Genomic DNA, 144,179 nt, shown 5'->3' with positions numbered 1-144,179 from the left:
GAGCAGCTCAAGCATGGACAGGTTCTGGAAGAGGGCTGGGTGCAGGGCCGTCAGGTTGTTGCTGCCCAGATAGAGCTTGACCAGCCCCTCAAGGCCCCTGAAGACGCCAGCCGGCAGATGGGTGAGGGTGTTGTGCGACAGCGTGAGGGACCCGAGGCTGGACAGGTTGGCAAAGGCTCCCTCGGGGATGGTCTCCAGCTGGTTGTGGGACAGGGACAGGCTGACCAGGCCCGGGGAATGGGCGAAGAGGCTGGCGGGCAGCGTCCGCAGTGCGTTGCCCTGCAGGCTCAGGAAGGTCAGATTGCCCAGGGAGGAGAAGATGGACCGGGGCAGGTGGCTGATGGTGTTGCGCTGCAGCCATAGCTTCTCCAGGCGGGACAGCCCCGCGAACGCTTGCGAGGGCAGCTCGGAGATGGAGTTGCCGTCCAGGAAGAGTTCCTGCAGGCCGCCCAGGTGGCTGAACAGCCCTTGGGGCAGGCCGGTCAGTGCGTTGTTGCTCAGCCTCAGGGTCTGCAGGCTGCAGAGGGGGGCAAACAGTTCCTCGGGCAGCTGGGCCAGGAGGTTCTGAGCGAGGTTGAGGGTCTTCAGACGTCTCAGAGGCTGGAAGAGCCTCCCGGGCAGCGTCTGGAGCTGATTGCCCTGCAGTTGGAGGGACTCCAGGACATCCATGTGCTGGAAGAGGCCCTCAGGCAGAGCCTCCAGCATGTTGAAGTTGAGGGTGAACTTGCCCAGCGAGGTCAGGTTGGAGAAGATGTCAGTGCTGAGGTTGGAGAAGGCACCGCCAGTGATCTCCAGGTCCTGGAGCCCCGGCAGCCCCCCGAAGGCATCTGGCCCGAAGTGGCACACCTGGGTGTTGAGGAAGACCACCTTGGTCAGGTTGGGGCTGCCACTGAAGGTCCTGGCTCCCACCACGGTGAACGAGGTCTCCACGAAGATGATGTCTGTGGCGTGTGGCGGGATGTCCAGCGGGATGGTGGCCAGCTCCTCATCGGAGCAAAAGACCTCCCGGATGAAGCAGTCACACCCCTTGGGGCAGGGCTGGGTAGGCACGGCCAGGAGCAAGAGGCAGGCCCAGCGCAGCCAGGCTCTGGGCAGCATCTCCTAGATCTGAGTGGGAAGCGAAAACAGAAGTGGCACCTTCGTCAAGGGCAGGCAGCCCGGTGACCAGCACACTGGTCAGAGAGCCAGGAGATGGGAAGCTAGTTTATGTTTCTAATAGTTGTTTTCATACCACCTCACAGCAGCCTTGCCAGGTCAATAGGACCAGAGTTCTAACCTTCTGACAGCAAGGGTGTCTCGTGGCCAGTCCATAATCCCACCCTGCAGGTTAGTGGCAGGACAAAGACCCTGGTCTCATGGACTTGACGTGTTCTTTCCAGATTGGAGAAAGAGGTGGGACCAAGACCAAAAGGCATGGAACAGGGGTATAAAAGGAGACCATGGGTACTGTGGAAATTTTAAGATAATATGTAAAATATGGGCAGATTATTCCTGAGTTGGAAATTCTTTTAACCGTAACTCTTCCTGAGTTTTCAAATCTCAGCACATTGCAGAGCCTAATTATGAGGAGATCTTACCCTCAGCTCTTTGCACCGCTGAGGCTGAGGGCAGACACAGGGACAAGACGGGCTCTTGTCTTGAAATGAGTCCGCCTTCTCTTCAGTGCTGCTACCAAAATGCTCCCCTCCTGCCCGCCACCCCTATCACCAGCCTGGAGCCCATGGAACTTTCCAACACTGTGTGGACAGGTGGGTCCCAGATGAGGGGATTCCACAGACCTGTAGGTTTTTGTTTTAAATAAGGGAAGGGGACCAAGTTTTTAGTTCACTAAATATTAAATTTTTTTAATGCCAGCATCTACCACAGGTCACGAATTGGTGACACAGCTTACAAGCACATTTTACTTACCACTCAGTCTTTTTTATGTCTAAACCACTAGCCAGCATGTAGAAACTGAGAAATAGCACATTAAATGTTTCCAGATTTCAGGATGATTTAGGGGCATTGGGTTCACATTCCCACATAACGAGATCAACGGGGCCTTAATTGTCCCATTAGGGGGTCTGTACCCCCCACATCTCTACTGCTCCCACCCACGTCATCATTTACATGGCTTCTAGTGGTTCAAGTTCCATGAGTTGGAATACCAGCTCCATCACGTTCTCGCTATGTGACCTTGGGCTGTGCTTCAATTTTCTTATCTGTAAAATGATGATAATATTAGTGCTAACCTTGTTGGGGTAATTGCAGGATTAAATGAGTAAATATAGGTAAAGTTGTTAGAACAGTGTCTGACATAGTGTGAGCAATTAATAAGCTATGCTAACCATTGTTAAAGGTTGCAAACCACCATCATTACAGAAAAGATTATTTGAACATTAAAGAAGTAGGAAGAACAAAATGCCCTTTAGCTAGAATATATTTACCTTTAAAGAAAGAAAGAAGACAGACAGAAAGAAGGAAAGGCAGAAAGAAAGGGAAAATCCTCATGCAATATAATCGTAATTTTTCTCAATTTACCTGTCCTCAGCAAGAACTCAGCTGGCTCCCTGTTGGGGAATCTTGGCCCCAAGCACCCTTTGCTGCCTGCCTCTCTGCTGCCCTCTGCTGGCTGCTTCCTCCATCGCAAGATTCAGCTTCAGCCAAAAGGCTCCACATGCAAGCACAGTGCTTACAAAAAGCCCCCTGTACCCTCTTCCCATTCAGACACTCAATAACTCTCAGTTTTTCCAGGAATTTTTCTGCCTAATCAATAGAGAAGGAACAATTTCTCCCTGAAAAAGCGCTGCCGCTCCCTTGAGGCTCCTCTGATGGCCACATAGGTAAGCCACAGGAGGTGGATTAAACACCATGGTTGGGAAGGTCTCTAACAGTGATGGTGCTTGCTGCCACTCAGGACACACTAAGGAAAAGGACAAGCCTCCTGGTCCTGCCATCCCATAGACCAGCACTACAGAGTTCAGCTTTAGCGTGGGACTTTATTCTCTTGAGATTGCATGCACAGAATACAGATAAGAAGAAGAGGACCTGGCTGAAGAAGGATGATGTAGCCATGGTCCCACCCATACCTGCTACCTGGGCTGTCCCTAGGCTCCTACACGAAACCCCTGGGCATCCTGACAGAAGCCTTCTCTGACTCCTGATATGTTTCTCTATCTTAGCACCTGGCATCGTCCTCCAGATGACGGGTTCTCACAGCTGTCCTTTCTGCGAGAAGGTGGGTGTGGTCCTCTCTACGCTCGTGTTGATTCATGATAGGATCTGTTGAACTGAACCGCCCATGGCTGAGATGAGCAGCTTGAGAGGCAGAGCTGCCCTTCCCTGGAATGATTCCAGCCCGGAGTGAATGACCGTAGCCAGGCGTGAGCACGGCCTTGAGCCCTCCCTCCTCCTTCCCTCACCTAGAGTAAGAGAGGAGCAAATCCTATTTGTAAAGTGCCATAATATTATCAACATGCCAGTCCCCTTCCTGCTAACCCCTTTGGTCCTTGGTTCTCAAAGGCAGTTTCCAGAAGAAATCCCACTAGAAAGGACATGAGGACCCTAGGGACCATCTGGCCAGCCTCATTGAGAGGGTGAGGCCAGGCCCCCAGGTGTCTGCAGTGGGGCCTGGGTTAGAATCCAGATCTCCTGGTTTCCTTGATCACTCCTGCTGGGAGAGCTGGGACCAAAGCAAGAGGTGCAGGTGAAAGGAAAAGCCTCATGGGGACACTGAGCCTCACCCGCCCCTGCTGTACCTCTAACTTCTAACCCAATGTCACTTGGAAATAATATGCTTTAGAAGCAGTCTACAGATTCAATGCAATCCCTATCATATTACCAATGGCAGTTTTTGCAGAACTAGAACAAAAATCTTAAAATTTGCATGGACACACAAAAGACCCCGAATAGCCAAAGCAATCTTAGGGAAAAAAATGGAGCTGGAGGAATCAGACTCCCTGACTGCAGACTATACTACAAAGCTACAGTAATCAAAACAATATGGTACTGGCACAAAAACAGAAATATAGATCAATGGAATAGGATAGAAAGCCCAGAGATAAACCCACACACCTACGGTCAACTAATCTATGACACAGGAGGCAAGGATATACAATGGAAAAAAGACAATCTCTTCAATAAGTGGTGCTGGGAAAACTGGGCAGCTACATGGCACACGCAAAAATAAACTCAAAATGGATTAAAGACCTAAATGTAAGACCAGACACTATAAAACTCTTGGTGGAAAACATAGGAAGAACACTCTTTGACATAAATCACAGCAAGATCTTCTTTGACCCACCTCCTAGAGTAATGGACAGAAAAACAAAAATAAACAAATGGGACCTAATGAAACTTAAAAGCTTTTGCACAGCAAAGGAAACTATAAACAAGACAAAAAGACAACCCTCAGAATGGAAGAAAATATTTGCAAATGAATCAACGGACAAAGGATTAATCTCCAAAATATATAAACAGCTCATGCAGCTCAATAGTAAAAAAACAACCTAATCAAAAAATGGGCAGAAGACCGAAATAAACATTTATCCAAAGAAGACACACAGATGGCCAAGCAGCACATGAAAAGCTGCTCAACATCACTAATTATTAGAGAAATGCAAATCAAAACTGCAATGAGGTATCACCTCACACCAGTTAGAATGGGCATCATCAGAAAATCTACAAACAACAAATGCTGGAGAGGGTGTGGAGAAAAGGGAACCTTCTTGCACTGTTGGTGGGAATATAAATTGATACAGCCACAATGGACAACAGCATGGAGGTTCCTTAAAAAACTAAAAGTAGGGTTTCCCTGGTGGCGTAGTGGTTGAGAGTCCGCCTGCCGATGCAGGGGACACGGGTTCGTGCCCTGGTCCGGGAAGATCCCACGTGCCGCAGAGCAGCTGAGCCTGTGAGCCATGGCCGCTGAACCTGCGCGTCCGGAGCCTGTGCTCCGCAACGGGAGAGGCCACAACAGTGAGAGGCCCACGTACCGCAAAAAACCAAAACAAACTAAAAGTAGAACTACCATATGACCCAGCATATACACAGAGAAAACCATAATTCAAAAAGACACATGCACCCCAATGTTCACTGCAGCACTGTTTACAATAGCCAGGCCATGGAAGCAACCTAAGTGCCCATCAACAGACGAATGGATAAAGAAGATGTGGTACATATATACAATGGAATACTACTCAGCCATAAAAAGGAATGAAATTGGGTCATTTGTAGAGACGTGGATGGACCTAGAGACTGTCATACAGAGTGAAGTAAGTCAGAAAGAGGAAAACAAATATCGTATATTAACGCATATATGTGGAATCTAGAAAAATGGTACAGATGAACTGGTTTGCAAGGCAGAAATTGAGACACAGATGTAAAGAACAAATATATGGACACCAAGGTGGGAAAGCGGGGGCAGGGGGTGGTGATGGGATGAATTGGGAGATTGGGACTTACATATATACACTAATATGTATAAAATAGATAACTAATAAAAATATTGTAGTTATACAGAAAAAAAAAAGAAATACTTTAGAATTTTCCAACAAAGGGATGTAACTGGAGAATTCAGGACTTGAGTCAAAACTATGGCATCAATGGCACAGAAAATCAAGTGTAGAGAAATCAGCTTAGGCTCAGGCAGTGGTTGGTGGGAGAGGTGGGAGGAGCTTCTCTGGTGTGGGGGGCTGAGCTGGGGGGCGAGACCCACCTGCCAGCTCCCAAAGCTCTCACACCTACATCTTGGTCCTCAGAGCACATCGAGAAATTTCCAGGACAGGGAAACTGGGGGACCCAGAGCTACAGTAACGGGTCTAAGGGCACACGACTAAGAAGTGTGGGGCTATGATCCGTCCTGATGGCCTGAGCTGTCAGCAAGGTGCTTGCAGCAACACCACAAGGCTTCTGGAACAGGAAGACCCATACTCACATTTTCAGGACCCAAGGTGAACATACACAAGGGACCTTGTCTACCGCCTGTCCCCTTCTCTTCCCACCGGCCTCTCTCCGGTACTGTGAGTAGAGATCCCACGCACAGCTGTGTCCCTGCACCTCACAAGCCTAAGGGAACGCACTTCTGTGACGGGGTCAGCCTAGAGAAATGGACCTCGGGAGGCATGCCACACAAGCCCTGGGTCCTGGGTACCTGAATCAGGATTTGAGATGGGGACACAGCCTCCAGATGGGCATGTCCCTTTGATCATGCAAACTTCTCACCCCTTGGGCGTGTCATGGTGGGAGGGGAGCCAGAACAGGGCCTCTAAAGTTCAGTGCAAGACCCTCTTGCCCCAGTCCACTGGGGCAAAGGAAGTGATAGATGGTACTCACAGTGAGGGTATGGAACATTGATCATTTCCAAATGTTCCGGTCCCAGCCCAAGACTCACTCTCACATCACTCTAGAATGGCTAAGAGTTTGTGCTGTGGTGTCAGAGAGTCTGGGTTCAAATCTTGTCTCCATCCCTTACTAGCTGTGTGGCTTTGGCTGAATTACTTAACCTCTCCATGCTTCAATTTCCTCACCTTCAAAACAGCAAGGTTCAATACTACCTTCCTCAAGGGGTGGTTCCGAAGGGTGAATGAGAAAATGCATTGAAGGCTCCAAACCCAGAGCTGTGTACACAGAGAGCACTCAGCTACGTCAGCCCAGGCCAGCCCCAGCTCTGTTGTAAAGCAGTCACAGGAGTCAGCTAAGGAAGGACTGGTGAGCTCATTCAAGCACCTCATTTACGGGCCAGCCGGATGTCTCGGTACAGCACTTTCTGGCTCTTCTGGCCAAGGGAAACGGGTCATTGTTTTGTCCTTGGTTTAGTGGAGCTCAGATTCTGATGTGGCCAGGATGCCCTGGACTTGGGCCTCTTCCCCGAGCCACCCTCAAGAGCAGGTCTCCACAGGCTCTGGAGACCGGGAGCATCCCCGCCTAGGTACTGTGGAGGATGGCAGCAGAGGGGACAGTGGGGCGGCAGCCAGAAGATTCCAACTCGTCATCTAAGAAACCACCTCTGCATTTGCACAGAGACCAGCAAATGCCCACAAAAATGTTCCATGCCTTCAGCAAGCCGAGGAAGCCTGGCTTTTTGTGGAGGAGGGTGGGAGGGGTGACTGGCTGCGAATGGACTCTTTCCTCTTCTCAGATTACTTTTGGATTGGCACATTGGTGTGTGTACCACAAGCCCATCTGTCATCCACCACAGAGCCAACCCTCACTCCTTCCAGAGGGTGACGGGAGCGCAGAGCCCGGCCCGACATCCCCAGGGGACTTGTCCCTGGACCTGGGGTATCCACAACAGGATCTGTCTCACCAACATGGCTGGATTTTGCCCCTCGGGCTCTAGTACATCTGCGAGCAGGAAGAGGGGCTTCTAAGGCTTATCTGGAGCCCCTGACTGCCTCATCCAAGTCTCCGGGACCCCAGTCTCCTTTCCTCTCAATCAGGGAAGTAAGCCAAGTGGCTGAGGCAGTGGGACCTGGGCTGGCTCCCTTCCCAGCCAGCCTGCCCTCCCCACCCTCCCTGCTGCCCAGGGTGTCCCAAGCAGTGAAGTAATCCCTCAGAGTCCCAGTTTCCGCGTTTGTAGATTGAGAACAATCATGATAATCATGATAATAATAATAACACCCGCATTACCGCGCATTAGGGTCATCGTGACAATTAAATGAAATAACTGGCCATGGGTTTATGGTACTCTGATATAATAAATTTATATTTGGTCTTCCTGTTTCCTGGCACAGAGCTCCAAAAACCCTTGGAATATCCTGAGTGATAAGAGGAACGTCTTTTGTTATTCGTAATAAGCTCCTTTCAACCCACACCTGAGTTTATGTCACTGAAGTGACTTTGATGGTCCCCTAGAGAGCTTTAGACGGTACACAAAATATTTGCAGTGGTTATCTCTGAAGAACAGAATTAATTGCGGGTGATTTTAATTTTTCCTTTGGCTTAATAGTGTATTTTCAACTTTTAAAAATAATAAATAGGTGTCACTGTTGTAATAAGGTTGAAAGTTATTATAAAAATAATGTAGGGAATTCCCAGGCAGTCCAGTGGGCACAGGTTCGATCCCTGGTCAGGGAACTAAGATCCCGCATGCTGCACAGCGCAGCCAAAAAAATTAAACAATTAAAAAAAATTTTTAGATCATGTAAAACGCACAGCACAGTTCCAAGTACCTAATAGGGGCTTCCTTGATTCCTTTCCTTCCTTGCAATTACATTGCAGAGGCTCAAGGAAACTTCATCCACTGTCATAGCTTCCTGAAGGGAACTAACATTCTGAAATAGGAGGTTGTGAAGCGGGCACTGTCCTTTCTCCAAATGCTCCCCATGGTCCCCACCTCTAGCCCTCTCTTAGGCAGCCCCCTCCACTAGAATGCCCTTGCTGACCTTTCCCTGTTGCTACCTGTCCCCATTCTCCCTACCCTCCAGGCCAGCACAAGTCCCACGTCCCCTGGGAAGCCTTTCTGGACTGCGCCTCTTTTGGACCCTGCAGGGACTTGTCTTCTGTTGAACATGTGGGTCCTTCTGCTCTGCCTTCTAGTCGGTTGCACCACCTGACTAGGAGCCCCTGGGAGGTGGCGGTCCCGTGACCGCAGCATCTCTTACCTGGCCATGCACCCCAGCACCTGGCCCAGGGCTGAGCCAGAGAGGTGCTCAGGCCCTGGGTGCCGAATTGAACAGGATGTATCTGTGGCTCTCGTGAGCCTGTATCCAGGGTCTTATTCTTCATCCTGCTTCATGGATTAGGGCTCTGTCATTGCTGTACCCTGGGTTTAAATTCTGACACGGCTATCTACTAGCTGTGTGGGATTGGGCAGGTCACTCCCTCTCTAAGCCTCAGTTTCCCAATACCTGGTTATTACCCCATCCCTTAGTGTTAAAATTAGCACTCAATTGGATGATAAATATGCTAAATGAGATGGTAAATAATAAAGGACTTAATGCAGTGCCTGGCAAATAATAAATGTTTGCTAAAACGTAGCCACATACATGTTTTATTCCTACTTTATCATCGAAACCAGGACACTTCTGAGAATAAAAGGAGAGCTCTTGATAATTATGCCAGGATGACAGGCATAAACAAGGGTGGGACGGGGAAACCCTACACATATGGTCACACTGCTTTATCCCCACCATCCACTAGGAGCTGTCTGTGCCCAGGGACTGGGTCACCTTCACCTCAGAATCCCACACCGTGACCTGCCTCCAGCCCCAGCCCAGCACCACCCTGGCTGAGTACCTCAGGGGTTTCTCCTGCCCGGGCAAGGGGACACAGAAGGTGCAGCCTACATGGAGTTGGGGACATGCTCTGAAACCTGGGACAAGTGGCCAGCCCATCTCCTGCCCCCAAGCTGGGATCCCAGGCCAGATTCCTCCCACGATCCCAAAGACCCCAGAGCCCTGTAGTGACCCCAGGAAACCTACCGCGAGGGGCTCACGGTTGTGGACCAGCTGCCCTGGCTGTTCCTCAGGAGCAGAAGGGCTTCTGGTGTGGTCAGTGGTCAGCCTGAGCCCAGCAGTCCTGCTGCTGGTCAAAGTTCCAGGCAGTGGTTCCTCCCCTCACATGGCCTGAGCGTTCCCGGAATGTCACCAGGGTCACAGGACAGCAGAAGAGAATCTAGGCAAGGCCTCAGCAGATTACAAAATGACCCTGAACTGTTCCCATGGACGGATCCAGGTTGGGGCCAAAATCCAGCTAAGGTTATGGTCTTGGCAACTTTAGGACCCTAAGGGCAGCCACTAGGCCCTAGAAAGTTTCTAGTAAGTTGCTCTGGGCTGAGGGCTCCACACTCACATCCCCTCCAGTGCAAGGTCAGACTGACCGCAGCTGGGCAGCCGGCCACACGCACACATGGGCTCTCAGTGCCAGGAGAAATTCTAAGAGGGCTGTGGGTTTGCTGTCCTTTTGTGTTTGTTTCTTTATTTAGTGCTTATTTAAGTTTGTAAACCTTTTCTGAGTTAAAAGGGGGAAATGGTATAGGAAGGTGAATTGTGGCCCAACATGGAGAGAGAAGCTTTAACCGCTGGGATTATCCAAGGATGAAAGCAGTTGCTTGAGGAGAGCGTGAACAGCCCTGAAGGTGCTCATCCAGGGGCTTCAGAACAAAGTGAAGAGTGTGTGTGTGTGTGTGTGTGCGCGCGCATGCAGGCACTTTAATGAATGCTGAGTGAACGTCACTGCCTTTCTGAGACATAGAAGAAACTCCAGCCTGGGAGTCTGGAAGCCTGGTTGTCTTGCGAGCTTAGCCACTAGTTCCCTAGGTGACTAGGGGAAATAAGATTGGGACATTTCCTGTCCCAATATTACCTTCTTCATCTATAAAATGGGTTGAACCTATTCTTAAGGCCCCTTCTGGCCACAGTGACCTATAGACATCATTGTGGTCCCCGCTCACTTTCCAAAGACCTTTCCTAGCCTGGAATTGGTCTCTGTGGGGGGGGCTGTCCAGGTCAGCCTTGCATTCGTGTGACAAGCGTAGAATCAACAGTGAGATCCCCTAGCCAAGGCGCCCACAGTATCACACGTGTCTTGTGTATACCGTTTATTGCTGATTCTGTGCACCAAATCTGTTACAAGCGGCATCCAGGAAAGACAGACCCCCAAACTTGCCCACCAGGGCTCACACTCTATAAAACCTCGCGGGCCTAGAAAGTTCTAAATGCATCACCAAGCACCTGGGACTATTTGCAATGATTCTTTAAGCGAGGCAAAATTGATCTACTTTTGAAGGTAGCACGAAGGTAACAGGTTTGTGAGAACAATCTCTCCTTAGGTCAAGGAGAGAGCTCACACTGGGAGGAGTTTGGCCTGGAGGAGTGTCTGCCTCATGCCTCTCTGAACCACAGCGAAGACCTGATCCCCAAGACCACCACCGGCTCCCCAACAGCCCCGATTCAGTTCCGACTGTGGGATCTGTAGGCTGAATTCTTTGAGTGATTCATAGCTAAAGGCCGGGCTACCTCCAGTGTCTCTTTAGCAACTCTAGTTATCTAGTTATCTCTAGCTGTCTGCTCGCCACAAGCTTCCTGAGTTTGGAAACGATTCCCATCACTGCATTACACAGACATCTGTGACAATTGTATTGGTTCCCAGGAAGAGTTCTGAGAAGGGTGTTTTGCCTTTAAATTCTAACGAGGAGGAACGATATACACTTGGCCCAACAGTTCCCTTGAGAGAAGCCAGTTTTCCTTTAACGGGTGGATGAGTTTAATTTTTTCCTGTATTCACAAAGCGTTGGATCCACACAGTACCAGGTGAGGTTCCAATGGCTAAGACTATGGTATGGGGAGCAACAGGACAGTGACTCCCGTTTTCTTTGGTTGTGCAAAGCTTAAAGAGAGAAGGTAAAGCCACAGCCTACTGAATAATGTTGCAGAAGACAAGTGGTTTTAGACCCTCTCACATGTACTACTCATGCACAGGGGTGCTGTGAGGGTTAAAAAGAAAATGGCTATTAGGTGCTTTGAAGGGTATCCACGCACAGTAAGCATTTTTGAAAAACAGTGGTTCTAATGGGCTTTTATTATCTTTCCTCCAACATTGACCCTCCACTCCAAATGGAGCACTGGCAAGGGGAACTAGAAGCCAATGAGCAAAGGGGGAAGTGAACTCAACTTTTGGGGGACCAAGCAGCTCACTCCAGCCCCAAGAAGTGAGCAAATGCATCATCCTGTTGGAAAGGAAACTCCACCCACATTTTCTGGCAGCTCCCTGACCAGACAACGTGGTTCAGAAAGACCAAAACGCCTGCCAAGGAAGAGGAGGCCCAGTGGCTCCTTCCAGTCCATGCTGATGGCAGAAAGGAACAGGCAAGCTCAGAAGGTCAGGCAAAGGGTCCACCACCCCCACCCAGGGTGCTCCTGTGGGGAGTCATCTGAGGACAGCTGCCCTCAGGCCACGTGTGATATCCTGGGCCAGAGAGGAAGATATTCCAAGGTCATGGCCAATGCCATCAATACCCAGGGGTTCTGGGTTCAGCTTGGCAGGGCACACTGGATGAAGAGGACTCCTTCCTCGCCTCTCTGCCATCTCTGGCCCACTTGTACCCTTGCACAAGGAGACGTTGGAGCCTAGTTACAAGGAGCATCTTGAGGAATGCAGTGCCAAACCATGCTTCCTGTCTGGAGGAGAGCAAGCCAAGCTTCCCCTTTGGGCCCCAGGATCAATATGGCAGGCCACCATCAGTGGAATGATGCCCATGCCCCAAGTTCTGGACTCACGTCCTTTTGGACCCTGGCAAGCCTTGATACATGTCCGCCAGGTGCTATAAATAATTTGAAAACATTTTGGAGACCCAGATTCACCTTGGGGATACTATGTCTTTTGCCTTAACGGGGCCCCATCTCTCCCACATTCCCTGTGACAGAGAGTGAAAAGCTACAAAACGCACAAGTTCTTACACACTCGTTTTGTTGGGACCTTTCAGCATCACGCTGTTAAGGCCCAAGGGAATTTCTTATTTGTCTCGTGGGGCAGAGGGAACTAGTAAAGGCCAGTCAGGATTGATAGCAGATTTCCAAGTCCCTGTAGTGTTTGATGCGGCTCTTTCCTGGGCAGACACAGACACGTGAAATTCTCCATTTCACTGTGTCTACTTCTAAACTGGTATACCAGGTGTCCAGAGAAAGACATGCACTGTCCTGAGTGTACTTTCTTTACCAGTGTGAATATATATGTAGCAGGAAGGATGGCGAGGGCAGATATTCATGTGACTGCAACTCTGGACCAAACAACTCAACTCTTGTAACCAGACCACAGGCAGGGAGAGGCTCCACAGAGGGCCCTGATCCGGTGTGACCTATCTGTGTACCCATGTTGCCTGCTGTGTATAAGAATGCTGAAATTCAGTGTCTAGCTGACTGTAATGTCGATGGAGAATTTTACCACAACCAGAGGGATTGCTGGGTTCCATTACACTTGGCTGTCCAATGAAAGGATCTCATCTCTGAGCTATTTCACTTTCCCAAACGGAGAGTGGAAATTAAAAACAGATATAGGCATATCATGCCCATAAAAGGCCCAAGCAGAGGAGCCTCCAATGAACAACAGACAGCTTGTTGGCAGGGTAGGGTGTGTGGTTGCATGGGACTCTCTAGTTGAGATGTCTCTGACCTGGCCAAGCCTGGTGCTTCAAGGTCTGGGATTTAATACAATTTCCCGTCCAGGCCAGAGTGTACCTACATCTTCTCCTCCAACCCTGGCAGCTGGGCCTTTGCAAGGGCTGGCTGCAGGGGGAGGGCAGTGAGGGGCTCATCCTGACCCATAGGGAGCCAGTTCCCAGGTAAGTTCATGCCACCTCCACAGGCCCCAGTCTTCTCCAGTAAAAGCTCAGGATGGAGGATCCTGGCGATGTCTCGTTTCTTAAGTTGGGTGCTGATCACACAGGTGTGTAAATTTTGTGAAAATCCATCAAACTATACACTATCATGCTTTTCTGTATGTATGTTACACTACCATAAAAAGTTAAAAGAGAAAAATCCTGGGGGTGAACACAAGGACCCCCAGGCACCAAATTGCTTTCTCCATCCAGTACCGATAAGCTGATTTTCAAGTTTTTCTGGGGGGCGGTGAGAAATTCTACATGATTTTATTCCTTAAAGGACTGAAATTTTCAAAGCAAATTCGCAGTTCAGAAATATCATTCTCTAAGCGGCTAAACTTGTTGCACCGGTGCCTTTCTTCCTTTTCTAGATAAAAATCACAAGAGATGCTGAGGGTAGTCCGGCCTTCAGGACCTGAACAGCCTCATTTTTCCCTTCTCTCTTTCATAGCATCCTGAAAGCCAGGGCACTTGGCAGTTCTTAAGAGATCAGCTAAATGGTTTGAAGCCTTCTTCGAGGAGATAAGTCACCTTGCCTTCAGGAGTAGGAAGTGAAGGGAGACCTTTCATTGAGGGGACAGGGTAGAGCCATGTCACAAACAAGAGTAGCGAAGAAGGGGAATCAACTTACATAATACTTGGGAGCGGGGCTGTCCCGGTGGAGAACCATTGCCACAAAGTGGCAGGTGTGTAATAATTGCGTCTATAGAGGTTGGCAGGGGTACAGACGCAGGGAAGGTGGTTTTTGGAGGAGAGCTGGTGACGCTCTAGAGGAGGGGCTTTCTCGAGAGAAGCCCAGGGATGTGAATTGGGAACACCGCAGGGTTTTTGCCACAGTGGGTTAGGTCTCCCTGTTGGTAAGAAGGCTCTGCAAGAACCTCTTCTATAGGAGAACCAGGCAGGTCAGGAAAAGGTGGGGACACCTTTCTCTCGGGGATCAGAGAGAGGGGGAGCAGGGGATGGCTCTGTGGACCCAGGGGTGGAGGCGGAACAACGAAATCCCGGATCCTCTGGGGGTCCCACGGTTCCCCAGCCCTGTCTCCAGCCTCTGCCTCTCTTAACACTCATTGGATGCCTTCATCTGCATCAGGACTGCATGGCTCCTCTTCTTGCAGAAGCAACAGCAGATGCAGGCAGCCAGGGAGCAGGCCAGGGCGATGATGCCAATCACAACGGCAGCAACGGTCAGCCCGCTCTGGGCCTGGGTCATGCCCCCCGTGTCACGGCTATCGGTGGTCTCGGTGGTGGTCAGACTGGTGAAGTCAGTGGTGGAGGAGACGCAGGTGGTGTCGGAGTAGCTGGGTGTCTCTGGGTGGGTGGACACCTCGGGGACCACTGAACCCTGGACACTGGAGACAACAACATTGACATGGATGGTGATGAGGGACTGGCCTCGGACATTGGCTGGGCTGAAACACACCGGGGGGGTGTCTGTCCCCAGCCTGGCCTTGTTGAGTAGGAGCCAGCTGTGGAGCGGAAGGATGTCTGAGTCACACCTCCAGGGGTTGTCATAGAGCCGCAGCTCACACAGCTTCCCCAGGTGATCGAAGATGCCCAAGGGCAGGTTCTCCAGCTGGTTGTTCTGCAGCTGGATGGTCATGAGTTCATTGGCGTTGGCGAAGATGTTGCCCGGGAGCTGTCTGAGGCGGTTGTTCTGCAGGGAGATGTTCTGCAGATTGGCCAACGTGCGGAAGACACTCCCGTCCAGCTCCTGCAGCACATTGGTGTGGAGGGACAGCTCCCGCATCTCCACCAGCCCATTGAAGGCATCCGGAGAGATGTAGCTGATCTGGTTGTGGCTGAGGACCAGGACCTGCAACTGGCGGAGGCTGCTGAAGACATTGTCCGGGAGGGAGGCGATGTGGTTGTCATAGAGCCAAAGCTCACGCAGGTTGTGCATGGGTCCAAAGATGCCCGGAGCGAGCTCCTTCAGGGAATTCCCGAAGAGCGTGAGCCGGTTGAGCTGGGGCAGCTGCATGAAGATGCCGGAGGGCAGCTGGGAGATGTGGTTGTTGGACAGATAGAGCTTCTGGAGGTTACGGTTGTTGTGGAAGAGGCCAGGAGACAGCATACTAATCTGGTTCTGCTGCAGGGCCAGCTCCTGGAGGTTGCCAAGCCCGTCAAAACAGCCCATGGGGATGTCTGAAATCCTGTTCTCATACAGCCGGAGGACCTGGAGGTTGCTCAGGTGCTGGAAGACCCTGGGTGAGAGGTGGGTGAGGCTATTCTTGCCCAGATTCAGCTTGACGAGGCCCACCAGGTGGTCGAAGGCCCCGTCGGGGATAAACTCCAGGTGGTTGCCGTGCAGCTGCAGCTCCTTGAGGTTGCTGAAGTGGGTGAAGTGAGTCGGCTGGATCTGCACCAGCTGGTTGCTGGACAAGAGGAGCGACTCTAGGTTGTCCAGGCCCTGGAAGAGGCTGACGGGCAGAACCTGAAGCTTGTTGTTGGCGAGGCTGAGGTAGCGCAACGAGCCCAGGTTACGGAAGGCACTGGGCGCGATGTGGGACAGCTCATTCTTCTCAATCCGCAGGGCGATCAGGGCCGAGATGTTGAGGAACGGGGATTCGTTGAGTTCGGTGATGTGCGTGTTGAGGATCTGCAGGCTCATGGCGTTCCAGGGCAGCGGGGCGGGTACCACCACGATGCGCGCCCCCGTGCACTCCACCTGGGAGGCCCTGGAGCAGGTGCACTCTCTAGGGCAGCCATGGTTGGCCCAGCCCACAGCCCAGGCTTGGCAGCCCACCAGCAAAAGGAGATAATGTTTCAGTGGCATGGCCTCTGCAAGGAGAGAAAGGGCACGAGTCAGGACTGCCTCACTGACGCTTCAGCTGTTTTTAAGCCATCGTCAACCTTGGGTGCCAAACGCTGGCTTGCCTTTGAACCCCATCACCACATACCCACCTCATGCTACCTGTGATCTGGTCTGCAGCCTCTTCGTTTTCCCCCAGGCCTTCCTATTTCCACGCCTTTGCCCAAGCCATTCGCCCCACTTGGAGGGCTCTTCATCCTCACCCAAATCTTCCCCACACGTCTAAGTCTAGCTCACAGGCAGTCACCTCTAGGAAGCTTTCCAGGATTTCATGAGTCAGCTTTAGTTACCCTCCCGTGCAGGTGATTTTCCCAACTTCCATTATGGCCTAAGCCATAGCAGCCACACGTGGCATTCACTGTGTCCCCGTCTGTCTCCTCCACTAGTCAATAGGCTTTGCAAGGGCAGGGATGTTCGTGTCCCGTCCCTGTGAGCTCCTTAAGTCAGGAGCCGTATCTTATCCACCTCTGCGTCTCTCAGAGCACCTGGACTTGCTAGTTGAACGTGGCTTCCTCAGGAGGAACAGATAGGACACGAGATTAAATAAACAGGGCCTGAACCTGGGGGAAGATGCTGAGGCCACAGATATGAACACCTGCGGGGAGAAGCAGCAGCAGCCAACAGAGCAGGACCACACTGCGATCTGGTGGAAAAGACTGCGGGGAAGCTCAGCCTTCCGTCTCCCTGGGCCCCGCCGCACACCGGCCAGCACTGCCCCATCACCGCCACCACCAACCTGCCCCTGTGTTAACCCTTTCACAGGGGCTTCATCTAGGTTTAATCCAAACCACCTTCCCAATAAAAGGAAACTATCCACACCACTTCGTGTCTCTCCGGAAGGGGCTGCTGTGGGTCGGCCGACGTCTGGGGTCTGCCTTCTGGGTACCAGTCCCAGTTTCCAGAAGAAACATTGGGTGGGCTTGAGTAAGTCCCAGAAAACTTAGGATGTACTTTGAGCTGAAAGCTGGTAGGCCCAGACGCTCCCGCAGACATGGTGCTGATCTGGGAATGGAGTCAAAGTCATGGAACGTTTGGTGTTTGAGATCAGGTCTATACAAATAGAAAGTGGAGATGGGGGGCATGGGAACTGGGCCCTCCATGAATGTTTAAGGACCACAAATTAGCTGTTTGACTCGAATGAAGCTTGAGGCCTCCAGGCTCAGCTTCGTCATCTGTTAAGTGACAGTGATAACCTCTGCCCCCTCCTGAGGCCGCCGTGAGGAGCAAATTGAAGAAAGGCTGTGAGAGTGTGCTCTGTGCAAACGTGTGAGCAAGTGCCAAGCTCCCCTACAATGGCCCTTGTAGACTCTTGGAGGCAGGAAGGCCTCAAGGTGCTTTTAATCTTGGCATTCTTAGTCAAGGGACTGTGGATTTCTGTGTATGTGTAGGACATCTGTAACTTCCATCTGAGATTCAAAGGGGTCTCTAACTCCCAAAGGGTTGAGACCTGCTGATCACGCATGCCCATCATTTGGGGGGAATGCAGGAAGCAGGGAAACTGAGGCTCAGAGCTTAAAGCCAGCATCTCCAGATTCCTGGATGAGAACCGTGAGTGTTACTGCAGTGCCTGTCCTTTTAATGAGCAAAAGTCCTGAGTCAGAAGAAGGAATTTCAAATGATGGCCTATAAGGCATAAACTGGCTGGGTGGAGAAGGTACTTCTCTGGCCTTTCTTTGTTCCCCTGAACTCATGGAGTCCTGAGTCTGGCCCATAACTCAGAATAATCCAGGCTTCCCAACCTGGCCTCAACTCAATGCATCCCTCCCCTGCTCCCAACAAGCTTACTCTGAGGACAGAACCCAAGTTCATCCCCCACCTACCCAGGCCTTGATTGTTGCCCTAGTTACAGCCCATCCAAGCCCTGACCTGCTGTACTTTCCATCAAGACTCAAATAAGTATGTAGAACTGTGGAGAAATGAAAGAAAAATAACAACTTGACAACGGAGTCTAGATTCAAAGGAAGGGGGCCAGATTAAGCTATGGACACATCTAAAAGAATGAACTTGTATAGATAAATGTTGGATCCAGAACTTGAGAGCAGAAAATGAACAGCTTAGAAAGGAGGCACTGAAAAAGTGACTTAACATCCACCCTTAGATGTGAGGGCGTTTTATTGATGGTAGCAGAGAAAGAAGACTGCTCACAAAAGCTAATGTGATCTTAGGCTGCATTAATAGAAGTATTAAGTATGGAACAAAGGAGGTGATCGTCTTGCTTTACACCACCCTCATCAGTCCACACCTATAATGCTGTTCTCAGTTTCACCCTGAACTTCAAGAAGGCCAAAGACAAACTGGTCTATTGAAGGCCTTCTAGAGAAGGGTAAGAGGATGGCGAGGGGATGCAGAAACCAGAACATCTGAGCATCCATTGAAGGAACTGTGGATGAATAGCAGAAAGAAGAGAAGATGTGATGAGCCTGCAAGCACTTTCTTAGTGTGCGTGAAGGGCTGCCCTGGGATAAAGCAAACAGCCTTAGTGTGGCTCTCGAGGTCGAAACTAGTACACAGAAGCTATGGGGTCACACGCATTTTAGTTCTTCACCGAAGACAGCTTGTCTGAACCGGAATGGACAACCTCATAAGGCAGTAAGCTCCCCATCCCTGAAAGTGTTCAAGCAGAAAGTAAGCAGAAACATGGTAAGGAAGCTGGAGAGAAGATTCTACACCTGGTAGAGTATTGGACTAGATGACAGCTGTCCATCAGCAAGACTTTAGGATTCTAAGGCTGAGTCCCAGGGCAAGGATATGAGAGCCATCAACCAGGACAATTGTGCCTGTGCTCCCAGGGGGTCCACGCAGACAGTTGTGGGTGTTTGCCCATCCCCTCGATATATGTGGAGAGAGATCTACCCACTGGACTGACTTACAAAATGTGAAGCATCACTCCTGGTGATGAGCCATCTAACACTTAATGTCTATGTACACTCCTATGCCCAGAATGCTTCAAAATGGTGTTGTAGCCCAAGTATTAGGGACTAAATTAAAGTGCCCATAACCTGGAAAGCCCAGGGCAGTCTCTGTCTAGTTTCCCCATCTATAAATGAGGGTGTGGGCCAAGGAACCCTCTGAAGACCCATCTCAGACCTCTCCGAGTTTGCACTCCCCAGCTGGGGAGGGGGCATCAAGCCAGCCCCAGGAAGGGCCCACGGCCAGGGGTGGTGCCTCACGTCTTGGGAAGAGGAGGAAAAAGATAACTCCCTGATGGGAACAGCTCCCTTATGGAAACAGAGCCACTGCTGTTTAAAACGAACCACACTCAGCTTAACGAATATTGCAAGAATTTGCAGATTTTCCCTTTTATAAATCCTCGTGTCTGCAGAGCCCACTCCAGCACCACATGCGCTGCTTTCCTACTTTCCAGCACTTGTTACCGCCACGGCTGGCACTGACTACGGCAAAGGATCTCCAGGGAGCCTACCCCAAACCCAGCTGCAGAGCCCTCGGGGGAGGGAGGGGCCGCAGGAGCAGGCTGGATAACCAGCCGGGCCCTTGGATATCCAGCAAGTGTGGCCGGCGTCCACGGCAGCCTGAGGCCCTCAGGAGCCCAGCACACAGTGGACTAATAGTCCACGCTGCCCTGTGCCGCTTGGCAGCCATGACAGTTAAAGACCCACAGAGCTGCCCTAATTACACCCTCCTCCTCCAGGCAGCCAAACGCGTCCTTAGTCACTGCAGCGACTTGGTCCAGCCCCTGTCTTGGGAGGGGGAGCAGCCTGGCATCTGTCGCTGGCCCAGGGAATTCACTGAGCCCACAGACACACAGAAGGACAGACAGACAGCTCACCTGGGCACTCTGACGTGGTCCCTCCCCAGGAGTGGAAGCGCTTGGACCAGGCGCTCTGGCTCTGGTCTCTTTAGCAAAAACAGCCTCTATGACTCATGGGCAAACACGTAATTAGCCTCGAAGCCCTGAGCTTTGTTGGTTGGTGGGTTGGGACTTTTGGGTTTAATACCATCATCACATCCCTGAAACACGAGGTTCCCTCGGAGGAGACGCCTTCTTATTTCAATGCCATGGAGCAAAGCTTTTGGAAAGAACCTCGGAGACGGATGTGCTACTCTGTCTTAACTCTAAGTTGGAGTGTGAGTTTAGGTAAATTCTCCAGACCTCAGTTTCCCCTATTGTAAAGACTCCCAGGGGCCCTTGGCAGCTCTGATATCTTACCAGAGACAGAAAGGAGATTTGGCCTGAAGCCCCGCCATTCCCACCACCCCCTATAGGTCACGTGGAACCACCAGCAGTGCCACCTTCACATGGAGGCTTGAGGACATTGCATCCATCTTTTCAGGCCCACCTTGCTTCCAAAGTTTTCCAGGCAGGGCAATCCCACTTGTTAACTGGCGCATCTTCACACGGCCAAGAGCCATTTCATGGATCAGGGAGGTGAGAGGGGGGCCTTAGGGAGGACCCCTCCCAGCACACCCGGGGAAACTGAAGCCCAGACAGGAAATCTCCCTCCGTGGCCTGTGCCCTCCCCGCACAGAGATCTCCCAAAACATGGCTTCATCAGCGTTGAGACGTTGCCCCGTCCTCCGAGGGAGGTGCCAGGCATGGGGCTGTGTTGTCTCCCCTGTACACAGCCGGCGTCAGCCTCAATCAAGCCGCTCCTCTCTGCACGGTCCAGCGGGTCTGAAGCCACTGTCTGAATGAGAGGCTCACTGTATCCTGACCTCCACGTCTCGCTTGAAGGGGGTAACCACTGTGTTCCCCAGATCAGTACATAAATGTCGCCTGGAAGTGCCTGGGAAACTCGCTTAATAGAACCGAACTCACAGCACTGCGGTGATGAGGATTGCACGAATTAATGCATGTGAAGCACTTAGGCTTGTTCTTGGCCCAAAATGAGTACCTGATAAATGTTACTTACAATTATTGTTCATCTTGTCGAGTAAAATCAGAATCTCTGGAGGCTCCACCCACAGAGCTCCTGATCCCTAGGTCTGGGAGGTAGGGGGAACGGCCCAGGACCCTGCACATTTAACAGACTCCCCAAGTGACTCTGATGCAGGGGTCCACAGCCCACACTCGGAAGCACCACTTGAGGCCTAGACCAGCTGGGACCCCATGCTCCTGACCTATGTCATTTACTGCCAAGACAGAGAGATTGAACCCTGGATTGGGGAGGCTGAAGGTCGGGCCATAGACAGGGTCCAGCCCCCTCTATCGATACTTCCTTCAGTGGCCCTTTCTCCATCCCTGTCAGAAATCTGGGGTCTGTGCTAAGTTGAACCCAGCAGTAGAGGCTGCTCCCAGGAGCAGCACTTAGAGCCCAGGGCATCAGAGATGCCAAGGCCTTTAGAGCCCATCTGGTCAAACCATCTGGTCATTTTGTAGATGGGAAAACTAAGGGGCCCAGAGGAAGGAGGAGACTTGCCTGGGCTCACACAGTCAGTGGAAGATTCCAGACACCCAGATCAGGGCTCTAACTAACCATAGAGCTTGGTGGTCCCCCTGAACCTTATCATGAGGCTTTAGGACCTCATCAGCCACGTGTCCAGCTGTGCCTGGATTCGGGGAAGAGGTGGCTTCTCTCCCTCCATTCTAAAATGATATCAGGCTCATCTACAATCCACCCTCCAGCTGCCCAGCATGATTAGTCAAGGTCAAGTGCCTCTCCCAACTCCCAGGCTGCATGGTTTGAGAGATGTTCTTCCTCAAGGCTGCTCTGATGCTCGTGTTTGCTCAGTTTCACCTGAGTGGCTTGGAGGAGTGGATGGAAGAACAGAAGAGGTTGTTCAACCAGAAGCAGGTGATCCCATCATCTCAACACACAGCCCGCTTCAGGGCTCCACCCCAAACACATCCTGGAGCCCCAAGGGAAGAGCAGCCACACCCTCATCCTCCACCTGCCTCAGTCACTGACCCCATCTCTCATGGCCCATCAAGGTCAAAGTTCAGTCCATTTGTTTAGAAAAGGAAATGAGTACGAGGAAACAAGTCCTTTCCAGCCCTGGGGTTAGGGGAGGTAGGGCTTCTGGCAGAGGCCGGAGCAGGGCTGGAATTAGCTTGGCAGAAGTGGCAGGACATACTGACAAACTTGCCAGCCGAGCGGGGAGACGCTTCCACTTGGGGCTTTTATTTTAAAAGCCATGGGCTACAGCCCCCTTCTCAGGGTAACACCTGGGGGGCCCAACTTAGGTAAAATGGACCAGCCCCTCATCAAAGCATCTTAACAGAAGTTTCTAAATCCTGTGTCCCCATAGCCCAGGGAGGCAGTGAAACCAGAAGCTGCCGTCAGTCTTTCGCGGTCAGGATTTAGGGAGGCAAACTGCCACGTGTAGTCACAGCTGTGGGAGTGTTTGCTGGCAGGACCGAGCTGGAACAGCTTCTCTCCCAGCTCTCCTTATTTCTCCACATCTGGATCTACTTCCAGTGGCAGCCCCCACCCCCACCCCCCATTTACTGAGCAAGCCCAGGTAGTGTCCCCAGCCCTGGGAGAGCCTTTCCGTGCCCTTACTTTCTGCAGGGTCTGTTCAGAACCTTTCCCCACACCCCGACCTCTCTCACATTCTTGTCTCATCCCTGCAGAGCCCGCCCAGCTGACTCAAGACCACAGGCAAATAGGACTGTCTGGCCCTGAATGTACCCCAGATGTTCAATCGATTCAGAGTATAAGAAGTGACAGCCACTAGAGAATTTCTAAATTACAGAGCCAGTGGCACCAACACCGGTTGATATGGTGATATAATCCTAAAGGAGAAGCCAGAGCGTGACAGACAGGCATCTAGCACCTTCAGTCTGAGTGATGTGTCATCCAAGAGAGAGTCGCAACCTGCCCTGAGGTCACACAGTTGGCCCTGGAGGTAGACTGGCTCTCTCACACTTGGCACAGTGGGAAGCTCTAGAAAAGTCCTGGTTTTCCACAGGTGGTTCCCTGGCCCCGCTCCTGCCTCTACATTTGAGCAGAGAATCTGGTAAAGGTTCAACAGTCACAATTTTAAATGCAAACCAGCCTCATCACAAATCCATCTCCAGCCCTGACTCTCCCTTCCCAAAGCCGTTAGTGGCCAAGGCAAGAGGGGAAAGCTGCCAGAATGATGGAGCCACCTAAGCCGCACACAAACTTAAGAGTCTGGAACAACCCTGAGTCCACAGCCGAATTCCAAATTGGAAATCCAAACCAGGCGCCAGCACATCTGGTGAAGCCACTTCTGTAGCAACTAGAAGTCAGCCTATGAAAAGAGGACAGCTCTGTCACTTGGGATACCCCCATTGGTCCTCAACAGACCCAAATACAGGACAGGCCGCTGGTGGCCACCATAGTAAGTGCTGGGGAAGAGGACTTGGGTTCAAGTAACCTGGATCTTAAAAAGAGAAACTCTTCTCCCAGTGGAGCTTGTATCCCGTAAGAGGTAAGCTCGATGGGTAACTGGTGTGATAATTTGAAAGTCAACTTTCAAAGTCAACTTTTTGCCGGTCTAAAACATCTTCTCAGCGTCCCAGGTCGACATCCAGGACGGGTCAGGACAAAAAGAGTAAGAGGCTGGTCAGGGATCCGCAGAGAGGGGCTGTGGCCCCAGGCACCTGGGTTCGGCCACGTGGCCCTCCAGTGCAGGCTCCACCGGCCGCGTTCTGAGAGCATCCCCAGGCACCGCGCCAGCGCTGCCCCTTCTGGACGCTCTTCCCCGGGGAGCGGGGTCAGCAAAAAAAGGAGGGGGAGGCTAGCCGGGTCCTTCCAGGCCGGTGGGAGGGAGGGAGGAGGCAGGAGGCCAGCCCTCCTACTTACCAGCAGCTCAGCGCCCGCCCGGCGGCCGTCAACCAGAGGGAGCCAGAGAGGAGGACGTGGGACGGCTCACTGCTGCTGCGTGAGTGCGGCTCGCCGGTCCCTCCCCGTATTTAAAGGATGCCCGGCGTGAGTCACCGCCAGGGGCAGTGTCGGCGCGGTGGCGGGGAGGGGCACGCGCGCCACTGCAGCACCCCGACGTGCGAGGACAGAGAGGTGCGGTGTCACCCAAGGAGGCAAGCCTGTGCGCTCAGCGGAAGGGGTTTCCTTCTGCCAGTGTTTTGGATTTTGTTTTTCTTTTTTAAGAACACATTTTCCTCTTGTCTCTTTTCCTCCAGTGTTTCTTTTGGACTCTCTCTGCTGCATTGGCCGCCGCGGTTCTAGAAAAGACATCCGTTCTTTTCCTTTTAAACTTTCTATTCGGAAGTAATTTCAAATTTACAGAACATTTGCAGGAACAATACAAGGAACCCTCTTATTTGCTTAACCCGATTCACCTGTTGTTAAGGTTTTGGAAAAATTCCGAGGAAAGTTAAAGTTACCCCCAGTGTCCCTCCTAAAAACAATGTTTCTTTTCTTTATTTATTTTTTAATTTTTTGGCCGTGCCACGGGACATGTGGGATCTTAGTTCCACCACCAGGGATCAAACCTGTGCCCCCTCCAGAGGAAGCCTGGAGTTTTAACCACTGGACGCCAGGGAAGTCCGTAAAAACATGCTTCCCCAGTGGCCCAGTGGTTGGGAGTCCGCCTGCCGATGCAGGGGACACGGGTACGTGCACCGGTCCGGGAGGATCCCACATGCCCCGGAGCGGCTGAGCCCGTGAGCCATGGCTGCTGAGCCTGTGCGTCCGGAGCCTGTGGTCTGCAACAGGAGAGGCCACAACAGTGAGAGGCCCCCGTACCACACACACACACAAAAAAAACCCCCAAAAAACCACAATGTTTTGATTGCCTTCTGACATCATCCTCTGTCCCCTCACTGCCCTCCCCCACCAGAAGTGGTGACACATGGCAGTGAAGGGATATATCTGAATGAGGAGCTCCCTATGCCCTGCACCTCTGCATTGGAGCTGTCATCCTGCTGCCCCAGTGGGAAATAAGAAACCATTTCTACTCATGGTATTACCAAGAGGGCCTGGGAAGGAGAGAAAGAAGTCATAGTTGGAGAGGCAGGGAGGCTGTTAAACCCCAACTTCTCCAAGGTGGAGCCTCAACAAGGTATGAGCCACACTGGATTAAGCCACCTGCCCTCCCCTGGCTCAGTTTACCCTCTCAGCCAAGTGGGGAGAGTAATATTTACACACAGTGCCTCATGCCATGCTGAAAGCCTTAATTAACGTTTGCACTGTGCTTTGAGAACTGTGATGAAAGGAAAACATAAAAGTACGTAGTGTTATTACTGAAATAGTCATTTGGGGAGCTTGCCATAGTCAAGCCCTTCAGCCTGAATCATGCCACATTCCTCCTCACCGTGGCCCCATGATTCAGAGGCAGAAACAATAAGTGCCCTGTCCATTAAGTGATGCTGGCCCAAAAGGGGCAGGTACTTGGAGGGGTCTCCACACAGCACCCAGCCCATCTCTTCAGCCACCAGCCTTCCTTCCAAATAATAGTCCACGTGGAAAACTTCCTCCCTCTTACTCCCCTGGAGGCTCCATATCCCCACATTCGGGTCTTCAACTGCCTTTCCATAGAACCTGCAAGAATAAGAATATTCCCTCTTTACGTTCTTTCCTTCCTTCCCAATCCTGACATTCAGCCGCCCTGTGCTAGGCCTTATGCTGGGAGCTCCAGACAACACAGGGATGAATCAGATACGTTTCCTGCCCATAAAGAGCTGACACTCAGCGGGCAGGAAGAAAGAAAGGCTGTTCAGGAAGCACCTACTGTGAGCCAGAAAGCCTAGAGCACCTTATTACTTTCCTTCATCTACACCGGCTTTCTCAGCCTCATCACTGTTGACATTTTGGCCCAGAGGATTCTTTGTCGTAGGGAGCTGTCCTATATATCATAGGATACTTAGACCATCCCTGGCCTCTACCCACTAGATGCCAGTAGCATCCCTCCCAAGTTGTGACAACCAAAAATGTCTCTACACAGGGCCAAACGTCCCCTGGGGAGTCAGCACACATGCACACACACACACACACACACACACACAAAAAACTGAGAACCACTGATTACCAAATAATCCCGCGAGTGGGAGTAATTGCCCCCACTTTACAGATAGAATAACTGAGGCCCTGGGCAGTTAACTAATTTCCCCAAGATCACACACTAAGTGGCAGAACTAGGATTCAAATCTTAGACTGTGGATTGTATGCTATTTCCACCACACTGTGTGCTCAGACACACATAATACTGTAGATAGAAGTGCGGTTGTGTTGGGATTGGTGGAGAGGAAGGATTAGGCGGGGACGAGGGGAGTGAAGTCATTGACAGAAGCTTCCTTGAGGTAAGGTTGATACCTGTGGGTGCATTTGAAGGGATAGGGCTTGAGTTTCATGTAAAAGGTGGCCTGAGCCCCTCTCTTTCACGGAGAAGCATACTCTCGGCTACAGAGAAAGCAAAATGACCCCACTCAGTCCCCAGAAGTGAAATCTATTATTGGTGAAAGTAAAAGGCTGATTCACTACCCGTAGGTCCTGTAAACCTCAGGGTTCACCTTCCAGCCCCTCTGGGAGTACCAGAAGGACCAGGTTGCCTCGGGGTTCAGAGAACTCAGCATTCCCACCCACACATGTTTCTCTAGTTTGGTGAATAAGCACAGAATCCAGGGAACTGCAAACCATACCATCCAGCCTCCCCACTGGGGAGGAAGCCCCTCCACCTCACCCTCAAGAGGTGAAGTTATGACCCACTTGGTCTACTTCCAGGATGGGGCTGTCAGTACTGCACAATGAGGTCCTCTGGTAGATTGGCAGAATAAAAAAGATGGAGACACCCAGGCTTGGCAAGGATGCTGGTGGTCTCACGCACTGTTAATGGGAATATAAATTGGTGGAGCAGTAGATATCAAAATTCAAAACATGTAAACCAGCGTCAGTGCCACATTCACTGACAGGATCATGTGGGCATGAAGCTATATATTCAAGCATTGTTGGCAATAACAGATCTTTGTAAACAATGCAGATGTCCGTCCATAATACAATGATTCCCTGCATCATGAAAACCCATACCAAGTAGCTAATTTAAAAGAGGGGGTTCACCTTTATTTGCTGAGAAAGAAAAATGTATATGATGTTTTAAGCAGGCTAATATATATAATATGATTTCACTTATTGGTTTTAGGAAAGCACTCTTTCTATTTGTTGATCACGATCATACAAAAAGCCAGGTGGTACAAAACTTCAGTTTTCCCATCGCATGGCCCTTTGAGTGCCCACGGAGTCAGCCTGAGATGGGCACCCAGGGCCCTTGTCTCTGCTTGTCCCCCAACTTCTCACCTTCCCCAGGTGGCCCTGTTCTGCCTTCAGCTGCTGCTCCCCTCCCAGTGGCCCAGCTGTCTTGGAGGCAGAGAAGGCCACACCCCTGAGCTCCAGATGCATGGCTGTGGTTCCCAGCTCATTCCCATAGCCCCAGCTGTTCTCTGAAGGAGGAATTTTAGGTGGTTCCTCAGAGCAGCGGATCTCAAAGACACACAGGCATCCCTTGTGCTCACGTAGACAGCCTCTTACAACAGGACTGGGATGTGGCCGCCACCTAAGTCTCTGTCCACTTACTCCGTTTTATAAAAAACCTTTCCCAACACAGATAAGGAGGAACAAGAGAGAAGAGTGCAGGTGAGAGAAAATTTCAAACAGCTATACATCTGTGTGTGTGTGTGTGTGTGCGTTTACATGTACACACAAGTATATCTTTGTCTATATCTATTATATAAATGCACAGAAAAAGATCTAGAAGGATACACAAAAAACTGCTCCAGTAGTGGGGGTAGGGAGTAGTGATGAATGAGGATTTTTTAGAACTATCTGTTGCTTTATGTTTCCTTTAAAAAAAAAAAAAAAAAGACAAAAATGAACTTATTTCCAAAACAGAAAGACTCACAAACACAGAAAACAAACTTATGGTTACCAAACGGGAAAGGGGGGTTGGGGGAGGAATAAATTAAGAGGCTGGGATTAACATATACACACTGCTATGTATAAACTAGATAACCAACAGGGACCTACCGTACAGCACAGGGAACTATTCTTAATAATTTGTAATAACCTGTAAGGGAAAAGAATCTGAAAAAGAATAGATATATAACTGAATCACTGTGCTGTACACCTGAAACTTACACAATATTGTAAATCCAACTATAATTTTAAAATGTTTTAAATAAATAAATAAACATACATTCCTGAATTTCATCTAATTGATCATTAGGACAACTATTTTAAGACAAAAAACAAAATTCTATTTTTTTAATGTTTCTTTTTATTACACTGAATCCTGGCTCCCTGGACCCTCTACAGATGGTTCTCTTCCCCACTTCAGGCCCCATCGTCCCTGCCCTCGCCCACAGGCCAGTCCCTCAGACATTTGGGATCCATGAACAGGCCCACCTCATTCCAAGCCCCTTCCTCTCCTGCACCTTTTTTTTTTTTTCAATTTTTTTTTTTTTTTTTTTGTGGTACGCGGTCCTCTCACTGTTGTGGCCTCTCCCCCTGCGGAGCACAGGCTCCGGACGCGCAGGCTCAGTGGCCACGGCTCACGGGCCCAGCCGCTGCGCGGCATGTGGGATCTTCCCGGACCGGGGCACGAACCCGTGTCCCCTGCATCGGCAGGTGGACTCTCAACCACTGCGCCACCACCTCTCCTGCACCTTTGGACACATCATATAGTTCCTTCCCTCCACCATCCTGGTTGCTCAGCTTGGAGCCCCAGCTCAGCAAACCAAGCGTTCTTTAAAGGTCAGGCCCAGCCAAGGGCCCGTATACAGAAGTGAATTTGTCTGAAGGGGACTCAAACACATGAACAGTCATATTCAAGTGTAAGGCATGTATGAGATGGGGCCACACAAGGGAGCCGCTCAGCCTGCCTGAGCCATGGGAGGAAGGCTTCCCCAAGGAGGTGACCCTTGGTCTAAGCCTGGTAGGATGAGCAGGCATTTGGGCACACTGGGAAGAACAAAGAGCATTTGCAAAAGCTAAAAGGCACCAAGGACCATGGCACATCGAGCATGTGTCAAATAGTTGCAGATAACCAGAGGGCAGGGTGTGTGTGAGGGCTCTGCAGGAACACCATCCGGGGGAATGCAGGATGTACTGTATGAAGGGTCCCACCAACTGCGCTCATTCTGTAGGCAATGGATGGCCATGGAAGGGCTCAGCCAAGGAGAGATGTGGTCAAGTTGGTGTAGGGCAGTGGTTTTCAACCAAGGGTGATTTTGCCACCCTCTCAGGGGACATTTGGTAATGACTGAAGACATTTTTGGTTGTCACAACTTGGAGAATGCAAGTAGCGTTAAGTGAGGACAGGCCAGAGATGTTGCTACATAGCTTCCAGTGCCCAGGACAGCCCTCCACAACAAAGAGGAATCTGGGCTGAGGTGTCAGGAGTGCTGAGGTTGAGGAACACTGGTGTAGAGGATGGATGGTTCTGGCAGCAGTACGGAAGATGGATTGCTTGGGAGGAGGAGGTGTGGGTACGGAGACCTAATAAAAAAAGTATAGCAATAGCTCAGATGGGAGATGATGAAAGCCTGAGCTAAGACCAGACAGTGAGGACTGAAAGAGGAGACTGCATCAAAAGTTATGTAAGGAGTAAAACTGGTAAAACATGGTGATGGATTGATTACATTGGTAAGTGGGGTAACACAATGGGGCTGTCACTATATGGGTTAGGTCACAACAAAGTGAGCCCCCAAAAGCAAGAGCTTAAATAAGATGAAGGTTTATTTTCCATCTAGAGCTGGAAGGGTGGTGTATCAGGGACTGAGATCCCATCTATCTAACTGCTCTGCCATCTCAATCCATGGTTGCCATCTCATGGCTGAAATAGCTGCTCCATCTCCTGCCTTCACATTCATATTCCAGCCAAAGGAAAGGAGGAAGGGCTCAGTCCTTCCTTTTCACGGCGTGACCTAGGAGCTACACATTTCACTTCTGTTCACTTTCTATGGGTCAGAACTTAGTCGTATGGGCTGCCCCTTCCTGCAAGGGAAACGTAGTCTTGAGCTGAACGCCATGTACAAAAGTAAAACACTTATAACTATGAAAGTAGGTGTGCACAGTCACTGGGGGGCTCTTAGCAGTCCACGCCACAGGTGATGAAAGAGAAAAAACTCATGAAGGAAAGCAACCAGGTTTTCAGCATGGTGCGTACCATAAAGAAGGGGAGAAGACACAGGGGAGGGCGTTGGGAGCACGGTGGCAGACTCACCTGGACAGGCTGCATTTGAGCCCCATGGGACCATAATGTAGACTGTCCAGCGGAGTCTGAAATCAGGGTCTGAGCTCAGGAAAGGGTCTGGATGCTGATGGAGGTCTAAGGAGCCATAGATGAGGACATTGTCCAGAAATGGTGTTAATCTGGAGTCCAAGAACCTCACTGATTAAAGCAGGCTCTACACCTAAAGGATGAGAGGGAGAGGCAGCGGGCGACTCCGTGAGATAGCATGTCAGTGCATGTGCTGTGCATGGGCGATTTTCTAGAGAGAAAAAAAAAAATCTCATGACTTTCGTCAGATTCTCAAGGGGTCTGGGTGCAGAGTGAGCTAAAAAGAGGGTTCAGAAAGGCAGCCTGGGGCTTCCCACTATTACTGAGGCAGACAAAGGCAGAGTAGCCAACTGCAGGGACCAAAAAGAGCAGTGAGGGAGGTGGTGGGAGCAGTATGATGCAGCGTTTGAGGGGTGGGGCAGCGTTTACGACAATGTGGCGGCTGACGGAGGAGCACGTGGGCGTGGCAGTGCTGTGGGGAGCCCGTGGGCGTGGCGGTGGTGCGGAGTCTGTGGGCGTGGAGGTGTTAGGGAGCCCATAGGCGTGGTGGTGCTGTGGGGGCAGTAGAATGAGCTGGCGAAGGAGGCAGGGTCCCGGAGAGAGGGATGGGAGAGAAGGCTCATTCTGGAGGGGACACCGGGCTTTTGGGGTGACAAGATTCAACATGTCAGAGGTTGAGTGGAAATGTCCAGCAGAGAGGGAGGAATTGTGAAGAGATAGAGTGAATGATATTTTCTTGAAACAGGTTCCTGACACCAAATTCAGGTGTGGTCCCAGCACCAGGAGCAGAAGTGCCTGCTGTCACAGAAAGGGCTTAGGTTTCTGGGGCCCTTGCCACCTTTACCTGTCTCTCTGGCTGGGTCCTTGGTGAGTTCGTCACCTCTCCAAGCCTCCCTGTCCCCGTGTGTGAACTCAGTAACAACCTGCCTGACGTGACTGATTAAAGGATGAGAAGAAAAATCATGTGTGAAGGGCCCAGCTCAGTCCTGATCGCTGTAGATGCTCAGTAGGTGGGCGGGCCCTTCTCTCTTCCCCACCCTCCTCTTCTTATAGGATGGCTGCTTTTTACTTCTCAGGAAAAGGGCAGTCTTTGAAAAAATGACTTTCTAATCTTCCTACTTGTCCCAAAGTGGCATGATTTGGGCCATGTAAAGTATTGCACACCAGCCTCATGAGGGAAGAACGAAACACTTAAAATATGCAGAATAATATTAATGGAACAAACAAGCAGAAAGTCACCTTCTTTTTTCTTTTCCATCATAGTTTTTTACAAGATATTGAATATAGTTCCCTGTGCTATACAGTAGGCCCTTACTGTTTATCTATTTTATATATAGTAGTGTGTATCTGTGAATCCCAAACTCCTAACTTATCCCTCCCCACCCTTTCCCTTTTGGTAACTGTAACTTTGTTTTCTATGTCTGTGAGTCTGTTTCTGTTTCTATGTCTGTGAGTCTGTTTCTGTGAGTGTGCTTCTGTGTGAGCTTATTCTGTACAAATAAGCTCATTTGTATCATTTTTTAAGATTCCACATATAAATGATATCATATGACATTTGTCTTTGTCTGACTTACTTCACTTAGTATGATAATCTCTAGGTCCATCCATGTTGCTGCAAATGGCGTTATTTCATTCTTTTTAATGGCTGAGTAGTATTCCATTGCGTATATATACACCACATCTTCTTTATCTGTTCCTCTGTTGATGGACATTAAGTTTACTCCCATGTCTTGGCTATTGTAAATAGTGCTGCTATGAACATAGGGGTGTATGTATCTTTTCAAATTAGAGTTTTGTCTCGATATATGCCCGTGGGATTGCTGGATCATATGGTAGCTCTATTTTTAGTTTTTTAAGGAACTTCCATACTGTTCTCCATAGTGGCTGCACCAATTTACGTTCCCACCAGCAGTGTAGGAGGGTTCTGAAAGTCACCTTCTTAAAATCCCCAGTGACAGCTCCCAGATCCATCTCCACCTATACCAGGTTATTAATGGTGTTTCTCCAAAGGCAGGTGTCATGAGATGGTTTTTCATCCTAGAATTCTGTTCCTGATGATGATGGTGACGTGTTTTGAGTCATGAGTGTCCCAAGGAGGCTGTTTGGTCGGAGGTTGTCAAGCCTGGGAGCAGAGAGGATTTCACATGTGAAAAAGCAATCTTCAAACAAACAACCCAATTAAAACAAAGGCAAAGGACTTGAGTGTACATTTCTCCAGGAAGATATACAAATGGCCAATAAGCACATGAATAGATGCTCAACATCACTAGTCATCAGAGAATTGCAAACCAAAACCACAATAAGATATTACTTCACACCCATTAGGATGGCTTCTATGCCCAAAATAGAACCTAGTAATTGTTGAAGAGGATGTGGAGAAATTGGAACACTGTTGTGTTGCTGGTGAGAATGTAAAATGGTGCAGCGGTTATGGAGAACAGTATGTTGGTTCCTCAAAAATTAAACATAGCCAGGGAACTCTATTCAATGTTCTGTAATAACCTATATGGGAAAATAATCTGAAAAAGAATAGATATATGTATAACTGAGTCACTTTGCTGTACACCTGAAGCTAACACAACATTGTAAATCAACTAGACTCCAATATAAAATAAAAATTTAAAACATTTAACATAGCATTACCATATGACCGAACAATGCCACTTCCAGGTGTATGTACGTATATGTACATATAGATAGATAGATAGGTAGATATAGATAGATAAGTGTACACCCATGTTAATAGCAGCATTATTCATAATAGCCGAAAGGGAGAAGCAACCCAAGTGTCCAAAAGGACAGATACTGTATGATACAACTTATACGAAGTGCCTAAAGTATTCATATTCACAGAGACAGAAAGTAGAATGGTGGCTGTCAGGGGCTGAGGGAGGGAGAAATGGGGAGCTAATGCTTGATGGGTATAGAGTTTCAGTTTGGGACAATTAAGAAGTTCTAGGGATGGATGGTGATGATGGTTACATATGAATATGCTTAACGCCACTGAAGCGTGCCCTTAACAATGGTATGCTAGACAGAGTTAAAGATGATTAGTTAACTGGTGAAATGTTTTTTCTCTGAACTTAAAAATTAAGCCTTTCTGAAAACATTATCCAAAATAAAGAACACAGAAACCCAGTCTAAGTGAGCTGGTTCCTGGATCACCCAGACGCGGACAGGTCACAGGACCCACCCCTCTGCTCTGGCCTGAACTCAGCTCCCCTCGCCCAGCAGACATGTCTGAGCCTTGGAGGAAGACTGGCCTGCCTCTAGGTGACGGGAATAAGAACCATCTTTCCCTCCCCTATAATTTTGTCTTTTATACTTTTTCCACATTTTCTGAAATGATTTGACGATTTTTATAATGAAGAAAACATTTCTGAAATTCCTCATATTTTAAAGACCCCATCCTCCATGCCAACCCCTGTGAGCGAGGGCTCAGTGTTTCTCAGGAGGGATCTCCACTGCCTAGGACCAGCCCCCAAGTGAAATGCTGTTTTCCTAAGTGAGTCATGCAGGTAGGACCATAGGGATGGGCTAGGCTCACAGTCCAGATGGACAAATGTCCCAGCAAACCTTTGTGGCCATCAGCTGGGCTCCAGGTAGGTGCTCTGCTAGGGACAAACTGTCTGCAGAGACCAACTGGAATGACCTTCAGCCCCCATCCTAAGAGCTCAGTCTCAGGGGCCTGAGACACATGAACAACCAGCATAAAGCATCCCAAACTAAAAACAGGTCCTGACCTCATGCAAGCGTTGTGTCCAGAAGGGACAGAGGAGGGGAACGTTCTCCAGCCGAGATAGATCAAGGAAGTATGGCAGGGTGGACGCAGGGCTTTCGAGGATGAAAGGGATTTTGAAAGAGTTTGAAGGGGGTGGGTGGACATTCCAGGCAAGGGCCCTGGGGTGAGCAAAGGCCCAAAGGCAAGAAAGGGTACTTGCTTGAGGGTGTGAGCTTTTATAGGTAACTGGATTGTGAAGCCCTTGTATGCCAGGCTGAGAGACTTTTTTGGACTTTTTTCCATAGCTGACTGCAAACCAGGAAGGGTAGTGGTTGTTATAGTTTCATTTACTTTATCAAGAGACCAGCCCATGTAGATCAAGAGGCCTCAGAGTCTGCTTTCTTGTCCCAGCAGCCTCAAATCACGCAGGTAGGACAGTTAGAGCCTAACCAGTAGCTATCTCTGAATCTACAGACTGACTCCGGCAAGCTTGCCAAATGTCTTTTTAAACACTGTTTTTCAAAGAACCCAATCATCTAGTTACCTCAAAGGGATTCAGGGAGTTTGAAAATAGACAGTTAACAGATGGGGGTGGGAAGGGGACAGGGCTGATCACAGGAAGAAGGGAGAAGTTCTCTTTGGCCTAAAGCGATTTATTCGAGTTACATTTAATTGTACATTTTAATATGAGACTTCCAAATTTTATGCCACAATAAAACAGAGCATTCTTTGAAATGATTAAACTAGCAACTTCGTGGTCCTCACGGCTAGAGCAGCTTCCAGCGCGTCACCACACCTAATTAAAGGTCAGAGATGAGTGCTGTAAGAGCTGCTGTGTTTTCCTTAATTATTACATGAATGAACAAGTCTGTTTTGAATGCCCTAGATGACTGAAGCTTGCACAAAAACACAGGGGCACCTGCGCTCGATCCAAGGAGCCTCATTCTTCCCCTGCTCCCCACTCTGAGAAACCTGCCTTGATCAGCACACTCTCTACAGATTCCTCTCAGTATACAACCCAAAAAGGAGCAAGAAAACGCAGTTAGCTAGACAAACAGGTTCAAGAAAGGCATGGACGACAGCTGGGAGCTCAGAACATGGACCTTAGCAAGTCACTTCCCCTTCTGGGTATCAGTTTTCCCATCCATAAAGTGGGGACATTACACGAGCTAACTATTTATGACAGTCTGTTATTCTATGAAAAAAATCATAACTTTTCCCCCTATCTCATCTGATAAAGGAGAAGAAAGGAAGGAGGGAGGGAGGAGGGAAGTGATGGAGGGAGGTGGGCAAATTTTGTTCACAGTTTATGTTTGCATTCGCCTTGACTAATTTCAGACTGTCTTGACTCTGCACTGCCCACCGCACACATCAGTGCCCAGACCCGACAGCTTCCAGCTTTATTTATTATTATTGTTATTATTATCATTTATTACGTATAAATGGTAAACATTTTTCTGGCGTTCTCTCACCGCACAGGTGCATAGAGTGACCCAGGCTCCTCCCCAGGCTGGGCTGGGGGGCAGCGGCTCTTGCAGGATGGGAATCGGCTGGGCTGGGTCTGGATAAGTTGTGACCAACTCCTTCAGAGGTTTCGTTGCACTTGGAGCCTTCAGCGACTCAGTTCCATCGTAAGGCCTGAAAAGAGCATTTCAGATTGGAGCCCCTTCAGACGGCTTGCCTGAGCTGAGGCCTCTGTAATTCTGCCGCCTCATTTGCTTTGAAAAACTCCAACCTGTGCTTTTAGGCCATTTATTCAATCCAGTACCTTGAAAGGTTGCAGCACCTGCAGTTCAGAAAGTGAGACATTCTCATAGCAAGGTTCATCTCAGGTCTTTGGCCCCTATTCCCTTTTTTAAGGACTTGTCCAAATAAGAAACGTCTAGCAAAGTTTTCTAAATAAAATCGGTATCAGAAGGAATTGGGGTTTCTTCTGTTGTTCAAACAGTTGCTTATACATGTGTTATTATCCAGAACCATTTTTGGTACCTAAAAGTGGTCAGGGTTCTCACACCACTACCCACCCAAACCATGTGTTTGGGGGAGGGGTTGGAGGAGAGTGGGGCCCGGAAAGGAGCCCAGACTTCATCTAGTTTAAATCTATGCTCTTCTAGAAAAGGAAACTGAATTCTAGAGAAGTCTCAGTCAAAGGTTGGGATTAGAATCCAACATTCTCTGCGTTACACCACACCTTTTTATTTTTTTGCGGTACGCGGGCCTCTCACTGTTGTGGCCTCTCCCGCTGCGGAGCACAGGCTCCGGACGCGCAGGCTCAGCGGCCATGGCTCACGGGCCCAGCCGCTGCGCGGCATGTGGGACCTTCCTGGACCAAGGCACGAACCCGCGTCTCCTGCATCGGCAGGCGGACTCTCAACCACTGCGCCACCAGGGAAGCCACATACACCACACCTTTGACTATTAGTTTCTGTTCTTCAGAGGAGCAACGTATTATTCCTGAAGACTGCCTTCTGGTCAGCCTTTGCATAAGAAATGAGACAGCTGAAAGAGCTGCGGCTCCTCATAACTGAAGCTGGTGGTTATTGCTCTGAGGGGAAAACAAGACTAAATGACCGTGGTGCCTGGGTTCCACTGTCAGAGCCGTCACCTGAGTCCTTGGAATGACAGGCTGTCTTCTCTGGCATAGGCCATTTCCCTGCTGGCAAATTAAGGGAAATGACTAAGCTTCGCTGCTGACAGCAGAGGATTTTGAAGACAGGAATGCAGTGATAGTGCTTATTACAACTGGGAACCTGGAAGGTAGGCAGGAAGTGGTTAACAGGATGGATGGCGACCCAGGTGACAAGTGATGCGGAGGAGAGAGCTGGCGTCAGGGCAGAACAAGGATGACCCCGGGCTCTCCCCTGCTAAAATCACCACCCCATTCCTGCTGGGAGGCATTTCCTCATGTCTAGGATGGAGTCATGGCCCTCAGGACTGGTGGCTCTGGGTGGATCAGCTTCCCAGTCATCTCAGAGAACTGTGTTTTCATCCATCAACCCATTCGTCTTTCTGTGTATTTACTCTCATCCCTCCTGGTTCCAGAAAGGATTTGAGGTAGCTCAAATAAAATGTAACAAAATAACCTAAGTTAAAAGCAAGAAGGGGGACTTCCCTGGCGGTCCAGTGGTTAGGACTCTGCACTTCCACTGCAGGAGGCACGGCTTCGATCCCTGGTCGGGGAGCTAAGATTCCCACATGCCGTTCGGGGCAGCCAAAAAGAAAAATAAAGTTTTAATTAAAAAAAAAAAAAGCAAGAAGGAAAGAAGGAGGAAAAACAAAAGTGAAGGACTCAAAGGTATTCAGGAATGCGACTAAAAGTGAATACTTCAAAATTCATTTTGTGATCATTCATCCAGCGGCACACATGCGATTTATGTACTTTTCTGTATGGATTTATGGATGGGAATTTCAAAAATACATTTACAGCTCTCTACACCTCTGGCTTGTCTGAGAGACATCTTTTAGGGCACCTGGGGGAGTGTATGAGCCACTTCCCACGTCTTCTCTTTCCAGCAACTCGCCCTAAATATTGCTCCTCTCACCTGAGCTTCGAAACAACATCAAGTGGCCGTGAGGCTGACCCTGCTTTCTTGGCCAAGTGTTGAAGTGCACGGCTTCCCTCCAGAAAATCCAGACCTGCCCATCTTCGACTTGACTTTTTATAAAATCAAGCGTTTTTAAAAGGGAGAGTCTTTAAATGCCCAACAAAGGGACCACCTGGTTAATCTGAGCAGAAGCGGGAATTCCTCAGGAAGAAAGGAAGATGCAGGAACTGGCTTTCCACTGGGCGTTTATGTGATGTCCCATAACTCAATCTATAAACCAAGTCCAAAGGGCTGGGCTCTGTTTAAGAGGCTGGCACTGCAGGCCTGTCAGGAGAATGATGTGCCCGGGAAGCTGTACCATCCACCATGCGGGCGGGCCCCTGGGAATCAGCCTCACTTCTCCCCCTGACTCCTGCTCGGTGAGGGAGGCCTGTGGAGGATGCAGCCAAGCAGGGATCCCCATGGCCCCACTGGCTCCCTCCTCCAACCACTGGGCTACCCAGACCACTCTGGTCTCCCTACTGCCTCAGCCTTGGTGACAACTCAGGAGCTGTGTGGTCCAGGAGTCCCAAGGAGGCGGAGAAGAGGCTTGAGTTCACAGAGCCTCACCGATAGTGGCGTGTGGATGTCTGGCATTGAAAGCAACCTTCTCGCTTTACAGTTGAAGTAACTGATTTTAGAGAGAAGGAGAACTTGCCGAGGGCCGTGCAGTGAGGGGCACAGCCAAGATGGGGTCCACGCGTACTCTCACTCTCTCCGTCTTTCTCTCTCTCTCTCTCTGTCTTGTTCTTGTTCTGGGTCGCACTCTTTTTCCAGGAAGCACCTGACTCAACACATCTAAGCCTACGTACAGTAGCATCTGCTGACCTAACACGCTTCCCCAGATGCTACCAGGGAGAACCCAAGTCCTGGGGAGGCCCTACCTCACTGTCCCGTGGGTGCCCAGTGGACCTCCCAGATGTAGTCATTCCTCACATGGAGCTCTTCAAATCACAAAGCACTTTCTCACCCATGTCTCACCATGATTGTTCCAAGAACGTCTACTCCCAGCCATCGGCGGCGGGCGTAAGAGCAGGGCCACGATAACCCAGGGGATAGCTGGCCATCGCACTAGGATGAGTGAGATTCTAGGCGTGGTGCCAGAGGATGAGCCTTCTCTTTGTGGGCAGGGACTGGGCAGCAGGTAGCTGCTACAGAACACACGGGCTGTGTTCCTAGTTAGCGGGGAGCCTTGGACTCCGCCACAGCACGGACTGAACCTGGGGCTCAGAGGGGGCCTCACCAGGGTGCCCTCCAACCACAAGTCACGAGCACCACCAGCCAAAATGCGTTTCTACAAAGTGTGGTGCCGGCAGTAGGAACAAACATGGGCACGGGGACACCTGAACAGGCACTTAGACTGATTCTCCACTCGTTCTGGGAAAAGGCCCTTTCTGTAGCTGCTTAAGTGTTAGGAGGGAGATGAGCAGGGTCAGTCATTCAAGGGCAGCCTGGGGTGGGCAGGGAGGAGGGGACAGGGATGTGTCTTTGAAAGGACAGAGGTAAATGTACAAGGAAGGGAAGTGATTTTTTTCAGGTCCTAGACTCTGGGTTTCTGTAGCATCAGAGTGGGAGTGACCTCCTGGTCCAGACCCCCATTTTACAGATGCGGACACTACAGCCCAAGGAGGGAAAAGAGCTCACTTACAGTCACATAGCTGGTCAGTAGCAGAGTGAGGACCTGATCCCTAGGCAGGGGGCTGGGTATCTAGAAGAGGCACAGGAAGAGGGGAGAAAAGCAGACACACACTTTGGCCGGGGACCAGCCCTCTAAGGACTGTGTGGGAACCTAGGATTGAGCTTTTCCAAAGCAATCTGGGAATATAAACCCCTGGGAGGCCCTGCTGGCCAGTGAGAGGTCTCCTCCCCGGAAAGAGCAAACTGCAAAAAGCCTGCTGTTGGGATGGCTGGTTTTATGTTTGAGGATGTAGATTGACCCCAGGGCATTAAGGACCCATGCTGACACAGAGCCTGCAAATTGCTCTTCCTCTCTGTGCAGATCAGCTCAACGAGGCCACGGCCAGTGTCTCCAGCGGCCAGAGTCTGGGCAGCAGGGTACACCCGTATCCATCCAGTTCAACCCAGGGCAGGGTCGAGTAATCACAGGCCGTGTGAGGGAGAAGAGACCTTAAAGGGCATGTAGCAGCCTCACATCTGTCTCCATCAAACACTGGAATTCCTTCCATCTCGGGGCTGCGCAGCCACAGCTTGAGGAGCTCACAGAGACAGCTCATGGTCCCACGTGATGGCCACGCCAACCCTGGGACCAAGCGTCTCCTCCACCACCCACCCTGTGTTTCCTGCCAAGTGGTCCTCGTTCTGTCTCTTGAGACCCCATGGAACAAATCCCTTCCTCTTCCCCATACCAACCCTTGAACTGGCTAAACACAGTGATCAGCCCCCCAAATCCTCTCCTTTCCGGGCTGAACACCCCGGCTCTCTCAACCAGTTTCCCTGTGACTGGGTTCCAGCCCTTCATCAGCTCTCTCTCCCACCCTTCATCCTAGTCATTTTCTTCTACACTCTCTCTACTAGGTTAATTATTAATCCTGGCTCCCCAGGATTGAACATAACATTCAAGGTGAAGGCCAGCATCTCAAAGCACCCTCCTAGAGACCTAATCCACGTGCCCTTTCTCCTTCCTGTTACCTCGGGTTTAGACCCTCTGTTCCAAGCTTCAGAGAGACACACACGAAGGCCACACTTGCTCAGAGAACAGTTATGGGAACCTGTGCTCATGATTAAATGTGTGGCAAATCCTGACTTTCCAAAACCTGAAAAAGGAAGAACATTTAACTCTCTAAAGGCAGTGGGGTCAAAGGTGAACTCCCTTATAGCACAGCATGGGCCGCAGCTGACCTCTGTCAGGTCTGATTCTACGGGCCAGTGTAGCTGTGACATATTCATTCAGGAGAGCTAACTCTGAGCACCTACTAGACCCAGTAGCACCATGACAGAGAGGCTACTTAATGTATAGCTTTGACCCCAAGGAGCCCAGTTAAGCAGATCCATACACATAGAATTATAGTAAAATGTGCTAGATGCTGTAATTGAGGCATGGAAGTGGGGAAAGTTAGTTTCCTGTTGCTCTTATACCAAATGACCACCAACCCGAAATGGGTCTCACTGGACTAAAATCAAGGTGTCAGCAGGGCTGGGTTCCTTCAGGAGGAACTAGGAGAGGATCCACTTCCTTGCCTTTTCCAACTTCTAAAGGCTGCCCGCATTCCTTGGCTCATTGTCCCCTTTCTCCATCTTCAAAGCCAATAGCATCATTGTCACATCTTCAAATCTCTCTCCAGCCTCCTGCCTCCTTTCACTTATAAGAACCCTTGTGATTACATTGGGCTCACCTGGATAATCTTCCCATCTCAAGGTCCTAAACCTAATCACTTCTGCAAAGTCTCTTATGCCGTGGAAGGTAACCTATTCACACATTCATAGGCGACTAAAACATGGACATCTTTGGTGGCCGCTATTTGGGCCATTATGTTCCACAGAGAACAACTAACTCTGCCTGTGGGAGTGGATCCTTTAAGGCTTTGTAGTTTTGCAGGAGCACCCTGGCATAAAAGGGAAAAGAGATTTACAAGAATGTGCTTGCACAAGGCATGGGGACAGGATAGCCTGGCTAGTTTTTGTGCCCTTCCCCAACTTTTTTTAGATTGCTTTTCTTTATTTTCTTTTCCAGAAAGAGCCTGATTGCCTCTAGGGTTGTGTGATACATTACCTGTCAAGGCAGCTTGTTTCTTCCTATTGACAGATCTGAACAGAGAACCCTGATGTTTTCATCATCACTGGAAACGTTAACAGATCTTACGGTGCCCAGGAGTTACTTTAATTGAACCAGAAGGGATGCTGGGCAGTGGGAGGGTCATGGCACACAGGGGTCTGATGCAGCCAGGAGGTTCTCTGAGGTTCATCTTCAGATAGACTCTGTTCCACCTAAATGCTCCTGGGCAGGTCATTGGGCCAATACCTTATTAGAATGATAGCATTCCCAAAGCTGGGTGGGCTGCAGAGTTTCACTGATGCCACCTCCTCTACTCCTGTCCTACAAATCAACTGAAAAGAGTTTAAACTGAGGCTGACTTTGACCTTGAGCTTGAAGGGGGCAAAACCTCAGAAACAGCGACATTTTCTGTTTCTCTTTTGATGTCACTGTGGCTATGAATTGCTAGGGGATTGGAGCCAGGGAAGAGGCCCCACTCTCTGCCTTCTGTCAAGCTGGGGTTCTGGCGGGCCTCAATCTGGCAGCTCCTGCTGCGGCGGTTAAGGGGAGAGCATGGGAGCTCTGGGCTGCGGGGCCTGTGGAGGGAGGACAGGACCATGGGAAAGGCTTGTGCAGAAAACACATCCTGCATCCCTTTATCTCTTTGCATCGTCTGTTGATGTTTTGCATTCGTGGGTCTTCTTTGTGCCAAGTGGGACTGTTCTGGGTTTGGCTCCGGGATGCGGAGGTGGTAGATCGAGAACCACCCTGCCCCCACGGTGTGCCAAAAACAGGGGACCCTTCGGGACAGAGCTCCAGCTTACAGTGCACTTTTACATCCATTCGACTCCTACACCACCCCAGGAGGATGCGGAAACCCAGTCAGTGGCATTGCTCAGACCCATATCTCAGACCAACTCTATCTTTCCCACCACACAGCGGTGCCTCCCGTGGGCTCTGGACAGCTCCTGCTGGGTCAGGGCCATGCTTGCAGCCACTGTCAGAATGACCCGCACTTGGATTTCTACCTCCTTCCTCTCGTTCCCTTCCCCTCTCAACTACCTCTCTCCCAGCCTTTTTTCTTCCCTCTTTCTCTCTCTTTATTCTCTCTTCTTTTCTCCTTCTTAGCAACCAAAGCCCCTACAAATAACTCTCAGCTCTCGGGAGCCCCTAATAAGGCTTAAGGGACTAGAATGCTGAGGTCAGGATGTCTACAACCACGAATGAGTGTCCTCCTGGTGCTCGCCTCCCCCGATCAGTAGGTCCTGATTCGAGCAGGTGACCCATCCACACCAGGAGAAGCAGTGGGGGAGGGGGCTTGGAATAGTCTAGGCCAGAAGCCAGGAGACAGCTCTGGCTTGAGCTCACAGACAGCTCTGCCGATCATAACCTTAGGTACATTACTGCTCCACTCTGGACCTCAGTTTTCTCATTGATAAAATGGGATAATAATACCTACCTCCCAGGGCAGTTGTAAAGGTTAGGAAACTTGATTTCATGGTGCCAGGCATGTATTACATATTTAATAAAGCTTGGTCGAATGTGGCAGCTGCTGGAACACAGAACCATCCCAAGCAGTGGACTTGAAAATATCAATATCTGTGTTGGGGTAATAAAAGCTCGGAAGCACCTGGAAGCATCAACAGAGAGGTGGAAGGGAAACACTGTGTCACTGGGAAGAAGCTGTTCATTGTTTTTCCCCATGGGCATCTCAGGCTCCCCAGTACCCTGGATCCAGTCACTGAATTCAATTAATGCTTGTCTCTTCATGATGCGATGAAATCATCTTGTAACATTCCGGATGCCTAATGAGGGTGGGCACAGCTACTGCACAGCGAGTCCTGGAGTCTCCCTGCCTTCGGCACGCCCTGGTAGTAATGGTGATTTTTAAAAGCTGGGAAGCCCAAAGTGACTTCTCCCAAAACAGACTTGGTCAGTCCCCATGTCAGCAGAGATTCAGAGCCCAACCTGCAGTTGTTCCAGAAAGAGAAGCCAATTACAACATGCTGGGGTGGGCGGGCAGAGAGGCTGGAAACTTGGAGAATAGAAATGGAAAGACTTGCAGTTAAACATGCAAATTGCTTGTCCCCAATTATCTCCTCTCCCTCCAAGGACCCCACTTAGATGGTAACAAAGGAACTGAAATGATAAGCCCACTGCATCACAGGGAAGGGAAGAGGATTATCACTGGACTAGAGATTTCAACACATTTATGGAACAGAACAGTTGAAGGTAGCTGAGCAGAGAGATCTCATTTTCTTAACAGAGCCCCAGAGAGGTTTGAAAATTGATTACACCAGGTACAATGCAGGACAGGTGTGTGTGAGACGGGGAGTAAAAACCAGGGCGTTATTTGAAAGCTACTATATAGAACATTTGCCTTTGCTCCCACACCTAGGAAAACAAACAAGTTATTTTTTTAAATTACAATGTTCTAGAGAAAACAACCCTCCACGAACATTCTGGCTTGTAGATGTTCCCAGTATAATACTCAGCCTGCTACCCCAGAACCCAAACATGAAACTTGCCATGTGTACAGAGCTCTCTGATAGTGACTTTTATTGCCTCCCTTTTAAAATATGAACCAAGAACCATGGATTTAAGGGAGGCAAACAACAATCAACAACAAACCCCAGAGAAAATAGGTAAAGCTCAGAAAGGAAAAGGTAACTTTAAAAACTACAACATTTTAAACCCTAGCATCCTAAGAGAAATCCAAAAGAGACTGCATCCATTAAACAAGAGTAAGAATCTACAAAAAGGAACAATTAAAGAACAGGCACCACAGAAATTAAAAATACAACTGCAGAAATTAAAAATTTAATTAAAGTGTTGGCAGACAGAGTTGAGAAGTCTCCAGAAAGTAGAAGAGAGAGATTTCAAAGACAAGACACAAGAGAAGATTAAAATAAATAAATAAAGGATTAAAAGAGAGGCAAAAAATTATCAAGGAAGTAGTATATGATAATTTCACAAAACTTAAGGACATAAGTCTCCAGAGGACCCTGGCTGTTTCCAGCTGTGTGAATGAAATAAAGAGGAATACATAGCACATCATATTGACAGCAGAACACAAAAGATATAGAGAAGATCTTAAAGGCTCTCAAAAAGAAAAAAATGAGTCAGCTGTAAATAATGACAATGAATTCTTACCAGTAATCTTGGTGCAAAAGACAATTTGAATTTAGAATTCTATTCCCAGCTAAACTAGCAACCAAGTATGAGGGGAGAATAAAGAAAATTTCAGGTAAGGACTCAGAAAAAAGGATACCCTCTGTATCCCTTCTCCTAGGAAGTTGTAAGATGGGAGAGCACACTAGAAAGAGGAAGACATGGAATTTAGGAGATAGTGGATGCAACCAATGAAAGCCATGGAGAGGAGTTCCCAGAGGCAGCTGGGTAGAAGTCCAGAGCGGTTTCCACAAATTCTAGAAAGATGAAGGAAGTGTTAGAAAGGAAATGTAGTTACAGTGTACTACTTGACACTATAGTAAACAATATTTCCCAAGAAACAATAACATCAACTCCTTTTTATTCATTTTCAACAACCACCAAAATGTTAATTATAGTAAGAGAACATAAAAGTCATCAACCTCGACACAGGTCTTAAGGGAAATTTACACCCCGATAAAGAAGAAAGAGTGAAAATTAATGGGCTAAGTATCTGACCTAAGAAGTCATGTAGAGAAAAACAACTAAATAGACTCAAAGGAAATGGAGGAAGGAAATAATAAAGCCGACAATAAATGAAATAGAAAACAACGATACAGTACAGAGGAGCAGCAAAACCCCAAGTTTGTTCTCACTAAAAGTAGGAAAATAGAAAAAACACTCGTGAAGTTTATATAGAAAAAAAAGATGGATATAAACAGTATTAAGGATGAATAAAAGGGGGATGACAACAACAGATACAACAGAGAAATTAAATATTATGGAAAATGTTAGGCTAACAAATTTGAAAATGTGGGGACAAAATGAACAATTTCCTTAAAAATATATAATGTGGGCTTCCCTGGTGGCGCAGTGGTTGAGAGTCCGCCTGCCGATGCAGGGGACACGGGTTCGTGCCCCGGTCTGGGAGGATCCCACATGCCGCGGAGCGGCTGGGCCTGTGACCCATGGCCGCTGAGCCTGCGCGTCCGGAGCCTGTGCTCCGCAGCGGGAGAGGCCACAACAGTGAGAGGGCCGCGTACCGCAAAACACAAACAAACAAAAAAAATATATAATGTAACAAAAGTGAGGAAATAGAAAATTGAACAGATTTATGACCATTGAAATTAAATCAGTAGTTAAGAGTAAACCACACAAACTTACACACCCATGGTAGCCAGGCTCCAGCATGGCCCCAGTGATCCCTGCCTCCGGATGTTCTCACTCCAGCTGGTGCGCTCGCACGTTGACGAGGCTGACCTGCGTATACCAGTAGGATACTGAGGAGCTGATGAAATGCGGCTAGCAAGGCTAAGCTATAGAAGACACTGGCTTCTGTCTTGATATCTCTCTCTTGAACACTCGATCTGGGGGATGCCAGTTGCCTATCAGAATTCCAGCAGGGTTTCTCAGTGGAGCTTGACATGCTGACCTTAAAATATGCATAGAACTGCCAAGGGCCCAGAAGAGATGAAACTTTTCTGAAGGAAAACAAGGTGGAGTGGTGACTCTACCGAGAATTATCAAAGCTACAATAATGAAGACAGTGAGTATAAGACTAGATACATAGGCCAATGGTTTAGGCTACAGGACCCAGAAACCAACCCATGCATATAAGGAAACTTGATAAATGACAGCTTTGCAAACCAGCGGGGAGAGAATGGACTGTGTGATTAATGGTCTGGGACAATAGGATGTATGTTTGCAAAAAATACAGTCGGCTCCCTACATCTCACCGTATACTAAAATAAATTCCATGTGGACTAAAGATCTAAATGTGAAAAACTTTACAACTTTTAGAAGAAAATAAAGGAGAGTAATTTCATGGCTTGAGAGTAGGAAGATTTTCTTTTTTTATATATAAATTGATCCATTTTATTTATTTATTTTTGGCTGCGTTGGGTCTTCATTGCCGCGCACAGGCTTTCTCTAGCTGCAGCGAGCGGGGGCTACTCTTCCTTGAGGTGTGAAGGCTTCTCAATTCTCATTGCGGTGGCTTCTCTTGTTGTGGAGCATGGGCTCTAGTCTTGCGGGTTTCAGTAGTTGTGGCTCGCAGGCTCTAGAGTGCAGGCTCAGTAGCTCTGGCACCCGGGCTTAGTTGCTCCTTGGCACGTGGGATCTTTCCAGACAAGGGCTCGAACCTGGGTCCCCTGCACTAGCAGCAGGATTCTTAACCACTGCGCCACCAGGGAAGCCCCAGGAAGATCTTCTTAAGACAAGGGTTTTTTTTCAAAAGCCCAAACTATAAAGTTTTATTGCTAAACTTGACTAAATTAAAATTAAAGTTTCTGCTCCCCAAAAGATAGTATGAATAAAGTGAAATAAGAACAGAAAAAAGATACCTGCAAAGCGTATAATTTACAGAAGATTAGTGTCCAGGATATGTAAAGGGTTCCTAGAAATCAATACCAAAAAGACAACATGCCCCATTATAAGTTGGTTGGCAGATATGCACAGATAATTCTAAGAATAAATCTGAACATTCAATAGACATTTAAAAATAAGTTCAACTTCACTAGTTATCAGGGAAATATAAGATAAAACAACAATGAAATACAATTTCCTACATATCAGATTGACAAAAATTTAAAATTCTGACATTATCAAGAGGTGGTAAGGATGTAGAGTAATGGGCCATAAAAAGAAAAGAAAAAACACTGGAAGTAAATGTCCATCAACAAGAGAACAGATAAACTGTGGTATATTCATTCAATAGAATATTATGTAGCTACTAAAATGAATGAACTAGAGCCAAATGCTTCACGTGGATAAATCTCAAAAATGTGTTAGCCCAGAAAAAACAGTTGAAGAATACTATATGCAGTGGATGAGTTTTATGCTGTAGGTAGTTTCAAAATTTGGAGCAATGTAAATAAATAAGCCAAGGAGGCACATAAACACACACACAACCCTTAGAGTGAAGGGTGAGCAGAACCAGTTGGAGTGGGAGGGTGCCTAGTGCCAGATAGCCTGAGAGGGGGGCACACAGAAGGGAATGCTTTAATCTGCTAGGACAGTCAGGGAAGACTTCACCAGGAGGAGACATGTGAACTTGGCCTTGAAAGAGAAGTGCACCTACAATGCCAGGAACCCAGCTCTTTCTGCTCCACATCCAGTGGTTGTTGGAGGACCTATTTCTCTGGACCCTGAGCACAGAGCCTGACCACACAGGGCTGAGACCACCCACAAGTGAAGACCAACTTGAATGTTATCTCCAGTTTGAGGATGTTTGCTCTCATCTTTATATACACGGGGCGGGGGTGGGGGAACAGCTCAAAGCTCTTCTTTGGAAATGATGACAGCAGTAATAATTGCTTGCCCTTTAATAATAAGAGCTACCATTTACTGAGCATTTACTGTATGCAGGGCTATTGCCTTTAGTTCTCACAACAACGCTAAGGGGCACGTACTATTTATACCTTTCCAGGGATGAGGAAACAAAGGCTTTGAGAATTCAGGTGCCTTGCCCACAGTCCTATGGAGTTAGTAGGTGGAGGTGGGATCTGAACCCTTCCGACTCTCCAGCCTGCGTTTTAACCACTGCTTCTCACAAGCAGACACCCAATGAAAGCAACAAGAGTTTTACTGCCTTCAACTGGAATAAATGAGAACGTGATCCGAGCATAATAAACTAAAACCCAAGCTTATCATTACATTCATGAACACCTGTCACTGTCAGGTGCTCCGTAAAGGCTTGTGAAATGAGGTAGCTTTTAGTTTCAGGAAATGAAAACCAACCCAGTGTCAAAATGACAGTCTTCACCCCTGTAGGAAGCAATTAGTAACTCACAGGCCCCGTGAACAAGCAGAGCAGCCCTTCACGGGCACGCATCCGTGGACAGTGGGCGCTCCCAGCCCCACACTTAGACGACCCGAACACCCCCGCTCCTCCCCTAACCCCCGTCCCACCTGCTCTCGTGCCCGCCCCTCCCCCGCTCCTCGGCGCTCAGCCCGGACCCTGCTATAAGGGCTCTGCGCTGGGCACCGAGCTCCCAGAGGGAAGGCTGGGTTTTCTCTCTCAGCCTATCACACAGCGGACCTGCTCTGAAAATATGCTTTTGTGTGGATGGAGTTCAGCGCTCTCCCCCAAACCCCACAGGTCAGACATACATAAAGTGAGAAGAAGCAGGACAGAAAAAGAACTGGAAAAATTATTTTTTTTGTTTTGAAAAGTTCTTTTGTTTTTAAGATAAATTTGTTTATTTATTTATTTTTGGCTGTGTTTGGTCTTCGTTGCTGCGTGCGGGTTTTCTCTAGTTGTGGCGAGCGGGGGCTACTCGTCCTTGCCGTGCGCGGGCTTCTCATTGTGGTGGCTTCTCTTGTTGTGGAGCACAGGCTCTAGGCGCGCGGACTACAGTAGTTGTGGCTCACGGGCTCTAGAGCGCAGGCTCAGTAGTTGTGGCTCACGGGCTTAGGTGCTCCGCGGCATGTGGGATCTTCCCAGACCAGGGCTTGAACCCGTGTAACCTGCATTGGCAGGCGGATTCTTAACCACCGCGCCACCAGGGAAGTCCAAGAACTGGAAGAATTCTGCTTTTCAAATAAAAGTAGATAAAGCGAGCACTCCATCTTCTCCGCTAGGAAAAGCCATTATCACTGGATTCCCCTGTATTCATGTTATTCATTCATTTCACAAACATTTACCAGACACCTGCCAGGTGCGGGAGGCGGGCCCTGGACTGAAGCTGGCTGCCTCCTTTGCACCTTCCCTCCGAAAACAGTGGAGAGAACCCTCCCTCCTGCCGGCACGGCGGGCACTGGGAGGGGCCTTCACAGCCCGCCCCCGCTGATGCACACTACGGAGAAGGAGACAAAGGCACAGCAGGCAGCCACAATTTCTGACTGTAAATGGTACGGGGCGGGGCGGGAATGGGAGGTGAGACTGAAAGGGGAAGAGAGAGGGAGAGAGGAAGGGAGGAAGAGAGGAAGGGAGGAAGAGAGGGAGAGAGGGAGAGAGGGAGGGAGGGAGAGAGGGAGGGAGAGAGGGAGATGGGAGAAGAGGAAGAGGAAGCAGGGAGAGGAAGACAGCGGCAACCCGTCGGGACTCTCTCCAGAGCCACGTCTGACAATACCCTGGTCACCTTTTAATTAATTGCAAGGTTTTACCATTGCCTCAAACCAGAGCTCTCTCTCTGATTAATTTCCGAAAGAGCCTGCCGAGTCGAATCATCGCAAACACTATGATCCCGGTTATTATGGCCTGAGCAGCTAAAAGCAGAAAATAGAGACCCCAGAACAGGTTCTGGTCCTGACTTTTGCCTTCGGCCACCGGCCGGGCCCACGCCCAGGACTCGGAGCGCCTGGGTCCCAAGGAAGCGCGGGCAGGGGCGGCGGGCAGGGTGGGCTGCTGGGGGCCTTCGGAAGAGCCGAGGGCGAGGCGGCGGGAAGGCGGGCTCCCGGGGCGCGGGCAGCCGGGGTCGCCGAGGGGCAGGGCCCAGAGCGGCAGGCCGGCGTGCGGCCCGGGGCCGTGACACAGCGGGGCCTCGGCTCGACCCACGAGGCCCGCGTGCCGCCGCAGCCACGCCAGGAACGGCCCCAGGCCACAGTCGCAGCGCCAGGGATTGTGCCCCAGCAGGACCTTCGCCAGCCGGGGCAGAGCCTCAAATACGTCTCCGGGCAGTGTCTCCAGCTGGTTGTGGTCAAGCTGGACCTCCTCCAGGCTGCTGAGGTTGCGGAAGAGCTCGCGGGGCAGGGTCCGCAGCCGGTTGCGGCGCAGCGACAAGTGGCGCAGCCCGCCGAGGCCGCGGAGCAAGCCGGCGGGGAGGGAAACCAGGCCGGTGGAGCGCAGGGCGAGCACCCGCAGCTCGCCGAGGCCCCGAAAGGCGTCCTCCGGGAGCGCGCTCAGCCGCGGGCTCAGCGTCACCCCCAGGACCCGCAGGCCGCTCAGGTTGCGGAAGGCGGCGGCAGGCAGGGTGCGCAGCTGGGTGGCGTTCAGCCACAGCTCCCGCAGGCCGCCCATCACCCCGAAGAGCACCTCGGGGAGTTCCTCCAGCGGGTTCTCGAACAGGGTCAGGAAGGTCAAATTGTGCGAGTGAAGGAAGAGGGCAGAGGGCAGAAACTCGAGGCGGTTTCTGGAAAGAGTCAAAGAGCTCAGGCTTCGCAGACGGTCGAAGGCGCCGGGTGCGACGGAACGGATGTGATTTCTGTCGAGCTGCAGCTCCATCAGGGCGCGCAGGCTATCCAACAGCCCCGAATCCAGAGACACGAGCTGGTTCGAGTGGAGCAGAAGCTTCTCAAGCTTAACCTGGACCCCAAACAATCCCTCGGGCAGGTGGGTCAAATTATTTCCCGATAAATCCAACAATTTCAGGTTCCCCAGGTGTGTGAAGAGGCTAGCAGGGAGGAAAGCGAGTTGGTTTTGGTTCAAAAAGAGCTCCTGCAGGTTAACCAGTTTCTGAAACATGTTTTGGTCAAGGCTCTTTAGTTCATTGCCGTCCAGAAACAACTGTTCCAAGAGCACCAGCTTATCCAACAGCGCGCCTGGAAGATGAGTGATCTTGTTGTGCGATAACCTCAGGGTTTTAAGTTTTATCAGGTCGTTGAAAGTGCCGGGAGCAATGGCCGAAACTTGGCTGTCGGACAGCATTAGGCGCTGCAGGACGGTCATGCCACTGAAGCTGCTGTTCAGCAAGGCGCCGGGGCCCATTCGGAAAAGCAGGATGTGCGTAAGGTTGGTGGGCAAGCCGAGCGCCGCGATGCGCGCCACGCTACCCTGCGAGCACTGCGCGGCGTCGCGGAAAATGCACCTGCAGGTGGGTGGGCAGGGGAAGGGCTGGGCGCGCAAGAGCCCGAGCGCGGCGCACAGCAGAGCGCTCCTCAGCATGTCTGGAAAGGCGACCGCGGCAGATCTGTGGGCAACACACAAAGGACAAACGCTCGAATTTCAGTCTTGTAAACCTGCATGATCCTTTCGCCAGGATTATCACTGACTTTGAATGTTACCCAGGTACAAGTTAAGTCTCCCTCTTAGGAGTGCTGATTTTCCTGGGTGGTGAAAAGACGTTCATTCTACACTACGAGGCCTCGTTCGTTTTACTGATTTTCCACTCTTAGTTCAAATCGTTGAAATGAAAGCAGTTTCAAGCTATGGAAAAGTCAACACCTTTAAATCTTTACATAGAACTAATTAAAATAATCTTTCTCACAGTCAAGCTCACAGACATCACAGAGCAGTGTGCATTGTGAACATAGCCCTGCTCCTGACTTCATGACTTAGCCTGGGGTGGCTATGACCTACAGCCCTGAAGGGAACAGCAAAGTCTGTTAAAACAGCGGCAACCATCACCTGATTCCTTTGATCACAATCATGCTGTATCTTCAGTGCCAACTTACTCTAAAACAGGACCACCCCATCATGGTGAACCACACTGAGAAAAGTAGGTAATAGTAGGTAATGGTACCTATCACTTTACGCCACGCATTGTTCTCAGCACTTTATTTAAATTAATTCACTTAATCCTTACAATAACCCTATGAGTTAGGTACTAATATTATCCCCAATTAAAGGATGATACAACTAAGGCACAGAAAGGTTAAGTAACTTAACCAGGGTCACAGAGCTAGAATTTGAGAGTAGTATCTCTGATTGAGCCATAAATAAGGAGCTATCACTTCTAAGATGCTTAAATAAAAATTAGTACTCGTGGCACTGAATTATCTGTGAAATACAGTAATACTAACCTGCCAAAACAATGTAATTTTAAACGAATTGCTTCTTGTACTGAATTTTATTTCTTATCCGTACAGACTAACCGAGCCCTCCAGTTGCCCATACTAATTTTTAAAATATTTGGCCTTACCTGAAACGGTGCTGCACCCCAAAGCAACTGAAAGGCTTAGAGCTTTGCATGTGACCTGGCACATTCCAGAGGAAGAGGGAAGTATCCTTGCATCCTGAGGATAAAGGCTTTCCCAGAATAAAAGTCATGTTAAGGACCCTATCTCCGAGGGCATATTCTGGTTTTTAATGACGAATATCTTCAAACTTTGAGAAAGAGACCATATATCACCCGAGTCCTATGGCCAAAGCCGAATGATAAGAGCAGGAGGGAGAGCAGTTTCTCCCCAGAGGCACAATATGACTCTGTGATGTGTGTCCAGTAGTGACACAGCTGGGCCACTGCAGCAACCACACCCCTGGCTGGGCTACACATCCTTTGGGTGTTCCTTTTTCTGCCGTTTCGCTCCAGTTCTACTCCAGTTCCCCTCTCCCCCTTTTAGGAATAAGGCTAAAACCATTCTCAAATATGTTCCATAATGGCCTTGCTGGGTTGAAGGAAGGGTGTCCACATGTTCAATTGAACATAGGGATGTCAAACTGCTTTGCGAAGTAGTTGTGCCAATATATGCTGCCACCTACTGTGTATGACAGTTCCTGTACATCTCCACCCATGCCTTGGAATTGAATTTTTAAATTTAATTTTTGCCATTCGTATGAAATAATTGTCTCGGTATGGTATTTTCATTTCCCTATTGAATTATGAACTTGAGCATCTTTTCATATTTTTAAGGGACAGTTGTGCCTCATCTTCTGAGAAATTTGGGTTCTTTTGACCATTTTTCTATACGCAAAGTATGTATGATTGTGTCTTTAAAAAACTGAATTGTAGGCATTATTTATGTATTCAGGATACTAATCCTTTGTCAACTGTAGGTGTTACAGATATCTTCATCTAGTTGTGCTTTGCCTTTCCACCTGCTTTCTGTCTTTTGATGGACAGAAGTCTTGATATAGGCAGTTATTAATCTTTAAGATTTGTTTTTTATGTCTATTAAAATAATTCCTCCTCTCCTCTCAAGCCAAAAAAATATTCTCCTATAACACCTTCTTATTACGTTTTAGAATTTTGTCCTTCGCATTTAGGTCTTTAATCTGTCTAGAAGTGATTTTTGTGTATGATGTAAGTACAATTTTATTTTTTTCCATTAGGACAACCAGCTGTCCTATATATGTATATCCCTTCTTAGAGCTACAACGTCAGCACTGTCATAAATCAACATCTGATGAATGTAGTGTGGGTCTGTTTCTGGGCTATTTGATAACCCCTATACCAACACCACACTGAAATGTAAAGCCTGAAAACGTCCAGTGTTTTATGAAGTGTGAAGAAGTAGATATTCTTACACTACATTGGTGGGAATATAAATGGTAGCAAACTTTGGGGAGGAAAATTTAGTAGTATCAACCAAATTTTAAACATACATATTCTTTGTCCAGCAGTTCCACTGCTAAAAATATGTCCTATGGGAATGCTCATTAAGACATGTACACAAAAATTTATTTGCAGGATTTTAATAGAAAAAAAAGAAAATCTAAATGACCATCAATAGGGAAGTAGTCGTTTAAATTATAGTATATCCATGCAATAGGATGCCTTGCAGACTTTGAAAAGAATGGATTTGAGCTGCAAGTACTGACATACCTTTTAAAAATTATTTTTGGCCGCGTTGGGTCTTTGTTGGTGCGCGTGGGCTTTAGTTGCGGCGAGCGGGGGCTACTCTTCGTTGCGGTGCGCGGGCTTCTCATTGCAGTGGCTTCTCTTGTTGTGGAGCACGGGCTCTAAGCACGCGGGTTTCAGTAGTTATGACACATGGGCCCAGTAGTTGTGGCTCGTGGGCTCTAGAGCGCAGGCTCAGTAGTTGTGGTGCACGGGCCTATTTGCTCCGCGGCATGTGGGATCTTCCCGGACCAGGGCTCGAAACCGCGTCCCCTGCATTGGCAGGCGGATTCTTAACCACTGTACCACCAGGGAAGTCCCTGACATAACTTTCTAAAATACACTGAATGACATAAAACAAGGGCAGCATAGCATATAACATGGGGTTCTATGTGTGTAGGATTTTTAAAAACATATGAGCATATATATTTTTTCTAGAACAATACACCCAAGAAACTTTAGTATTCCCCCTTCAGGGGAGAAACCAGGAAAAAGGTGACTTCCTTATATACCTTTCTGTGAGCTTTGAAATTTTATCAAATGTGCTTAATGTCACTATTAAAATTTTTTTCATGCAAATATAAAGTGATTTGGAAGGGAAAATGGCATTATTTAAGAAAAAAGGTAGGAATATAGGTATTTTAAAATACTGGGAAAAGTCAATGCTTGAATTGCAAAAGAATAAACATTAACCTCTGGAATCTGAGTGCAGTGGTACAACAGAAGTGGTTCTTAAATTATTTTATCGTTGGGAAAAAAGTCCCCCAAATCGACATTGTCAGGTGTTATAGAAAAGGAGCTGAAATCTATTCAGCCTTTAGTGTAGCCAAATGCAGTCGAAGCCCATTAAATGCTGAAGGGACTGAAATGATCTTCTAAGCATATGCAGTCCTAAAACACAGGGAAAGCCACTGAGCCGTCTTTCCGCTTAAATCAAGGGAAGCAGCTCCAGAGCCTGGAACAGCTCCCCTGGTGACCAGTGAGTCAGTCACACGGGCAGACCAAGTGAAAGGCCCCTTGCCCATCAAATGCCACAAGCCAGCATGACAGAGGCCCGGGAAAAGGTACTGTGGGATAATCAGAGTACGACTTCGAGTCAAATTCGGGTGAAGCTTCTTTAGCCCATTTCCCCAGGAAGATCTCCCGTGAGAATTACCTCCAAGTTTTATTTTGAAGAGAGGACATTATGATGGGCCAAGAAGGGAACACTGGGCACAGAAGTTGCAGACAATGGAGGAGCAGAGTTGATGCAATGAGCAAATTGATGAGGTACTGAGAAGTACTTTGAGCACTGAAGTAATGACGGCACCCGTGTTTCAAGTCCTTTGGATTTTGGAATCCATGAAACAAGTCAGGAATCTGCTGTCCTAAGTGGCAGCTTCTGTATCAGTCACAGAACCCTGGCTTACAGGGTTTGGCCATTCAAAACCAGGTATCTACCGAATGAGATATGCTTTTCTTCCTCCGCGGGAGAGACTCCAAGGCCAGGGCACAGCAGCGATCTCTCTGTACTTGTAGAGTAACCACAACCCCAACTTGGTACGGGGACAATCTCATTCAAACTCCTAGAACTCCCTCTGTCCTTCCCTGCAGTATATACCCAGAGTAAAGCACCTGGCAGTAATGGAGGGGGAAAAGGAAGGAGAGACATGCAGAACTGTACTGCGACCTGCAGGCTGTGGTGCAAGGGACACGATCATTTGCTACACAACCCACACAGAATGGAAGGAACTTGGGCTCAAAGTAGGTCTCACACCAGCCAACCATCCACATGGCCCACAGCAGAGGACACATGGCTCCTGCAGAACCTGTGACACAAGGAAAGCCCTCCTACACAAGCACAAGGCCCAGCACATCCTGCCCTCTCTGGGATTCCTATGGCCGGTAGTTAGCTCCAAGGTCTCCTGTACCACGGAGCGCTCTTTTTGCATCCATGGATGCCGCTTCCCCTCAAACTTACCATGGCTTACATGGCATTAGCTTTCCGTCTGATCTTCCCAACTACTAATAAATTCTAAGTCCCTAGTCTTCTATTTCACCATTTCCCTCAGACCTCCTGATGCTTAACATTTGGCTCTACACTGTATCTGACTGATGGGTTTCCATGGGCCGGTCACAGACATGACGTGGTGTGTGGCAAGTTGCATTATTTTCTTCAAAAACTCAAAGTTAAAAAAAAAAGAGAGAAATGGGGGAAGTATTAAGCAGGAAAATAAATCCAGAGTATTTGGGCAGTATTCATGCAACTAAAGAGCAAACAAACGTATATAAAGACACAGAAAAAAAGAAATGTTATATATATTATTCAAATCTTTATTTTGAACAGCTTCAATCAAAAATTTTTCGTAAGGTTATTTACAGTGCTGAATGTACAATTCTGAATGTATGCCTTTTTGACATCAGGGTACCATTCTTGAGCAGCAATACTATTTAAAAAATATAAAGATGCAGTATCATTTCTGATATAAAGTTACTTAAAAAAATCCAAAGTCTTAGGGAATTCACAAATCGTAACAGGAAGTAATTATTTTATTAATTTAATGTGCACATAATTACCAAATCTTAATACATTAAAAATATGTGTAAATGCCTACAGACTGTACAAAAATTAACATTTTGTTAAAAGTTCCCAACCACCTCCCACCATAAATATACAAAAAGCGTATTTTCAGATATGTCAAAACTGCATGCACGAAATCTTAGAATGTTTTCTAAAGCTGGAATTTTGCTCTTCTCTGGACATTGGATCCATAGCCGTTTGCGGGAACAGAGTACATAAACACTGATATAATTTTCCATGCCTTTGAAACTGTGCAGTAGTTTCATAAACATGGGAAACAAAATGAATAGTAAAAACTGCAACAGTTTTATTTAAATGCAAGTACAATTTGGAAAGCTTTCGAATGTAGGGATTATAAAACTAATATAAAAAGGTTTTACTTTGTTGTTGGCTTAGCCACTTTTATTCAAGCATTATTTGCAGCATTGCTTTACAGCAGTTGGTGCTAGAAGATACAAAACATATAGTTACCACTATTTATATCTGAGGGAGGAAAAAAACCTTTAAACAACCCTGAGGGAGACACACATTAAAAATCTTGTTATTTATTTAAAAAGTTAAAAAGTTACATATTATTTAACAATTACTTTCCTGGACATTTCTGTCCTTTAGGTATGTGCATAAATAAAATTTAAATCAGCAATATTTATTCATCTTAATACGTCAAAATAATATATGTACAGATTTTAAAATTTAGATCTGTATACACTCAAATAATTTAATGTGAAATTCAGAATCAAAATTACTACGTAATGGTGACCTACAGAGAGAGGACTCGTCTATCTATGGCACTAAGTAAGACCCACACCTGGACTCACAGGCGTTCTTCAAATCACATTCTGGAAGCCATCCATTTCAACCTGAACAACCCACCTTGTCTATGTTCAAATCTAACCTCCTACAAATGCTTTGTCCACCTACCTAAAAACCTCATTCCTTTGAAAACAATATGGACAGATGTGATATAAAACCCTTATAAAATCTAAATGTTAGAAAAGGGGGGAGGTTGTCAAAAATATAGCTCTTTATGATCATGCTCTTAAAGATGTTAAATCCAATCTGATAGTTGGATTTTTAAGCTGCTACTTCGCAATTACTTTAATTATATGCTTCAGTATTTAAATCAAAGAATAAAATGTACAATTGTGGGAGATCACTGAAGACTATCACTCGTATGTATTGGAAGTGAACTGAATGTGGAAATTATAAAATGATAAAGAGAGTAAGTAACTATAAAAACAGTGCTAATCACAGCTCAAGAGGTCTAAGATGCATAGCTTCATAGAATCATTCATGGGACAATTGTTCTTATCATCTAATGTGTATTAATATAGTATCATACTTTTTTGATGGAAAACTGATTACATTTTTGTAAGAATCATCAGTGGCCACAGCAGTTAACAGGGATCCTGAGTGTAACATACATTTTTCTACAGTTAACCAAAAATCATCAGGTCTCTGCAGCATAAAAAATGAGAACCATTTGGTTTTATGGTTCTGGGTAACATTTGATCAAATTGGTAAATATGTATCAGGAAAATAATGATCAGCTAGAAGTAGAAAGCACAAGCATGCTATCGGTCAAGGAAGAGCACAGGATAAGATCACACAATCTTAGTAGTTTAGTGTCCACTTTACAGCAGTATCAGTTTTCTTGTTTATCAGAACTTTGGTCTTTGCCAAACTGCTGGATCTTACCTATAAAGGCATTTTTAAATTACCTTAATTTTGTTTAGAATTTAAACATTAACCAGGCAAAACAGAAAGGTGAAAAATATCTTCCACATTTCTTTTGGCTCAATGAATGACTTTTCTTTTTAACTTTATTTTTTTTTTCTCCCAGAAATTTCCACAACCAAATATGCTCATTCGTAAACACCCAATCCAAAATAGGTAAACTCTGACCTCTGGCGCCACCTAATGGCATAAAACAAACTCGCCAGGTTCATACAGCTTTGAAAAAATAGCAGTCATTCAAAACCACTCATTTTTTTAAGCCTCATTATTAACAGGAGAGACATACATCAAACCTTTAAAATTTTAGGAGGTAAAATTCTAACTCATAAAACTAAAAAACAAAAAACTATTATCCTATGTCTTTAGGTAATTAAAGACGTAGAGGAAAATAAAAAGACATTTAAAATAATATAAAGCCTGAGAGGAAAAAAATAGGTATGAAGAGATATTAGAAAGATAGATCTACATCTACTGCCAAAAGAAATCAGCTTTTTTCCTACTGAAAAGGCTTCAACAACATTTAACTAAAGCAAATTATACTACTGACACCAGACGTAGCACAAGATCTATTTAATAGCTTTGAGGGACATCTGAGCAGTGAAGGCAGTGAAGCACCTTGCTGATTAGAAAAAATAAAACCCAGGCAGTTTGTACAGAAAATATAAAACCATAAATGGAAATTACCTGAGTTGCAACACCATAAAACTCACTCCTAACTCTATGCTATTAAAGGGAACTGGTGGTATGCACACTAAGTTTTCTTTGGGAGAAATACTGAAATCAAATAAAAACAGGCTTTGTACCTATTTTCATTGGAGGCTAATTAACACCCATTTTATTTATCAACCACAAATTTAGGGCCTGTATATAAATTATGACTTTTCCTAATAAGGGGGCTGTGAAAATAAATTTAAAGGCATAAACTAAAGTCTTAGAAGCTAATATCTAAACACCTTCCAGATACCAACTTTTTTCTGTACCCTATAAAGAGTATCACTGAGGATAACAATCAAGCAAGTTCTGGAAATATATATAATATTTAGAGTTACTGAATGAAGGTATAGGACTTTGAAGTTTGATTATTAATTTAACTGACAGGCTAATCTCTTTTTGTTTGTTTTGTTTTAAAAAAACCCTCAAATCAGCTACTATATTGGAAGGGACATAAATTGAAAGGGTGCCATTCTGACGCACAGGATCAGATTAAGTCCTACATTTACATTCTCCTCAATACTGCTACTAGAATACCACTGAGACCGATTCACTGCTATGTTATGGTGATGATCTGACATGATCCATTCTCCTTTACTAAAGCTTTCGCTTCTGTTGTTGTTTGAGGTTTTGGTGGCCATTCCGGGTCAACCAAGAGCTCCTGGGCCAGATACATGTACTTGGCCTTTGGCATCTTCTTCCTACAGTTCAGGGCCCAGGACAAGCAGCATTTTCCCCACCAATCCACTGACTCCTAAGAAAATAAGGAAAAAGAGGAACACCCAGTAGATTAAGAGCTGTTGTTTTTAACCAGTTTGTTAAAGCACAGTTCATCAGCACAGAAAAATAAGAGAAAATTACTTCTGGGCACAACAAATACATGAAGGAAAGAAAAAAAAAAATCCACGCTTAAAAAAAGTCAGCTTTCCATTATTTAGGAACATTATTTTTTTAAGATTATATTTCTAAAGTATCCATGTAATTTATACTTCATTTTATTTAGTTCTATGTTCCTACTTCCTCCTGTATGCAGATACATTTTAAAAATAACTTGTATATCTGGAGTCTGATTCCATAACATAAAACATCTGATGTATTAAGAATAACTTCGAACTATTCAGAGAAAAAATTTTTAATATTTAATATGAAAACCCTCATTCTATCCTAAACTATCTTTTGGTACTACTGCTTCTAGCAACTTAACCACCTGATCATTTTTGAAAGAAAACAGTGTAAAGATACCACTGCTACTGTTAATATCACCTTTCAAAGCATTATGTAAATACTGTTAGGTCAAAATCAGAACTTAGATCATGTTTAATGTCAATCACTTCTTTTAAAACCACATTCTCATCAACATAAAAACAATTTTATTTTATAATGATGGTTTCCCCTTGGTGCTCCACAACTGGAAAGAGGTACATAGAAAACTATAAAGCAAGTACTAATTCTTCGTATTATTTCATTATAAAAAGCTCTGCTGTCACAGAATTCCTTCGGATCAATCCCAATGTTTTCACTGGATGTGATCTTAGATAAATAGTTCTTGAAGGACAAGAAAGCAGAGTCCCTGGTTATTGTACAAAAATGTAAATTCAATACAGGCCCTCAGAATTCGTCTTAATTGGAACCGGAAATAAATGAAATAAAACTAAATGACTATACTGAGACCTGTAGTTATATTCACCTCTGAAGAACAGTCAATTCTTAACTATTTTGGATGTTTCTTCTACAAAGCAAAATTTAAATCCCAGGTTGTTTTGTTTTGCCATCAACATATAACCTAGGCTACAGCCAGGTCTAAGCTCAACTGAAGTAAAGATGACCCTTGAGCAACACCGGGTTTGAACTGCGCAGGTTCACTTACATGTGGATTTTTTTAGCAAATACTACATGATCCACAGTTGGTTGAATCTGCAGATATGGAGGAACCCTGTATACAGAAAGCCTATAAACTATATAAATCATAGCAGATTCTTGGCTGTGGGGAGGGTCAGCAACCCTAATCCTGGCATTATTCAAGGGTCAGCTGTAATCTCACAAAATTCCGGAAGCATTCTAATGTTAACTCTCAAAATATCTTCATGATCAAGAAAGGCAAATTTGCTATAACACAGATCCTGAAACACAGGTTTCTAAATTGGCCAATGGAGAATAGCAAAAATACTTTAAAATGAAAACTCTTTAAAACTTTTTCATACTTTGACTTGGTAGGTCTCATCGTACTGAAACAACAACCAGGAACCTACTACTCTCTCCTTCTTCAAAACTGGGGGTGGGCATGTGGCAGAGAGCATGATACGCAATAACGACATGCTTTTGAAGGCCTTCTAGTTTACTCTGTCGACAAAACAGTGTAAGCTGCACCATTACCAAGAATTTAAAGGCAAAAACTGTGGTTTGTCACAAGTAAGCTATATTAAATTAGAAGTGGGGTGGGTTAGTGGGGATACAGATTTGAGGATTATTCATCTAGTAGCCTCTTTATTGTCATAGCTAAAAGGAGAGTTATTACCATCACCTCAAAGGAAGTCCACAAGAAAACATTTAGCATTAGAATATAGAAGAGGTTAGCTATAGGACTCTTCAGGTGATCCAAATAACAAATAATTCCTTTTCGGTATAGGTGTATACATGACAAACCTTAATATTTAATCTGAGGCGACAGTTCACTACTTGGACCTATCTCTTCCCCGAGGTGTTTAAATTCTTCCGTCTAATTGCAGGGGGAAAAAAATTCATTGTTCCTAAATCAATGTGAAAGCTGTCACTTTTTATTTTACAGCAAGTAGCATTGTTAAAGGATCACAGAAAAGGGCGAGTGGTGAATGCTGACTTAAAAAAAAAAAAGGCAGAAACATATAAGCCTTGTCTGTCCAGATGAGCCAGCTGGGCTGAAAGCAATGCAAAACAGGCTGAGTTAAGGAAAGTCACAGCCAAGTGTATTCAAATGTAAGACATACACACACACACACACACACACACACACACACACACAAAATAATAAAATCCATCATTTCCCCACCTGTGGAAAATGAGGCAAGCAATAAAATTAAAATGAAACCCACTGCAAACAGAATCACAATTGAATCACAATTCTTTTCACATTAATGTGCATGCTTTTTTTAAAAAAAATCCTCAGGTCCCTATTAAAAGCAACATACACTTGTTATAATTTTAAAAATAAATTCAGTCACAAGGAACACTAGGGATTCCCCCTCCACTACAATTAGACTCATATTTTGTTCTTGTACCCTCACCTCCCCCAAACAGCATACACAAAAAATACACTATAAGCAAGCATAGGCTTGTTCATTTACAAACACAAGCATACCACAGACATCCTTAAACAACATAATTCACTGGTACAGAAAATAAACAGTGCTACAGGCATGCTAGAATAGAACTAAATCAAGGGAGAAAAGACAGTGGCAACAGGACAAAGGCAAGCACTGCACAAGGAGAGGGAAGAGATGAAGCATCACGGGGCTTAGAATGAGCATCAAGACCTCGCCAAACATCTAGGGTAAGTCTCTGAAGCAGAACACAGGAGCCCCAGCAACTGGATCTTGTGATTTGCTCCTGAAAGGAGTGGTTAAATAACCAAGTGTATCCCTCAGAGGAGGCAAAGTGGCTACCACAGCCCAGCAGAAAAACCACAAAGAACTTTTAAAAAGATCTACAGCTAAAATTCTCCTGCTTCTTAGACCAGTCCAAGCTGTTCACTCCAGAACCCCAATGCCAGCTGACTCCTAGCAGTGTCTTTTAGGAAATGTTTTCATAGGCAGTATGTAAGATATAAAGCCATGCTTATGGGGAAAACGTAATGGTGCTGTGGTTTTCATAAAACTCTTCTTCCATACCAATCCTGAATATAAGACAAACACAATCAGAATGAGCATTCTATCTAAATAAACTCGAATAATATCCTAAGTGGCAATAAAGACTACAGCTAACATCTGGATTTTTCCCCCAAAAGGGAAACATAATCAGGACACATTCTCAGGCATTATCAAGATACATGATGGTATGACTCCAGTTCCACATCTAACCACTAAGCAGCCTCAGTTTACCAGACACAGGGTAGGCACAAACGCTTCTTCGAAAGAGAATATGAAGCACAGATCTCAAACACGGGTAAAGCTGTACAGAAAAACACAGGTGATGGGCCCCTCCACTGAAGACTTCTCATTCAGTAGATCAAAGGTGGAGCTCAAGGCATTTGTGATGAATATCCTTACTTGAAAATCACTGCATCTCAAGAATCTTTTTTTTTTCTTTTCTATTTTTGTCAGAGAATAAGTATTAACATCTGGAGCTGCTAAAGATCACTACAGAAAAAAAATAATTAGTTACATAAAAGTTTTAACTTTGATTATTTACAAATGGTTTATTTAACCTGTTTTCAATTTGATTCAATGGACATTTACTGAGGCCACTGTGCATTAATAAGAAAAAGAACCACTGTAGGAAATAAGTGACTATTATATAAAAATCTTTCTGTATCTAAATTAGATTAGCTGTATGTATGTTCAGTGGGCAAAATAAACATAATATCTAAAATGTCTACTATTAAATAAAATGACACCTAAAGGTTTATTTCGTTTTTAAAGAACAGATGGAGGCTTTCTGTTATAGGAATATTATGTCCTGGGCCCAGATAAAACTGAACCTGAATTCCAGTTCTAACACTGTTTCCTCATCTGTGAAGACAGGGATATCTTCAGTCTCTCTACCCTAACCTCTTAGGTGGTTGTAACAACTAGAGAGAATTTATACAAAATGCCTCACAGTATCTACCATAAAAAGTAGGTTTTGAAAACAGTAGCTGTTCTTTGTCTCCATTTTGTCACTTGATTGTTCTATTAGTTTGCATCTCTGTGGCCTCACAATGTGAGACAGTGTGGCACAGTGGAAAAAACACTCCTCTTGAAATCAGAAACCTTGGCTTCAACTCCCAGCTCTGCCACTCATAAGCTGCATAACCATGGCAAGTTGACTGAATGCTGTTTCTTTATGTATAAAACGAAGTTAGAAACACCTTAAGATTGGAAGGATTCTGGAGGTGTTACATAGCTGCCTTGCAGATCACCAGATATTTTGGACGTGGTTACTTGAGATTTCTAGGTGAGGTTCTCGACTTCACAACTCAACTGCATTAAGACCTGGAGCCTAGTCCAGGGTCTTTAGCTGTGAAACTTCGAAACTTACTCAATGGTCTCTGGGTTTATGTGGTAAGGAAGGAATGAAGAAACATGGCTGTTCTTCCCCCGACATTAACAGAGAAGGTTGAGAGCTGCGATCTTAGAAGACCTCATGGGACTCTTGGTAGGAAAGAGCACAGAATGGGCTCCTAGGTGTAGCAGGTCACTCTCATCTTTACTTGCTTTTTCACCTTATGGCAGGCTTTTTCAGCCTCGGCACTGCTGACATGTTGGCCCAGACAGTCTCTGTTGTGGGCGCTGCTGTAGGATGTTTACTCAGCAGCGTCTTCAGGCTCCACCCACCACATGCTAGTAGCAACCTCACCCCCACCACCCCCCAATTGTAACAAACAAAAATGTCTCCAGATACTGCCACGTGTCCCCGGGAGGATGGGGGGATTACCCCTAATTGAGAGCTACAGCCTTACAGTAATCTGACTGACCGATGGGCTCTCCAAGGGTCACAAATATGAACAGTGAGAGCAAACTACAAACGGAAGCGTTGGAAGATGAAAGCACAGCATTCTGTGCTAAGAGGTTATAAGAACTCTCTTTTCTGAAGCCAATGATTTAAAAAATGCTTTCTTAAAACATGACCCTAGAAACTGAAGGCCAAACTTCTTGTCTACTCAGTGGTGCTCAGAACTGGTAAACACATGGGGCCGGTGGGAGCCTCCCTGCTCAGACCACTCTCTCCCCAGAACACTTCAGAGGTACAACCTCACATAAGAGGCACAAACTCTTAAAAATAATGAGGACACAATTTTAGAAAAAAGATGTAGCAAATGACAGAATTTTCTGCCATTTAATTTTGGTTGAAAAGTGAGGAAGGCTTTCCAATTCAAATGTTTTAAAGGAGCTTTATGATACCCACTTTTGACTTAGGGTACAGCTCCTCTTCAGAACCTGCGTTTCCTGTTTAGATCAATAGTTGGAGATCTCTTTGGAAAAGCTAAAAACAATGGAAATGTTTTCCTTGGCCAAGGCCTTGCCAGTACAAATATTTTATATGAAGACTGATGATAGGGCCCAAAGTTAACCCTTTGAAGCAATGTAGTGAGGTAACCAAGACACAGAGGAGATGTAGCTCAGGGACTTGAGCCTCTCTCTAATACAGCTCTGGTCATACTTACTAGGGACAACTGTGCCTTACACTGCTTTGAGAAAAAGAAACTAAAGCAGATTCCAGACTTATCACATTATTACAAAACTATCCTTACTCATCATCAAGCATTAGAAAAGGAAATGGTGCTCTATAGAACTTCTTATAAAGTGATCCTGTGATACTACTACACCAGGCATCAAGCCTGATGAATTACCAAAGCAAAGGTACATAGCTACCAAAGCAAAGGTACATAGCTACTCAGGTAAAAGAAGGCTAAAAATAAGTGAGTGACCCACGCCAGGGAATCCTCTTTAATTCGGAAAGCTGCTTTCTGGCTTGGGATGAGTGAAAGGTTTAGAACTCATGTGTATAAAGCATATCGCCCACCTACAAACAGCAATGGGCACAATGAGGGAGTGGAACTTTATGCTGTCAAGTTCTCTATACTCAAAAAGCTGCTCAGAGCTGTGATTCAATGGTACTGGTTTAAAAAACAAGACTAACCTATATTTTCTATCAAGAATTTCAACATCCTAACACCAAAAAATGGGTTTTATTCATCTGCTTCTCTTTTCTTTTCACCACAAAGAAAGTCAAAAGTCCTTAAACCATGGTTTGTATAAAAATGAACACTATCTCTCTGAAAATGTTTCTAAATGATGAGACACATATGCTGGGGAAAACCAAAAAGTCACCCAAAATTAAGGCACAGTAACTGACAAGAAATCAGAAATAATTCCTCAGAATTTTGACCTCTGGACTCTGATCCATGAAGAAACAATTCCCATTCCATAACTTTATTTACATGAATCTCATTTAGCCGCTAATGGGACTCATAAAAACCAAAAACATAAAATTTAAGCCAGACAGAAATGAAAAAATTTACCACTGAGAACAAGACCTTCACACACAGAGAAGATATGGATTGGAATGGAAAAGAGCCTTATGAAATTTCTGAAGTCCTAAAAAGACTGTAACAAATATTTGCCATGAATCTTCTAGGACTCCTTACAAAAAAATGAAACGCCAGGCGTAGAGGAGAAGGTTGAGCAACACACAACAGGACACCACCCTACACAATGCAGAGCACACAACTGACGTGAAGAACTGAGAGTAAGGGCTGATTTCCAACCTGTGGTGGCTGTGTGGTGGTGAAGCGATATTCTCCTTGTTTGTCTCGATTGAACACAACTTTCCAAAGGACCATGTCAAGGAAGAAGTTCTGAGAGATAGTCCAGCGAGTTAAGAATTAAAAATGACTGTGTCATTCTTTATTAATGCATACATTTAAAAAGGCTCACACAATGCTGAGACATTCGTGAAAAACATGATTTGGTTTTCATATAGAGGATTTCAGTTTATATTGCAAAAGGATAAAGAATAACAACAGGACTTTTGTAACAAATATAAACCATCATAAAATTCTTGATAAATTTTCTACAAAGTATAGCTTTTATATGAATCCTCAGGGCTTTCCCATATTAAAATAATGCTTATAATCTGAAGTATTTTTCTTAACAGTGAATTGAGTTATCTCTATCTATATACAACTATATCTATATGCATATGATGAAAAATAATTCTTTTGATAGTAAGCAAGAATAAATTAAGGGAGATTAAGAAAGGATTCCCTAGAAATTCTGTTTTATAAAAAGATTTTATCTTAAATAACATTTGAGTGAAAAGATGAACTTACACTATAGAAAAAGGAAAGCTTTTAAAGTACAGTATCTTGGACATGCTTTCTACTGTCCATAAAACAGCAAAAATACATTAAAATGGGCAACCTAAAAAGATCAGTACCGTAATAACCATGCTGTCCACTATGGCCCCAATTTAAATACCAAGTCATCTTTTAGAAAAATATCAAATTAAACATAATTTCCAAGTCTACAGCCATTATCTTTAAAGTATACATGTTTCCCACAAATTACCTAATTTTAATTCAAAAGCCTACTCTATGAAACCCTTAACTTAAAAATCACAACTGTATCTCCTTCTTCATTTGGCATACTGCTACTGTAAGAGTGAATAATAGTAGCTCTGAGAACAGACCAAATTTTATTAATAAGCAGCAAGTGAGAACTTACTATCTCCTTTTAGAGAAGCTGACCTAAAGGAATCCTAGTAGGAGAATAACTATACAGTATAAAATGGATCAAAGAGTACTTAAGACCTCTTCCCTCTAAGGGAAACTTAGAAGTAAATACCAAGGAAGAAGTTCCAGCAATCAGGCTGAGACTGGGGAAGTTCATCATGGTCGCTATTTTACAATTTCAATAAACTCTCTAATGATTGATTTACTCTACTTCATGGAGAGAGCCCCCTCCCTTTCCTCCCTTAAATGGGAGATTTTACTGTACATCACAGGACTTGGGTGGTGCTCTGATTTCATGGCCACTGGTTTACCAGTTTATGGGCCACCTGAGCACCAATCTTCTCTCCTTTCTCTCAGTCACTAATTTTTTATTTATAACTGCTTATTTTCTCCCACCTATGACTTCAGCTAAATCATCTCTCTCTTCTTTTCACCACGTCGCATGGCATGCGGGATCTTAGCTCCCCAACCAGGGATCGAACCCACGCCCTCGGAAGTGAAGGCACGGAGTCCTAACCACTGGACCATCAGGGAATTCCGTCCTATCTCTTAATATGACTATTATTAGCTCATGGAAAAGTTGAGAAGAGAAGGCTAAATGAATTTAACTGCAATGAAACGGAAATTCTTTGTGGGCTTCCATAATGTTACCTATCCATTTCCCCCATTACCATTAAATCACCAAGAATTGCAAAGCAGCAAGGCAGCCACTTAATTATGTAAAGCGCTTACCTCTACCATGATTGAAACAAAGGCATTGACAAGAACAATGATGAGCATAGTTACACGCCACTGATATGGTACACACACTATCTGTAAGACAAAAATTACGTTAATATAGTACGTAGTTGATATTATAGCATTATATCGTAATTTCCAAATTTATTTAATTCCTATCATATACCAAACACTTCCACATACACCATCTACTCAATCCTCAACAATGCCACAAGGTAGATACTATACCCACTTTTCAGATGATAAAACGCAAAGTGAAGTAACTCAAGGTTTAAAAGATACATTAAAGTGGTCGAACGTAAGAGACAAATCCTATTCAAACTCAAAAGCCCATGCTCTACTAGATCATGAATTTCTAACAAGTCTCCATCTTAGAAATAAAGTCCTATCTTTAAACAATGAAGTAGATACTGATCTAATAATGAAGTACTACTCAAAACTCTACACTGTTTAAAGACAAATTCATAAAAAGAACTGTGCAGATCAATTTAAGAAGGAAGTTTTCACTTTAAAACCTGTGATTAATTTCTAAGGCCCAAAAAAAAAAGAGAAGAAGAAAGAAGGAAAAAAAATCTCATCCATACATTCATCTCTTTAGTCAGCAAATACTTACTGAGCACCTAGGCACACACTAGTACCTGTGTCAAGTGCTGAGGAGTGGCACGATAAAGCATGTTTTAGAAAGACACTTACGGCTCAGCAAGGATTTGAGGGGTGGAGATTGCTATACTGATCCAGGCAAGAGACGATGGTAGCCTGAACTACAGTGGTGGCAGACATAATGAGAAATAAATATATCTGGTCTCAGATATATTTATATCTGAGAGTTGAGTTATATATAAACTGAGTTTATATATAAACTCAATTTCCTGAGTGGTGGGAGAGATAGGAATATCTTAAACAGAGCTTCTAAATCCCCTGGAATTTCCTGGGTATCAGGAATGTTTTCGTTCTAATAAGGCTACTTTTTTTTTTTTTTTTTTTTTTTTTTTTGCGGTACGCGGGCCTCTCACTGTTGTGTCCTCTCCTGTTGTGGAGCACAGGCTCCAGACGCGCAGGCTCAGTGGCCATGGCTCACAGGCCTAGCTGCTCCGCGGCACGTGGGATCTTCCCGGACCGGGGCACGAACCCGTGTCCCCTGCATCGGCAAGCGGACTCTCATCGTCTGCGCCACCAGGGAAGCCCTAATAAGGCTACTCTTGATGGGCTTTAGGATGTGGGCTGGTCACCAGAAAAACCAGGGAGAGGGGAGGGGCTAAAGATCGAGTTACTAATTGATCATGTCTATATGACGAAACCTCCATTTTAAAAAAATCCCTAAACTACAGAGTTTGGAGAGCCTCTGGGCTGGTCAACACATCCGTGTGCTGGGAGGGTGAAGCATCCCAATGGCATATGACAGAAGATCCTGCGCTTGGGACCCTTCCAGACCTTGGCTTATGTACCTCTTCATCTGGCTGTATCCTGTACCTTTTATTATATTCTTTATAATAAACCAATAAACGTAAGTGTTTCACTGAGCTCTGTGAGCTGTTAGAGCAAATTACCAAAGCTGAGAAGAGGGTTGTGGGAACCATGACTTATAGTTGGTTGGTCAGAAGAAGTACAGGTGACAATCTGCGACTTGCATCTGGTGCCTGGAGTGGGGGCAATCTGTGGGACCATGCCCTTAACTCGCAGGGTCTGTGCTCGCCCCAGGTAGTTAGTGTTAAAACGGAACTGCAAGACACCCAGTTGGTGTCCAGAGAACTGGCTGGTGTGAAACAACCCCACACATCTGGGGTCAGAAGTGTTTTGAGTAGGAAACAATAGTTTCCTTTTAGGTGGCAGATGGGATTGGAGTAAAGAGAGAGACAGGGATACAGAATAAGAAACCTGAGAAAATCTAGGACCAGACTGGCCATGAAAAGAGAAGGAAAAGACAAGTATACACACACACTTCTGCCTTGGATAAATGGTAGTATCAAGAAACAGAATCGAAAAAAAAAAAAGAAACAGAGTCGAAGCAGGGTTGAGGGAGAACATGATGAGCTTAGTTTTTTAAATGTTGACTGAGAGAACTGATGGGTGAACCACGCATATAATGTTCAGTATGTTAGTGGATATTCAGGTTAAAGCTCAGTTGTGAGACTAGGCTAAGGGTATAAAGTCAGGAGTTTTCGGGCTTCCCTGGTGGCGCAGTGGTTGAGAATCCGCCTGCCGATGCAGGGGACACGGGTTTGTGCCCTGGTCTGGGAAGATCCCACATGCTGCGGAGCGGCTGGGCCCGTAAGCCATGGCCGCTGAGCCTCCGCGTCTGGAGCCTGTGCTCCGCAACGGGAGAGGCCACAACAGTGAGAGGCCCGCGTACTGCAAAAAAAAAAAAAAAAGTCAGGAGTTTTCAACACATAGATGGCAACTACAGGGGAAGCCACAATTAAGGATGAGGTCACCTGAAAGGATAGAGTAAGACAAGAACACAAATGTGTGGAACACTAACATTTAAGACACAGGCACAGGGTTTGGAACCACAATGGAGAATGAGGAGTCACAGAAGAAGTAGGAAAAGGTCAGAAGAAAGCAAAGCATCATAGAATTCCAGGGAGAATGTCTCAAGAACGATGGCATGGCTAACTTGTCAAACACTGCTGAGGAGACAAGTAAGACTGAGGGGAAAAAAAAAAACCACACACACGTCAGGGGTACAAATCCACTGGACTTAACAAGAAGGTTGTTAATTGCCTTGGCAAGGGCAGTTTCAGTAGACTGGCAGGGGTAGTAGCCAGATTAGATTAGTTGATGAGTGTGTGAGAGGTGAGTTGCATGTAGCATTCTTTCAAAAAATAATTTGGCTGTGAAGTAGAAGGCATGTGGTGAGAGAGAAATATTATATAAATGTGTTTTATTTTCTTCTTTTGCCTAAAGTGCTTATCTAAATCCCTGAATGAAGCGTGTGGGGAAAGAGATGCTCATACACTCTTGGTAAGACTATAAACTGTCAACCTTTTCAAAGTTCAATAACACAGTATTTATAAAAATTCAAATTCTAGATACCCTTGGGCCAAGCAATTCTACTTCTGACATTAACCTCTAAATACGTATTTGTCCTTCTTAATGAAGTGTGCAAGAATCTGCAAATACAGCATTGTTTATAATAGCAAAACAGTGGAAACAACCTAAATATCCATTAAAGGGATTAGTTAAAATATGGAAAAGTGCATGAAACGGAATGCTCATCCATAAAGTGCTTATAAGCTTGATGCCCAAACCTGTCAATACATCAAGAAAAGAAAACTAAGTTTGATCTCACTCATGCAACCACAAGCAAAAATCCTAAACAAAATCATAGTCAACCAAATTCAGCAGATATAAAAAAAGAATGCATCATGACCAAGTTGGATTTATTCTAGGAATGGTGTTGGTTCAACATTTGAATATCAGTCAACTGTAATTCACCACATTCTCCTGGAAGAAACACTATGTGATCATTTCAACAGCTGTAGAAAGAGGATTAGATAAAACTAAACGTCTATTTATGTTAACAACACCATAGGAATAAGCTTCCTCAACCCGATAAAGAGTATATACCAGAAGCCTACAGCCCACAATATATCCAGTGGTGAAATACTAGGAACACTCCCTGTAGAGTCAGGAACAGGACAAGTACATCACTATCACACCAACGTTCGTGTGGTTAACAGACATGCAAAACCCATAGAAGGACTAAGCACTGAAATGTCAGAAACAAAAAAAGTCACTATTTATAGATAACTGTCTAAAACAAAATCCTAGAGAATCTAAAATTTTTAAGAATAAAGTTTGACAAGGCTGATGGATACGAGATGAATATCCAAAATAACTGCACTGTTTCCACCAGCATAAAAGAACTATAAAATGCAATTTTAAACAGATACTTATCAGAGGAACAAAACCCGTAATACTACAGGAATAAATCTAACAAAAATGTGTATAAAAACCTTTAGGGAGGGCTTCCCTGGCGGCACAGTGGTTGAGAATCTGCCTGCTAATGCAGGGGACACGGGTTCGAGCCCTGGTCTGGGAGGATCCCACATGCCGCGGAGCGGCTGAGCCCGTGAGCCATGGCCGCTGAGCCTGCGTGTCCAGAGCCTGTGCTCCGCGACAGGAGAGGCCACAACAGTGAGAGGCTCACGCACCGCGATGAAGAGTGGCCCCCTCAAGCCACAACTAGAGAAAGCCCTCGCACAGAAACGAAGACCCAACACAGCAAAAATAAATAAATTAATAATCTCCTACCACCCAACATCTTCTTTAAAAAAAAAAAACAAAACACCTTTAGGGAGAAAGATATTCTGAAGAAATAGAGATATTCTCTCCCTCAATTTTTTGATAAATCCAGTGTAATTCTAATAAAAATTCCAAGAGGGCTTATCCTGGTATAAACTTAAAATGTATAACGGAGGAGGAAAAGCTCAGGAACAGCCAAAAAGATCATGATGAACAATGTGAGGTGGGGATAGGGGTCCTATCCAACCATATATCAAAATTACTTACAAAGTCATATCACACTTTACACCCACTAGACAAACATTGGCAAAGATGTGGAACAAAAGATCTCATACACTGATGGAAGTATAAATTGGTATAATCACTTTGGAAAACAAGTGGAACCTCAGAAAGCTAAAGAGCACATGCTCAAACTTATACTAGAACACACCAGAAGACGGTCTGCCCTAGTGATATGCCAAGGTAGGGCAGGTGGTAATGGAAGGAGTATTTTACCACTGACATTGTTTAGAATTCCCACGACAAGGTGATATTTCTAGCAGATGGACGTTTAGTGGGCTTTACTGCTGGTTTTAAATTCTCAACAGCATTGTACCACCCCCTTGCTGCTTGTACTTGCGATGAACTCTTTGATGTTACTCACTCCCTTACACTAAGAGACGTGTATAAGAATGTTTACATCAGGACCATTAATTCAGGAAAAGTCTATGAACAATCCAGGTGTTTACCAGTGGAGAACTGAGAAGTGAATTATGGTATATTCCTATAACGGAATACTACATAGAATGAAAATGAAATGCATGCAGCATCATAATAAGGCTTTTGGGAAAAAGCAAGTCGCAGTAAAACAGCAATTACCAGATACCATTTTCATAAAGTTCAAAAGTAAGCAAAACTATCTTTTAAGACTTCATACATATATAGTACAGTGAAAAGTAAGACAATGAGGTAGTGGTTCCCTCTGGGTGTTTGGAGAAAGGTGCACAATAGAGCCTTACTGGTGTTGGTAATGCTACCTTTTTTTTAGGTTACATGTTGGACTCCTAGGTATTATTTTATTGCTATTATGATTAACAACTTAAACGTGTATGCATATTCGTTTGTATAAAACAAGTATTTCATCTTTCATAAAGTTTTTAATGAGAACGAGAATAAGAACTCAATGGACAGCACGTGATGAGGCAGCACAGGCAGACTACTCCAGAAGTAGGTTGGTAAGGGACGGGTCAAATAATGGAATCAATGTTCTTTTATTTTTAAAGACCAAGGGACATTTAATTTGTTTGTGGACAAAGGGAAATGGAACTAGAAGCAAAGACTGAAGAAACAGGAAAGAAAAATATCAGGTAGTCAAGAAAGGCTGCTGTTTTAATTATGCTCCCTTTGGGTTAATATAACTGGATCTTCGAAAATTAGGAAAGAAGAGATCCTGGAAAAAAGAAACAAAGACAGTTTAGTTTCTTTCCCCAGTAACATAAGAGCAGAGGAGGGGGACAGATCTTAAGCCCTAGCAATCATCCAGAAGTCTCATTTGGCTATGTGATACTAATGTGTCATTTTCCACTACTGTCTTATTTACCACTGCTATCCCAGATCCTATTACTCCTCAGACAATCAGTAATAATTGATGTGCTTAAGCCTTACCTGAAGAATCTGGTCAATAGAGGCAACTGGATGCAACATGATGAATAATATGAAAACATACAAAATGATCAGAGACACAACAAAAAAATCTGAAACAGAAAGTAAAACAATTAAATTAGGGAGTTCCTTTAAATAAAAAGGCACATACTGGTATACTGTCGATCTTAAATTTGGTTTTAAATACTTCCATCCAGGTTGATGAAGTATATAAAATGTGTGCTCTATGATATTTGCTAGAGTATGATACATCATGCAGGCCCAAAGGATTTATTTATGTAATGTGAAAATAATCAGCATTTATAAAAAATAAGAGACAGACCTTTACGAATATTTATTTGTGTATCTCACAGATAGATAGCTACTTTATAAGACAACCAAGCCAATCTATAATTCACAAATAGGAGACTAGACTACGTATGGCAAAATCAGATTATCATTTAAAACATACATGCAGACAACTGACTGTAAAAATGCTGATAACATTTATTCTCAGTATTAGTTATGTTATAATCCTAAACAGAGGCACTCTAAGCTGAACGTAAGTATATTTCTGTTCAGTGAATCCCACTTTTTCATTAATTTCCTCCGTGAAAATATTTCCACAGAAAACGCTAGCTAAAACCCAGAAACTGAGATGATCTGCTACTTTAAATGTGGGCTAACCCTGTGGCTTGCTGTGGTAGGTAGGGATGGTAAATTCCATCCATCAGCACTTTGTATCACCTTCCTAACTCAAAAATAAAACTCCCTGCTCATTTTGTTAACTGTGTACATTTTGTTAACTGTGTACATACATGCATTCACATGCACGTATACAAGCACACCCTTATGTAACAAGCCATGGGGGTGGAGGGGGCTCAGAAATAGTCTCAATTATATTGACAGACCCCAACTTTTCCCCCCTTTTTTCTTTGGTCTGGACATTTATTTCTAAGTTCCTATTTGAGGTTGGCTTCAAAACTCAAACTTTACTATGACCACATATAACCAAAACTTTATCATGAAGCCTTCAGACTGAGTAAAGAAGTTTAATATACTATTTACGGATTGTAAATGAAGGAAGGGGTCTCAATATTTTTAAATGTGGGAGTCATTTGTAAATATGAAATTTGTTAATCCATCAGTTGAAAACTATAGGCCAACAGTTATTATTCTATAGAAACAATACTGTTTTTTATATATATATATGTTTATTGTTTTATATATATATTTATTGTTCTAGAAGCTTAGACTGAAAGTTATACTAACATTCATGCCAAAAGTGGGGAAACTCTTTTACTATGAGCCACTGACCAACAGGGTGAAAAATCTGGAACCCGCTTAGATAAAAAAGAAATTTTTTTCTAGATTTTTATCTTTTCCAACAGTCTACTAAATTGCAAATAGGATGGGACTTCCCTGGCGGTCCAGTGGTTAAGACTGCGCTTCCAATGCAGGGGGCGTGGGTTTGATCCCTGGTCAGGGAACTAAGATCCCACATGCTGCGTGGGGTGGCCAAAAAATAAAAATAAAAATTTCACCAAATAATAAAAAATAAATTTCAAACAGGGGATACAACATTCTGTTCAATAAAAGCAGCAATGAAAGTAATACATGTTATATAGCCATTCAAATATCTATATAGTCAGTTAAAGAAAAAGTGTTCGGAAAGTGCTAGTTGGAAGTACATGAACACACACACACAAGCACACACACACAAAGGCTAAATCAGAAAAAGGACCAAAAAAAAAAAAAAATTCAGAATATAAATCCCAAAGAAAAGACAGAAAGGTTTTGTTTCAATAAATAGCCCATATTGAATGTTTTTCAACTCCTATTGCATTTTTATAACGATAAGCAAAAACAGACTTGCAATCTAGTCCTGACGTGTTACCAGAAAAAAAAATTTTTTTTTTTTACTCAAGCTCAAAAACTTCTTAAATCTACCTCAACAGTATTTCTCAACTCTTCATCTGTCCTTCTCCTATAACCACCCACTTTGATCACACCTCTAAAAATCTGCCAAGATTTCCATTTGAAGGAAAAAATAAATAATTGAATCTTTCCTTTGTTTAGCCAGGGGAGAAAAAGAGGCACTATTCAAAGGAATCTGACAGGGGAGGTGGATGGCTAGCAGATTTAGATAACCACCAAAATGAAAAAAATCAATAAGGATTTCAACCAAGAATGGAAAAGTCAGGGATTCATTTTGGAGAGGTATGAGTTTCTAGTAGACTGTGCTCTCAACTCCGGGATTCTCCTGGCATGGTCAGTGATTCCTTAGTGATCGTACTGAAGCGCAAGGAATGCTCTTCACCAGAAGACAGCTATCAAAACAAATTCTGTGTTGGTGGTGACTGGCGGCTGAGGGAGAATGTTCCACAAGTTAAAGAATTAGCTTCTATTTCAGATGCTGCCACAAAGCTATGTGAACGTCGAGTCATTCAGAGTCAAATTATTTTAACTATAAAACGGGGATATGGTGATGATCCTGGAGGAAACAGTAGATTTAAGTTATTATTACATACATCCCAGCTATGGCATCACAGAACTGTTCTTCTAATGATACCAGTTCCTTTTGATGGAATACGGCATCAAAATAAGGCACCATACAGGATTTCCTTCATAATCCCCTTAGTTAAGTGACTCAAAAATAAAAACCTACATGGAGTAAATAAATCCGCAATACTTGTCCATGGCTCTGATATATACCTCTCTTGTTCCTTCTTCAAAAATACTAACCAGGACTGCCTGACCTATAACACAGATTTCAAGTCTTTCGTACTTCTGTTCCCTCCTTCCTTACTCAGTTACTTGTCTTTCAAAGGTGTCACCTTATTCTGCAGGGCCTCTAGGTATCTGCTCCAACCAATTCAGGCATGGCAGATGAACAGGCAAAAGACACATAGGCCTGGGCTTCCCTGGTGGCGCAGTGGTTGGGAGTCCGCCTGCCGATGCAGGGGACACAGGTTCGTGCCCCCGTCTGGGAAGATCCCACATGCCGCGGAGCGGCTGGGCCTGTGAGCCATGGCCACTGAGCCTGCGCGTCCGGAGCCTGTGCTCCGCAACAGGAGAGGCCACAGCAGTGAGAGGCCCGCGTACAGCAAAAAAAAAAAAAAGATACATAGGCCTGAACAGGAAGGATACTGGCATGTCAGTAATAATGCCTTCATAAACTGAGAAAGAACCTGGATTTCACAAGCAGTAAATTATAGGGATCAAGTAAAAAAAAAACTGTAGCAAAAATTGAAGCCAGATCTCAAGAAATCACATCTAGTTAAGAGAGAGGGTTAGAACTAAGTCCGTAAGATCGTGGCCCCTGAAATGATAGCACAGTCAAACAAGAAAATATAACTGGGCTAAGCTAAAGTTAAAAATGGGTAACCACAGGCTGAAATAAGGTTTTACTTAGATTAAACTGAACCACTAGAAGACAGCAAAAAACTCTATAATGCCTTAAGTGCCTAAGATTGAGGTTAATTCTTAAAAATAATCACCTCAAGATAGACTGAATACGTTACACTGTTTAGATATTAAGAGCAACTAGCAGGTCCCAGTGAAGACCTGTTAACTGTCTATTGTGCAGGACAAAAGGAAAGGCTAATTAATGTCAGCTCTAGGAAAGCCTTAACCTTTTCCCCACTCTTTTCCATCTATATTTATACTTTACATTGTATATCACTTTATACAGTAGTACTTTATTTCTGTCATTTCTTACTTTCTTCTCTACTTTTCCTTCTTTACTACATTCCAAGATCAGGGGACTTCAATGACAGAAAGACAGACAGACAGGATGTGAAAATCACAAAGTATGTATACGTTGACTTTCCTGTTCCTATTGTATTTTCTGGGAGGCATGTTTTAATGACAGCATGCACTTCTGTATGCACTGACAGACATGCACAAGCTGCTTATAGTAAAGACAAAGGTTTTGTGGCTATAGTTCTACTAAAATATAAGTTTTAACACGTTTAAAAAAAAAAAAAAGTCCAGCCATCAACAATTGAGTTTATTTAAATCAATTTGAAATTAAATAGGAAATCAAAATATTTGAGCCTTTAATTTTTTTTGGAAGTTTCCCAAAATAATATAAAAGATGTGTTTAAAAAATAGGCAACTAAAAAAAAAAATAGGCAACTAATATTCTCTTTCTCTTTCTTAATTGGAGAAGTATGGATAGGGTGGATTTACTTAGGCCTCTAAATTAACTTTCCTGGTGCAGCTTGTCTTACTTATTATCAACCAGTCTGAATATCAGTTTTCTTCATGTAAAGAAAGTTTTGTTCTTTGATAGATGTTTTAGCTACCCCTGGGCATGCTCAATATTTCCTTAAAATTTAAAAATATTGAACTAAAAATAATAATTAAGGTTGATATACATGTTTTAAGTTCACCTTATAATAAGGTAACTTAAGTTATGAAGTTCTCTTAAAAGTACAGTGATAAACGTTCTATGCAAGGCTTTTTGTCCCCCCTGGTTTTAATATGACTCTCAGTCATACAGCCTCCATTTATTAGATAAGAAATATCAGTTCTTTTTAAAAAAGAGAAAAATCAGATTTCAATTATTATCAGCACTTATATTTTTAAACAGTCTTACCTGTCCAAAATATAAAGTAATAAAACCTTCCCTACAAGCCAGAGGGTAGAAGTAAAGACTAAATAAGAAAACATATGTGAATATGCTTTGTTAACTCTAACATGAGAGAGAGATGTGAGTAGTTATCACCCCTGTAACACACCAAAACCTGTGGCCTGACATTCTGCCAACTAGAACACTGGCATTTCTTTACAGCAAAAGAATAACTACTACTCATCCCAAGATACTGCAAAAGTCTACAGTTTTATGTGAAAAAAAATTTAAGTTATTCCATATATTAATTAGTAGTCTCAAATTTTTAAAACTAGCAATTTACATATAGTGAATAATTTTTTCCCCCCAAAACCCTAATTGTAATCAATCAAAATATGCTATCTCCTATTGCCACAGGCAGACAAGCTTACATAGGCACAAGCCTCCATTCTACTGGCCCCTTAAGTGTGGTGGATGCAAAGGTGACAGAAATGAAGAATTCCAGGTGAATACTGGCTGGAACAGTGTCAAAAATGAGAAAAGACAGCTGGTGCTATGCAGACCACCCAGAAGGAAAGTATAATACCCACTGTTCCAACTGAGGAACCTCTGTTCCTGCTTCTAATTCTAACTCTCCTTGCAATGGGCTGTAAAAATAAAAGTTGGAGCCAGAAGTAATAGGATGTGAAAACCAGGAATGTTTAGAACTGCTGGCTTTAATTTTAAACTTAGGGTGGCAGCTACCATGAGAATAAAACAAGACAGTAAACATCTAAATCACTAGGTTCATTCTATTTGTGAAGATCTATTTTACTTTGAAAGGACAGTTTTAACTCTACTCTTGCATTACTTTTAAAGAAGGGAAGCAGGATGGGAATCACAATAAATGCCAAACTTACAATTCTTGTAGCAAGGTTGCCTGAAGGGTTTTCCTTTTGAAAAGGCAATTGCCACTATGAGGTACTGAAAACTGGAGATAAAAAACACTGTGGTATTTTCATAATTTTCTATATTATGTCTATCAGGATTGGTTTCATTGTACAAATGTGAAGAATTCCCATATAGGCTTCCTGTTGTATTAAAAGCTTCCTGTGTACTAAAACACACACAAAAGATTTTATATTAGTAAACACAATATGTTTCCCAAAGGAAACCAGTTTTTCTTTCTAGTCACATTCCAATCAATTAAAAAATTACAAGAAAGTAAGAAACTTCATTAATTAATAAGCCTCTCTCACTTAACCCTTTCCCCATTCTTTAAATTTGGGGAGTAATATTAGCATAGTAAAGGTAAACAGACCTTGTGTTTACCTATGTGTAGCTGATTAAAATAATGTTATCATAATTTGTGAACTGGAAAACACTCTGCCCATAAACAAATAAAAGACCCACTTAATAGCTTTACTTAAATTTTTTTAGGTTTTAAATGTCATTTCCCAAACTGGGGATAGAGAAGTTAGGAACACAAACATTCTGGGTTTAGAAGAGACCCTCGTGATTAATTTCAACTTTCTTATTTTACAGATAAGGAAAGCAAGGCTCAGCAGCAAATTAAGAAACTGGTCCATGTCCCCATCTTGGTAGTGATTAGGACCTGGGCTGACCACCTTCCTACAGATAAAGTCAAATACAGGCCAAATTATTTAAGTGCTTAGTCAAGCTGCATGCAATTTTTACATAAATTTTAAACTTATTTTTGCATGCATATATATTACATACATTTTACACATACTTTTTAATGGACTGACCAACTTACTCTGAACGTGGATGCGATTCCTTATACCACGTCTGCTGCTTGACCCAAAAAAACCCCAAAGATTGAAATCCAATGCAGATGATAATCTGAGACAAGACGGAGAAGAGAAGGGCCCCAGATATAAGACCTGAAGGTGGTCTTTGTGCCACAAGTTCCTTCCAGGCAGGATTTAAACTCACTAAATTGAGAAGAAAGAGAGGAAAGGTTTATATCTAAATTCATCTGTCAGATTCATTTAGGAACATTTAGGAAAAAAAAACCCTGTTTTTCTCTAACAAATATTTAGCATGAAAAATGTCCAAAAAACAAGCCAGATGCTATACATATCTAAATAATCTGTAAAAGTAAACAATTTAGGCTTTTTCAAAAATGGCTCAGGAGTACTTTTTACATTAGTCTATTGAAATTCAAAGGAAACACTAGTACAAGTAAAAAGAATAGTAAATATTAGCATATATCATCACCACCCTTGTATGTTTATTTCTGAATCTTTAATTGCAAAGCTACAGTTAAAATAATACATATTTCCTCCTCTTAAGAAGATATTAACAAAGGTTTGAAGCTATATAAACATAACAGTAACATAAAAAAAAAAAAGGCTCTGATCGCTTATTAAGGTGTTCCACCAAGTTTCTCCACTGTAGCGTTTCTATTTTTCTCTTTGTAATTAATAAGTAATTTGTAGAAAGATACTAAGACTGTGTAAAAATCCTGTTCCTTATCAACTTTCATTCACTAGTTGTAGCATCCACTAAAGACTGTCAAACTCAGTGGTTCTCAACCAAAGTGATTTTGGCCCCCAGAGAACATGTGGCAATGTCTGGAGATATTTCTGGGTGTCACATATCGGGGAGTGTTACTGGCATCCAGTCAGTAGAGGCCAGAGATACTGGTAAGCATCCTATGACACACACAATAGTCCCCCACAGTGAAGACGCAGCCGGCCTAAGATGTCAGTAAGACAAGGGTCTTTCCATAGTATAAGCCAATCATTCCTTCTGTATTATTAGTTAGCATTTTACTGTAAGGAAGAGCTTTCCCTTCTCTCCCAATCACTTATTTATTTCCACTATGGACTTATGAATTTTCATTTGATTAAATAGATCATATCTCATTACCATTATTATTTATTTTGATGTTAACATCACCAATACTGAAACAAATCAACATCTTGTCTCCTTATATGATGTACTCAGGAGGACACAGCATCACTTCTTTGGGATTCCTGCCAAGAATGCATAGCCTGAGTCTAATGAGAATACATCAGACAAACTCGGGTAACTGGATTATCTTCTTTCATAAATGTCAACGTCAAGAAGCCCCCCCCCCCCAGAAGGCTGACATACTATTCTGGATTAAATATGACAAAAGAGATATGATAACTAAATGAAATTTATGAGCCTAGACTAGATCCTGGGCTAGGGGACTAGGGGGGTGAAATAGGTATAAGGGACCTTACTGGAACACATAACAAAACCTGAATATGGGTATGGATTAGGTAAAATTGTATCAGTGTTAAATTTCTTGATCATTATAACTGTGTTTAGCTGTATAAGAAAATGACTTTGTTTAGGGCAATATATACTAAAACATTCAGAGGCAAAGGGTCATGATAACATAAACATATTCTCAAATATTTCAGAAAAAAATGGAGAAAGAATAAAACAAATGGGGCAAAATATAAATAACCACTAATAAAAGAACATACTTACAGGGAAAATGGAGAGATATGCACTGTGTTACAACTGTTCATGTAAATTCACCAAAGTTTAATAAGTCACATCAGAATTTCATATGCTTTAAAAACAATAACAAAGCAAAATACTCACTTGTAAATACCACTACCAAAATGATTGCCAGATCAATGAAGAGAAACTGGAAGTCTCCTAGGTTACTTAAGATCTAGAGAAGGGATTTTTTTTAAATAGTTAGTGTTCAGGAACTATTTTTATAGCACCACTTTTATACCATTTCCCCCTGGTTTTATTAGATTTTTCCTCCCTGGTTTTAAATGACAACTTCAAAATGACACTTGGACATGCTTAAAAATTGAACAGATTTGCCTTTAAATTAGTGAAATATAACATATTTGCAAAATTCAATTTAATATATTAGTATAAAAAGTAGCTCCAAAAAATTCATTCAATAAAAACTTTAAAAGTTTTTTGGCAAAAAGAAAACACAAACTTCTACTCACATAATTTGGACATTCTTGAAAATTAGTATCCTGAAGCTTCCTTAATATCTAACACCACCCCGCCTGATACTTTCCACAAATGGTAAAAGGGGATAGTTTCACAAAGACTCCTTGGGATCTCACCAATGTTCATTTAGAGAAAAATCTAAAGTGAGATCACTTCAACTACAAAACCTATGGAGTACCTAGGGATATCACTTGTTTATACAAGTCCTAAAAGTCCTAAAACTACAGCTGAAACATCTTTTCTCATTCTGGCCTTTCCTTATAAATGGATAGCAAAGTTAACTGCAATTCTAAAGTATGTCACAGCTTGACATTTTGAAGAGTTCTTAAAAAGATGTCCAATCTGCACTAAGGGCAAAAAAAGAATACAATCATCTTTCATTCACAAGGCCGAATCCACAGTTAAGGAAAATGCTATTCCAGATTAATGAGATTTTCAATTTGCTACTCGAAATATAGTACACTAAAGGAATATTTACAGATGCTAGTTATTTAAGTTCCACAATTAATGGATGCATTCAAACTGAAACATATATGCTCAATATCTTAATTTAAATACCATCTCTGTTAGCAATGTCAGTACTCACAGAATACAGTAGAGTAACACTGAAGTACTGTATAATGCTGTACAAAGCCATAAATTTAAACACACAGAAGGAAGTCATTAAAGCAGCACGGCCTTCCCTGTGAAAACAAATGTTGGCATGTGAACAGAAGTATTCTAAATGCCTCCTCCAAACCACAATTATATCTTGACAGATGAACATCAACATTCAACCGTTACAACAAAGCACTTTTCTACCAAAAGAACTTAGCCAAAGCAGAACTGGAAGAAATGAGGAGTAGCAATCAATCTGTTGCTAAAGAGTTATAGATCAAATACACTAACATACCATTAAAACAAATTCAAATTACTTTCTATGACTTTTTTTTTTTTCTATATTCTTAGAGCAAGCTACAAAAAGATAATGGGAAGTTTTTCAATGTATACTACCTGATAAGGTTTGGCACACAGGAAATACTAGGAGTTTTGGAGGTAAAGGGAGATGCCACCGAAGCCTCGAGCTCTGATAAGGAAATGCCTCCATGTGCCCTCTTCAGAGCCTAATGGTTTGAAGAATAAAATTACTTGCGTTTTGTGCATGTGATTTAGGCCACAGAAAGAACTACAAATCACAAAATCTATACTTACACCACAATCATTTGCCCCATCACCGCACATCCCAACAAAGTAACTAAGAAACAAAAATTATGTTAAGATTTTGATTAATTTCCAAAAACATACAACTTTTAACTTAAGATTTCCTCCAACACAGTATTTTGAAGAGCTGACAGACCCCGATTCCCCCAGTGGGACTAATGAATTTTTTCATTACAATGACCACAGGCATGCTGCTTTGCGAACAGCACCAGCCTGCAAGTCAAATGACCTGGGTCACTGCTCCAGTACTGTCACAAGATGGGCAACCATTAGTTTATCATTTTGGCATCTCAGTTTCCTAATGTTTAGAGCAAAGATTGGGCCTGCCTAGTCTTTAGTACACTTACTTTTAAGGCTATCAGTAAAGATTTCTCCCTTAAAAACTTGAAACATAATTAGTTACTAAAAGTATAACATCACTTCTATCACTCAAGAGTGAATGATATCCCCATGGATATCACCTGGAAAAGGAATGGTGGATATTGTACTTTACCTAAATAAATAAGCAGATGAGCCTCTTTTAAAGAGGCACTTACCTATCTTACAGGTGACAAGTTTATATACATGAAATATTAGTTACTTTTCTGGTTTTGAAAACAAAACTACAATTCATAAAAAATTTAAAAAACAGGGAATTCCCTGGCAATCCAGTGGTTAGGACACTGTGCTTCCACTGCAGGGGGCACGGGTTCGATCCCTGGTCAGGGAACTGAGATCCTGCATGCCTCGCAGCAGGCCCCCAAAAACACCAAAACAAAAACAAAATCCACCAATACTTACTCTACATTTTGCAATGCTTCTACTAACTGTGTCTTCTGATCGGGTGCCATACGAGCAAACACAGTGCCATGTAGCATCAACTGGAAAAAATATAAATTTCTTTATAATACTGTTCACAGCGTATTTGTATGAACACATACATAACCCAAATCACTAACCTTAGGAACAAGGTCTTGAAAATGTTCCAGTATCACCGAAAATGATTTTCCATTCATTGCAAAGTGATAACGAGTCACCTGAAGATCCTCTAAGTTATCATGGACCAATTTAATTGGAATAGCCTGTGTATAAGACATTCAGAACAATATTTAGCCAAACCAAGTAACACAATCCTATTTTAAATATATTTGATCCAAAACTAAATTCTTTCATTTGATGTTTTACACAAGACAACTGAATGTTTAACATTTATTGAAAGTAAAATAAAATTCAGTTTTAAGGTAATCTGCCTATATTGTTTATTTAAAAATTAAAACTTAAGGAAGGCTCAATATCAGCTTCGGTTTGAAATGAGCCATGAGCTAAACATTATGGGTCACCTGCATCATTTACCACTACTTTTAAAATAGGATAAGTATTTGGGATTCTTATACTTTAAAACTGTGCTTCTCAACTTTGGCTAAATATCAAAATCTAAACACTGAGAGACCTACATCTGCCCCAGTCCTAATGAATCAGAGTCTCTGAGGGATGGCCCAGGCTTCTGTTCTTGTTGAGTTTTTGTTGTGTTTTTAATGCACATTTTTTCAGAATAAATTAAAACAAGCAAGTTTTGTAAAAGAAAATTCTACTTGATATCACCTCTGAGTCAACTGCTGATGAATCACTGCTCTGTGTTAGGGTGTCTGCATAATGCCAATTTATCTTGGCAACTTTCCCATCCTTTGGAGGTAATGCTTCAGCAATAATAACTTTATCCTGAGGTAGTATCATTCCACAGTCTCTGGCCACAGAGACAGCAGTCAACATGTTGTCACCTAATTTTCAAAATATTGAAAATACATTACCATTACAACAGAAACATGAATGCATTAAACAAGTACTTACTGAGAATCTACTGCAGTCCCCATTACTGGGCTGGGCAAAATGAAGTTAATGTATGGTCCTTACTCTTGGAGTTTAAAAATAATAAAATCAGGATATATATATATATCAAAAGAAGCCTCAAATAATTCAAAAGCACACAGATACTAAATATTAAGAACATTCTCACCCACCATTTTTAAAGACAAATACAGTCTCAATCTTTCTGAGTCATGGACTAGTGGTACCCATTCAACGCCTGGCACAGTGCTCAATAAATATTGTTGAAATAACCTGGGAGTGACTGGTAATCTGTTCAAGAATATGAGAGTAGCATCACAGAAAAAACTGAGTTACAAAAGTAAGATTACACAAAACAAAAAGATAAGCAAAGTAACAAGAATACAATCTTTACAAGATATAAAGAGAAGCAAGACAGACAACTTCTCAGTCACGAAAGGAAAGAACTAAAGACACCGTAAAGACAAGATCAAGAGAGGAAAATGCAGAGGTACAGGAGAATCAGGCAAAGGTCTGGGGAGCCCACTGCTACCAGAATGGAAGGGCACGATTGTCTCTTCCTTCAATTCCCACACACTATTTCCAAGCGTGTCTTCCTATGACCTGACAGATCCTTGAGACACAATGCCATATTCTGTCCGGGGCAGGAAAACAAGGGCCAGTGATACAGACAAAGTGCTCTGAAGCAGGATCATGAGAACCAAGAACTGCTGAGATGCTAATAAACTTGGTTACTTGAGCTGTCTGGTAATAAGTATGGTATTAGATGGATCTCAGAGTCTAAAACATAAAAATGTACACAAGCTTTTTCCATATGTCTTACTGTACACGTAAATGCCATAAAGTGAATATCTTAAATCTGATTATTTGCTAAGAAAAAAACACTTTAAGAGCTGCCACAATTTCATACGACTAAGAAAGGAATTATCTAATATCATCCACAGTATGATAAACTGTTGATTATAACAGTATGATAAACACCAGGAGAATCATTTAGATGTAGCAGTCAAGAAAGAAACCAAAAAATGGCTCTTTTCACTGTTACACACAAACAATGATAAATGTACTATCTTATATATAAAAATATAATTATAACAAATATCTATTAATCATCTTCCATGTATGTGGCACAGTTCTAAAAATTATAGACAGTCTCAAAATAAGTAAATCATATTCTTAACCCTCAAGAATCTTATATTCTAATAGAGAAAACAAATCTACAAATAACTAACACAAGGCAGAGTAAAACAACTGCTATAAGAAATATATGATTAAAGAGAGATAACAAAAAAGAGCTGTTAAATATTTACAGTGTGCCTTTCACTACTGTATTATACTTATTATATACAGATTTGCTAGACCTCCAAAGTGTATTGTAAAGTTGTCCTCTATCTTGGAAAAGTATTCAGAGCTGAAATAGGGCAATGTAAGATGGAGCAACTATATAATAAATTTAATTACCTGAGTTATAGGATAATAGTGTGGTATTAGATGGAGCTATATATCAACAGTAATAAGTATGCTTTTACAACTAACTGATCATTCCTCAATATTAGATAACCTGAACTCTAAGAGTCACACTCGATTTTTTTCTGTGTCCTTTTATAAAGTCTAACCTGTGACCATGACAGTGCGAATGTTGGCTTTATGCAAATCTTCAAGTACTGCAGGGGTTTCTCGCTTTAACTTGTTCTGCATTATAATTAATCCCATAAAATCCATGTTGTTCTCAATGGCATCTCTGCAGAAAAAGAAATTTTAACATAATGATTTAGTCAAGAGAACAAGTATTTGTTCATTTTATGTTGATAAGGCAATTTAAAATAGCCAAAAATTATAAATTAAAACATTTTATATGCTGAATAAACCATAAATGTCTAAGTTTATGAGTTCGATCTCAATGAACTTAAATCTGAAAAAAACAATTCCCAAGAAATACATTTTGAAATTAAATTTTACCCTTGAAACATGGGCATATAAAGATCCTTAGGAAATGTATATCTTTGTCTAAGACACTAAATACTTCTAGTACTAAGGAATATTCATCTTGTATCCTACCTACAAAATGAATGACCATAAAATATATCTATTTTTTACCATTCCCCATCGAATATACTCTAATTTAAATGTTAAGAGAAAAGGAAAAACTGTACACAGGCACATTCAATAGTTATACTGGATTCATTATCAAGTCTTTGAGGAATTTTATAAAACTCTTGATCAAATTCTTGATGCTGGAAGCATGATACAAAAACTATTAGCAGTCCAACAATGAGATCTACTCAGGATCCAGAGATGGGTCTTTTAGAATATTAATATTCAATAGTTATCAAGATGCTATTTCTTCAAATAGTTGATCATCTACTGTGCACCAAGTAGTACACTCATCACTGGGAGGTCAAAGATGAAAGGCATGATCTCTACTCTCAAGACCCTTTTGTGGGGAAACAGACATGCAAGCAAAGGGATTATGCAAAAATAATATGTGCTTCAGCACTACAATGGAGATGAAGTCTGTTCAGTGACAGCTGCATTCTTAAAAATTCTAAAGCTATCAAAATTATATCACAGAAATATTCTTTTCAATAGTGAAAATGGGGTTTGAAGATAGGGGCCGAAATTTCAGACTTGCAATAACCAAGTGGTTTTCCTACACAAAATTCAAAATAAGGGTGCTTAAGTCAACAGCGACAAAATCTAAACATCTTTGAAATTATGTAATTATACAATGAGTGGTAAAGATATTAAAGAATAGTTAGAAAACTTAATATGAATTATCCTGCTGGTGGTAACAGGAGAAATAAGCCTTGAAGCCTGAAAATGCATTTCAAAGCACAAAGCTGTACCGATGTGAAACTACTGGGTCAAAGCTCTGTAACCATTTTCCTGTGAGGTTCTAGTTTCTGGCTGCAGCTGGTTTCCTAACTCTCCTAGGAATGATACAGGTCATGGAAATCTTGCCCTCTAGTTAATGAACAGTACAATATTCAATTCAAGATATACAGGTTCAAGCTGTAAAAGAAATGCCAAAACCTGTTCCTACAGGTAGAATGGAAACACAGAGAAGATCCTGGTTGAAAGATGAGGAAGGGGAGTAGAGAGAGAGAAGGGTTGATAGGGAGGGTAGGGTATTCTGCACAGATGGAACAGCCTGTCCAAGGCACAGAAGGATGCCTGAAAGACAGGCTCAAGAACCATAGGCAACTCAGTTCTCAGTCTTCAAGGTGGGGGAGGAGAGGTGGTAAAAGGCAAAGCCATAGAGAAAGACAACCCTTAATGTTCCCTTCGTAGGAATTAGGGTATAATATTTTACACGTGTGGCTCCCAATCACACGTATGCATGCATCAGATCATTTGGTTGCCGCTGTCTTTTTTTTGTTTTTTAAACGTCCCTGCTTAGACCAAATTCCCACAGTATTCTGTTTTAATAGGTAGAATTCCTTAAGTTGTTTTTACTTTTAGTTATTATTTGGCTATCCACTCCACTCCTTTAGTTCTCATCCAGAAAAACAGGATTGTACTATAAACACTGTCCTACCCTTTTCACATAATGCGCTTAGAATAATTAACAGAAGTATTAATACTTCAGGATTTAACCACTATCATATCATGTTATTTATACTATTTAAATTTGAACCTTATGCTCACATAGAAATATTTCTTTAGGCTGGATTCCTAGAACTGCACTTGCTGGGTCAAACTGTATAAGCAAGTTGAGATTTTGATAGGTACTATGCATGTTCTTTACAAATTTACAATAGTGCAGCAGCAGTATGTTGTTAAAATTTTCTCAAGCCTTCTCTAACACTTGATATCATCAATCTTTTCAATTCTGTAAACCTTAAGAAAGAAGTCATGTCTTGCTGTGGTTTAATTCTGTAGTTCCCCAAGACTGAAGTGTCTTATCACTTTCATGTGTTCAGTGGCCATTTGCATGTCTTTTTCTGATAATTATCTGTTTGAACCATTTACTTTTTTTTTTAACTAAGTATGTATTCTGTTGTTTATTTCCTGATTCATATTCTTGCTTGTGAACTCTGCCAGTAGATGATGGGGAGCTATTTATAAGAATTCCAGGTAGAAGACTAGTATTAGATTTGAATGTTAAAGAGCTCTCTGTAGATATAGTGTGGTACACAGATTAGATATAGGAAAGACTGGTCTGAAGAGCCAAGTCCCTGAATTAGAGACAATGGCAGCAGGGCAGGGATGTGAGAAGAAAAGTCTGTTTGATAGGCAGAATTAGCAGGATAGCCAATAAATATTTCTTTCTGCTTACAAAATGCTAGGTACCCCGTGAAATATTCCTAAACAAAAGTGTTATCTTCAAAAGGTCGGTCTGTTATCAGTTATAGTAAAAGTGACAATCCTTGAATGTGAAACCCATAGCTATAACTGGAAGTAAACGTGACGCTGGTAATGGCCATCTGACCTTTGCGGGTGAGGGTGGGAGGGTGTGGTTATTGTGACTGATGATAGTTGGTTTCAGCTACTGGGCAAAAGCAAGTACAGGTGACCCTTGAACAACACAAGTTTGAACTGTGTGGGTCCACTTACACACAGATTTTTTTCAATAAATACTACAGTACTACAAAATTCACAGTTGAATCCGTGAGGCAGGTCCTGGAGCCAATCCCCTACAAATACCAAGGAATAACTGTAGATCACTGGGGAAAAATAAACTTCTGTAGAATTATGTTTACCAAAAACATAATTATGTTCCTAAAACATGCCTGACACATAGCAGGCACTCAATAAATATCTAACAAATAAACTAAAAGTAGTTCCAGAGGGACTTCCCTGGTAGCGCAGTGGTTAAGAACCCGCCTGCCAATGCAGAGGACACGGGTTCAAGCCCTGGTCTGGGAAGATCCCACATGCCGCAGAGTATCAAAGCCCGTTCTCACAACTACTGAGCCTGCGCTCTAGAGCCCGCAAGCCACAACTACTGAGCCCGTGTGCCTAGAGCCTGTGCTCCCCAACAAGAAAAGCCACCATGATGAGAAGCCTGCACACCACAACGAAGAGTGGCCCCCGTTCACCATGACTAGAGAAAGCCCGCGCGCAGCAACGAAGACCCAACACGGCCAAAAAATAAATAAATAAATAAATATTTTAAAGGTAAGGTAGCTTTAAAAAAATAAAAGTAGTTCCAGAGAGTTGTACTTTTATCTCAACTGCCTAAAACAAACATTGAACTGTTACATATTTGCATATATCCAATAAATATTTAATAAATAAAGTAACTGAATATAAATTATTGTACAAGACTTTTATAAACATAAATGATGCTTTATTGGAAAAACTGTAGAAAAACCATTCACCAACCTTACCTGCTAATATTCTGCACTTTATGCCATGTCAGTTTTGACTCCAATTTTCTGTGTGCAAGAGCAATCACACGGAAGCCCTGTTTGGTGTAATTTTCTAAAACTTTTTCAAAATCAACAGGAACTTTTAAGAAGGAGAAAATAAAGGTCATTATTAGAATTGTGACTACAAGCTTACACAAATAACAGAATCTCACTCAAAGCCTAGCTGCTTCCTTACCTGTTTCAGGTTTACAAAGACCGGCAATGACCTCCGGCGCCCCTTTCACGTAGGCGTCCATCTTCCTGTCCCCTAGCACCCTCGCAACCACACTCATACGTTGCAAAGCAGAAGAAAATGGGAACTGGCGAACAATTCCTATCTCATAAATAGCCTATGTAATTTCAAAAGATGCACAAACCATTATTTTTTAAGAATTGAAACAGATACACAAGTATATCTACTATACCTCAATTAAAAAAAAATTTTTTTTTAAAGATATACTTAGGTAACAAGTAAACATTCTTCACTTACTGGAAGTTCAAACAGCTCCTAAAAATAAAACAAGACGAAAAGAATAAAGTAATAGTATAAATTAAGTCCATTAACACACTCAAGCTAAAAAAATTTTAACTACATATCCACAAAACATTATTTGGAAAACAGTAAGGAATTCTGAATATTTCAAAGTCAGGTTTTAAGATTGCTTCTTTACCACCTCCCATTTCTTAAAAAAGTATATTCTTGAGTATTTTAAAACATTCTGCTATCCTAGAAACATTAAAATATTAAGTTCTAACATAAACTAATAGGAACATATTTAAAAATTACCCTAAAAATAAAGCCTTTCACATATTATTTTTATTAAGTCCCAGGAATACAGATGCAATTTAAAAGTCTTAACCACCATGCATCTAAATCACAAGGCACTAAGCCACTCAGTATATAGGAAAAAAGTAATAGTACTGAGAATTGAATCTCAATGTTTTACACAGAAGGCCTGCAACACACCAGGTGTAGTTTCTGATAAATGCAGTAAACATATTCATATCTCTATTAGAGTTAGACAAAGGACATGTGACTTCATCTTCCAGCAATATTTTAAAATGAGGACAAAATGTGAGCACCAACAGTATTATCTAGCTTAAAACAATTCTGCACCATTTCTTGGTTTCCTGCAGGTGTAGATTCAGGAAGCAGCTGTTTTGGGGGACGAACCACAGTGGGCATAATTCGATTATGAAGTGCTGTTTCCTCTTCAGTTGCTTCTTCCAGAATCTGAAAGGAAAATATTCAAAGTATTGATCCATGAAATTCATAAATTCAATTCACTGGTTCCATTTTAAAATGAAACATTACGGCTATCTTCAGTTAAGTTAAAAAAAAAAAAGTAAAACAATATATAAACAAAGCTAGTTAGTTAAAGTCCTAGCAACTCATGGGAGAGGGGAGACAGAGGTTAGTAAAGAAATAGAGAAAAACTTCTCTAATTTTGCTCCTACAACCAGTTGGGTTTAAAGACTATTTCTGCAAGATAAAGAAGGTCCTTGCGGTTCCAAAACTTGTCAGTCTATCATCCAGGGATTCCTTTCTGCCAACAGAAGAGGATTCAAAAACATGTGGAACTCAGATACGGTTAGCAGAACCACTGGGTCAAGAGCACTCTGAGGAACAAAGATGTGAATTTAGTTTCCCACCTTGAATATGTCTAATTAAAGTACTACTATCCTAACTCCTTGAAATTTAATTTTAAAATATTTCTGGTGAAAAATTCTATCAAAAACTTGTATTAAATACACGCACATGACAATACAACTAATTTGGCTCTATAAGTGAAGGAATCATCAACGGGAAAATGAAGGGGAAGAGAGCTGTGTCCAATTTACACAGTTCTTAAGAAACATTTTAACACCTTACATGGTATTAATCACATAAAATAATAGTAGCGCCCAGTTATGTAAAAACATTCCATAGATACTCTGTGGTAAGATCAAGCATCAAAGCATCTCAGAGTCAAAAAAGCATGCTATTATACAAACTTACTTATTTAAACCCACTTTTTAAAAGATTCACATACAGAACAAAAAATCTACTGAAAATCTATTCAGTTGGAGAACAGCTTTAGAGAATATCAGAGATGAATCAGCTGTACTTTGTTCTACTCCTTACAAATGAAGTGGGTCTCCTTTAAGGAATTAAATTTAATGAGTATTTATTGTGGGCTTTCAGAAAGTGGCAGAGTACTTCTTCATTCATCTCCCTCCCTTTCAAAATACTAACAAAACACACAAAAAGAAATAACCCTGTAAAAGAAAACAGAAAGCAAAGCAAGTAGACTGAAACATATTGATGGATATAGCAATGAAGGAAATAGTAGCCCAGAATAAACACAAAAGGACATACAGGAGAGGTGGGAACATTTCTTATCAGCCAGAATAGCTGAGCAAAGCAAAAAGAAACAAAAAAAACCCCAAAAAAACCCAGGAGTCATGCTCTACAGATACGAACTACCTACCTGAGAGGAGGAAGGGCTGCTAATATGAGGGGCAGCATTCTAGAGTACTGCATGTGCAAGCATTGGGGGAGTGGGCGGGGAAAGCAACCTAAAGACTACTTCTGCTCCCCTGAAACTGAAGAATGCCTGCTGAAGGGGCCCCACCCTCAGTACACAACAGGCTCCCCCAGTCAGCCTTCCCATTCAGGGAAGACACTTCTCAGGCAAACAGACCAACATACATATGAACAAGGATGAAAACCTTGTTGCAGCTACCCAGAACTATCAAATCAGACCTTCATTCTTAAATATAAAAGTACCATCAAGATGCATAATGAAAACCAAAAGCATGAAGGAGATGTCAATGACACCTCAATTTTTTCTAAAAGCATAAAGGAGAAGATTAATATAGGAAGCGGGGGAAGAAAACCTGACCCAGAGAAAATTAAAAATTCAGAAGCAAGAAAGGAACTTTAAAAACAAACTATTATTACATCTATAAAAGAAGAACAGAGAAAACAAACCAGAGAACACAAGCGAGCACTCAGAAATTAAAATAATCAAGGACAAAACAAACAAAGAAGTGAACAGACAGAAACCTCTGCGCATGCGTGTGTGTGCGCGTGTGAGAGTAAGGACACAGGAAGTAGTACATGGATGGGGACAAAAGAGCACTGAAGACACATGCCCACTCTGTACTTCTGCCCTATGCCCAACGAACTGTGTCACTGAGATCTTCTTACTGACTTAGACCTACTGCCTCAAGATACTGATACCTGCTTTCTCTTGTAAACACGAAGCAGGGCCCTGAGCAGGTCATCCTCTATTAAAGGTCGTTTGAATGAGCCAATTTAACTAAAACAGACTTTTTAGACAATTATAAATATCTCTCCAGTGATGTATCTTTAGAAATTACAGGGCTTCCCTGGTGGCGCAGTGGATGGGAATCTGCCTGCCAATGCAGGGGACACGGGTTCTATCCCTGGTCCGGGAAGATCCCACATGCCATGGAGCAACTAAGCCTGTGAGCCACAACTACTGAGCCTGCACTGTGGAGCCCGCGAGCCACAACTACTGAAGCCCACGTGCCTGGAGCCTGTGCTCTGCAACAAGAGAAGCCGCCGCAATGAGAAGCCCGCACACCACAATGAAGAGTGGCCCCCGCTCGCTGCAGCTCGAGAAAGCCCACGCGCAGCAATGAAGACCCAATGCAGCCAAAATAAATAAATTTTTAAAAATAAATTAATTAATTAAAAAAAAAGAAATTACATAGTTCCTTTTATGGTACAAGATAGACCACTGTCAAAACAATGTGAAGAAACAATTCTTTGCAAGTTAATTTTTACTATTTTCCTAAAGTTAATTAGTTGTACTTTAAAACACTGAACTTACCCATCCAATGGCTTCAAACATCTTCAAATCAAGTGGATCGCCAGAAAGCACTCCTTCAATTTTTGTAAGTGAATGACAAGTAGCCATACAAGCGACAAACTGAGACTTTACCAACATCTCATTGCAAACCTTTTCTTCTGGCAAAAGAAAACTATATAGAAAATTCACTGAATTAGATACATAAATCCCAAGACTGAAGACAATAGTCTAACAGGACTTTTCAGGTTTTATTATTTTAAAAAGTAGAAATAAAATGTTTGCATTTATGCATGTATTAATTTTCACTATAGATTTTGACATTCAAAAACATTTTCTTCCATGAAAATTATTATACATGACTAAAATACACTATTACCTTAGATTCTGAATAACTAGACCAGACATTAACAGTATAGAAAATGCTACATACTAAACAATAATTAAAACTCCTGCCTATGGACACATGGCAAATTAGAACACATAAAAACTCTCTTGTAAAAACATAAAATGAATGTGTAACGCATTACCTTTCAAATGCAAAACTGGGCTCATAAGAAAGAAAAGGAAAATTTCAAGTGCCAGAAACAGGGAAAGGAAAACCAGAGGGGTGTGACCTTAAACAGATGCTGTGACTGTCTGGGGGAGAAGGAAGAGGGAGGAGAGCCATCTCAGTACCCTTAAGGCCTTGGGTTTTAATAACCACACGGGGAACAGGAGACAAAGTTGTGGCCACATACAAAGTGGGGAGTTGGAACGGAGAGAATCCCTCTCACCTAAGACAGCCAGTGCTCTTGAAAAAGAGTATACCAGAAAAAATTTACCCACAGACAAAGGCATAACTAAGAATAAGCTTACCTCTTTTCCCCCACCCAAAGTTCAAGAAAACAGTTAATATCTATATAACATATTTACTATGCATTAGGCACTGTTCCGAGAACTTTAAATTTATTTGACTCCTCTCATCCTTATACCACAGGAAGGTGTTTTATTATCCCCATTTTACAGATGAGAAAACCGAAGCAGAGTGCTTAAGTGACTTGCCAAGTCACAGCATATAAGTGGCAAAGCAAGGATTCAAACACAAGAGGTCTGGTGTCAGTACCTAAACTCTAAACCATTACGCTACTCAGGATGGCATTTGGGCTTGAATGTATGTTACTGCCTGGCCTAGAAATCCCCAAGTTATGAAAGTAACATTACAGCTTGTCTGGCACCACTGACACTACTTTTGGCCAAAGTCTAAACTCTCTAGAGAGGAGCTCCCACAGCACAGCCACAAAGGAGACTCACAGAAAAATCCTGCTAAGGATGAGTCCATAATTTAAAAATGAACCAGGAAACAATTCTCACGACTCAACAGACAAAACAAAGACAGAATTAGAATCCCATAAACTTGAGATAATAGAACGGCAATCTGAAAGAATGCAAAGAAGGCATTTTAAAATTACAGACTTAGAAAAAGAACAAGACACCATGACGGGGAAAAGGGGAGAGGCAGATTTGGAAAGAACCAAATGAAATTTCTTGTCCAGGGTATGGTTAGGATTCCCAGATGGAGAGAAAACAAAGAATGGGGGAAAAGCCATAATGGAACAGAAAAAGGCTGCAAAATTTCCAGAATTTAGGAAAAGCATGAATCTTTGGAATCAAGAAGCAAAATGAGTACCGCACAAAGAAAAAGATCATGGTAAAACTGCAGAAATCAAGCATAAAGAAGTATTTTTTTAAACAAAGTAGAAAAAAAAATTACTAAAGAAGACTAAAACTTCTCAGTAGCAATAACAAAAGAAGTTAGGAGAAATGGAATAACATCTCCAAGGTGCTGAGGGAACACAGCTGTCAACCTAGGAATCTATACAGTTACACCATCATTCACGAGAGAGAACGAAACAAAGAACTACTAACGAATGTAGTTACGGAAGATGGCAATTTAATCCAGAGGAATGGGATACAAGAAGCAATGATTAGCAAAGGTATCCGTAAACCTAGGTAAATCCTTGCATGCAGACTGTATAAAAACAAAATCATAATCATAAAATGTTATGCAACAAATACATATAAAAAAGGGAGGTAAAAGTAAAAGTAGTGTACAGTGCATGGGTTCTGGGGGGTTTAGAAACTAATAAAGACACCCATGGACTTTAGACTCTAAATATGAATATTAATAACTTAAGGACAAGTAGTAAAAGATTAGGATGTATAAATTCTGAGAAAATGAGAGAAATATGAGAAAATGTGTTTGGGAATTGGGGTGAGGGATGGTAGAAATAATTTCAAATGTATCTGAAATCACAATAAATGTGAACACGATGGCAATAAATGTGAACGTAAAGACTGAAAAGTAAAGAGATAGAAAAAAAGATATAGGAGGCAAACATCAGGCAAGAGCAAGCTGGTGTAAAACTATACAAATATTAGATGAAACAGAATTTAAGGCAAGATGCATCACCAGGGATAAGTAAGGTCACAATGTGACACGCTATTTACCAAGAAGATGTGACAGCTCTGACATGACGTGAACCAAACAATAGTCTCTCAGACTGTATAAACCAAAATCCCACAGACTTTTGAGAGAGAAAAAATAAAAAGTAGCATAGACACAGCTATAGTAGTAAAACTTTTAAGCATCAAAGACAGCAAAAACAAAGTAAAAAGATGAAACAGAGACTGGTGAAATATTTTTAATGTATAGTACTGAAAAAGATGATCACCCAGAAAATACAAAGGACTTCTACCAAGTGAATAAGATAAAGACCAACAACACCATTAAAAAAATTAGGATATAAACTGACAATACAGAGAATGCTAAATGACCCTCCTTCCAAAAATGTGAAAATACGCTCAAACTCCAAACAAAGAAACTCTGAACAAAGCCACAATGAAATACCATTTCATATCTATCCATTTGGGAAAATTAGAAGTCTGACAATGGCAAGTTTAGCAAGGATATGGAGCAGCAGGGTCTCTTACCCACTGAGGGAGAGAATGTAGGTTAGCACCATCACTTAGAGAGCAAGTAGACGGTACCTACTAGAGCTGTGGCCATGCATGTGCGGTATGACCCAGCAGTGAAACTTTTAAGAAGCTGGTTTACTGAAACTCAACCACATGCTCACAGAAGTTGTGTGCCTAAGAATTTTAATTGCGACACTGTTTGTGAAAGTGGAAGGAAAAAGGGAGAAAAAATGAAACTGTCCCTTAGCTGAAGAACAAATATTATGGTTTTAATCACATAACAGCATACTAAACAACAGTTAAGATTAATAAATTGGATCTATACATATCAACATGGATGAATCTTGAAAACAATGTTATGAGGCAAAAAAGCAGCAAAACACATACAGTACATAACAGTTGTGTATATTTATTTATAAACAGATCTTGTTTATGGGTAGATATATATGAAGTAAAAATATAAAAACATGCAAAGATAACAATACAACTTCAAAATGGTGGTAGGGATAGAAAAAGGGATAGGTTAAGACTTTAGCAATATCTGTAATGTTTTAAATCTTTTAGGAGATCTGAAGCAAATATGACAAAATGTCAACTGTATAATCTTAGTGGTGGGTACATAGCTATAATATTACTTTCTGTATGTTTGAATGTTTCATATATTAAAATATTTATTAAAATTAACTAAAATAAATGATCAAGTCTAGCTAATAATTACCGTGTATTTTCCACTCGTTGAATCCCCCAAAGATCTAAACCATCTTCAGTAAGAGTTCCAGTCTTAAAAAAAAAAAAAAGCACACATTTACAAAATCATGAAAAGCTATGCTGCATCTACATAATGGAGTATAATACAGCTATAAGATGGGGAGGGGGATAAGTAAGCTCTCTGTGCGTGTACTAATAGAGTAACTTGCAGGACAAAAAGTGAGGAAAAGTGTGCAGAACACTCCCTATGGTGTGGTTCCTCTTTGTGGGTGGGGCGGGGTAGGGGGAGATATGTGTAGAATAGTATACTTATGTACTTATAGTATTAAATGGTGGAACAATGCACCAATCGACCTATCAATCAATGAAGAATGCCAACACAAGATGGGGAGATTAGGGCATAGGGAGCCAAAAAAGGGAAGAGGAACAAGTTAAATGACATCAAGAGGTGCAATTAGGCAAATTCAGGATATAAATAACCTGGTTTCCTCAATAAGACGACTGGGAAAGAGAGGCAAGAAAAGCAATGGTCACAGATTAATTATAACTAATGAAATCCTTATTTGGATTCTGACTGAAAACACACATTGTAAAAATTTGAGATATTTTTGAGAAAGGCAGAGCAACCTGAATATGAATTGGATATTAGGTAATACTAAGGAACTGTTAATTTTGTTAAGTGTAGTAAGCAGTGATAATGGTACTGTGGTAAGTTCTGTTAAAACATTATCTTCTAGAGCTATATACCGAAGTATATGGATGAAATAACATAATGTCTGATGCTGCCACCTTCAAAATGAGGGGATAGTGAAATAAGACTGACAAAATGTTGGTAACTGTTTAAGTTGGATAATGGGCAAACGAGGATTTATTATACTTGCATCTTTTTCTCCACTTTTGTGTCTGCTTAAAAATTTTTAAAACATTTCCAAAAAAGATTAAGCAAAATTTTAAGTAAAATTTTCTGAACAGATTCATATAGAACACAGTCATGGGATATGACTTTTTTTTTTCTCTTAATAAAATACATCTCATATTTTTTTCTTTAATAATGAAGATGCACAAAAATCAAATTCTTATCATGTTAGTCACCCAGAAGAGACAGATGGAAAGTTTTCTGACCAAGGTTTAATTCTCTAAACATTTAGGAAAACTAATTTCAGGTGAGGAAAGAAGAACCCTTTGTAAGAGGCAAGGTATATTTCACACAGGTACAAAATTTGTCATTTTCACATAAAATCATATAATCAGTGTCTTTCATAATTTTGTAACACATTCAATGAAATCATAGAGCAAACACTAAATGTATATACTTTACAGCAATAACATTCCAGTAACTATATCTGTATAGAGCCTATTCTGTTAAAAAGATGAAAGAGTGGATAAATTTTACTACTATTACTATAAGGCATAATTCTGGATATGAATGGTAGATTTGGGCAAATAAGCAATATCCAAAGTATTAAAAATAGAAAAAATAATGAGAAGAAATAATACAAAAATGATGCATGTGCCAAATAAGTTAAAAGAGAAAAATGAGAAGAACATTTCTTTTAAAACGTGTGCAAATTAGTTGATAAAGAATACAGAAACCATTAATCTAAATACTTTAGACTTACAAAGCTACAAAGTGACCTTTGACAATGATTATGACATTGAACCAACCTTGTCAAAGCAAACAAGATTCAGTTGTCCACAGATGTTTATCCTTTGGGGACTGATACAGAAAATGCCCACTTTTTTCAGTCTTCTTTGGGCATACACAATGCCAGCAGTCATTGCGGCAGGAAGTGCAGGCGGCACAGTAATTGTAATGATATCAAGAGACTCGATAATTATATCCCCAACTTCTACCTACAGTTAACATAAAAATAAATGTCAGACCCCCAATATTAAATATTTATTAACCCAATGGGGGTGTTTCTTTAGTGAAAAGTCTATAAACCATTTTTAATCTTATATATAGTAAGTGTGTATGTATATTCATGTATTAACCATCTATAATTTTTTTCCCTTTAGACATTCTGCAAAATGGAAAGCTCAATGAATTGTCAGTGGACTGTGGGAATGAACTATTTTTAAAGCTAATTCTTACTTTAATAGCCCCATATACTTCATACACTACATACTTCAAAGTCAACAAATATTATCAGATATTGACTCTTACTACTATGCTAGTCTCTATAGGGGATAGAAAAAAGAAATTTGACAAGGTCCCTTAGAAATACCTTCAATTCAGTAATCACAAATAATTTTAATGCTGTATATACCAGAGGTTAAAAAAAGAAAAAATAAAGCTCTTGGTGAGTATGGGATCACTCCTCCCTTTTTTAAAGTAACTAGAGAGCAAATAAAAGATCATCTAAACCAGAGCTGATCAAAACTTTCTGCTTTGATGGTGATGTTCTAGATCTGTACCTTCTAACATAATAGCTACAAGTCTCATATGGCTTTTTTTTAAGTTAAATTAATTTAAATTAAATTAAAATTTAAAATTTTCAGTCTCACTAGCTACATTTCAAATCTTCAAGAGCCACATGTGAATCAAGCTAAGAATCAAACTCTATTAAGGGTCCCATGTACATACCTCATTTAAAATGCTATTGATAATAGTGTAGATAAACCCAATGCCAGCCACCGCCACAAGACACAGTAGAAATAAGTAGGCATCTCTGTAGAGTTTAAAATCAGTTGGTTTGGGATACAATATGGAGCGGACAAGCTGTCCTTTGGAAGTACTAAATCCTTTCAAAAAAATTAAAGAAGAAAATGATTATATAGTATTTTTATAAGAAAATGAGAATTATCTCTCAAAACAGAATCTCTTATTAAGCATTCGATAGGCTTCAAATATGCTAAACCACGCAAGATTAAATATTTTCTACCTGTTCTAACTACTATGGCTTTGACAAGCTCTCCAGTGTAGAAACGAGTTTGAATAACAGTTGTCCCACAAAACAAAGTGTGTCGTCTATGTGTTTCTGGACTATATAATTCATCTCCCATTCCTTTTACGTCCACTGAAGGATTTGGCAAATTAGTCTTTGTCACTGGAACACTCTCTCCTTTAAAAAAAAAAATCCATAAGTTAAAGCATAGAAATCAGTATCAAACACACAAATCTTGAGTTGTTAAATATCCTAAATGTTATCATACTGTTGACAACAGTTATTAACAGTTCTCACGTGTGAATAACATAGCTTAATCAATTAGCTTTTGGTCTATCAATTTCCTTTCCCAGAAATATCAGATTTTGTCTTCCACAATAATTCCTGAAAGTGATCTGTGACTCAAAGGTTATCAGTTGGAAATAACTGTGCCAAGTTTCAAATAAGAAGACGAGGTTGCTACCGTCGCCTCAGCACCTGTTCTGGTATCCCTGAGAACTAACCTAGGAAGCACTCTGCAACCCCAAGCACATACAACATGTGAAGATCCACTCCTAATCCCACCCACTCCCCGACCACAAGCGCGCGCGCGCACACACACACACACACACACACACACACACACACACACACACACGAGTAAGAAGAGAACAAGCATCCAAGCAAGGCAGAGGAGTATGGTAATTCTCTAACAGTAAAAAAGAGCCAAATTCTTTTAACATTAAAATGTAGTGCTCTGTAGCATTCACACTTCTTATGTCAAAGGTGACAGGTGTGTGGGGATATTTATGTGTATGAGTGTGTTTTAAGACTCTTAACAGTTCAAAAATGTACTATATAGGAATCACTTTCCTGCCAGGTTGACTATGACAATTAAAAAATAGTCATGATAAAAAGATATATACACATAGCTGATTCACTGTTATGCAACAACTAACACAACAACGTAAAGCAATTACACTCCAATAAAGATGTTAAAAAAAATGTTCAAAGAAAAAAAATTTTTTAATTAAATTAAATTAAAAAAAAAATAAAGATATAAAGCTCTACCTCCAGATTGTGAGTTTCCAAAGGGAAGCTATTTTAAAGTCTATTTCTCCCCAATTTAATAAAAATATCAACTCTCCTAATCCCACTTTTTGCACATCAAAGTGAGAAGTAGCTATGCTGTGGGCAAAGGATTTCTTTCCTCTTCCCTTACTATAAAGCATTTCCTCATGTCAAAAGAATGGACAGAAGAAGGACGAGATATCGTGAACAACAGCATTGTGCTTTAGTATCACAGATGAGTATAATGCAGAATTTGGTTCCCTCAAAATAAAAGAAAATCTTTTCACAAATATCTATCACATTCATGACATTCATGAGTAAAGGACACAAACAGCACAGTTAATAGTGACATAGCTTAATCAACAACTACTTAATCCTAGTATCATTATAAACAACTCATCTGGGTTTTACTCATTTAATTTAGTTTACCTGTTAACATGCTTTCATTTACAATACAAGTACCATTAATAAGTACTGCATCACAAGGCATGACTGTCCCATTTAACGGAATGACCATGACATCTCCTGGCACAAGATCTGTAGAAAAGATCTCTTCGATTTCTGAATTTAAAGAAAGAAAAGTCTGAAAAGAATATTCTTTAACTTGGAATAAGAATACAGCAAACAAAAGATCTATCCAAAGGTCACCTGATCTCAAAAATACATTAAAAATATAATGGAGTTAAACAGAAAAATCCCAATAGATGAAGAGTTTTGATAAATAAGATTATTATTCCTTAAGCTAACAAAGCATGGTGTCTAAATGTGTCAGCTAGTTTGTCCCTGGATAGGATGCCAACTGCACAGAGTTGATGCCAAGTCCCCTCTAAGCTCACAGGTAGGTGGGCTTCAACACTCATTACAGTGGTGGACGCTCAATCTTAGCTACCAGCCCTATGAGTAAACAGATGATGAATCCACACAGGACGCCCCCGCAACAGGTAAATAAACTCAGAGTTCTGTAATCCCTCGGAAACAGATAAAAGCATTGAAACTTTAGCACTTTCTTTTTTAACAGCATTCTTTTTCTTGTTGCTACTATTTATGATCCATAATGTCTCATTGTTTTCTCAATATTCCTAAAATAGTCCCAAAATATCTTAGACATTTTAAATCAGTTTATAAAATAAACGTGTGTCATACCTAGTTCATTATTTCCTTAGAAATTTATGTATTATATTCAAGTTAGTTAAACATTTCTTTAATGATCTTCCCAAGTAAAAGGTGGCCTTATATTTGGGCATTCTCTCTCTCTTCCCCTACCCCTAGATTTTATTAAACTATGCTTAGAAGAGACTTACACTAGTTTCTAAGCAAAGATGGGTGAGGAGAAAACTACTGTTTGTGATGTCAGTCTGCAGGACAAATACTCTTCCCTTTCTAAAAAAAGGTAGAAGTAGTTTACTAAGCTAAGAGGAAACAACTTTTAAAGAATTCTGATGCTATTTTGCATGTAGTAAGTATAATAATCTTCATTTCTTAATAAGATCCCTTATTTTAAAAACGTGGGTCAATGCCTTAATGTCACGTGAAATTCGAACCCTCTTAGGTGCACTGAGAAACTAAATATCAATGATCTGTTGGACTATACAAAGGGGATAAGGAAGCTAAACACTGAGCAGTGCATCTGTCCCAGCATCCTCAGGATCTTCGGCAGCGGCAGAGTGGGGAGAGGAGGAGCACCAATAAGCTACACATCTAAGACTGCAGCTAGGGAGGCAGAAACTATCAGCTAGTACTCTAGCAAGTGACCAGGAAGCGCACGGAAGAAAGCAACCTGCCAGGCCAACTTGGGTTTACACCTGGATGTAGTATACTGAGCCAAGAGAATGCAGACTGATTTGGTTTTCCTGATCAATCAAAGCGGCTACTGTCTCCAAGGCCCATGATGCTGTGCTGCCTCCCCTTTATCTCCTTTACCTCTTCAATATCTCACCAAACTAACGTGTCCAAAACATTATCCTTCCCTACAATCCTGCTTCTCCTCCAGTGTTCCCTATTTAATTAAATGACACCAACGTCCATGCCCCCAGCCTGACACCACTGTATCACCTTGCATCCAATGAATCATCAAATCTTCTTCAACGCCCGCATTTAAGTATCTTTCAAACCCATCTCACCACTCTCCATCTCCACAACCCTCACCCTGATTCATTTCGTGCCTTTAATATTAATCCCCTCTAAATAAGTTCGAACATGGCAGCCAGAATGATTTTTTCAAATAGGCAAATATGATCATATCACTCTCCTACTTAAAACTCTTCAATGGCTTTCCACTGCCTTTTGGGAGAGTCCAAATCCCTTAACAAGCCTTAAAAGGCTGTCCACCATCTAGTTGTTGCCTCTGCCACGCTGAATTTCTTTCAGTTATTACAGTGACAAAACTCTCTCTAATACCCAGGCCTCTGGGCACTTAGAACCCTCCTCTATCCCTCTCTCACCCCCACCTTACCACTTTCTCACCTACTTTTTATCTGTCTAATTCAATCACTTAAGAATACTTTTTCAAAGAAGGCATCCCTGACACCTACAGTAAATGAGCTCTAATATCTAACCCTGACTTCTCCCTATCATAGCATTTATCACACTTTACTGTTTCTGTTTATCATGTCTTTCCAACTAGACTGAAGTTCAATGATGGCAAGGACTATGTCCATCCACTGTATCCCAAGAGCCTAGTATAGTATGTGTCACATTATAGAAAAAGAAAAATACAATTTCACATAAATAAAAGAATTTGATACAGAAACATGAGTACAAATCCAAACACACATTTTTATTTCTTATGGAAATAAGTTCATATGTATAATATATTGGGCTTGCTTCATCACACATTAGGGCTTAGTGGAAATCTTTTTAAATTTACTTTTCCAAGAGTAAACTGAAGTACTTACTTACCTTCATTTACTCTGCAAACTGAAACTCTCACAGTACTGTGAGCTGCCACCATGTCATGCAACATAATATATTGCTGAATCAGGGAAAAAAATTTTAACTCGTTAATATAAACTAACTCTTCAAGCTATTAGAAAGCAAGGGTAATATAAAATAAGGCAAGCTAAAATAATAAATTCATATCACTCTGCCTTTGAAAAGGTCAAGACCAAAAGATTCAAAGATCATTCAATATTTTAGCTCAAAACATTAGACAAAATAAGAAGCACTTTAATGAGACAGCCCTGAAAACAGCAGAATCAGCCCTCCAGTATTCCAGTCTTAGATAAGCAACTATAGATCCTACAGCCTCAAAGCAGTCAAGTGATACGTTGACTCTTAAAAAGCAGCTGCCTTCCCCCACCTCAAAAAAGAGGGAAAGGGAACACATATTCACATAACTAAAAGAATAACTGTATGGAGTACTTACGTTATACCAAGTATCATTCTACACACCTTACGTGTTATTATTACAAAATACAAACACATTTGTGAAACCCATAATAAATTGGACTTACCTTTCTAATGGCATATAGGGAGCTTATAATTGATACTACAGACATAATCACAATGGCTATAGCATAGTAATAGTATTCATCTGTGCTCCACAGTATAACACTGAACAGCTGGAAAATGTAAAATGGGTTGAGAACCTAAAAAACAAGATTTTTAAGTCAAATTGAATGAGATATTTATAAGCACACAGATTTAAGAAATAACCAACAGGATACTTACAGGATAAGCTCTGTAGTATCCTACAGTAACAAGTAACTACCCAAAGAGCAGGGCAGGATGTTACTTTTTTTTTTTTTTTTTTTACCATCAAACTACTAGAGTTTGACTAAATAAGCTTAATTTATTTGCATCCATTTAGGTTCATACCAAACCCAAATACAGATTCAGCTAGAAACAGCTAACACGTGTGAATTTAGCTGTTCTTCATTCTGCTTTAGCAATAAAATACATTTACTTTCAATAATTACTGTGCTGCTAAAGGATACAAAAACTTTTAACCAACTGGAACAAACGTTTACTTATTATGTCAAAGGTTCACTGGAGTCCAAAGAGAAGACAAACATGAAATAAGTTACACTGTTTTGCTTTCTCTAAGGAAATAATTAAGTATTAAAATTTGAATTAAACAAAAAAGATAAGGAGTCCTGGCAATAGACTTTGTTTACCCAAATTTTATAGTATTTTACCAATTTCATTAATAACCCCCCAATGTTTTAAAATTGATGCTTCTGTACTTTTTAAAGCACTTTCACATATATAGTCCCATTTTACTTCAATATCAAATGAGATGGGCTTCCCTGGTGGCCCAGTGGCTAAGAATCCGCCTGCCAATGCAGGAGGACACGGGTTCGAGCCCTGGTCCGGGAAGACCCCACATGCCGCGGAGCAACTAAGCCCGTGCGCCACAACTACTCAGCCTGCACTCTAGAGCCCATAAGCCACAACTGCTGAAGCCCATGTGTCTAGAGCCCGCGCTCCGCAACAAGAGAATCCATTGCAATGAGAAACCCACACACTGCAATGAAGAGTGGCCCCCGCTCACTGCAACTAAAGAAAGCCTGCGCAGCAACGAAGACCCAAAGCAGCCATAAAGAAATAAATTAAATAAATAAATAAATAAAAGTTCCCTTAAAAAAAAAAATCAAATGAGATCATTAAAGGATTTCCTACAATTTTACCAATAAAGGAACAGCAGGGAGAAAGGTCTTCTAATGACCAAAGCTAGTTACTGATGAAGTCACATTATAAACCAGTGTTTCTAATTCCTAATCATTATTACACTTTGCTATGCTCTAAATCAGCATTATATGGCCACTCTCAGGAACTGACGGAAAACAATCTGTACCTTCTACTAAAAGTATTCACTCAGTACAGCTAATTCTATACTTTAGCCCCAAACCAGAAAGACTGGAGAGCCCAACTCTCCTCGGCAAAACCACTTACTCCTTCCTTTACATGCCTGCAATCCCTCATTCCCACCGCTTCTACGGCTCTTACAACTGAAGGGTCACCACAGTAACTGCTGACATGTATTACTCCTGGGCTAAAGTGCAAGCTCCTCATTGTTACTCATCATGTCATGTTTTTAATTCCAAACTTCTGGCACAATGCCTAGTTCCTAAGAGTGTACCACCTGAAGAAAACATGATTAATCGTTTTTAAAATTAGGAGGGACTTCCCTGGTCGTCCAGTGGTTAAGATTCCACGCTTCCACTGAAGAGGGCACAGGTTCGATCCCTGGGTCAGGGAACTAAGATCCCACATGCCACACAGCACAACCAAAAAAATTAGCGGGAAAAAAGAAAAGACAGGTGTATACATCTGTAAAATAGGGCAAGGTTTAGATGTGCAACTTCCTGAGAGTAAAAAAACAAAAACAAAAAACAAAAAACTACAGACTTCGAAAAGAAAAAAATTAGACAAAATAAAAAAGTAATCATGCTCCCAAATTACTGATCGATCAGAGGAATATCTTTCTGCCCTTCCAAGTAAAAAAATAAGCAAAGAGAAGTTAGAAAACAAAACACCAAGGATATCATTACTTAAATCCTGGCTCTTTTCAAATGGCAAACCTATTGATCACAAATGTTGAGACAAGTACAATTGTCTTACCTCCTTAATTAGAAGCTTAAAAACTGAAGGCACTTTCACAGCAATTTCATTTACTCCATAAAGCAATTTTCTATAACAGGAAAATACAATAATAATAATATTACATTATATTATATCATAATAACAATTTAGGTAAGGCTCAAACCACCGACTGCTCCTTAAATCCAGAACTTAAACATTCATGTTTCTAAACAGTTGTCTTCTACAATTTAAACTCTCTATCTACAGTATTTAAATCAATGTAGTCCATACTGGATAACTATACTGTTATCACTTTATCTTTTTGTGTGACAAGTACCTCTCCCACTAGTCTATAATAACCATATCAACAAAAGACTTTCTTTTCCACCCATGAACACAATACATCTCAACAATTTTGAATTGCAATTAATTTTTGCAAGAGACTACGTAAGTAAATTTGAGGGGTCCTGTACTATTTTTCTAATAAGAATACTGTACTAAAAATGTTTATTTCAAAACATTATACATTTGGCTTTTTTTAATGCTTAAGTTGCTTAAAACCTTCCACTTAAATTCCTTATAATAGTACTTCCTATATGATACATTAATTCTTGCCTTTTATGAAGTAGAAGCCTGAATGAATAAATTTATATTCCAACCCTTTGAAAGAACATGCTATAGGAGTACAAGAAAATTTCTAGTGTAGTTGAAAAAGGCATTTATCTCTACGATATGTAATACACTGGTATACTTTTATACTTTAGCAAAGAATAGCACTATAAAAAGGATTATGTCTCCCAATTTACAAATTTTCATTGTGGTAAATTTGAGCTCATGCTTACAATTCCCAACATTTCAGTAAATCTAAGATTTGAATTGTAAGACATTCCATGATTTTATGTACTATCAAGAAAGACAAAAATGCTGTCAAGTAAAGGGTGACACTCCACCCACTGTATGACACACCCTCCTTATAGAGATGTTAAAATGCAGGGAAGTGTGCACCTTAGAACTGATGAAATACAGTATATTATCAGGGATATTCACTTCAAAATCAGCTTCAACATTTTTATAATTCTTAAACTGAGAGACAATGCTACCCAAATAAAATAACAATAAGTTGTCATCTACTATAATACTTAAATACCTGTTAATATTACAACTATATGGTAAAAGGGTAGACTATATATACTACTTTATTTAGGAATTTTGATAATAGGTCTAACCTTAGTTGGATAAAAATTACCTGTAGGCATGCATCCCCTTTGTCAGTCCTGCACTATGCTTTTCATAAATTGACGTACAAGAAACACCTTCATCCAGTCCCCTAAATAAATCCAAAGTTTTTACTTTAAACAAAGTTTAAAATATCCAAATTTCTCAATGCCTCATTTTTCTATATTCCTGGTTTTAAAGTGTGACTTCCTTACAAATAGAAACCCCTAACAAAAACTGAGATATGGATGACAATTTTTAAATCTCCAATTCCTAAGATAAAACAATAATGAGAGGTCTAAGTCTCAAATGTGGCAACTTCTAAATTATCCAACGTGTCACATAATAAGATGGCTCTCAATACTCAAGCTTATGTAACAATATTATTATCCTTTAAGTCTGTGCCAAAGTTGTAAGAGCTAATAATTAATAAAATTAAAGTATGACTAACTCAAGAATTCCAAACTAAAGATGAAAAAGTTTTTACTTTTTATCTAGTTTTCCCTCTTCAATTTTTAAGCTTCACTCTAAGAAGTCCTACTCATTTTTCTTTCTACAAAAGCATCAATCTAAATCCTTCCCTCATCTAATACATACTGAGAAGAGAAGTGCTGAATCTGTATGAGTCACAGGCAATGTCTAAAATCTGTAACAATTAAAACTGGGATTCAATTAGCATATCTACTTTCCACCACAAATGTCTTAATTATGCTTATTTTAACTGAGATGCTATTCAGAAAAACTCTAAAGAGAATATAACACATCATTTAACTCCAATCCTTTTCTACTTTTTTCGGATAGAAAAACCAAGCCCCATGATTAGCTGTTATCACTGGGATAAGTTTAAATTCTACAAGTTGGTGTGGTTGGCAAAGGCTACACAGCAAATATGTTTGACTCTTTTTTCCCACTGAGATTGATTACTTCTCCAAAGGTAGCAGGGATCAGCTCCAAGTCAAAATTTTTTTAAAAAACAAAATGACAGTTTATAGGCAGTGTTCTATAAAGAAATCAATGGTTCTTAACTAGGAATGGTCTTCAGAAGTGGGCATGTGGAACTGCCCTGCTCCATTCCAGAATATACCAATTCTTTAGTGTCTGAGGAACAAAATCCAGGCATGAACATTTTAAATGTTCACAAGGTGATTCTTTTTTTATTGCTAATATTAAGAATTCCTTTGCCACTCTCAAGCAACAATACTTAACGAGTGTTTATAATAATCACTTTAACAGCAATAAAAATAGAATCCTAGTTAATTTAGTACTTATATCATTTGAAGCCTCCACAAAAAATAAATTTTAAAGGATTATTCCAATATGTCCTACCCAAGGCTTAACTTGTTTGATGATGTCCCATCTTTATCCACATATTAAAGTGAAATTTATGTTTGTCTATCACTCCATCCCTCAAGTACAAGTGGATGGAACTGTCAGGAAATTGAGAGGTGATAATTCAGATACTCTGACAGGCTAAAAGGTACACTCGAAATTCACTTTGAGGTGAACCCTCAAAAAGAAAAAGAACTGAAAGACTAAAAGGTATACTCAGGGCTTCCCTGGTGGCGCAGTGGTTGAGAGTCCACCTGCCAATGCAGGGGACACGGGTTCGTGCCCCGGTCCAGGAAGATCCCACATGCCGAGGAGCGGCTGGGCCCATGAGCCATGGCCGCGGAGCCTGTGCGTCCGGAGCCTGTGCTCCGCAACGGGAAAGGCCACAACAGTGAGAGGCCCACGTACCACAAAAATATAAATAAATAAATAAATAAATAAATAAAGGTATACTCGAAATTCACTTTAGATGAATCCTCAAAAAGAAAAGGACTCAGACTGGATTTTGGGAGCATACTGCTTCTAACTTTTATGTAAGTTTTGCCAAGGTACAAGTTGCAGATAGGATTTATTCTAAAATGGTTAGTAAGTATTCAAATAACACCAAGGAGTTATTAATGAACAACTGAATGAAAGTTATGTAACAAAAACCTCTTCAATTTTATGTAACACTAAAATGAATTCTTTTCTAGCTAAAACATTATCAAGATACTCATAATCCAAACAAAAGAAAAGTACGTACTTTAAGAAAACAAAATTGTGAAGGGTATCATTCCAGAAGTATTTTACACTATGGTGGGTGAAATAACGAATCTGTAGAACATACATAAAGGTTACATCAAAAAGCATTATTATCACTTGTTAACAATTAAGTTTACTAACACAAATTTAGCATATAATGTAACAACTATTAAAATTAAAGCAATCACATGTGACATGTAATCTATTTCTTCTAGTAAATAACTAAACTGTTATATACAGTGATAAATAGGCATTTTATATGCATAAAATCTCAAACAAAAAAACTGCAAGTACAAAATTATAGACTATCCGTAATAGTATAAAATGTAACAATTCTGGTTCTTAAAGGAACTTTGAGACTAAGATCACAATACCTGTTGTGATTGAGACTGTGAATATTTATTCATCTCAAGCCTATTCTCTTCAGCCAGATTTTCAGTTAAGTGAACTGCATGGCCATTCGAAACCTTATTAGCCATAGATTTGGGGCTTGAAAATGGGGGAGTTTCCAGAGAAAGAAAGCGAATTTTTGCACAAAACCACATTCTGAATTCATCCTTAGAAGAGAAAGGAATAAGGATAAAGAGTCAATTATGCATATTACATAACCATATATATTTGGTTTCCATTCTTTACACGATATATTATTTACTTATCTCTAATTGAGAAAGTCTCACTTTCCACTCACTAAATGTTAAACCATTTCGAAATACGAAGATGCATAAATTCAAACATGAAGTGCTTTCAACTGCTCACCATTTTGTATGTCATACTTCACTGAGAGGATCTCATAAAAGATCATAATTTCTTAATTTATCCAACTATATACTGAGACTAGATATTAAAGCCTCTCATAAAATGCTTCCAATTAGGATTTTAAAACAAATCCTAGGGTGCAACAGCATCGCACAGTAGAAGAGATCTGGGATACAGTCCTGTCAAGAGACCTTGATAGACCAACCACTGATCCAATCTCTCAGTGCATCAAGAACTATAAAAAAGGGTAGATGTGATCATTTTTAAGATTCCTTTAAACTCTAATCACTGGGATAATAGTCACTTCAAACACAGATGCTTTAGAAATACTAGGATTAGTATTCCTCATTGTATCCTAGCAGTGATGTTCTCTTCGTATTTTATTTTGAATACACACAAAGACATTATTTTACTCTTCAAATAATCAGCTACAAGTAAACACGTGGACTTACAGTAGTCCTCAGCAGCACCACTTCACAGTCTTTAACTGCAGCTCTAATACAGGTTGCCTTTACCCGCCACTCGGGCATCCAATAGAGGAGCAGGAGAAGAAAGCCGCCAGTACACACCACTCCGAGAGAAACTATGGCAAGCTTCCAGCGACACAAATTATAGCCATAAATCTCCTGCATGGACATAGTGATTACACATCAAGTGACATGAGAGGTAAATTTCAAAGTCAGAACCCTATCTTTCCCCTCACATACCACCAACAAAGACTTGAGTTTTATTAAGCTGACTTTAAACATTTTTTATAAATGGAAAATTAGAAATTTTGCATTTGGGATATATTTAAGCATTAGCTAATGTAACTTCTTAAATTATCAAATGAAAAAACATATCTCTTTCCTCTAAGTTTTAACAGTTCACAAGTGAAACAGGAACTATACTGGAACCAGAGGTGTTACATAATCCCAACTCAAAAACACAGTCAGAAAGACGACAGCACACTGATTTAGCTGTTGTTTTATTGTATTTTAGTTTAGCAGTTCTTTAAATATACTTTTCTACTTCCCTAGAAATATAAATTCTTCACACTTTATAAGTATATTATAAAAGCTGGTTACCATTTCATCTTCTTGACCCTGGTTGATAGTCTTTCTTTCTTCTTTGTCCATATCTACAGTGGTTGGAAAGGTCTTGTGCTTCAGAACAATTGAAGATAACTGAGGGAAAGAGGAACAAATATTAGAACATTATCTTGTATCTTGGTAGTCTATATCTGATACTAACTTCATACTACCAGATTTCTTGTTTTGATACAAGTTTAACTGATATTTAAGTAGTCATTAAAGTGCTGATTCTCATGACATTTTCAATGGTGTGCCAGTTCTTGAAACTGCCTGGCTTACTACTATCACAAAACTTGGCATATTTCATTAATTAATTTATACTAGCACTAGCCTTGCTACAAAGCCATTTAAATTCTGAGAGAAACTATTTGTACAGACTCTTCCGTTTTCATTCCCCAGACTCATCTACTGAGCACCTATCACATGTATGGCAATTGCTGGGTTAATCTCTAAGGCAGGTGTACCTCTATTGGAGACCACTCAACTGACTATGTCATTCTGATGCCAAGTCCACTGAGCAATCTTATTGTTCCTGACTACCCATAATGCTTGTGTAGGAAAAAATTCATTGAGCCCACTGACAAAAATCTTTTTCCTGTATTAAAAAACATATTAAATTCAAATATTAGACATTCAGCCACACATTAAAGAGAGTTGCAAAATGTAAAACAATGCCAGTTTTCTCGTTTTTTTTTTTTTTTTTTTTTGCTTCTGGAAAATATATATATTTTTGGAAAATATGTTACTTAACATGTAGTATCATAACTGTTCTATTAAATTAATATTCTTAAAGATCTATAAAACTAATGTGGCGATAACACATAAACAAAAGCTCCTTAGGGTTCACAACAGTTTTCAAGAATGTAAAAGGGTCTGAGCCCTGAGCCCAAAGAGTTTGAGAGCCACTGCTTTAGACTAGGCTGATCTCTGCAGAACACAGTGGGAATATTACCTCCCTCATTCCAGATGCCATACCTCCACTCATCTATATGGTGTATAGCACAAGTCTGACACATGGTAGGCACTCAAAGAATACTTGCTGAATGAATGATCTGATAAAGAATTTGTGCTAAGACAGCAATAGCCACATGTAATGTTTACATGATATGAATTAATAGCAAAGTAAAACCAACTGCAGGATTTCAAGTTAATCCCCCCGCCATAAGACTACTGAAATCTCCTGATTTATGTCATCAACAAAATGACCAATAAAAAATACTGATGCCTCCTGAATGGGCAAAGTTTCTCTACTTTCTGGTAGCCCTGAAGACGGGGTTAGGGCTAGGTAGAGTCAGGGCTTTCCACAGAAATAAAATGCAAGAGTTTAATTACAAACACACACATACACACACAATATATTGGACTCAGTGCCATCTTGGAAAAGAAGCCTCAGAGATATCTTGTTTCTCAGAGGAAAACAAGACACATTATCATACAAAACCTTTTAGGCAATTTAGTAACAATTTCTTCTCAGTCTAGGGTGCTGTTAGAGCCCTGAAAAGTACAGTGCCAGAGTCATCCCACCATTGTAAGACTGTTCCATCAAACCAATACAACTTGAGGCAGCAGTTATTCTCAAGGGCTATACACCTGCTGCTACAGACTTTGGGGGAGAATTAGCAAGTCCAACCTCTTTCCCTGTAGAAAAGATCAGCTGTTGTTGCCTGAACCTGTAAGGTTTAGCCCAATCCTGCAAGGTTTCAAATGTGCACATGCCTACCTTCAAAGGGTAATAAGGCAAAGGAACTCTGCCCTGACACTGTCCCCACTAAAGATTCCAGTCTGGGGTTCTTAACCTTTAATCCGTGGTTCTTCCTTCAGCTCTGGACTGGGTCTCAGGATCATCACTCAGGATTTACCAGTCATTTTTAACAATCAAAACATATAATTCTGATCCCCATTTCCCACCACCACCTAAAATATGTTTCTCGAGGGGAAGAACCTCTTCAAATTCTTAAGTGAAGAGACTTCTGCTTCCAACCAAGACTAGCCCTCCTAACTAAAACAACAAAATGAATAAAATATATAAAACTATATAGTCTTCAAGGAACTGGACGTCAATGAAAGAAACTGATACAAAAATGGGTGAGCTCTACAATTGTCCCAGTTTACAAACTGAATAATTTACAGGATGCAAAAAAAAAAAAAAAATGTAGGACAGGAAACCCAGGGGGAGCCCAGCAATCTTCCTGAGTTGAAGAGATGAAGCTGGGAGTCTGGGGAGGCACCAAAGTGACTGGGTTTGCAGGGCAGATTACCAGAGAAGAGGTATGTACAGAGAAGGAACACTGAAAATCTGCAAAGTGGTCCCTTCTCAAGTCTTCAGCTGAATACTGATCAGCACTTGTGTGTGAGGAAACTACCAAGACCAGGGGAAAATCCACCCAAAAGGTTTAAGGGGAAAAATGTATCAGGGCTCACACAGGGCTGGGAAGAGTACCTGTTCCCACCAATCAGTGGGAAAACCTCATTAGCTGCATGAAATCAGGCGGAGTACTCAGAGGGTTTTGCTTCAGTAGTGGGTTCAAATTACCCTGAAACTAAAAGCTACTCTGATCCTGCCTAACAAAACTTTTAAGACTTGAAAGAATAAAATTGTTTCCAAGTAACTTAACTGCTTCACAGAACACAGTCCAAGGAGATTTATAGGAATACAAAATATCCAATTACAATGTCTGATATCCAATTAAAACTTAACAGGCTTGGGCTTCCCTGGTGGCGCAGTGGTTGAGAGTCCGCCTGCCGATGCAGGGGACACGGGTTCGTGCCCCGGTCCGGGAAGATCCCATGTGCCGCGGAGCGGTTGGGCACGTGAGCCATGGCTGCTGAGCCTGTGCGTCCAGAGCCTGTGCTCCGCAACGGGAGAGGCCACAACAGTGAGAGGCCCACGTACCGCAAAAAAATAAATAAATAAATGAAAATAAAAAAACTTAACAGGCTTGCAAAGAAGCAAGAAAATATGACCCACAATGAGAAAAATCAAAGGACAGAAGAGGACCTAGAACTGACAGAGATAATAGAACTGGTAGACAAGGACATTAAAATAACTGCAAAGGAGCTCTGCCCTGACACCGTCCCCCCACTATAGTTCATATGTTCAAAAAGCAACTATAGTTCATATGTTCAAAAAGCAAGAGGAAAGACTGATCATGTGAAGCAGAGACATGAAAAATATAAAAAAGAACCAAATCAAACATAAAATAAAAAGTACAATGTCTGACATGAAAAACACACTAGATGGGATTAACAGCAGATTCGATATTACACAAAAATAATCAATGAACTTGAAGACATAGTAACAGAAATATCCAAAATGAAAAATGGAGAGAAAAAAGACTAGAGGGGAAAAGAAGCTAACATAACAGCATCAGTAAGCTGTGTGACAATCTCAAGCACCCTGATATACATGTAAGGCAGGAGGGAACAAAAAATATGTAATTCTATAATGGCCCCAAAATTTCCAGATTAGATGAAAAAAGTCCAACTAACACTAACCAAAGAACATAAGAAATTAAACCAAGGCATATCATCATCAAAACCCATGATGAAAAATGGGATATATATATATATATATATATACACACACACACACACACACGTATATATATACATGTATATATATATGTGTGTATATGTGTATATATATGTGTGTGTATATATATATGTGTGTATATATATATCTTGAAAGAAGCCAGAGAAAAAAGACATGTCACATACAAAGGAAAATAAATAAAAATGACATTAAATTTCTTGCTAAAAACAATGCAGGTGAAAAGACAGCAGGGCAACATCTCTGAAGTACTGAGAAAAAGAAACTATTCTGAGAATTCTATACCCAGCAAAAATATCTTCCCAAATCAAAGGTGAAATAAAAGTCTTTTTCAGATACAAAAGCTGGGAAAAATTCACCAGCAGTGAACCTACACTATTTAAAAAAAAAAAAATTGTAAGAGAATTCCTCAGATGGGGGGAAAAAAGATAACCAATGGTAATAAGGATCTCCACAAAGGATTGATGAGCACCAGAAATGGTAACTAAGTGGGTAACTATACACAGCAAAAGCACAAAGAACATGGAGAAATGAAAGTACACTCTTACAATGCTCTTAAGAAAGTAGAAAAAGAACAGCAAGTTATACCCAGTGTAGGCACTTAAGGGAAAGACTAAAACTCAGAGAAGAAATAAATGAAATTTTAAAAAACAGAAAAATGAAAAAAAATCAATGAAACCAAAATCTGGTTCTTTGACATTAATAAAATTGATCATTTCTAGTTAAACTCAAAGGGGGGGGTACAAATTATCAATATCAGGAATAGAACAGGAGACATTGCTATAGATTATGCAGATATCAGAAGGATAATCAAGGAACCAACAAACAACTTTATACAAACAAACCAACTTTTCTGCAGGTCTGAACTTACTTCCCAATAAAAAAACTTAAAAAAAAAAATCTTTATCAGTCAGGGGATGGCTGTGAGTTGATAACTGCTAAAGCTGACTTAAAAGCTGAGTGATGGAAAAAAATTAAAATTAAAAAAAGAAAAAAAAGGCTGAGTGATGGTCCATGAGAGTTCATTATACTCATCTTTCTACTCTTTAATATGTATAAATTGTCCATAATGGAAAAGTTTTCTTAAATAAATAAAAGCCATCCATTTGCTAAAATATGGCACAAATGAACTTATCTATGAAACAGATTCAGAGACATAGTGAATGGACTTGTGGTTGCCAAGGGGGAGAGGGTGTGCGGGAGGGATGGATTGGGAGTTTGGGATTAGCAGATGCAAACTATCATATATAGAATGGATAAACAAGGTCCTACTGTATAGCACAGGGAACTATATTCAATATCCTGTGATAAACCAAAATGGAAAAAATATGAAAATGAATGTGTGTGTGTATATATATATATATACACACACACACAATTGAATCACTTTGTTATACAGCAGAAATTAACCCAACACTGTAAATCAATATACTTGAATTAAAAAAAAAAATTCACCCATCTGAAGTGAAAATAAAAGAAAATTTTCAGAGGATAGTCGTTCCTGGCACAAAGGGATATGAATCTTGAGGACTCTGAGTCCTAAATCTACTGACTCAACCTATTATGTTCAGGTATTATCCATAAACTCTTACCCCTGGGTTTTGAATCTAACTCTTCTTCACTCTTGTCTTTCATCCATTGCCTAGAAATATAGACGTACTTCCCCACTTCTGTAAATTCTAAGTTTTCAATGTAGAATATATTTGCAGATAAATAAGCATGCTTTTCATAATTTTAGAAAAAGAACTATCATTAAAATTCAATGTTTTCCTTAATTCCATATGCTCATAACTATTTAAAATCTTTTCCCCAAATATCTCTTGACAGAGTTCAAATTAGTCCAAGATAACTATATTTTCATCTCATCTTCTACAGGTAAAAACTGACCACAGCAAAAAAAATACTCAAATTATTTTTAAATGAGCCATTACACATGGTGCACTGCCTACAACAATCTACGTTCATACTTTTCTAAATACAATTCTTGACTGTATTATCTCACTACTCTTTTTATAAGTGTTATTTCTCCGAAATTTAACTTACTTTTTGAGGCAAAGTTCTACTTTTTAAGGCAAAGTTCTTAAGTCTTACCAAACTTTACCAAAGATGCAATGTTAAAAATAATTTAAGTAATTCAAATTAAAAGTTGCTCTAAAAGTCACCAATTATTATTCTCTATAAACATATTATACTTCATAGGAAATTACTAAGAATTCACTCATCACATAAACTTTTAGTAAAACCCAGTGAGACAACTGCAACAGCTTACATTTAAAACATATAAATATCATAAATGTATAAATTTTAAAAACATGTACATATATAGAAAGCCCTTAACATTTTTATGACATCATGAAGATAAAAATCTATATAACATATTTCAAAATATATTACTTATCAAGATGAAAATACATATTAAATACTATTCTACCATTTACCCAATTAGATATTTAAAACATTAATATCAAACTTCTAAAATCCATTTAACTTACAGAAGTATAACTCCCGGTGGTTTGCTTGAGGGCATGTGCTTTTTAATCAAGTCAATTTCTAGATCATAAAAAACAAAGAAATTTTTCTTACCAATAGCACTGTATCATCATTCTTTCCAACTGTTGATATTAGCAGAGCTTTCAAAAGCCGGCTCTTAATAACAAAAATAAAATGAAACTAAGCATAAAAATCCATTCAAATGACAATTTTCTGCCACATACTTGTTTGGGTTCTTTTTGAACTGTTTTCAAAGTGACTAAGACATTAAAATTTAGGATTTTTTAATGCTCCAATTTTAAATGGGTTTTCAGAAGACATACCTTCTGCCATCTGACTGTCACTGCAGAGCTCCTATTACGTGAATAAATCATATCTAGCTAGCATACTGAAGTCCCAATTCCACGGTGCATGACTGAGCCTTGATGTTATCTAAATAGCAAGCATCTTATAGGCTATTGTGCTTAACCAAACCCTTCCTTGCATTTACAATGAACCTGATTTTTTTGTGTGAGTAAAAACAGCAGCACAGGACAAAGTGAAGCTATCAGGAATAAATCACACAAAATCTAATGCTAATTTTTGTGAAAGTTAACTCATTTTTTCATATTATGTAATTACTAAGAACCATTTAAGGCACAGTCTGAAACCTAGGGTTAAGAGTCAGATCTCATTTCCTAAAACAAGATGAGCTGGCCTTAACAAGCATAGAATCCCCACACCTAAGGCATCTTTGCTTCAAACCTGAGTTTCGCATGAGCTGTAACAATATTATAGTATTATATGTGGAGGGTTTTCTTTGAGGATACTCAATGTATGTGCTTAGATTTCCAAAGCAGGTAATTTTATGAGGTGAATTAGGGAATGAATGATCTGCCACTCAAGTAAAACCTCAAGCAAATTCTGAATAAATATTTTTAATTTAATTTTTTACTTCTGTTGGTATTTGCCAATTTCAGGGAAACTGAAGTTAAAAAAATAAAATTAGGGCTTCCCTGGTGGCGCAGTGGTTGAGAGTCCCCCTGCCAATGCAGGGGACACGGGTTCATGCCCCGGTCCGGGAAGATCCCACATGCCGCGGAGCGGCTAGGCCTGTGAGCCGTGGCTGCTGAGCCTGCGCGTCCGGAGCCTGTGCTCCGCAACGGGAGAGGCCGCAACAGTGAGAGGCCCGCGTACCACACACACAAAAAAAATTAAATTAAAAATGTACTATTCAGTATTTGCAAAACTAAATAAGTATTAAAAATTCTCAAATGATATTTTTTATAAGTTTGGAACATGTACTTCTTAAGTTTTAAAAATTAAAACTGCACTAAAATTTTTGGGCCACCTTGTATTGTTGAAAAACAAAATGAATCATCCCACTTTATTTTGTAGTTCTAGGTTTTTTCCTGAGAATTAAACATACCTATACATGTTAAATAAAGATTTGATAAACACACCTTTCAGAACCACAAAACAAAGGGTGTTTCAAAGATTCTGAAGTATAAACAGCAAAGCCAGCATTCCGTATTATTTCATCAATATTTCAATCAATATTATTTCATTGTCAAATTTGTAGCATCCACAGCAATTAAGATGACTTTCTGCAATTCAAAAGCGTTCTACCTTTACAACTGAAATATGCCCTATTAATATAAAATCCTAACTCCACTCACTGTCCAACCTTAATTTTAGTATCTATACAAATATTTGTGTAAAAAGAATGACAAAATCTCAATCTCCCAACAACAGTAACCAAATTGTGACAACTTTATGAGGGCAAAACTTAACACTTCAAGTCAGCTCCTAACAATAAGAATGACATAATATAATTTAATGAATACATGGAAATTTTACGAGGATACCAGCTAAATCTTAACAAAGCTCTACTCAATACCCACTTTATCACTTCCCATCTTGAACTTTCTCTTATAATACATGCTTTTGTTTCTGTGTTTAGGCTTAAGGAAGACCATTGTATCCAATATACACCAAACTAAAACTGTATTTACATTTGTAAAATGCAGTCTTTGTAAAATTATTTTTTTTGTAAGTTATAAAACAATGTGATAGCTGTAACAAAATAAGTTATAATTAGGAAAGATAATGCAATTTTCTGTCTTAGGGTCAATTCAAGAGCATTAAGAGTCATAACCTACCCTGCACTATAACATACATGCATACATTTTTATCACTTTTATTATATACGCTATTTAAAGAAAGAAATCAACCCATTTATTCAGAGAAACCCCATGTGGTAAGACTATTATTAGACAAAATAATGGCTTTGACTATTACAGTCAATTGTATAGTATTTAATCAGTAAAAACTGGGAGAAGGTACCTTTGGACTGACAAATGGTATCTATGCTTTATTCTCATTATTAAAAAAAGGAAATGAGTAAAATATATAATTTATATACAGCATAATTAAGTTTGCATAATTAAGTTTGTCTACTTAATATGAATGAGAGATTTTTTTCATTTATTCAAGTTACTTTGAACTTAAAACTTTTGTACTTCCCCTTAAACCTTCCTCATGTATGTGACTTTCTAAAACTCCATACTCAAGGACTGAGAGTTATGAAAGTATTATAATTGCTAGATTGATTTCAAAATCTTACCATCTATTATGAAAAATGCTACAGCAGACAACTGAACGCAGTAGAAAGGCTCACTATGATAAGACCAGTCCTAAAGAGTGAATATTCAAAACTGGCAGAACCAAAAAGGCCTCAAAAGAAAACTGGCACCCACCCCTAAGACAACCAAAGGATGAATATATCTGTAAATTGGTGACGTAACTATCAGGGGTAACAGTGTGTCAGGATGGGAATGAGGGAGACTTTCATGCTCTTTGAATGCTTTCACCACCTATGTGCAATAATATTTTTAAATAGTTAAAGAAAGAAAGGAAAGGAAGAAGACTGAGCATATGTACAGAATTCTAATTCTACCACACGTGGCAAACTGTGGGCCTGAACTTGTAGGACCCTCCAGATGGTCTCTATCAGACCATTCCACTCTCTTTGCCTGGATGCACTCTTATTGTTATTTTACCCCAGACAAGGTACAAGTACCATTTTGAAGGCTCCTTTAACAAGCATATTTCAAGAAAGCTACAGTTAGCTATTTTTATTTTTCTGTCTCTTCCATATTTTGGCTCCACTGAGGAAAAGTACTAGCCAGTGATACAGCATAAGCAACAGCAAATTCTAAATTATTTTATCAAACTAATTCAACTATAAGTATTAAGTGAGCATATATGACATATTCACTACTATATTAGGAACAGTAGGAGATATACAACTTTATCCCAAAATACAAAAAAAAAAACAAAAACAAATGAAAAGAGTACACAACTCAAGAATCAGCTTCAACTTGTTCTTAAATGTCAATTAATTCAACACGAACTATTTTGCAAGTTCCTTCACCCATCTTGGTTTCAACTTCTCCACTAAAATGAGACGGTTGTAATACTGGGTTGGCCAAAAAGTTTGTTTGGGTTTTTCTGTAACATTTTACAGAAAACCCATACGAACTTTTTGGCCAACCCAATAACTCATGATTTACTCCAACCATGAAAGCTTCTGAGCTACACAAGTATCGCCTGTGTATACAGGCGTCTCTTGCACTCTTTCACCACTAGGTGACGTTCCAACATTGGTAAGAAAAGAGGCTGACAGTTTTCACAAGCCTTAGCAAGGCAATCACTGATCAAGAATGATTAAAGGTAAGAAATTTTATATAGTTTTTTTTTTAGTACCAATGGAAATACTAATAAGAGAAAGTAGGAGTTGCCTATAATAGAACTTCTATTTCATGTGTCTCAATGGAAAAATAAGACATGGCAATACACATAAAACATATGATAATGGGAGGGAAAGGCAGGTATATTATTCCCTTTATAAAGATTACTGCCAAATTCACAATCATCTGAAACTAGAATTTAGGGACCTTACAATGCTGTAGAACCAGGGAGGGGGAAAACAGTAAAAATTAAAGAGCACATGATCCTATTAGAAAACAAGATGAGGTAAAGTATGAAATTACGTGATAAAACATTATTTGCCTATTAAATTGGCACACACACACAAAAAAAGAGCACCTTTATACACTGCTGTTAAGAGTGCATCTGTACTAGCTTTTTGGAAAACCAACTGACAGTATACAAAAATTTAAACTTCCTACATACTTTGATCCAACAATCCCAACTAGAAATCCATGTCACATGTACCTATACATGTATGTTACTACTAACAGTTTCTTCAAATTCCTCTCTGCATTGTTAGACTTATGAAATAGACTATAAATGTTTTGTGCTTTTTTTTTTCTTTAGGGGTGAAAGTGGGTACCTACAAACAAACAAGCCTAGCTGAAACAAATGAGAGTATTTCAAAACACGCACTAAAGAAATTGTGTGCCATGGGCATTTAATACAATAGGAACTGACAAATCAAGAGTTCTAGTAACAGGGTCCAGTGGTTAAGAATTCACCTTCCAATGCAGGGGACACGGGTTTCGATCCCTGGTCAACCCTGGTCGGGGAACTAAGATCCCACATGCCGCAGGGCAACTAAGCCCACGAGCCACAACTAGAGAGCCCATGTGCCACAACTACCGAGCCCGTGCGCTCTGGAGGCTACGTGCCACAACGAAAAGCCCGTGCACCGCAACGAAGATCCCGTGTGCCGCAACTAAGACCCAACGCAGCCTAATTAATTAATTTATTTATTTTAAAAAAGAGTTCTAATAACAACTGTATAAATAAACCAAATTGTTTGTTTGTGCCTAAGTCCCCAAACTAAAAGTTACACTTTTAGGGGTAAGGGATTAAGAGGTACAAATTATTACGTATAAAGTAAGTTACAAGGGTATACTGTATAACATGGGGAATATAGCCAATATTTTATAATAACTATAAATGAAGTATAATCACTATATTGAATCACCATATTGTACATCTGTAACACATAATATTGTACATCAACTATATTTCAACTAAAAAAAAGTTACACTTTTCAGAGGTAAAGTAAGGGTTCTTGTTAAGCAATATATATGTGAATGTTTCTTCCATTTTAATGCAAATTAGTGACTATTTCTTCTAAAATGTAATGCTATTAATCCAATCCCTAATAACTTGTTTGACATTTCAATCAGCAATTTAAAAGATGGTCTTTGAAATTTAAACATTCATTAATTCTAAGACTCGTATTTTCCACATTTTAGCATAGTTAAAATCGGGATATAACTTATAGATGAAATCTTACTGCTGCAGTTGACAGGTAACCGTGGTGACGCAGTGATCAATGCATGCACACACTCAAAGTTGGTGTCAACTGGTTATAGCATTGTCATTTCAGTTGAGTAAAGTGCATTATTGGCAGTACAATGCTGAGTTTAAATTGATTATTAAAAATATTCAAAAAGATTACACTGTAGTTGCATACTGAAACAAGAAGTAATCATTTGCACAGAAAAGTATCAAAATAGAGCAGGAGAGTGGAAAGGAAGAACTAGGATCAGAAGGGGTGGGGGGATAGGGAAAGGTAGAGAAGGAAAAAGGAAGAACAGAAGAACTTTCCGGAGAATTATACTTCTAAATCTTCAGTATGTTAAGGAGTCACACATAGACTACAGATATGTTCATTTTTCTTATAACAACAAACTCCAAAATAATTTTTCTTCACTAACTCAGCATATGTCACTTCAGGATTATTGTATTATGCTTACAAGAAAACAAAATTATGTCACTTCAGGATTATTGTATTATGCTTACAAGAAAACAAAATTAGTTTTACTCATGATCTATACTACAGTATGGTTCACATTTCATTTTTCCAAACATTATAAAGGCTCAACCTCAAAGAAGCACAAAATCACCAGGAAACCATTCTGTACAAAAAGTACAATCCTGCAAATTTCCACTTACAACTGATAGGCACTTGGATCAACTTTTTTCAATTATGTGAATTTTTTTCCACTTTACTCCTTTTCCCCAATTTGAAACCTACTCATGCTGATTCAGCACAGAAAGGAAGTATAAAGGCCTTAACATTTCCATTCAGCAAATATTTCAATAATACAGAACTTTAAGTTACTACTGAAGAGGATAACGGCCTTACTCATGGTACAACCATCACAGAAATCTAAACTTCCTCATCTCCTACGGTCATTCTATAATCCACTATTCAGGATTAAAAAAAAAAAAAATCAATGTATTTGGGTACTATGTCAACCGTAATAATAGTGACTGACATTTGAAAAGGGATTTTTAGTTTACAAAATATTATCATTTACCAGTTTTCAATCAATACTGTCTTTTAAAAACAGGAAAAAAAAAAATCTTCACTTAACTAAGATTAGCATTTTTCACCTTCCCTAGAAAGTCAAGCACAGGGTGACTTTATACCGAAAAGCCTTGCCAACAAATTAATGTAGACAGCACCATCCATTTTCCAAAACTTCATTTGAAAGCAGCGTGTACTTGAAATACACGCTTTCATACGGAAAACAGCGTAGGTTCCTAAGACAGCCCGCAAATGACCTTTTTACCTCTCACAATGCTGCTGATCTACTTCATATTATACTAGACTGGGTGTTGAGGCAGGCAGCCTGGTTACCAAGCCTCTACCTCCTCTGTCCACTTCTTATTAATATTCCCCAAGCCTCTACTTCCTCTGCCTACTTCTTAACTATTAATTCCTCCATGCTTCTCTCTCTGTAACAATATCATGGGCAAAGGGTGGCACCACTGGCCCATCTAGAGTGGCAACCACCAATCAGTATTGTCAGCACTGCTCTCTCAGGAGCTCCAGACCCACGGATTCAAACATCTACAGTCCACACCTTATCTTTGATAAAGGTGGCAGGAATGTACAGTGGAGAAAGGACAGCCTCTTCAATAAATGGTGCTGGGAAAACTGGACAGGTACATGTAAAAGTATGAGATTAGATCACTCCCTAACACCATACACAAAAATAAGATCAAAATGGATTAAAGACCTAAATGTAAGGCCAGAAACTATCAAACTCTTAGAGGAAAACATAGGCAAAACACTCTATGACATAAATCACAGCAAGATCCTTTCTGACCCACCTCCTAGAGTAATGGAAATAAAGACAAAAATAAACAAATGGGACCTAATGAAACTTCAAAGCTTTTGCACAGCAAAGGAAACCATAATCAAGACCAAAAGACAACCCTCAGAATGGGAGAAAATATTTGCAAATGAAGCAACTGACAAAGGATTAATCTCCAAAATTTACAAGCAGCTCATGCAGCTCAATAACAAAAAAACAAACAACCCAATCCAAAAATGGGCAGAAGACCTAAATAGACATTTCTCCAAAGAAGATATACAGATTGCCAACAAACACATGAAAGAATGCTCAACATCATTAATCATTAGAGAAATGCAAATCAAAACTACAATGAGATATCATCTCACACCAGTCAGAATGGCCATCATCAAAAAATCTAGAAACAATAAATGCTGGAGAGGGTGTGGAGAAAAGGGAACACTCTTGCACTGCTGGTGGGAATGTGAATTGGTTCAGCCACTATGGAGAACAGTATGGAGGTTCCTTAAAAAACTACAAATAGAATTACCATATGACCCAGCAATCCCACTACTGGGCATATACCCTGAGAAAACCAAAATTCAAAAAGAGTCATGTACCAAAATGTTCATTGCAGCTCTATTTACAATAGCCCGGAGATGGAAACAACCTAAGCGCCCATCACCGGATGAATGGATAAAGAAGATGTGGCACATATATACAATGGAATATTACTCAGCCTTAAAAAGAAATGAAATTGAGCTATTTGTAATGAGATGGATAGACCTAGAGTCTGTCATACAGAGTGAAGTAAGTCAGAAAGAAAAAGACAAATACCGTATGCTAACACATATATATGGAATTTAAGGAAAAAAAAAATGTCATGAAGAGCCTAGGGGTAAGACAGGAATAAAGACGCAGACCTACTGGAGAACGGACTTGAGGATATGGGGAGGGGGAAGGGTGAGCTTTGATAGGGCGAGAGAGAGTCATGGACATATACACACTAACAAACGTAGTAAGGTAGACAGCTACGGGGGAGCAGCCGCAAGGCACAGGGATATTAGCTCGGTGCTTTGTGACAGCCTGGAGGGGAGGGATAGGGAGAGTGGGAGGGAGGGAGACGCAAGAGGGAAGAGATATGGGAACATATGTATAACTGATTCACTTTGTTATAAAGCAGAAACTAACACACCATTGTAAAGCAATTATACCCCAATAAAGATGTTTAAAAAAAAAAAAAAAACATCTACAGTCCATGTTTGCAGACAGCTAAATTCAAATGGCTTGTTTCAACTTTCTTCCAAAAACCTGCCCTCTCACCTGCTGCTGCCACTACCAATTCCCTCTACTCCTTTAACGAATAGGACTTGCCTAAAAAGCCATGCTAGGAAATGGGAAGTCATCCTAGACTCCTTCCTATCCCACACCTTCTACATCCATCTGGGCACTAAGTCTTATCATTCCTGCCTTTCTCAAACCCATCTCACCCCACCCTATCTGCACTGGCATGCCTCACCTTGGGTCCTGATCCCCTCTCCAGTCTCCCTCATTCTAATCAATATACGAACCTGATGTGATCGTTTCTCTCTGCTTAAAATTTCAAGGGCTTCCTACTGTCTGCAGCAGCATTTCCCAACTGGTACAAGTCCCTCCAAAATTTTTTTTTTTTTTTGTGGCGGTACGTGGGCCTCTCACCGCTGTGGCCTCTCCCGCCGCGGAGCACAGGCCCCAGACGCGCAGGCCCAGCAGCCATGGCTCACGAGCCCAGCCGCTCCGCGGCATGTGGGATCCTCCTGGACCGGGGCACGAACCCGCGTCCCCTGCATCAGCAGGCGGACTCCCGACCACTGCGTCACCAGGGAAGCCCCAAAATAAAAAAATTTTAAAGGCACTGACTGCTCATATAAATTGAAGAAAAGTACTGCATTAAACAAAGTTAAGTAGCCCTCTTGCCAGCAAGACTTTGGAAAGTCTTACAACACACGATACTATTATGTGTTTGCCTACCATGGGAAACTGGGGCAAAAGAGAGACCCAATTGGGCTCCAAGGACAAAGTCACAACTAATTGGGAGACATAAAATCCTTCAGAACCTGGCCCTGCCTAGTTGTCAACATCACCTTCCATTCATCAATGGTTATTATTCACCTCCTACAAACCTTACATCCCATCTATACAGAACACAACTTGCTGTTCCTCAAAGAGCCCTACTGATTCCTGATTCCATTCTTTTATATACATCGTTCCTTCTGCTAAGAATGCCGTTCCCTAACTTAGGCTGGCTGAAGAGCTCCTGTGAGTCCTTCCAGCCCCTGGTCAGTTATTTTCTCTACTAAGCTTTGATTGTCCCTTCCACCCCGCAGCAGACTTGTCCCACCTCTGTCGCTCCTCTACACGTGTCAGAGCAGTCAGCACTTGTCTCACAATATTGGGCTTACAGACTAAAAACAGACTTAAAGTTGGGAAGCAGGCCAGCACCCAGCAACATAGCTGACTGAATCAGACAGGGCAAGACAGGAGGTGTGAGGAAGGGGTAAAATCTTTCCTTTTTCTGGGCAAAATTTCACAACAAAGTAAATTTTGTTTTTGCCCCACTCCCACATCTCATCCCTATGCCCCTTTCCCTTTCCTGACTCTCCCAATACCCTCTCTCCAGGTCCTTAGTGACCTCACCTAACTCTATACAACCGCCGCCACAAGACTATGCTCATCAGTATCAACTACTTCCTCGTCCAGTTCATCAAGAGTTATTCTGTTCAGAAGTTCATACACAAATGGGTTACAGCTTCTCAAAGCTGGCAAATCTAAGATGAATCTCTAGGCAACAATTTATTTATTTACTTATTTATTTTGGACTGCACCATGAGGCATGCAGGATCTTAGTTCCCTGACCAGGGGATTGAACCCGTGCCCCCCTGCAGTGGAAGCGTGGAGTCCTAACCACTGGACAGCCAGGGAAGTCCCCAAAATATTTTTTCTTTAAGCATGAAGGAGATACAGGGAGTGGGCATTACAGTTCTACCACTCAGAGAGGCTGGCCCATAAAAATCTGGGAGTCCTCCTGACTGCGTCTCCCTGCTTCCCAGGAGCAGCAGTGGGCACTACTAGCAGAGACAGATGGAGTTGGTGCTATGGCAATCCTACGGATCACCCATTCTTTTTGGGTTGAAAAGTTTTATTTGCTTTAGAGACCAGTGATGGTCAGTTTTTCATTATTATGGACAGAAAGTCTCACCAACACGGTCACCGATGAACTCAAAACAGTGCCTCTAGGGCTTCCCTGGTGGCGCAGTGGTTGAGAGTCCACCTGCCAATGCAGGGGACACAGATTTGTGCCCCGGTACGGGAAGATCCCACATGCCGCGGAGCGGCTGGGCCCGTGAGCCGTGGCCGCTGAGCCTGCGCGTCCGGAGCCTGTGCTCCGCAACGCGAGAAGCCACAACAGTGAGAGGCCGGCGTATCGCAAAAACAAACAAACAAAAAAGCAAAACAAAAAAAAAACAATGCCTCTATTCTAACCAAGTAATATCTTAAAATCCAACCCTAGACCATTGTTTGATTTAGGAAAAGGCAAATTAATTGAGAAAACCAAGATGTTGCCCAAGTATCCTTAATATTTCAAAATAAATCTGTAATTATTAAATTAGCATTCTAGAAAGAATCAGTATGGTTTATCACTACTTCCTATTTCATAAAAAATCATTTGTTACAATGTCATTGTCTACACGTGCCAAGTACGTGCTAAATGTTGGAGATTACAAAGATTAAATTTCTAACCTCAAGAAGCCAAACCTAGGCTAGACAAGTAAACAAACCTATCAAAGCAGTTGCACACTGCAGTAAAGTAAGTATCATGCGAGCATTGGGAGCACGGAGAGGCACAGGGAGGGAGGAAGAGGCAGGCAAGGGACAAAAGAGTCTTCAGAGAAAGAACTCTCCCTTGATCTAAGACCTGACGGGTGTGAAGTTCGTCAAGCAAACAAGCAGTAAAAAGGGGAAATAAGAGAGAGATGGAATCCAAGTAGAGGAATTATCATATGCAGAAGTGCTAAGGTGAGAAATCCCAGAAAATGTCAGGAATACAAGTTACTTGAACTAGCTGGAGCACAGGATGGCCTCTGGGGAATGGCTGAAAATGGAGCTAAAAAGATGGAACAGAATCAAGTTATGATGAAAGACCTTGTTTGACAAAGATATGGATTAACTTGTACGTGATGGAGATTCTGAACTTTTCTCAACTGAAAGAGACCCAAGGACGTGCCAAGGGGCCACATTCCCAAAGAATACAATGTGAATGGCGGGCAAAGCAGCAGTTCCGTGTTCCCTTGCTAGACTGTTTACCTCCAAGAAGGCAGAACTCACTCATCAACATATACCCAGCATCTAGCCCTGTGCTTGGCACAGACAGGAACTAAAAAAGTATCCAATAGTTAGATGTGCCAACACAATCTTAGGGCTCAACTAAGAGGCCCTAACCCAGCCTCCTTCCTTACTGCCTATAAAACTCACAACTCTTACACACTACAACAATTGGTAATTGCCACAACTTTTAAAGTAACATGGGGAAAGGTAAGGGCTGCACCAGAGATTAGAAAGGATTTTGAGAAAACACACATTAAGATGTTTTTGAACCTGACAAAATTAAGCAGTTTTTCTACTCTTCTCACCAAAAACTGAACAGAAAACAACTGTAGATTAGCTCAAAATTATTCAACAACTAACTCTAAGACAGTGGTGATAACTATAAAAAGTATATTTTTATATAGGACCCATGGAATAAAAATCTATTTTAACTAACAATTTGCTAGACTAGTCTTTCAAATAATTAAGTGCTACTCAGGTTACTTGCCTGCAGTACTTTACATTTCACTTAGTAAACTGAATTATATTATGATAATTAGCATGTAAGTAAGAACTCCATCTCAGGTGCTTGGGAAAACAATAAGGAAAAAATATTTGGTCTACAAAGAACCAGTGACTACATCTAATCAATCCAAAGGCCAGAGAAGTAAAACAAAATTTCAAGACTTCTTTTTAAAGAAAAGATGTAGACACATTTCACTAACCAGAATCTCTAAATGAAAATAAGGGAAAATAGGGCTTCCCTGGTGGCGCAGTGGTTGAGAGTCCACCTGCCAATGCAGGGGACACGGGTTTGTGCCCCGGTATGGGAAGATCCCACATGCCGCGGAGCGGTTGGGCCCGTGAGCCATGGCCGCTGAGCCTGCGCGTCCGGAGCCCATGCTCCGCAACGGGAGAGGCAACAACAGTGAGAGGCCCGCATACTGCAAAAAAAAAAAAAAGGAAACATAAAATCCTATTAAATAAACATATTTTTAAATTTTATAATGCAGCCAGGGAGAGAGACAACAGGTAACATTAACACAGAGGATGGGGGAAAAAGAGACTGCAAACACACCCAGAAACATCAAGATAAAAATATACATCAAATGTACATTAGAGACCCATGAAATTAACATCTTGAGCTTTATAGGATGTCACTACCAAAGATGCAAAATCATGGTATTTTTGCTATAAAAGCCTGAATTAAACAGTATGTCATTATTGCCTGCTGCTCCAGTTGAGAAAAAGCAATCCTCAATCACAACCCACACACACTCTCACGACACACAGATACACACAGGAGTGTGACTTGTTTTGAATATGTTAAATGTTATTAAACTAATAAATAATAGTAATTTACCAATTACTGAGCCTCTTATCCTCACAATTCTCTATGTTTTATTACCTCCATTCAGCCAATGAAGAAGCTAAATAGGGTTAAGGGACTACAGAGCTAGTAAGTGATGAGGCTAGAATTCAAAATCACTTGTATATGGCTCTGAGGCCACATTTTAACCAATACACATGCCCTCTCCCAGGGCATATGACTGTTAAATCTTTAGTCACCATAACATTTCTTTAACGACTGGCGTTTTCTTACTGTGCTATCCCCAGAATGATATTTAAGTTCAAATACTTTAAATTTCATGGAAAACATTAACTTACAGAGTTGTTTTTAAATAAGGCAAATCTTGCTAGCAGTAAGGAGACATTAACTCTTAAAAACACTGATAGTCAGGGCTTCCCTGGTGGCGCAGTGGTTAAGAATCCACCTGCCAAGGCAGGGTACACGGGTTTGAGCCCTGGTCCAGGAAGATCCCACATGTCACGAAGCAACTAAGCCCATGTGCCACAACTACTGGAGCCCGCACACCTAGAGCCCGTGCTCCACAACAAGAGAAGCCACCACAATGAGAAGCCTGCACACCGCAACTAGAGAAAGCCGGCGAGCAGCAACAAAGACACAACACAGCCAAAACAAAATAAACAAAACAAACAAACAAAAACAAAAAACACTGATAGTAGCTGAATATCCATCTAGAATTATAAAAAGTACCAACAGTGCCCCAAAAATCCCAACTTTATTACTTAGCCCTTTAATTATGCTAGGTTTTTTGTGTGGTATAGAACACCCAGTATAACCCTAAGAAATAGCAGATTTTCCTAAACACCTAATTTCTTTCTCCATTATTCACACTGTGGAATCACATTACATATGGATTTAATTACAATTCAACTATCTGTGCTGCAAGAAAAAAGAAAAACAAGAGAGAAAAATACTCTAAATAATGGTGGCAGGACGCTTGCCCTTACATCCTTGTCCCAGAGTGAGCATGCAACGCAGACTAAATCTGGTGTTCCTTGGTCAATCCAAAGCACATAACCGATTATGATTCCAGAAAAAAGTAACCTATACTAATAGCTGAAGAAAAAACTACCTGTGAGAATTGAAAAACCATATGTCAGTTAACCAGTTTTCAAACTGGTGGCCTTCCTAAATGACTTTTTCATGGGTAATTTTGACTTCACAGGATTTTTATCTTAAATGAGAATGCAGGCCCAAAGCCCCTACATAAAAGGGGATTTCATTTTACTCAGCTGTTTAGATCAGAAAGAATTAGGAACCAAAATACTTGTCTTTTATATATCAAAGTAAGTTACTAACATATTTTTCATCCTACTTTACAAATAGGAAAAATAGAGCAATAGGGATGCTGTAAAGAAGCCATGCTAGACACATGTGGGAGCTGTTCCATGACTTATTTTAAAATAAACTAAAAATGTAATAGAAGTCTGTCAAGTGATCCAAATCAATCCTTTAAAGTTGGTTCTCAATAAGAAAAAAAAAAAAACACCCCACAAAACATACATTGAGTTTTGAGATGTGCCATTACTACAGAGTACAAACTAAAGACAAGGGTGAAAAGAACACCCAACTAATAGGAAGCTTCTCCTTTACCAACATGCTGTCACTTACCTCTCCAGACATCAGTTTCCTTTCCCATAAAAAGAAGGGGCTAGTCTAAATAACCTACAACCACTCAGCATTATTATTTTCCAATCTCATACCTCCTTATTTCAATGTCCAACTCATAAATTCCTTTGTGAAAAAAATGAAAAAACAACAAAAAAACAGGAGTCAATCTAGCTTGCTATCACTGAGGCAGACCTGTCTTTCACCTCATCACCCAACAACAGATATAAATAAATTTTATTAATAATTTCTGAGAAAGATTATATAGATATCAGCGTGTTCCACATCATGTAATCAAGAAATTCTACTTTACAGTTAACTCAGCTTTCCTGGAAATTATGCTTCTAATCTAACTAGTATCTGAGTGTCATTGGAGATATATATATATATTTTTTTTGGCCACGCTGTGCTGCTTGTGGGATCTTAGTTCCCCGACCAGGGATCGAACCCGGGCCCCGGGCAGTAGAAGCTCAGAGTCCTAACCACTGGACCTCCAGGGAATTCCCTCAATGGGTTATTTAAAAGCAAGATCCACAGCGAGTAAGTGAAAGAGTCAACAGGAGAGAAATTTTGATTAAGAGATTAATTACAAAAAAAAAAGATTAATTACAACTCACTTCATTCATCCCATCTTACATACAAAAAAACAGACTTCAAACACAGGGTACTACTTTCTTCCTGCATTCCCAGCTCATACTAGCATTAGTGGCCTTTGGTGATAGATAAGATAAAAGATGCATTTTCACCTGTAACTTCAAAGATACATGCCTCTGAGAAGCTCCCTTTTCATAAATCTACGTGGACCCTTCCCTTGGGGAGACACATACATAAGGTACATAAGTCCTTTTTTAATTTGGACAGTCTCCAAGTTTGCTATTTGAGTTAATATTTTACAATCTCAGACCTAGCAAAGGCCCCAATACAAGCCTGTGGGTTGAAGATATTACGAGGCCTGGTGTTGGGATAGCTCTCTGGAAACTCTTCAGCAATCCTCATCCTCAACTTTCCTCTGTCTCAGATATTCGATTATTTGGACAACTCTCCCTTTCCTTCATTCCACTTTTCTCCCTTCTTACTGAGGACCAAAAAATCATTTTCAACTCACCATTGTAACAGTGATCGTTTTTTCCAGTTACCATTTATTCATAACATTTCACATTACCTCTATTTTTAATCTTACTAATATGTTTTTAACTCAATTTTTATAATTACTAGTTACCATTAACTTCAGGACATTCTACCTTGTAACTGATACATACTTTTCTCCAGATTAAATAAGCCTAGAACCTTTTACTTTTTAACCTAAATCTTAAAATATGTAGCCCAATCCTGATCCTCTCTCATTTCTCTACTCTCAAAATATGAAGATCAACAACATTAAAGTAAGACTGTAATGATAATTTCCTTGCTTCTTGCTTGTTACCTGGACTAGTTAAGTGGGTTAATTAGAATACGGTTTTGATGACTACAGATTTACTCTCTCCAACAGGCCAGTTGGCTTCATTTCACACAGAAAAACTATGTTCTAAAACCAAAGACTAAATCCCATCAGCTAACTCTTGGATCCAGGTTTAACCAGATGAGCTATACAGCACATTCAGAACACATTCCATCACTGGAACAAACCTTCTGGTTATGTATCAGGTAGACGTCAGACACTAGATTATCTTCCTTTAGCATACCACTGTGAGTTGTTTTAAGAATGTTGTCCAGTTAGTGATAAGCTGCTAACTCCTATTCAACTTAGGGTCTGTTCACAAGGTCCCCTGCTTAGGTTACCCAGTATACCAGTGAACAAAAGCCAGCTTTAGATGAACCAAGTAATCAATATCATTTTGAAATTCTACTTCTGTCTTCTAAGATTTTAGAAACTACAACCACCACCTCATTGTCATTCACAAGCATGAAGTTCCTATTTCCACCATCACCTAGACCAGTGGGAAAAAATACAAAAACTAAAGACAAAACTCCACAGCATGCCCCATTATCATTCATCATTGCCCATTTCCTAGGACTGCTATCCATTTCAGCAATAAAGTATATTCACATTTAAAACCTTATATTCACAGTGGTTACAAAACCACCATGCTAAACAAGCACAGCCCTGATTCAGTATATGGAATGGAAGGGGGAAAGGAATATTTACTATGTGCCAGGAAGAGTGCTCCTTTCCTTACAAATGCTCTCAGCTAATCCTCAAAACTCTCTGATGTAAGTACTAGTACTCTCCTTTGTTAATTAAAAAAAAAAAAGAAGAAAGAAAAAGCAGAACAGGGAAGTTAAGCAACAGTATAAGGGACTTTCAACACAGCCAGAATCCTAGCTCTATGTTACTGTATGTGACGTAGAGGTTTCTATTTCTAGGTTTACCGGATTAGCTGCATGTGACTTTGAGCAACTTAACATCTCTGAACCTCAGTTTCCCCATCTGTAAAATGGGGTTTAAATGAGACAATTCACATCATGTTTAATTCAAAGCATAGTATACAGTAAGCTTACTCAATAACCATCAGCATTGGTCAAAGTCAATAGCTAGTTAAGAAAGTCAGATCAAACTCAGGTCTGATTCCCAAGTTCATGCTTCTTCTACTACAATATTCTGTAGCTGCAAACACACATTATTATCCACATAAGAATCCATACTCGGAATATAACAGATGGGAAACTGATGTTACCTAAATGAAATAACTATTTAGGGCTAACTAAACCAACAGAAGGATTTTAGCTCTAATAACTAATAAGCAGAACCAAGTAGAAAACTCATCAGAAAATACTGTTTAGACATTCAGGTTATAGAGTTTTGTTTTAACTACTGTGAAACTGTTTTCCTATCTATATAGGAATTTATCCTATTTATCTCAAATCAGTTGTAAATTAAAACTTTAACAACCAAAGCTACCCCAAATAAAGCTTCCTGGTCAGCCTGGACGAAGAACTCTGCCCTCTTACTACATAATTTGAACACAGAGTCGAAGTGAAGCCTGTCAACTTTATTGCTACTTAATATTTTTATTTTTTTATAATTGTACTACTTAGGAAGTAACGCAACCAACCAATGTCAACGTTCTTCCTATCCAATCCCCTGACCAAAAACAGGCTTTGCTGTTCTAATAATGTTCAAAAATCTCACTTAGCCGTCCCATCCTCATATGCTTTAATGGTGGATAATGCAAAAGCAAGGGTAGCAGCAAAAGTAAACTTTCTTAACAATTATTAATAATAGGCTTACTATTTCAAGCAACTTCCAGGAACTGACTTTCCTTAAAAAAGGGTCGCTAAACCAGAATGGGATGCCCGCATACATTTATTTTGGCAACTGTAGCCTATTCAGCAAAGCAACAATCCTCCTAAGAAAAGAATACCACATATATTCCAGTGAAACAAAATTAATAAATGTGCCTTGGTACTAAAAGGCTGAATTCTAAGCAAAGGTAGAGCTTTTTTTTTTTTTTTTTTTTTGTGGTACGCGGGCCTCTCACTGTTGTGGCCTCTCCTGTTGAGGAGCACAGGCTCCGGACGCGCAGGCTCAGCGGCCACAGCTCACGGGCCCAGCTGCTCCACAGCATGTGGGATCTTCCCGGACCGGGGCACGAGCCCGTGTCCCCTGCATCGGCAGGCGTACTCTCAACCACTGCGCCACCAGGGAAGCCCGGTAGAGCATTTTTAACTAAGTAATCGCCCTTCAAAAGACAATCAAATCAGAACACCTTCACTTTAGCAACAAAGTCTTTAGAAAAGTATTCATTTTGCAATTATCTTAAACGTCCCTGCATTTCTTAGATTTTTAAAAAATTCTAACTTCCTGATTCATAGATCTAAAATAGCCATTACATACATAAACGTTCTACTCATTTCGTTTGGGATCATGTAGGAAACATAGGTTTCTGTTTCTAGGTTTACAACTCCATACCCATTCATTTTGCACTAATGTAACCATTCAATATAGCTCTAAAACACTGATGAAAAAGTAGTTAATTATCTGAGTGATTCATACCTCCTATGTCCAGACACCAAGATCCAAGGATGTTTCTGTCAGATCTGTGGGAAGAGGAAATGATAAACACCTGTCACAAAAGCTTTCCAAACTGGGAAGCTCTGAATTACTACTGTCAATCCCCAGTCAGATTCCCTCCGCTCCCCCCCCCCCCGCCCCCCGCAAAAAAAAAAGAGGTCACATATCCACCAGAACCTAACTTTGCGAATGATGTGGGGAGAAGCAAAGGCTCTAAAGAGAGCGGCCATGGAGGTACTGGAGAAAGGGCCCCGGGTTTTTCTAGAGTCAAAGTGAGAGGCCTTAAGCAAGTCGTAAGTCACTTTTCCTCTCTGGGCCTCACTTAGCTTAATGCGGTGACTGGCCAGGAGCTCCACTACTCCGTGGCTAAGGACGAAATGAAGATTCCTCAGTCAGCACCCGCACAAACCCATCAAGCACCCTGCCAATACCCCTACCTTCGATCTCACCATCTCCCGTACTTTCTGAAAGGGCTGGACCACCATCTCACTCTCAAACCCAACACACTCGCCTTCCCCTCAAAGCGGCGTGTCCCAACCAGGCCTTCACACCCACAACGTGGTGCCCTCCTCCGCGCCTCACCTGTCCCAGACAGACATTCCGCAGTCTTAACGCTCCTCTCCCCACACCACACACACCTTCCCCGAGAAGTGATGCCCAATTCCGGCTCCAGGAGGCCGACCACGAGCTCACCTGGTACCCGCCACCCCCGACAACACCATTCACCTCCTCCAACCTCCCACCGGCTCCACGCCCTGCTCACCCAGCCCTCCGACGCCTCGGGGAAGCTGGGGCCACTCACCCGGCACCGCCGCGCCGTCTCCTCGGCGGCCTCCCAGCCGCAGCAGCCGAGGAGCCGCGCAGGGCCGGGGCCCACCGCTGTCGCCGCCGCCGCCGCCTCGCCTCAGCCCAGCCCCATCGCCCTCGGCCGGCGCTGGCGGCCGCGGGTCGCTCGAGCTCGAGGCGCCGCCGCCGCCGCACGCTGCGGCTCGGGGTGAAGGGAGGGAGGAGCCGCGGCGGGGCCCGGGCCGAGGCGGGCGCAGGAGCGTCCGCGCTCTCCTCCTCTGCGCCCGCGGCGGCGGCGTGTAGCCGGAGCAGGGCGAGAACAAGGGCGGGCAGCAGGGGGAGGTAGGCAGGGGAGGGGGGCGTTCTGCACTCCGAAACGGCCTTCCGCCGCCACCGACGTAGCGAACCCCCCCTCCCCTCCGCGGTGGCGCCTGGATCACGCTGCGGGGAGAGCCGGCTGGCTGCGGGGGAGCGCGCGCGGCGAGCTCGGGACTCCCGAGCCGGATGTGAGGTCACGTGATTGCCTCATCCAGCGCCGAAGGCGGAGGGGCGCAGAGGGGAAGTCGGGAGGGGTGGGGCGTGGTGGGCGGGGCGAGGGGGCGGCCCCGCCCACCTCCTCCCGTTTGGTCCCGTCCCCCCAGGCAGGAGGAGAAAAAAAAGGGTGAGGGAGGGCACTACAGAGGAGCCGGCTGTTGCGGAGGGGATGTTCCTAATGGAGGACTTCATTTTTTTGGCGGGAGGAGGTGGAATTTGCCATCCTGGCCGTGCAGACCAGATCATAGTCCAAATCCCCATTTTATGAACAGGGAAACTGAGTCGCAGTGAAGGGCCTAGCTTAACTTGCGCAGAGTCAAGGTCACAGAGGTAGCTTGTACTAGAATGTTGGAGAGGAGGTCAGATCCTGGCTCGCAATCCAGGTACCTTTCATTCCTTAACAGCAGACTCCCCCCTCCAAAAACAAACCAAAAACTATAAATTGCATTTAACAACCTGCTTGGCTCGCCCGACCTTGGGCTGAGGACTGGAAGACGTACCCAAGAGAAAGCTCCCACGCACCCACTACACCGCCTCCAGCGGTAAGGAGTTTCTTCCGACAGCGCTGGATGCAAATTAAATACTTCCCTCCCCAGAAGATTTATCTCGGAGAAGGGCCCCGGCCGGATGAATAAATCGCGAGTTTGGTTTTCGCGACGTCCCTTCGGTGACTCGCGCGAGGAGCGCGCTCAGCCATCTGCCTCCTCGGGCTCCCGCCATCTGTCGGCCGTGAGACTACCTTGCCCGCGCCCTTAAGGCCCGGCTATCACTGTTACTGTCATTCACCTTACGGCTAACAGAACTCCCAGCTGCTGGAGCGTAAGAAAGGAGGAGACTCAACGACCTCTGGTGCACAGCACTTGGGCATATTTGCCGAGGGCAGGGAGCGTTCATGCTCCGGTTCATAGCACATGATAACACTAGGCGGGGGGCTGCCACCCTTGGTCCGTGACACGTATTGACACCTCATCTGGGGGCAGCACACATCCCCAAGTCCGCGGCACCGATGTCACCTCACCGGGAGCCAGGAACACGCTGCTCCTGGCCCGTAGGTTGTGTGGAGCTGGACGGTTTCCACGCACTTCCTGGTACCACGTGGCATGGACTGCGCACGGGACCAGGATGGATCTACAGCTCTACTCCCCGATTCCTGGGCTCAGACTCACCGTTTGTTTTCCCCCTCAAATGATTAAATGAGATAAGGAGCGTGGAAGCGTTGGGCAAACTCTAAGAAGCTGTCTTGGCGGCGTGGAGCCCTTAAAGCCTCCTTCCGCACCTCTCTGGGCTCCTTGGCTCGTCGCTGTTTTCCCTCATCCTTTAAACAAGCTTAGGTTCTAAAAACAAAACTATCTCTCTTCCTCTCATACAGACCTCTTAAACGGTGGTGTATCCTGCTGACTCCACTTCCTCCCTTCTCAGCACTAGGCACTCACGCTTCCCCTCTTCTCCCCCCACCCCAACACCTTTCCTCACCCTGTTAGGGCAAGAGTAACCCATGACCTTCATTTTCCCAAATCTAGCAGGCATCCTGCAGACCCGTATCTTTCTGAATCTCTCTGCTACATTTGACAGCTCAGATGACTTCCACCTCTGGAATCTCAATATTGTCTTGGTTTTCAGAAGATGTGAGAACTCTTCCAGTTCTCACATCTCAGTAAATAAAGCCTCTTCCTCCTTGGATGGCACCTTAAGTGCCACTGTTGCCCGTGAATTTAAGGTTCTTTCTTCATTGTGAAAGAATTCGGAGACGATGTGGTAGGTAAAAATCAGATTTATTTAGAGAGAAACGCACTCCACAGACAGAGTGTGGGCCATCTCGGAAGGCAAGAAGAAAGAGTCCTTGAAATATGGCATGGATTTCGTAAGCGAATAAGTGGGAGGATTATTCCAACTGTTTTGGGGAAGGGGTGGGGATTTCCACTTTTTGACGTTTTATGGTTGGCCTCAAAACTGTCATGGGCCTGTGGGTGTGTCATTTAGCATGGTATTACAATGAGCGTATAATGAGGCTCAAGGTCTACTGGAAGTCGAATCCTTCACCATCTTGGACCTAGTTGCTTCTCAGTAGTTTTTGTCATGTACTATGGCTATGTCATTTTTTTAAAAAGTTGTGCCCTGCCCCTTTCTATCCTGTTTTACCACCAACTGTGAGTCTGCACCTTATATGGAAGACTCCACTGCAAGCCCACAGCTCGTCTCATTCCACTCTTAGGAAATCACCTCCATCCTCACAGTTTCGATTACCAAATCAGTGATCACCAGCCCAGACCTCTTCCATGAAAGTTAGACCCAAATATCCAACTGCCTACCAGGCAGCTCTATCTAGATATCACAGGGGCGCCCCGAACTCAGCTTGTCCAAAACCGAACTCATCCTCTGCCTTCATAGCAGCTCCTCCCTCAGCTGTTGGCACCACCATCCACAGCCATCTGAATTAGAAAGTTGGGAATGAGTGTGAGTCATTCTAGATTCAGCCTTTTGTGTTATCCAATCATCCAGTCATTTCTATTTCACCTCAGTAACCCTCAAATCTCTACCTCCATTCCCACTGGCAAAAGTTCCAGCCATCCTCTCCAGCCTGAACTATTACAGTAGCCTCCTAACAGTCTCCTTCAGACAAATTCATCCTCCACGCAGCCTCCAGAGTGAACTGTCTAAAACACATACCTATCTAAAATCCTGCAGGGGTTCCCCCGGCTTCTGGCTGTTGCTTGTATCTCCAGCATGAACTTATCAATGCACTCAGGCTTTTAAAAGACCACGCAAAGCTCCAGACTTCAAAAAGCAGCCAACATCCCCAAAATAAGGCAACACACAACCAAGCAAGGGAAAACTATAGGAAGAACAAGAGCAATTGAAGATTTCATAAAGTTTCCTGTTACAGATGTTTTGGGTATGGAAAGAAGAGAATTTGGACACTGATGAGAGGAGTTGCTGAGTCACTGGGTAAAGCTTGAGCATATTTATAGGCTGAGGGGAAAGACAAGCCAGAAAAAAGAGAAGCCCAGGATGAAGAGAAAGGGAGTGGAGCAAGCCTTGAGAAGTTCTGGAAGCCTGGCTGGCTCTTGGCCCACGATGATTCTGTGCCCACACTTCTGTTCATACTGAGCCCAGCCCTTCCCTCCTCTGATCCTACTCACTCTTTAAGACCCAACCCCTGATCACAACCCCAAATAGGTAACAGTCCTCTTACTAAGCTCTAACTTCACTTTCCACCCTTGTTCTCAATTGTCTTCCTCTCTCACCGTCACCTTACCTTCTAGTTCACTGAAAAAAATGCAGGCCATCAAGAGGGAACACCTGCAAGTCTACACATCAACCCACCTCTGCATCCAGTATCTCTCCCTCACTCCAGTTTTTGCAGAGGAGCAGGCAATGCCTCCTTCCGAGAGCTCTAACCCTTCATAAGTACAGTCCTGGGCCTCGCAAAGGTCACTGCTGTTGCCAACCTCAGTGGACACTTCTCAGTCTTTATCTCTCAGGCCTCTCAGCAACACTTATCTCCCATTCTTGAAAGGCTTTTCTCTCAGTTTCAATAAGTCTCTTTTGGAATTGCTCCGTCTTTGTCTACGCCATCTCAGACTCTTGTGGATACTTCCTCTGTCTCACCTCTAAATGGTGCTGCTCTCCAGGGCTCAATCCAGGGCGTGTTTTTCTGTATATACAAGTCTTATTGCTTGGGTCTTTTTTTTTTTTTTTTCCATTTGTCATCTATGGACCTTACAGGAGTTGTGGATGGGCTTCAGGGGGTCTATAAATTCCTTAAACTTGAATGAAAATACTTTAAACGAAGAAGTATAGTGTCTATCAGCTTTTCAAAGACATCTGGAACCTCAAAAAAGGATGAGAGCCCTGATCCACATTCACTCCCCCGATGAACTCACAACCGTAGACATATACCTGCAGCCCAGGTCTCACTTCAGAGTCTCTGGGCCATACGTCCATATCATCTTCACATGATGTCTCACTGGTACCTCATAAATTCACTAATCCAAAACCCAGCTCTTCCCCTTCTTCTCCAAACCAGCTACATTCTCAGACTTTCTCGTCAGCAAAAGACACTGTCACCCACCCAGCTGCTCAAGCCAGAAACCTGGCTGTCATTCTTTCCATTCCAATATCAAATCCACTTCAAATCCTTCCACCTCTCTCCATCTCTACTTCCACTAGAATAATCCAAGCCACCTCTCAAGTTTCTCTCTCACCTGGAACTACTACCTTAGCCCCCAATTGATTTCCCCACTTTCACACTTACCACCCTCCAATCCATTCTTACATAGCAGCCAGAGTGTATTACTGTGTGTGACTCCAAGCATAGCTTCTGATAAAAGTTTTCAATTGCTTCCCATTTCACTGAGAATAAAATGTGAACTTCTTTGACCTACAAAGTCCAGGGTTAGACGCGGCCTGCCCATCACTCCCCCTTCTGTGGCATTCCTGCACCCTCACCTTCCCCCCACCCTAGATCCTTCCCTACCTCACCTCATTCCAACCACAGTAAGCCTTCTTTCGGCTCTTCAAACATGCCACACTCTTTCCTGCCCCAGGGCCTTTGCACAACCTTTTCTTTCTCTCTTTCCCTTGTTTCCTTGCCTGGCTAACTCGTACAAGTTCAGCTCATGCCTTAAATACGTGTACCTCAGTTCTTGAAAAAGGCCTTCCCTGGCTATTTATTCTTTCCTTTATTTTCTGATGACCTCCATTTATTTTCTTTATAACCGTTACCACAATTTTAATTACCTGTGAGTTTATGTACGTATTTAACACCTGTCTCTCCCACCTGATTTCAATTCTGTGAAGATGAGGACTGATTACAACTCAAGAATTTTTCTATAAGGGGCTTAAAAGTAGTGGTCTTTTTGGACGAAGAAATGAGGGTTTGTCTTGCGGCTGTGCTTCCATGACACTTTATGTAAAACTGAAAAAGGATCAGTTGTCCATGTTTGTAAATGGGGAAAGGATTTTTGGAATTAAGGGGAAGGGACACAGGAAGCACTTCCCCTGCCTTCCCCAGAAGCCATCTTTTGGTGCAGCTACTGGCGAAGACTGAATCGGTTTGGTTTATCACTATATATCAAGCACTAGATTAAGCCTGGAATATGGTAGACTCTCAAATGTTTGTTGTCAAATGAATGAATGAATGAATGAACTTACATTCCCAAACATCATCTTTGTTAAATGCCTTTCCTGACTCTCAGGCTAAGCATCCCTATTCTGTGCATCTTTTTACTGCATTTGCAACCTTGAACAAGTACCTGTTTAGCGTCTGTGTCTTCCATTAGTCTATGCTGAATTTGTGTTTTTGTTTCTACAGTTTTAAGTACTTTTGTGTGTTATTTGATCATTACAACAATGCCAATACTAAAAGCAGCAGTAGTTACTATTATCTGTATTTTTAAAGAGATTTTTATTTGTATTATCTGTATTTTTTAATAGATTTTATTATCTGTATTTTTTAAACTGAGGAAGCTTTACATGTATTATCTCATTTAATCTTTGGAATAATCCAGGAAGTAGGTACTATTATCATCTCAATGTTTAAAGATGAAACTGAGGAGAGCTTAAAATTCCCTTTTACAGGATAGGAA

At 42.1% G+C, this 144,179-nt stretch overlaps 4 protein-coding genes across 10 annotated transcripts in view; all 4 read right to left on the bottom strand.

The window, feature by feature from the left end:
* The window catches only part of CPN2 (carboxypeptidase N subunit 2), a 10,309-nt gene extending 845 nt beyond the window's left edge, over positions 1-9,464 (bottom strand). Inside the window, exons 1-2 of the mRNA XM_029215488.1 lie at positions 9,402-9,464; positions 1-1,107 (exon numbers count right to left, since the gene is read on the bottom strand). The exon at positions 1-1,107 is cut by the window's left edge and continues 845 nt beyond it. Coding sequence (XP_029071321.1) covers positions 1-1,098 — 1,098 coding nt within the window. The 5' untranslated portion in view covers positions 1,099-1,107; positions 9,402-9,464. The remainder of the gene's footprint in view (positions 1,108-9,401) is intronic.
* Positions 9,465-14,354: 4,890 nt separating this feature from the next.
* Positions 14,355-16,070, bottom strand: LRRC15 (leucine rich repeat containing 15). The gene has a single exon (XM_029215540.1). The coding sequence runs from the start codon at positions 16,068-16,070 to the stop codon at positions 14,355-14,357; it is 1,716 nt and encodes a 571-aa protein (XP_029071373.1).
* A 33,470-nt stretch (positions 16,071-49,540) lies between these two features.
* GP5 (glycoprotein V platelet) lies at positions 49,541-51,250 on the bottom strand. The gene has a single exon (XM_029213907.1). It carries the CDS (start codon positions 51,248-51,250, stop codon positions 49,541-49,543), a length of 1,710 nt encoding a protein of 569 aa, XP_029069740.1.
* A 4,917-nt stretch (positions 51,251-56,167) lies between these two features.
* Positions 56,168-138,219, bottom strand: ATP13A3 (ATPase 13A3). 7 transcript variants are annotated; one of them, XM_029214383.1, is made up of 35 exons: positions 138,074-138,219; positions 137,254-137,297; positions 118,989-119,051; positions 112,850-112,948; positions 112,235-112,408; positions 111,401-111,583; positions 111,028-111,098; positions 108,988-109,068; positions 107,781-107,850; positions 105,671-105,805; positions 105,117-105,189; positions 102,648-102,779; positions 101,166-101,345; positions 100,868-101,025; positions 99,946-100,134; positions 98,291-98,352; positions 94,639-94,789; positions 91,914-92,030; positions 91,287-91,304; positions 90,993-91,146; positions 90,776-90,896; positions 87,059-87,183; positions 85,200-85,375; positions 84,557-84,679; positions 84,399-84,478; positions 83,610-83,652; positions 83,412-83,521; positions 83,005-83,101; positions 82,044-82,116; positions 80,215-80,392; positions 79,358-79,554; positions 73,907-73,995; positions 68,012-68,092; positions 66,314-66,403; positions 56,168-59,626 (listed from the first exon to the last, which is right to left on the bottom strand). In XM_029214383.1, the coding sequence occupies exons 4-35, from the start codon at positions 112,898-112,900 to the stop codon at positions 59,429-59,431; spliced, it is 3,780 nt and encodes a 1,259-aa protein (XP_029070216.1). In that variant the 5' UTR covers positions 112,901-112,948; positions 118,989-119,051; positions 137,254-137,297; positions 138,074-138,219; the 3' UTR covers positions 56,168-59,428. The 7 variants fall into 7 exon arrangements, with proteins under 7 accessions (XP_029070216.1, XP_029070214.1, XP_029070215.1 ...); XM_029214381.1 differs by lacking the exon at positions 118,989-119,051 and adding an exon at positions 118,898-118,955; XM_029214382.1 differs by lacking the exon at positions 118,989-119,051.
* Between the last annotated feature and the right edge of the window lie 5,960 nt (positions 138,220-144,179).

The sequence above is a fragment of the Monodon monoceros genome, unplaced genomic scaffold (genome assembly GCF_005190385.1).
Source record: "Monodon monoceros isolate NGI ecotype Baffin Bay Population unplaced genomic scaffold, NGI_Narwhal_1 Super_Scaffold_11, whole genome shotgun sequence".
Lineage (NCBI taxonomy): Eukaryota > Metazoa > Chordata > Mammalia > Artiodactyla > Monodontidae > Monodon > Monodon monoceros.
This window is presented reverse-complemented; position numbering and strand designations above follow the sequence as displayed.

Bases quoted from the DNA above. Each gene is read 5' to 3' on its own strand.
- GP5 (XM_029213907.1), bottom strand. From the start codon at position 51,250: ATGCTGAGGAGCGCTCTGCTGTGCGCCGCGCTCGGGCTCTTGCGCGCC.
- ATP13A3 (XM_029214383.1), bottom strand. From the start codon at position 112,900: ATGGACAAAGAAGAAAGAAAGACTATCAACCAGGGTCAAGAAGATGAA. The intron at 105,806-107,780 runs GTAAGACAATTG...CTTGTTTTTTAG, and splicing joins TTAAGCTTCTAATTAAGGAG to GTTCTCAACCCATTTTACAT. The intron at 83,522-83,609 runs GTAAGTATAGAT...TCAAACCATTAG, and splicing joins ATGGGGCAAATGATTGTGGT to GCTCTGAAGAGGGCACATGG.
- LRRC15 (XM_029215540.1), bottom strand. From the start codon at position 16,070: ATGCCACTGAAACATTATCTCCTTTTGCTGGTGGGCTGCCAAGCCTGG.